We start from the raw sequence: 144,179 nt of genomic DNA on the forward strand, positions 1-144,179 counted from the left end.
CGGAATTGTCGACTGGATTTTGGTAATTTCAGTTTGTTGTGTAACAAACCACCAGGAGGATGTTGCACTCCAGATGTAATCAAGTCAACGAGATGAGAGTTTATGCTATAGAATAATGATGTTTCAGGAATGATGGGGATACTGGGGTGTTCTAGGCGCAGGGAATCGTTAATGAATTGCATACTGAATTACAGGATAAAGAATATCAAGGAAATTGGGCCTGGAGTCCAATTGACTTGTTTATGTTTTTTAAAATATTCACTTCCTGGAACTGGGAGTCTTTTCCAGATTAGCGAAGACAAACAGCAGATCGCAGACGGGATTCCGGGAATCTAGCCCATGGGTTGGATGTTTAACCCGTAACGGGTCTGGTTTTTAAAGCTTCGCGTCTCCATATAGAAAAGCTGAGGCGAGAGTCTAAGGTTAATTCAATAATAAAAAAAAAAGACCTCCATAGCATGTAAAAATCTAGGGCATAAGGGGCGGGTGTGAGAGCTACCGAGCCGTTCAGCACGACGCCAGCAACCCTGCGTATCAGAGTCCGGACTGGCCCTTGTCGCTGGGGCTCTAGCTCTAGGTTTGGATTGGTTGAGGATCTGTGGGGAATTGGATACGGACCGAGATACCATTGGTTGCTGGGCAGCAGGTCGACGTTTGGATTGGCTGTAAAGCTAGGCCTGGATTTGGAGTCGTTGTGGGACGCTGTTATGAGATTGGTTCATTCGGGTGAGGACGTATAGCTGAGCTTTGCATCTGCGTTTGGATTGGTTGCTGTGCTCCTAGTTCTGGTGGGATTGGCTGTGAGAATGTGGGTTCCGATTGGACGGAGAGCGAGACCGATGCAGGAACGAGGTTGTTTACAAGCAGCAATGGAACCAGGCGGTGGGTCTTGGGGAACGGGGGACCGTGTCGGGAGCCTCCCGGGACTGAAGCGGGCGGCGCTCCTCCTGCACCTGCTGGCTGTGGTTGGAGCTGTCTCGAGACCAGGTGAGACCGAGGGAGTCGGGGGAGGGGTGAGGGTAGTGTGTCAGCATCTGGGCGGAGGAGAGGGGAAGCTGTTGAGGGCATGGGTTGGAGAAGTGAGGGAAAGATGGGGAGAGGGGTTGGAGGAAGCCTTAGCTTGGGATCGGCGATGAGGACGGCTCTGAGCGAGACACTTTGGAGGTTGGGGAGAGCGTTGTTGTGATTGTTGTTGGGAGGGGAGGGTTTGGGAGTTAGAGTTCGTGGTGGGGCCATTTATGGGGGAACTGGCAAATGTAGTTGGTGTGTATGGGAGAAAGGGGTGGAGACAGAGTTTTGGAGGCACAGGGGGTTCCCCTCTGTCCTACAACGGGTGAACATTTCTATGCTGATTTGTTGCAGACTGCCTAACTTCCAATGGAACTGGTTTAAGTGGAGAGCAGCGTATTACGCCTGGAGTAAATTGTGCAAACTTGATGCAGAGTGAGCAGGATGAAAAGCTGAATCTTTCTCAAAACATCACAGGTAGCGGTCATAACTGGTGTTGCGCTCTGGGCGACAACAGCAATCAGTGCAACTTTGAGGTGGGCTGGGTTTAGGGGGATGGAATGGGTGTTGTACAGAGGAGGTAGGTGGCCCCTGATGTGAGGGAGGGGTGTTCATTTTTTGCAGGGCCAAGGATATTAAGGGTTTTCTTTTAAATTACGAAGGGTGGTGTTTACAGACGGTGTGGTGGAATTTTTGGAGTGAAAGTGCAGACTGGAGGTTATCGAGGATGTGGAACACGAGTCGAAAAATATTGCAATGAGGGCGGACTGAAGCAGCTAGGGTTTGCTTTCGTCCAAACAGAGAAAGCTGACGGCAGACTTAATGAAACAGATAATTTTTTGCGGGCCTCGAGAGTAATCGGGAATCATCTGTTTCCTAACGCAGACGGATCGAAAGCCAAGGCAATTGAAGTAATTGGTGGGAGGGTTGAAGAAATGTTTTCACCTGGAGGGTGTCAGTGTCCAGCTTTCAGTGTTTGAGAGAGTGTGAGGTAATCTCGTCACATGTAAGCAATACCTGGATGTGCACTGCAAGGCAGGGACAAAGATCCCATCAAGGAACTCCTTTCTCACCAGGACAGTCTGGTAAAACACAGAATACCACAGCACAGTACAGGTACAGGGTCTGTAGCCCACAATACTATGGTGACTTTTAACCCTTCCCGCCAACATATCCCTTCATTTTTTTTTATCATCTATGTGCTTTAATTTAATATGTGTTTCTTTAAATGCCCCTAATGCATCTGCCTCTACCACCAACCCTGGCATGCCGTTCCACATATCCACCACTCTCAGCCAATCCTGCTGTCTTGGTAAATCTCCTCTCTCCCAGTGGCTGTGCATTCTGTCTCTCCTGTCTCTATGAAAGCTGTGTGCCTGGCATGGACAGTGAAGACTGGGCATTACTTGGCTTGGTTGGCACTGATGGGAGGTGGACTTGGTGTCTCTGCTGGCCAGTACACAGTGTGGAAGAGACCACTGGGCCAAGGGACTGGAAAGTAATGGTTGTGTATTTCCAAGTTCAAAGTCAATTTATTTTCGAAGTACATGTATGTCACCATATACAACCCTGAGATTCATTTTCTTGCAGGTATTTTGTAATAAATACAAAAAGAAAAGAATCAATGAAAGACCATACACAAGATGGTTAAACAGCCAGTGTGCAAGACAACAGACTGTGCAAATACAAACCCCCCTCCCACAAAAATAATGAATAAATAAGCAATAAATATCGAGAACATGAGGGGAAGAGACCTTGAAAGTGAGCCCACAGGTTGTGGGAACAGTTCACTGTTGCGGTGAGTGAAGTGAAATTTCCCCTCTGGTTCAAGAGCCTGATGATTGAGGGGTAATAACTGTTCCTGAACCTGGTGGTGAAGTTCCTGAGGCTTTTGTACCTCCTTCCTGATGGCAGCAGTGAGAAGGGATGGCAGGGGTATCCACTACTTTGTGTAGGCTTTCCTTTCAAGGGCATTGGTGTTTACGTATAGAGGCTGATTGTGGCCAGACAGAAGTGTTGTGGGATGGTCCTTGTGAAGATGAATATGTTGGGTGGTGGAAAAAGTGTTTGCTGGCATTCTAAATGATTTGAATCCTGGAACAGTAGAGCTGTGGGGAAATTCAGTGGTGTAGAACTGAAGCAGGACACAGTTCAGAAGGTATAAGTTGTGTTGTATAAATATCTGCACAGACTGTGTTTGAGTACTGCGGAACACACTAAATGCTGGAAGAACTCAGCTGGTCAGACAGCATGTATGGAGAATAAACAGTCAACTTTTCAGGCTGAGACCCTTCATCAGGACTGCAAAGGAAGGGGGAAGAAGCCAGAATAAGAAGGTGGGGGAAGATGAAGTAGTATAAGCTGGCAAGGTACAAGGATAGGTTTGAGTACTGTTCTATTGTGGGTAGAAGATAGTGATAGAAGAGTGTAGAGGGATTGCATCAAACACAAGGGCATTCACCAGAATTGTACTCCAGCTAAAAGGGTATTTTCTCATGGTAGATCACAGAATGATCTTAAATAACTATGAAGTGTTTATTTAATGGAACAGAAAGTTTAGGTAACAAAATTCCCCTGGGACGATCCAGCACAGGGAGCATTCAGTCCTTGCTCAGTCATTTACCAGGCTTACATCTCGTTAGGTGCTTCCCTAAATGAAGACCTAAATCACACGACAGGAGAGCCGGAAACGGTGAAGCCAGGGGAGAGGGCAGCTCAGATCAAAGACCAGGTGAAGATGCCTTCTGCCAGCGAGCCCATTGTTCGGCAGCCAGTCAGTGGAATTAGCCACCCAGTGAGACAGTCAGCAAAACAGAAACAAGACCTTGGAGTTCCAGGTATGGTCCCTGCACTCAGTGCAATGGTTACAGTACAGGAGGGGGAGGCTATTTGGCCTATTGAGACTATGCTAACTCTTTGTAATGTTGATCCAGTCAGTTGCCTGTAGATTTCTGATAGTTACCTTGTTCTCACAATTGAATACAACCTAATCCCCATCACTAATTTGTTTTTCCCTGATCTCAGCTTGGGTTCTTTAGCTGCTCATCTCCTTTTGATGGCTTCTAGTTCTTGACTCCACCTTTGTGATTTTAACAATCACCCCTCTCGGATCCCCTCAGAACCAGCTGTCTCCAGGGAGAGCATCCCCTGCTTCTGCCGTCTGCCCATATCACTGAGTCGCACATCCTCAGTACCTTGAGAAGGCGCCATCCATCATTACAGACCTTCACCATCTGGGGAGGAGGTACAGGAGCCTGAAGACCTGCATTCTGCATTTTAGGAACAGCTTCTTCCCCTCTGCCATCAGATCTCTGAACTGTCATGAATACTAGCTCGTTATTTGTCTTTTTCACTAAGTATTTCTTTTGCAACTGACAGTGACTTTTGTCTTGCACTGACCCGCTGCTGTGAAACAACACATTTCACAAAATGTATCATTTATAAATCTCTTCTGCATTCTCTGCAGTGCAGTAATTTTATCTATAGTGTGGCCACCAGATCTGTACACACTATTCCGGCAGTGTTTCTCATCAATGTGTTGTAACATTGCACCAAGACCTCTTATACTTAAGCTCTACGTCCCAGCTAATGAAGGCAAGTATTCCATGTGCTTCCTTTGCCATTTCATCTACCTACAGTATATTGCTACCTTCAAGGTTCTTTGGACTTGTCCCTTTGTCTTGGGTACTAACGTTCATGGTGAACATTCTCGTTCTCCACTTGTTTGACACCTTGAAAGAAATCACCTCATCCTTATCAGCATGAAGTACCTGGTCAGCAACGTTCTATAGTCTGAATCTACCCTCCTCTGTATTCAAGCACCACTAATCTTCAAAATTTCTACTAAGTTGTTAATATAAATTTCAGCTAGAGTCCCAGCACCAATCCGTGGTACACCTCTTCAAATTGAATTCAGCCCTCCACTTCCCGTCTTCCCCTACAGAGCCAGTTTTGGATCCAATTTGCTGACATAATTTTAAGAGGCTCCTGGATAGGGACATGGAACTTAGAAAAATAGAAGGGCTATTTGGGTAACCCTAGGTAATTTCCAAAGTAAGTACATGTCTGGCACAGCATTGTGGGCTGAAGGGCCTGTATTGTGCTGTAGGTTTTCTACGTTTCTATAATTTGAACTCTGTCTGCCTGAGTTGCTACCTTCAAGGATCACTGGACTTGTGTTCCAAGGTCCCTCTGTGCCTCAGGACTAGACCATTCATTAGACCTCCCAAAATGCATCACCTCCCACCTACTTGGATAAAATGGCATTAGCCATTGTGCTGCTTTGACCTCACAAACTATCTACCATATTATGACCTTGCACCTTGCGGTCTGCCTGCACTGTACTTTCTCTGTAACTAGCACCCAGTTTACCTGCTTAAGCCCAGGCCGCCAACAGCATCTCCTCCGACCTGGGCCCAGGTATAGCCCACCTTCTCCTTCCTCTCCCAGGGATGAGGTTTCTGTTGGTGTTTCTGCAGCTCTGGGTTTTTACAGGATGGGGTTGTTGGCCCCAGCCAGGTTTGGGAGAGTTAACACTCACTTTGCACTCTGTCGTGGGCTTCCCTTGAACTATCTGGCACTGAATGATGAGGTGACTGGTATGGATGGAACGAAGCTTTTCACTGTACCTCAGTGCATGTGACAAAGTATAAACCCATTTGCCAGTTTACTGTTAGAACAGAGAACACTACTGCACACCACAGGCTCTTCGGCCCACGATGTTGTGCTGACCTTTTAACCTTCTCTAAGATTAATCTAACCCTTCCCTCCCACATAGCCCTCTATTTTTCAATCATCCTTGTGTCTATCTAAAAATTTCTTAAATGTCCTTAATGTACTTGCCTCTACCATCACACCTAACTGTATGTTCCTTAGCACTTTCTATAAAAAAAAACCCTACCCTTGACACCCTGCCCCCATACTTTCCTCCAATCCCTTTAAAATTGTGCCCTCTCGTGTGTCTGCCCTGGGAGAAAGGGCTACCTATCCACTCTATCTATGCCACTTGCATCTTATACACTCTATCAAGTAACCTCACATTCTCCTTCCCTCCAAAGAGAAAAGCCCTATCCCATTAAGCCTATCTCCATAAGACATGCTCTCTAAACCAGGCAGCATCCTGGTCTATCTCCTGTGCACCCTTTCTAAAGCTTCTACATCGTTCTATAATGAGGTGACCAGTGCTGAAATCTGCAGATGCTAGAATTTCAAGCAACGCACACAAAAGTTGCTGGTGAACGCAGCAGGCCCATTTATTCTGGTATCTGTCGCCCACTTTTCCTTCGCTACATAGATGACTGCATTGGCGCTGCTTCCTGCATGCATGCTGAGTTCGTTGACTTCATTAACTTTGCCTCTAACTTTCAACCTGCCCTCAAGCTTACTTTGTCCATTTCTGACACCTCCCTCCCCTTTCTAGATCTTTCTGTCTCTATCTGTGGAGACAGCTTATCTACTGATGTCTACTATAAGCCTACTGACTCTCACAGCTGTCTGAACTATTCCTCTTCTCACCCTGTCTCTTGCAAAAATGCTATCCCCTTCTCGCAATTCCTCCGTCTCCGCTGCATCTGCTCTCAGAATGAGGCTTTTCATTCCAGGATGACGGAAATGTCCTTTTTTAAAGAAAGGGGCTTCCCTTCCTCCACCATCAACTCTGCGCTCAAACGCATCTCCCCCATTTCACGCACATCTGCCCTCACTCAATCCTCCTGCCACCCCACTAGGAATAGGGTTCCCCTTGTCCTCACCTACCACCCCACCAGCCTCTGGGTCCAACGTATATTTTCTCCGTAACTTCCGCCACCTCCAACTGCTTCCCACCACTAAGCGCATCTTTCCTTGCCCCGCCCCCGCTTTCCGCAGGGGTCGCTCCCTACCCAACTCTCTTGTCCATTTGTCCCCCCCATCCCTCCCCACCCATCTCCTTCCTGGCACTTATCCTTGTAAGCGGAACAAGTGCTACACATGCCCTTACACTTCCTCCCTCACTACCATTCAGGGCCCCAGGCAGTCCTTCCAGGTGAGGTGACACTTCACCTGTGAGTTGGCTGGTGTGATATACTGCGTCCGGTGCTCCCGATGTGGCCTTCTATATATTGGCGAGACCCGATACAGACTGGGAGATCGTTTCACTGAACTCCTGCGCTCTGTCCGCCAGAGAAAGCAGGATCTCCCAGTGGCCACACATTTTAATTCCACGTCCAGTTCTCATTCTGATATGTCTATCCACGGCCTCCTCTACTGTCAAGATGAAGCCACACTCAGGTTGGAGGAGCAACACATTATATTCTGTCTGGGTAGCCTCCAACCTGATGGCATGAACATTGACTTCTCAAACTTCAGCTAATGCCCCACCTCCCCATCGTACCCCATCCTCTGGGTCCCCCCCCCCTTTTCCTTCTCCCTGGGCCTACTGTCCCATGATCTTCTCATATCCCTTTTGCCAATCAACTATCCAGCTCTTAGCTCCATCCCTCCCCCTCCTGTCTTCTCTTATCATTTCGGATCTCCTCCTCCCCTTCCCACTTTCAAATCTCTTACTAGCTCTTCTTTCAGTTAGTTCTGCCGAAGGTCGCGGCCCGAAACGTCGACTCTACCTCTTCCTAGAGATGCTGCCTGGCCTGCTGCGTTCACCAGCAATTTTTATGTCTGTTGCTTTTATAGAGCTGCAGCATTATGTCGTGGCTCTTGAACTCAATCCCCCGACTAATGAAACGTTGTCCATTACCCTGCTCGGAACCTGTCAGCAGGGTCCATTTCCCAAACTGAAAGTAGCTTTGTTTGGCCAGTGTTTGCTCTCGACTCAGTTACATGTTTGCTTCACTGATGTTGACTGCGTTCGTTACCAAGTAACCATTTTTCAAAGTCATACCTCATTCCGAGGGCGGAGAGCTGTGACTGAGGACAGGAGATCATCCCCAAAACTTCAACACTTTCTCCTCTGGCGGAGGTTCTGAACAACTTGCTTGTAACTACCCAACTCTTTTTCCCCCTTTCACATTGGTTTATTTTTCAATCCTAGGTCAGGTCTTGGCGATTATAATGATTGTCATCATCATAGCCTTGGGTTCTGGCATCATACTAGGCTACATTTACAAACGGTAAGGACAAGCTTGATGAACTGACTGGGATGTGTGGTCTGGGATCGAGCGGGGTACTATGTAGGACTGAAAGCCAAGGGTTGATGCCTGGTCCCTGTGCTGGACAGGACTGTGAGTGAGCTGCTGGTCTGATCATTAGTCCTTCTCCATCCTTGTGCCATCAGGATCATCTGATTTCCAAGTGTCCAGAGAGTTACTAGGCCATGTTGATGGGCAGGGGTGGGTGTGGGATGGAGGACCAGCCACGGCAGTGCTGACTGGGAGAGTGGATTCGATGGGCTGAATGACTTGTTTGCACTTGTTTTTTAGAATTTCTACATTGTTCATGGCAGTCTCCAAGGGTAGAAATGTCCAAATCGAGAGGGCATAGCTTTAAGTTGAGAGGACGTGAGGGGAGAGTTTAGAGATGTACTGGGTCAGTTCGTTGGTATCTGGGTGGTAGTAGAAGCAGATTTGGAGAGTTTAAGAGGCTTTTCGATGGGCACTTTAATATGAAGGAAATAGAGAATCTGGATCATGTGCAGGCAGAAGGAATTGGTTTAATTAGCATCACAGATGCTGTGGGCCTCTTGCTGTGCTACCCTGCCCCATGTCCTACCTGGCTTTGGCCCTTTGCTCAACACAAACAGCCCAAGGCTGTGGTTACCCAAACCTCACTGCCCCCTCATTAACAGTACAGCAGCTGGCCCTCAGCCCAACGCTGCCTCCTCACACCCATCAGTCCAAGGGAGGCGGCATGAATGTGTTGTGACAAAGAGCAGAGAGACAATGCTGAAGCACTTTGAGCACTGAGGTCATTTGTCCACATGTCCTTCTCCTTGTCCACTCTGTTTACCTCCAGCAGAAGCTCTTCGCTGTGCTCAGAAGTTCCTCCCTTGTTAACATAGAACATTGCAGCACACTGAAGGCCCTGTGGCCTACGATGTTGTGCTGACCTTTTAATCTACTCTTAAGGTCAACTTAATCCTACGTAGCCAAACATTTCTCTATCCTCCTTATGCCTATCTAAGTGTTTCTTGGATGGCTCTAATATATCTGCCTCTACCACACCCATGGACTCTATGGTACTCCATGGACTCACCACTCTCTGTGTTTCTAAAAAAAAAACAACAACAACATACCTCTGACATCCCAGCTATACTTTCCTCCAATTAACTTAAAATATGTCCTCTTGCATTGGCCGTTTCCACCCTGGGGAAAAGGATGCTGGCTGTCCACTCTAACAATGCCTCTTACCATCTTGTACACCTTGATCAAGTCACCTCTTGCCCTCCTTCACTCCAAAGAGGACAAACCCTTGCTTGCTCAACCTTTCCTCATAAGGTATGCTCTCCAATCCAGGCAGCATCCTGGTAAATCTCCTCTGCACCCTCTCTAAAGTTTCTACATCCTTCCAGGATTGAGGTGACCAAAACTGAACACAGTACTCGGTGTGTGGTCTAAGCAGAGTTATGTAGAGTGATTCTTCAACTCAGTTCCGTGACTAATGAAGGCCAACACACTATACGCCACCCTTTCAACTCGAGTAGCAACTTTGAGGGATCTGTGGATGTAGATTGCAAGATCCTTCTGTTCCTCCATAATGCTAAGAATCTTGTACTCTGCCTTCAAGTTCAACCTTCCAAAGTGAATCACTTCAAACTCTATTTGTCACTTACTGTATGAGCTGAGCTCTGCATCCTGTCACGTCCCTTTGTCACCTGTGACAACCTTCTACATTCTCCACATCTCCAGCAACCTTTGTGTCATCAAACTCACCTCTGCCCAAGCTTTGGCTTGTACCCTCTGATCCAGCTCAGTGTGAACTTTTCCTCAATAATGAATCCCTGCATTAATGGCGCTTTGTGAACCGATGAGGAATTAATGGTTTGAACAAGATGGGTCTTTATTCTTTGGAGCGTAGAAGGTTGAGGGGGGACTTGATAGAGGTATTTAAAATTATGAGGGGGATAGATAGAGTTGACATCGATAGACTTTTTCCATTGAGAGCGGGGGAGAGTCAAACAGGAGGACATGAGTTGAGAGTTAAAGGGCGAAAGTTTAGGGGTAACATGAGGGGGAACTTCTTTACTCAGAGAGTGGTAGCTGTGTGGAATGAGCTTCCAGCAGAAGTGGTTGAGGCAGGTTCGATGTTGTTATTTAAAGTTAAATTGGACAGCTATATGGACAGGAAAGGAATGGAGGGTTATGGGCTGAGTGCAGGACGGTGGGACTAGGTGAGAGTAAGTGTTCAGCACAGACTAGAAGGGCTGAGATGGCCTGTTTCCATGCTATAATTGTTATATGGTTATAACGGGGCCTCCTCCCTTTACAGAGGTCGAGATATAAAGAAGGAACAGGAGCAGCGAGCATGTGAACAAGAAATCCATCGCATCATGCTGCCACTGTCAGCCTTCTCCAACCCCAGCTGTGAGCTGGATGACGAGGTCACTGTGGTAATGGTAAACCCTCAGACACACACGGGAGAAAGCTGCGAGGGTGACTGTTCGCTGCCAGCTGGTACTCCGGGGGCTTGAGCTCAGCACACCAGCTGAGAAGGTGACTGGCTGTGGACTTCTGGGAGAGTGGGCTGAGAGCGGAACTGGGTCTGTGAGCCACACCTTACCAGGCAGAGTACTGTCCCTGACAACTGCCAGCGAGCAGCCTGACAAATCATAGAATTTGCTTTTCCGCGAAGGATCAGGCCACGTCTGGGTGTTGGTAATCAGTGCATGAACTGCGCCTAGTACAGTACAGTATATATATATATATATATATATGTTAGGCATGATCTGGGTTCGGAAGTGAGCAGCCTGCTACGAGTGTTTTAAACTTCTAACACAAACGCTTGTGGGGAGTGGAATATTGTGTGTCAGAAGTGTAGAGAGCAACATAACCGGTTTAGGAGGGGAGATGAAAGGAGATGGTTCCATTCAATAGATCAGAGTTGATCCGTTTCTTTTCCTGCCCTTTCCCTTAAACCTGCACTGCCCAGGCAGGAATCTGTTGAATTTGTTAGCATCCTAATAGCCAATTCCACAGAGAAAATTCCGGTCTCTGCAGTGAACTAATGCTGTCACTCGGACTCTTTGCTTCGAGACTCTGCAGTAGGGGAGATCACCTCAGCCACGGTCCATTAGAACTTTCTGAATCTCAGTGTGATCCCTCTAGTAGCTATGAACTCCTGCAGCTGTCTCCTTTGCAGATAGATCCCTCCAAGTTCCAACAAACACTTGAATGTCTCACTGCTTCGAACACATGAACATCCCTTCTTAGATAAGCCCAGTCAGGAACAAAGTCCAGCAGGTCTCAAACCACCAGCTTTACCTTCCCTCTTTACTTGCTGTGATTAGTGCACAGCAACTTTCCTGACTCAGTATTTATTAGATTTTTGAAATGTATGCTTTTATTTTTCACAATACTGTACCATCAGCCCCTTCCTGCCCAGTCAGTCAACCGCATGACGATCCTTTATCAGCATGTTCCTCACAATTATAGTAATTCCAGTTTCCCAACACCCACTTCCAGGTCCAATCCTTCTCTCCCTACCCCATGGAATGTCCCATTCATTGGCATCCTTCATTGAGTTACAGGTGCAGGGGAGCCTCACTAAGCTACCTCGAGCTGAGGAAGATGGTCTGATAGGACTGTACCTCAGAATGCATTTGCTAAATTGTTGACCCATCGCAGAAACGCAGGCATTGGGTCAGATTAATGTTCTCCAAATCTGCTGCCCCTCATCTGGAATGGAGGAGGACGCTCGGACATGGAGGGGTTTGCACTCAGTGCAAATGACCATGAGATATTCACACTGCTGCTCCCAGCCTGGAGTATGAGGATATTGCCATTCACCAGTTCACTTCACAAGGAATGTCCTTTGGTCCTGCACACTGGGGCCCCAGAACAAACACCAGTTATCTCAACCCAGGGCTTCACTATAGGCGCAAAGCAAGGCAGATCACATGCAAGGTGGACATTGCAGATACAGGAACCTGGAGCACAAAAATAAAAGAAACTGCTGGAGGGGCTGAGTGGGCCAGGCAGCATCTGTGGAGGGAAATGGACAGTGAACGTTTTGGATGGAGCACTTCATTTGGACTAGAACAAGGTTTATAATCACTGACATCTACCATGAAAACTGTTTTGTTGCAGCACTACAATGTAAGACGTAAAAATTACTGTAATTTATAAATATAAATAAATGGTGAAAAAGATGAGGTGGTTTTCATGGACCATTTGGAAACACAGGCAGGGAGGTTGTTAAATTTGTGTGTGTTTGTGTGGGCCTTCACGTTTCTGTACCTCCTTCCTGATGGTCATGTTGAGAAGGGGGCATGTGAGGGTGCTTAATGATGATGCTGGGTACCATCTCTTGAAGGTGTCCTCAGTGGTGGGGAGGGTTGTGCCTGTGGTGGTGCTGGCTGGATCTACAACCTTCTACCTACTTTTTCATTGTTTGATGTTTCCTGATCTGCTGAATTCCTCCACCATTTTGTGTGTTGCTCCAGCTATTTTCCTGTGTTTCCACATCACTGCATTAGACTAGGCTGCCTGCAGCTATCTTCTCAGTATTCTTCCTCCCTTCGAATCACAGCTCTGCCCTTATTTGTGTTTTCTATCCATTCCCTTCTTGCTCAGTATTATGTGTGGTTCAGTGTCCCAGCCACAACCTTCACACTGCTCAGCTTATACGTCCATCTTTGCAGTTTGTGTTGTTTGTGACCCACGTACCATCGTGCATTGTTTCTCAAAGTTGTAGAGCACTACAGCACAGCAGCAGGCCCTTCAGTCCATCTAGTTGGTGCTAAACTAGTCCCATCGACCTGCACCTGGACTGTAGCCACGTACTTATCCAAACTTCTCTTAATTGTTGAAATTAAACCCACATCCACCACTTCCACTGGCAGCTCTTCCTGCACTCGAGGGTGGCAAATTACACCATATTAATGGGTAATATGGATTTTATCAACTCAAACTCTTTCATTACAACTTTTAACTAAGCTGTAAAATAGAAAACATTTCATTGTCAAAGTTACCTCCTGAATACTGTGGATAACATAGGGAGAAGAACACTCCCTATCCAAGGCCCTCTCCAGATTCACCTGAGTGCTGTAACTGAGAAAGTTACACACCATCATCTTTCCTGCTGTCAACCATGGTTGCTTCATCTTCCCTTTAGAACACTTCTACATCTTTGGGATGTATCTGGCCTGCGTTTCCTGAATCGCTCCCAGAAATACCAGCTATTGCTGCTCTGCTGTCTTCCCTGATTGTGTCCCATAGTGAGTCAACCACAAGCTGCTCTAAAAATCCATCTTGTAGGCATTCTACAAATTCCTTCTTTTGGTATCCAGCACCAACCTGATTTTTCTGATCTATATGCATATTGAAATCCCCCATCACTATCATGACATTGCCCCTTTTACATGCCTTTTCTATCTCCCATTGTAATTTGTATCCCACTTTCTGACTACTGTTCAGAGGCCTGCCTATAACTTCCAGCACCCTTGCAATTTCTTAACTCTACCCACATCTGATCCTGTGTCACCACTTTCTAGTGATTTGATTTCATTTTTTTTTTTTACCAACAGAGCCACCCCATCCACTCTGCCACCTGCCTGTTCTTTTGATACAATGTGTATCCTTGAATGTTAAGCTCCCAACTATGATCTTCTTTCAGCCCATCTCAGTGATGCCCACAACGTCATACCTGCCAATCTCTAAATGCTCGACAAAATCATCTACCTTATTCCAATTACTGCATGTATTCAAGTACAAAACCTTCAGTCCCGTATTCATCAGCTTTTTCAATTTTGCCCCCAAGTTACACTTAACTCATCCCACTGACTGTAATATTGCTTCATCATCTGCCTCTTCCTCAAGGTTTCATTATGTAATGCATCGACTTGTATACCAATTGCCCCAACTTCAGCCCTATCACTCTGCTTCCCATCCCTGCTAACTTAGTTTAAACCTTCCCTAACAGCTGTAACCCAACCTCTATTTACGTGTAAGGGGGTTTCGTCTTTTATGTTACTGTGTAGGCTAATTAAAATGGCTTCTTTGTTATGTTATACTTGGGATGCTTCTTTATTATGATAAATGCTGAGAAAGTTCTTGTGCTGGCAGTTTGTTTTGGATTATCTGGATAAGAGGACAAATCAACCAATTGGGTTAGTTGTGAAGGGAAAATCATGTCTGACGAATCTCATAGAATTTTTTGAGGATGTAACTAGTAGAGTTGTTATGCCTGTGGGGAGTCTGTAAGAGATTGTAGGCGCGGGGTTTTGGGGGGAGAAGGTGGGAGAGAGAGACGGAGGATGGACCAGGTGCTGTGAGTCCGCTAACGGGTCCCTAGACGACAGCGAGCCGAGCGACCCTGAGGGTGGGCAGGGGGCTACATACGGGTCATACCTTCCCCAGAAGAGATCCCAATGGTCCACAAATCCGAAACCCTGTCCCCTGCAACACCTCCTCAGCCACTCAGTCACTGTACCATCAGTCTATTCCTGCCCTGACTAGCACATGGTACTGGGAGTAATCCAGAGGTTACTACCTTGGAGGTCCTGCTCTTCAACTTGTTAACCTAAATCCCTATAGTTTGCACAAGACCTCTACCCCCTTTCTACCTGTGTCGTTGGTGCCAGTGTGCGCTGTTACGTACACGCAACGGTTTAAATGAACCAGCAGCAATAGAACACACCTGGAGTCTGGTTTTGATGTTAAAAACCACTATTTATTAGTAACTACTTAAAATAGTAATTTAAACCAGGTAAATCAAAAGTTAGCAGTGTTATGCATGTATATGTACGTAAATATAATTCCCAAACTTGTTCAAGCTCGGGTGGCAAGATTTAAAGTCTTACGATGGTAATGTAAGAAAGTTCAGTTCAGTGCTTGGAGTTGGTGGGGGGAGAGAGAGGTGTTTGTAAACTGAGGTGAAATCCACAGTCGGAGAAGAACGAATAAACAGATGCCGCTGGCCTTCCGTCGTCGGACTCCAAATCTGTTTTCGAGTTAGCCAAACGTAGCTTATCACAAAGGGGACCGGTTTCGAGGGAAAACTACCACCCAGGCAAGGGTAGACATACCGGTAGCCTCCACAGGGTCAGCACTTCTACACCCCGTGATAGCCACTGATTGATTTTCCTGATCGATCCTCAAACCATCCTTGTGGGCACTCGAAAGTTTCATCCAGTGACTGTTATGTCACTGGCTTCCTTTTCGTTGACCTGTCGCCTTAACCAGTGCTCCACTCTGTGTGTCCCGAGAGTCATCTGACCTTGCTTAAATAAACACGCTACGAAGCATCTGTAAACGTCAACTGTCCATTATATAACTCCACCTCTCCTTGACCATAGCAACCCAGAAGCAGGCAGCAGTACTGTAATCAGTTTCTCTCGCTCTCTTTTAAAGGCACAGTCCATGTCCGTCACAGCACCATGCTCACACTCCTTCTACAGCCACTCCGAGACACCCTGGACTTTGGCACCTTGGAGGCAACACACCATCCTGGTGTCTTTCTCGCGGCCACAGAATCTCCCTAACATTCATCTCCTATCTGACTCTTAAACACAAAATAATCTGCAGGTGCTGGGGTCAAAGCAACACTCACAACACGCTGGAGGAACTCAGCAGGTCGGACAGCATCCGTGGAAAAGATCGGTCGACGTTTCCACGGATGCTGTCCGACCTGCTGAGTTTCTCCAGCGCGTTGTGAGGGTTCCTATCTGACTCTGCCTGACTCTACCCTTCCTGCTGAGCCTCAGAGCTGGCCACAGTGCCACCAGCCTGGCTACTGCTGCTGTGCCCTTGATGAGTCGTCCCTTCAGCAGCATCCAAAGGGGTACTGAGGAGAATGTCACTGGCTGCTCACTCCCCTTACCTCTCCTGGTGGTCGCCCATCGACTGTTTGAAGCCTGCACTCGGGGTGTGAGCACCTCTGCAGAAGTTTTCAGCCCCCTGGATGATCCTCATTGGTGGTGGGCTCTGGCAATGGGTGATGATCATCACAAGCCTAGTTGGTAGGTCTGGAGATCCTGAGATGTCCAGTTTTCAGCGGTTCAGATGCAGTAAGTATCTGTGTCAGAGCTCTACCGAAGGTCGAGAGAGAGAGTAAGTATGAAAGGAGCAGATTCTAGGCGCAGTAACCATTGGTGTCAGAGGCCTAATTTTAGCAATTTTAGCACAGAGGGGTGTAAAGTGAGGGTAGGAGCAAAAAGTAGTAAGGAGAAAAGTAAAAGTGGCAGGCCGGCAAATCCAGGGCAAGCATCAAAAAGGGCCACTTTTCAACATAATTGTATAAGGCTTAAGAGAGTTGTAAAAGAGCGCCTGAAGGCTTTGTGTGTCAATGCAAGGAGCATTCGTAACAAGGTGGATGAATTGAAAGTGCAGATTGTTATTAATGAATATGATATAGTTGGGATCACAGAGACATGGCTCCAGGGTGACCAAGGATGGGAGCTCAACGTTCAGGGATATTCAATATTCAGGAGGGATAGACATGAAAGAAAAGGAGGTGGGGTGGCGTTGCTGGTTAAAGATGAGATTAACGCAATAGAAAGGAAGGACATAAGCCGGGAAGATGTGGAATCGATATGGGTAGAGCTGCGTAACACTAAGGGGCAGAAAACGCTGGTGGGAGTTGTGTACAGGCCACCTAACAGTAGTACTGAGGTCGGAGATGGTATTAAACAGGAAATTAGAAATGTGTGCAATAAAGGAATAGCAGTTATAATGGGTGACTTCAATCTACATGTAGATTGGGTGAACCAAATTGGTAAAAGGTGCTGAGGAAGAGGATTTCTTGGAATGTATGCGGGATGGTTTTTTGAACCAACATGTCGAGGAACCAACTAGAGAGCAGGCTATTCTGGACTGGGTTTTGAGCAATGAGGAAGGGTTAATTAGCAATCTTGTCGTGAGAGGCTCCTTGGGTAAGAGTGATCATAATATGGTGGAATTCTTCATTAAGATGGAGAGTGACATAGTTAATTCAGAAACTAAGGTTCTGAACTTAAAGAGGGGTAACTTTGAAGGTATGAGACGTGAATTAGCTAAGATAGACTGGCAAATGACACTTAAAGGATAGACGGTGGATATGCAATGGCAAGCATTTAAGGATTGCATGGATGAACTACAACAATTGTTCATCCCAGTTTGGCAAAAGAATAAATCAAGGAAGGTAGTGCACCCATGGCTGACAAGAGAAATTGGGGATATTATCAATTCCAAAGAAGAAGCATACAAATTAGCCAGAAAAAGTGGCTCACCTGAGGACTGGGAGAAATTCAGAGTTCAGCAGAGGAGGGCAAAGGGCTTAATTAGGAAGGGGAAAAAAGATAATGAGAGAAAACTGGCGGGGAACATAAAAACTGACTATAAAAGCTTTTATAGATATGTAAAAAGGAAAAGACTGGTAAAAACAGACAGAAACAGGTGAATTGATTATGGGGAGCAAGGACATGGCAGACCAATTGAATAATTACTTTGGTTCTGTCTTCACTAAGGAGGACATAAATAATCTTCCAGAAATAGTAGGGGACAGAGGGTCCAGTGAGATGGAGGAACTGAGCGAAATACATGTTAGTAGGGAAGTGGTGTTGGGTAAATTGAAGGGATTAAAGGCAGATAAATCCCCAGGGCCAGATGGTCTGCATCCCAGGGTGCTTAAGGAAGTAGCCCAAGAAATAGTGGATGCATTAGTGATAATTTTTCAAAACTCGTTAGATTCTGGACTAGTTCCTGAGGATTGGAGGGTGGCTAATGTAACCCCACTTTTTAAAAAAGGAGGGAGAGAGAAACCGGAGAATTATAGACCGGTTAGCCTAACGTCGGTGGTGGGGAAACTGCTGGAGACAGTTATCAAAGATGTGATAACAGCACATTTGGAAAGCGGTGAAATCATCGGACAAAGTCAGCATGGATTTGTGAAGGGAAAATCATGTCTGACGAATCTCATAGAATTTTTTGAGGATGTAACTGGTAGAGTGGATAGGGGAGAACCAGTGGATGTGGTATATTTGGATTTTCAGAAGGTTTTTGACAAGGTCCCACACAGGAGATTAGTGTGCAAACTTAAAGCACACAGTATTGGGGGTAAGGTATTGATGTGGATAGAGAATTGGTTAGCAGACAGGAAGCAAAGAGTGGGAATAAACGGGGCCTTTTCAGAATGGCAGGCAGTGACTAGTGGGGTACCGCAAGGCTCAGTGCTGGGACCCCAGTTGTCTACAATATATATTAATGACTTGGATGAGGGAATTAAATGCAGCATCTCCAAGTTTGCGGATGACACGAAGCTGGGTGGCAGTGTTAGCTGTGAGGAGGATGCAGGGTGACTTGGATAGGTTGGGTGAGTGGGCAAATTCATGGCAGATGCAATTTAATGTGGATAAATGTGAAGTATCCACTTTGGTGGCAAAAATAGGAAAACAGATTATTATCTGAATGGTGGCCGATTAGGAAAAGGGGAGGTGCAACGAGACCTGGGTGTCATTATACACCAGTCATTAAAAGTGGGCATGCAGGTACAGCAGGTGGTGAAAAAGGCGAATGGTATGCTGGCATTCATAGCAAGAGGATTCGAGTACAGGAGCAGGGAGGTACTACTGCAGTTGTACAAGGCCTTGGTGAGACCACACCTGGAGTATTGTGTGCAGTTTTGGTCCCCTAATCTGAGGAAAAACATCCTTGCCATAGAGGGAGTACAAAGAAGGTTCACCAGATTGATTCCTGGGATGGCAGGACTTTCATATGATGAAAGACTGGATGAACTGGGCTTGTACTCGTTGGAATTTAGAAGATTGAGGGGGGGATCTGATTGAAACGTATAAAATCCTAAAGGGATTGGACAGGCTAGATGCAGGAAGATTGTTCCCGATGTTGGGGAAGTCCAGAACAAGAGGTCACAGTTTGAGGATAAAGGGGAAGCCTTTTAGGACCGAGATTAGGAAAAGCTTCTTCACACAGAGAGTGGTGAATCTGTGGAATTCTCTGCCACAGGAAACAGTTGAGGCCAGTTCATTGGCTATATTTAAGAGGGAGTTAGATATGGCCCTTGTGGCTACGGGGATCATGGGGTGTGGAGGGAAGGCTGGTGCAGGGTTCTGAGTTGGATGATCAGCCATGATCATAATAAATGGCGGTGCAGGCTCGAAGGGCCGAATGGCCTACTCCTGCACCTATTTTCTATGTTTCTATGTTTCTATCAAGTAAAAGGAAGGCAGGGACAAGTGGAGTGGCCATTGTTGGAGGTTACCAGTGACAGAGTGGGAAGGCTTTGGCTGAGCAGGCTTCGGCAAGAACAGGTGGAGGCACAGATTTTGTTTGAGTATAGAGTAGTCAGGATGGAATGCTCCTCCTATCAGGTGTGGGAATTCTGGATAACTACATCTGCAGGAAGTGCACCCAGCGCCCGACTGACTGGGTCAAGGAGTTGGATGAACTCAGGATCATTCAATAGGCTGAAGATATTACAGACAAGACTTTTGAAGAGATGGTCACACCCAGAGTACAGGCTTCAGACAGTAGATGGGTGACCACCAGGACAGGTAAGCGGATTAGGAAGTCAGTGCAGGGTTTCCCCGTGGCCATTCTCCTCAGCAACAGGTGTACCCTTTGGATACTGCTATGCTGACAACCCATTAAGGGCACAGCAGCAGCAGCAGCCAGACTTGTAGAACTCTGGCTGGCTCTGAGACTCAGCAGGGAAGGGTAGAGTCAGGCAAGAGTGGTAGTGATAGGAGACTTGATATAAGGTGGACTGACAGGAGATTCTGTGGCCACAAAAGAGACACCAGGGTGGTGTGTTGCCTCCTGGGTGCTAGGGTTCAGGATGTAGCAGAGCAGCTGCAGAATATTATCAAGGGGGAGGGGAGCATCCAGAGGTCGTGATGCAAATTGGCACCAATGACAAGGACAAAAAAGGGGAAAGAGGTCCTACGTAGTGAGTATGTAGAGTTAGGAAACAGGCTGAATAGAAGGATATCCAAGGTATTAATCTCCAAATTACTCCTGGTGCCACGGCCTAGTGCAGGTAGGAATGGGTCAATAGGCCAGATGAATGAGTGGCTGAGGAGGTGGTGCAGGGGGCAGGGTTTTAAATTCTTGGATTTTTGGAGCCTTTTCTAGGGAAGGGGTGACCTGTACATTGCATCTGAACTGGAGGGGAACCAATATCCTTGCCGGGAGGTTTGCTGATGTTACTCAGGAGGGTTTAAACTAGTTTTGCAAGGGTCTGGGAACCGGACGATCGATCAGTAAGGTAGATGTCAGGGGAAGTATTGAAAGGCAAAATTAAAATAACAGGTAGGATGGGTGAAATAGTTTGCAGTGTGCATATTTTAATTCTAGGAGTACTCTTGGTAAAGGTGGTGGACTTAGAGCATGGATCAGTACATGGAACTACGTTGTTGTAACCATTACTGAAACTTGGTTGAGAAAGGAGCAGGAATGAATGATTAATGTACCAGATTTTTGAAGCTTTAGAAAAGATAGAGAAGAGGGAGAAGATGGGGTGTGGGGTTTGCAATACTAATCAGGGACAATATCACAGCTGCACTCATGGGAGTCATATGGAGGGATCAGACACTTGGTATATTTGGATACTCAGGAATAGGAAGGGTGCGATCGCACTGATGGGATTGTACTACAGACCACCCAATAGCCACCAGGACATTGAGCAAAAGATATGTAATCAGATGAAGGAAATGTGTAAAAATAATAGGGTTATTGTTATGGGGGATTTCAACTTCCCTAATATAAACTCCTTAGTGCAAGGGGTTTAGATGGGGCAGAATTTAAGTGTATCCAGGAGGGGATATGAATTGAAATGAATTGACTTTATTTCTTACGTCATTCACATTCATGAGTTAAAATCTTTACATTACATCTCCATCTAAATGTACAATGTGCAATCATAGTAATTTATAATAAATAGAACAGTCAATGTAAAATAGAAATACACTCAAATCAGCATGAATTAATCAGTCTGATGGCCTGGTGGAAGCTGTCCCGGAGCCTGTTGGTCCTGGCTTTTATGCTGCAGTACCGTTTCCTGGATGGTAGGAGCTGGAACAGTTTGTGGTTGGGGTGACTTGGGTCTCCAATGATCCTTCGGGCCCTTTTTACACACCTGTCTTTGTAAATGTCCTGAATCATGAGAAGTTCACAACTACAGATGCGTTGGGCTGTCTGCACCACTCTCTGCAGAGTCCTGCAATTAAGGGAGGTACAGTTCCCATACCAGGGAGTGATGCAGCCTGTCAAGATGCTCTCAATTGTGCACCTGTAGAAAGTTCTTAGGATTTGGGGGCCCATACTAAACTTCCTCAGCCGTTTGAGGTGAAAGAGGTGCTGTTGTGCCTTTTTCACCACACAGCTAGTAAGTACAGACCACATGAGATCCTCAGTGATGCGGATGCCAAGGAATTTAAAGCTGCTACACTCTCAATCCCAGATCCATTCAAACCCAAATGATTGTGAGGGATTGCACCTTGATGGGGCAAATGTTTAAGATGTGTAAGATGATGAGAGGCATTGATCATGTGTATAGTCAGAGGCTTCTCCCCCAGGGCTGGAATGGCTAGAATGAGAGGGCACAGTTTTAAGGTGCTCGGAAGTAGGTACAGAGGAGATGTCAGGGGTAAGTTTTTTTATGCAGAGAGTGGTGAGTGTGTGGAATGGGCTGCCGGCAATGGTGGTGGAGGCGGATATGATAGGGTCTTTTAAGAGCTTAGAAAAATTGAGGGCTATGTGTAACCCTAGGTAAGGTAAGGACATGTTCAGCACAGCTTTGTGGGCCGAAGGGTTGTAGGTTTTCTATGTTTCTAAATGCAACGAGACAAAACACTGTTAGTGGCAAGACCCTCAACAGTGTGAACAGAGAGATCTTGGGATCCAAGTTCATAGCTCCATGAAAGTGTCTACACAGGTGGTTAAGAAGGCTTATGGAATGCTTGTTTTTACTAGTCGAGACATTGAGTTCAAGAGTCAGGAGGTTATGTTACAACTTTATAACACTTGGCACGTTGTCAAATGGTTAAGGCATTCGTCTAGTGACCTGAAGGTCGCTAGTTCGAGCCTCAGCTGTGGCAGTGTGTTTGTGTCCTTGAGCAAGGCTCTTAACCACACATTGCTCTCGTGTCTGTGCGAGGAGTGGCACCCCGCACAGACTTCCAATCTGCACCTTGTAAGGCATGAAAATGCCTGACACAGGCCTCACATGGTCTGAGTCAATGTTCCCTCCCCTCCCTTTATAAAACTGGTTAGGCCACATCTGGAGTATTATGTAGTTTTGATTGTCCCATGCTTGGAAGGATTTGAGGTTTTGGAGAGGGTGGAAAAGAGTTTTACCAGGATGCTGCCTGGTTTAGAGGGTGTGTGCTATCATGAGATGCTGGATAAACTTGGGTTGATTTCTGTGGAGTGCTGAAGGCTGAGGGGAAATCTAATACAGGTTTATAAGATTATGAGAGGCAAAGATAGAGTGGACAGAGCTTTCGCAGTGTTGAGATGTCTAATACCAGAGGGCATGCATTGAAGGTTCAAAGGGGGTGTGAGGCGTTAAGTGTTTTACTCAGAGAGTCGTGGATACCTGGAATGCGCTGCCTGGTATGGTGGTAGAGGCAAATACTCTAGAAGCTTTTAAGAAGCATTTAGATGGGCACATGGACATGAGGAAGGTGGAGGGATATGGACATTGTGTTGGTAGGAGGGATTAGTTTTTGGGTGTTTTTGATTTATTTTTTAGCTGGGTCGCCACAACACTGTGGGCCGAATGGCCTGTTCCTAAACTGTACTGTCCTGTGTTCTATGATGCTACCATTCACGGTATATCTTGTACAATTAGGTTTTTTAAAAATGGGTCACCTCACACTTAACCGGATCAAATTCCATCAGCCATCGCTCTGCCATGTTTACCAAATGATCACTCTGTAGCCCGAGACTAATTTCACTAACACAACCAATTGTTTTTTTTTTGTCTTCAGCAAATCTACAAATCCTATCTCCTACATTCTCAGCTATATACAAAGGATCCAACACTGACCACTAGATTTCAACATTTAACCACTATACCAATACAACTATGGATCCAACATTTATTTTTTATTTGATTCTATTTTATTGAGATTTAGCTTGGAATCAGCCTTTCTCGTCCTTTGAGCTGCGCTGCCCAGCAATCGCCAATTTAACCCTAGCCTAATCACGGGACCAATTTAACCTACCATCTGGTACGTCTTTGGACTGTGGGAGGAAGCTGGGGCACCCAGAGGAAACCCATGTGGTCCTGGGGAGAATATACAAACTCCTTACAGACAGCGGCGGGAATTGAACTGCGTCGCTGGTACCATAAAGTGTTGTGCTAACCGCTACACTGCTGTGCCGCCCCAAATTATGTGAGCTCTAAACATGTGGGACCTCATCAAAGGCCTTGCTGATCTCCTGGTAAATCACATTCACCCCACAGTCCTCATCAATACATTTACTGTAGTTACCTCTCAAGTAGTCAGACAACTTCTTCCAGCTAACTACTCCTGATCAATGCCTAAGAGCGGAATAAGCTTGTCCTTCCAAATTTGTTTCGTTAATCCCTTTACGACTGATATTAAATGGACTGGCCTGAGATTATCTGGGCTATCCCTGCTGCCCTCCAGTAACTTGGCACCTCATCTGTGGCCAGTGAAGATGTAAACATCTCCATCCAGGCCACAGCATCTTCTTGCTGCCTCACTCAGCATCCCAGGATAAATGTCAGCAGGCGCAGGCTTAGGCTTGGGGATTTGTCCACCTTTATGCTCACTAAGACACTTAGCTTTTAGCTTTTTAGCTTTGCTACCCTCTAGAACTTCAGCAACCCAACTGAAGTCTCCATCTACAATGTCTTTGTTATTGAATATTTTTCCATTTGTAATCACTAAGATCTGAGCCTTGTCCCCTGACTCAACATGCTAATAGACACCCCTCTCTTTCCCTGGTTACCCTTTTACTCACAATACACTCTTAGAATACTATAGATGTGGGAAGGTTTATTAGATTAGATTAGATTATGAGGACACTCAGTCCTCGTTTATTGTCATTTAGAAATGCATGCATTAAAAAATGATACAATGTTCCTCCAGAATGATATCACAGAAACACAGGATGAAACAAGACTAAAACTGACAGAACCACATAATTATAACATATAATTACAACAGTGCAATGCAATACCGTAATTTGATAAAGAGCAGATCATGGGCACGGTAAAAAAAAAGTCTCAAGTCCCGATAGCCCCATCATCTCATGCAGATGGTAGAAGGGAGAAACTCTCCCTGCCGTGAACTCCAAGCGCCGCAAACTTGCCAATGCATTGGAAGCACCTGACCGCAGCCGACTCTGAGTCCGTCCGAAAACGTCGAGTCTCCGACCAGACCTCGGACACCGAGCACCATCTCTGCCGGCGCTTCAACCCCGCCCCGGCTGCCAAGCGACAAGCAAAGCCGAGGACTCGGGACCTTCCCCTCCGGAGATTCTGGATCACACAGTAGCAGCGGCAGCAAAGCAGGCATTTCAGAAGTTTCACAGATGTTCCTCCGTGCTCTCACGTCTGTCTCCATCAAATCAGGATTGTGCACGGCACCCTACTTGACAGATAACAGACATCATTCACCGGAGTGGCCACTGCAAGCTGCGTCGTGCTGCCATCTTCTCCCACACAATACACTCCTAGAATACTGTAGATGTAGGAAGGTTTATTACTCACAGACAATACACTCCTAGAATACTGTAGATGTGGGAAAGTTTATTCCCCTCTGTAGATGCTGCCTGACTTGCTCAGTCCCTCCTACAATTATTTTCACCATTCTCCTACCTTTTTCCTGTAACCTTTGGTGCCCTTATTAATGAAGAACCTCTGCTTTAAATATATCCATTGACTTGTGCTTCACAATCACCTTCAGCAAAGTAGGATTCTTCTTCATCTTACATGGCTGTGACCTTTTGTGAGCCTGTTTTGTCTTTAAGCACTCCCCTGCATTGTCTGTACTGCTGAAGGACCTTCCCCATTTTCAATGCTCTATTCTTACCTATTGCTTTCTTAAAAAACCCTCCCCATTATCTCCCTTTGTTATTCAAGGTTTCCTGGACTTTCAGTCCTTCCCCTTCCCCTACAGGCCCTGACATCTTACAATTTCACTTTTAACAAATGCCCCAGATATAGATTTATCTGCAACAGCTGTTCCCGGTCTAACTTTCTCTGTTGACATTGAAATTGGCCTTCCTATTCCAACACTTCATTTAGAAACATAGAAAACCTACAGCACAATACAGGCTCTTCGGCCCACAAAGCTGTGTTGAACTTGTTCTTACCTTAGAAATTAACTAGGGTTACCCATAGCCCTCTATTTTTCTAAGCTCCATGTACCTGTCCAGGAGTCTCTTAAAAGACCCAATCGTATCTGCCTCCACCACCGTCACAGGCACCCCATTCTGTGCACTCACCACTCTGCGTAAAAAAACTTATCCATGACATCTCCACTATACCTACTTCCAAGCACCTTAAAACTGTGCTCTGTCATCCTAGCCCGAGGAAAAAGCCTCTGACTATCCACACAATCATTACCTCTCATCATCTTATACATCTCTATCACGTCACCTCTCATCGTCCGTCGCTCCAAAGAGAAAAGACCCAGTTCACTCAACCTACTCTCATAAAGCATGCTCCCCAATCCAGGCAACATCCTTGTAAATCTCCTCTGCACCCTTTCTATGGCTTCCTCATCCTTCCTGTAGTGAGGCGACCAGAACTGAGCACAGTACTCCAAATGGGGTCTGACCAGGGTCCTATATAGCTGCAACATGTCTTGGCTCCTAAACTCAATCTCATGACTGATGAAGGCCAATGCACCTTATGCCTTCTTAACCACAGAGTCAACCTGCGCAGCAGCTTTGAGTGTCCTATGCACTCAGACCCCAAGATCCCTCTGATGCTCCACACTGTCAAGAGTCTTACCATTAATACTATATTCTGCCATCATATTTGACCTATCAAAATGAACCACCTCATACTTATCTGGGTTGAACTCAATCTGCCACTTCTCAGCCCAGTTTTGCATCCTATCAATGTCCCGCTGTAACCTCTGATAGCCCTCCACACTATCCACAACACCCCCAACCTTTGTGTCATCAACAAATTTACTAACCCATCCCTCCACTTCCTCATCCAGGTCATTTATAAAAATCACAAAGAGTAAGGGTCCCAGAATAGATTCTCGAGGCACACCACTGGTGAACAAACTCCATGCAGAGTATGACCCATCTACAACCACTCTTTGCCTTCTGTGGGCAAGCCAGTTCTGGATCCACAAAGCAATATCTCCTTGGATCCCATGCCTCCTTACTTTCTCGATAAGCCTTGTATGGGGTACCTTGTCAAATACCTTGTTAAAATCCATATACACTACATCTACGGCTCTACCTTCATCAATGTGTTTAGTCACATCCTCAGAAAATTCAATCAGGCTCGTAAGGCACGACCTGCCTTTGACAAAGCCATGCTGATTATTCCTAATCATATTATGCCTCTCCAAATGTTCATAAATCCTACCTCTCAGGATCTTCTCCATCAACTTACCAACCACTGAAGTAAGACTCACTGTTTTATAATTTCCTGGGCTATCTCTATTCCCTTTCTTGAATAATGGAACAACATCCGCAACCCTCCAATCCTCCAGAACCTCTCCCATCCCCGCTGATGATGCAAAGATCATTGCCAGAGGCTCAGCAATCTTCTCACTCGCTTCCCACAGTAGCTTGGGATACATCCCGTCCGGTCCCGGTGACTTATCCAACTTGATGCTTTCCAAAAGCTCCAGCTCATCCTCTTTCTTAATATCTACATGCTCAAGTTTTTCAGTCCACTACAAGACATCCCTACAATCGCCAAGATCCTTTTCCGTAGTGGATACTGAAGCAAAGTACTCATTAAGTACCTCTGCTATCTCCTCCGGTTCCATACACACTTTTCCATTGTCACACTTGATTGGTCCTATTCTCTCATGTCTTATCCTCTTGCTCTTCATATACTTGTAGAATGCCTTGGGGTTTTCCTTGATCTTGTCCGCCAAGGCCTTCTCATGGCCCCCTTCTAGCTCTCCTAATTTCATTCTTAAGCTCCTTCCTGCTAGCCTTATAATCTTCTAGATCTCTATCATTACCTAGTTTTTTGAACTTTTTGTGAGCTTTTCTTTTCTTCTTGACTAGATTTACAACAGCCTTTGTACACCATGATTCCTGTACCCTACCATCCTTTCCGTCTCATCGGAATGTACCTATGCAGAACTCGACGCAAATATCTCCTGAACATTTGCCACATTTCTTCTGTATATTTCCCTGAGAACATCTGTTCCCAATTTAAGCTTCCAAGTTCCTGCCTGATAGCCTCATATTTCCCCTTACTCCAATTAAACGCTTTCCTAACTTGTCTGTTCCTTTCTCTCTCCGATGCTATGATAAAGGAGATAACATTGTGATCACTATCTCCAAAATGCTCTCCCACTGAGAGACCTGACACCTGACCAGGTTCATTTCCCAATATCAGATCAAGTACAACCTCTCCCCTTGTAGGCTCATCTACATTTTGTGTCAAGGAACCTTCTTGAACACACCTAACAAACTCCACCCTATCTAAACCCCTCGCTCTAGGGAGATGTCAATCGATATTTGGGAAATTAAAATCTCCCACCACAACAACCCTGTTCTCCTTTCCAGAATCTGTCTCCCTATCTGCTCCTTGATGTCCCTGTTACTATTGGGTGGTCTATAAAAAACACCCAGTAGAGTTAGTGACCCCTTCCTATTCCTAACATCCACTCACAGAGACTCCGTAGACAATCCCTTCATGACTTCCTCCTTTTCTGCAGCCGTGATACTAACCCTCATCAATAGTGCCATGTCCCCACCTCTTTTGCCTCCCTCCTTGTCCTTTTTGAAACATCTAAAGCCTGGCACTTGAAGTAGCCATTCCCGCCCCTGCGCTATCCAAGTCTCTGTAACAGCCACAACATCATAGCTCCAAGTGCTGATCCACGCTCTAAGCTCATCCGCTTTGTTCATAATACTCCTTGCATTAAAATAGACACATCTCAAACTATCGGTCTGAGCATGTCCTTTCTCTATCACCTGCCTATCCTCCCTCTCGTACTGTCTACAAGCTTCCTCTATTTGTGAGCTAACTGCCCCTTCCTCCGTCACTTCAGTTTGGTACCCATCCTCCAGCAATTCAAGTTTAAACTCTCCCCAATAGCCTTTACAAACCTCCTCACCAGGATATTGGTCCCCAGGATTCAAGTGCAACCCGTCCTTTTTGTGCAGGTCCCACCTGCCCCAGAAGGGGTCCCGATGGTCCAGAAATCTGAATCCCTGCTCCCTGCTCCAATCCCTTAGCCACGCATTTATCTCCACCTCATTCTATTCCTGTACTCACTGTCAAGTGGCACAGGCAGTAATTCCAAGATTACTACCTTTGAAGTCCTGCTTCTCAACTTCCTTCCTAACTCTCTTTTGTCTGTTTTCAGGATCTCCTCCTTTTTCCTGCCTAAGTTGTTGGTACCAGTATGTACCATGACCCCTGGCTGTTCTCCTTCCCACTTCAGGATATCATGGACACAATCAGAAACATCCAAGACCCTGGCACCTGGGAGGCAAACTACCATCTGAGTTTCTTTCCTGCATCCACAGAATTGCCTGTCTGACCCCCTAACTATAGAGTCCCCTATCACTTCTGCCATCCTCTTCCTTTCCCTTCCCTTCTGTACCACAGGGCCAGACTGTGTGCCAGAGGTGCGACCACTGTTTCTCCCCCCAGGTAGATCATTCCCCCCCCCCAACAGTACTCAAACAGAAGTACTTATTGTTAAGGGGGACAGCCACTGGGGTACTCTCTAGCATCTGCCTCTTGCCCTTCAATCTCCTGACTGTTACTCTCTTATCTGTCTCCCCAGGCCCTGGAATGACTACCTATCTACAGTTCCTCTCTATCACCTCCTCACTCTCCCTGACCAGATGAAGGTCATCGAGCTGCATCTCCTGTTCCCTAACGTGGTCCCTAAGTAGCTGCAGTTCAATGCACCTGGTGTAGAGGTGGCCATCTGGAGGCTGGGAGTCTCCAGGACCTCCCATATCTGACAGAAAACCGGCCTCACACACTCTTCTCACTGTTCTCAGTGGCTGACCTCCATAAAATAAGAATTTTACAGCACGAAAGTCCCAGTCAAAATGTGGAAAGTTAAAGTCACCTTACCATCACAACCTTTCTGTTTCTTGCAACAGTCTATGATCTATCTATAGTTTCCTGCTGTACTCCCCGTGGACTGTTAGCTGGTCTATGATATAATACACAGACAATATTAAGCTAGGTGGAGGGGCAGGTAGTGTTGAGGAAGCAGGGAGGCTGCAGGACTTTTGACAGATTAGGTTAAAGGGAAAAGAAGTGGCAAATGGAATACAGTATCAGAAAGTGTATGTTTGTGCACTTTGGTAGAAAAAAAAGTGTAGACAATATTTTAAACGGGCAGAAAATTCAAAAATCCGAAGTGCAAAGGGACTTGGGAGTCCTCATGCAGAACTCCCTAAAGGTTAACTTGCAGGTTGAGTCGGTGGTGAGGAAGACAAGTATAATGTTAGCATTAATTTCAAGAGGACTAGAGAGATGTGATGCTGAGTCTTTATAATGCATTGGTGGGGTCTTACTTGGAGTATTAAAGCAGGTTCACGAGATTGGTTCTGGGAATGAAAGAGTTATCACATGAAGTTTGTTTGATGGCTCTGGGCCTGTACTCACTGGAATTTAAAAGATGGAGGGGAAGGGGAAATCTCATTGAAATCTATTGAAAGGTCTGGATAGATTGTATTTGCAGAAGATGTTTCCTAAAGTGGTGACGTCTAGAACCAGAGCACAATCTCAGAATAGAAGGATATCCATTTAGAATGGAGGTGAGAAGGAATTTCTTTAGCCAGCTGGTGGCAGTTCAGTGGAATTCGTTGCCACAGGTGGCTGTGGAGGTCAAGACATTCAAGATTCTTGATTCGGGATGTAAAAGGTTACGCGCTATGATGAAATAGCAGAGCGGTTGGAAGGAATAGCCTAATTCCACTCTTTTTTTCTTGTCTGATTCCATTAATGTGGTGTTCCTTATTCCTCAAATCCACCAATAGGCACAGTAGACGAATTCTCCAGTCTGTTCCGTCTGAGCACTACCGTGACATTTTCCCAGACTAGTTTGCAGGGATTGGTGCTGGGTCCATTATTGTTTGTCATCTTTGTCAATGATCTGGATAATAATCTGGATAACTGGATTAGAAAATTTGCATATGACACCAAGATTGGGGGTGCAGAGTCTACACTGTAGACTATCAGAGCTTGACCAGCTGGAAAAATGCCAGATGGAACTTAATGCAGACAAGTGTGAGGTGTTGCACTTCAGTGGGGCCCGAAACGTCAACTGTACCTCTTCCTAGAGATGCTGCCTGGTCTGCTGCGTTCACCAGCAACTTTGATGCGTGTTACTTGAATTTCCAGCATCTGCAGAATTCCTTGTGTTTACGTTTTTCCACTAAGGTTTTGTGGGCTACAACTAGAGGTCACAGGTTAAGGGTGAAAGGTATAAAGTTTAAGGGAAACATGGAGGAACTTGTTCAAAAGGTCATCAGAGTATGGAATGAGCTGCCAGCACAAGGAGCATGCAAGCTCAATTTCGAAGTTTAGATAAGTACATGGATGGTAGGGGTATGAAGGTTCAAGGTCCGGGTGCAGGTTGATGGGACGAGGCAGTTTAAATAGTTTGGCATGGACTAGATGGACCAAAGGCCTGTTTGTGTGCTGCACTTTGCTATGACTCTAGTAATACCATTCCTCCCCGCTTAATCCCTCTCAGTCTATCACGTCTAAAGCAACAGAAGCCTGGAACATTGAGCTGCCAGTCTGCCCCTTCTGCAACCAATGACTACAATATCATAATTCCACATGCTGATCTATGCCTGGAGCTCATCCGCCTTTCCTTACATTGAAATACACTCAAATCAGAACATTAATCCCACCATGATCAACCTTTCTTCCTGAGTTTGTATGTAGTCGTAACAACATCTTCCCCACAATCACTCCACCATTTGCTCTGATACTCTGGTTTCCATCCCTGTGCAACACTAGCAAACCTTCCCACAAGGATATTAGTCCCCCTCCAATTCAGTTGTAAACCATCCCTTCTACAAATCCCACCTTCCCTGGAAGAGCCCAATGATCCAAAAACCTGAAGCCCTCCCTCCTGCACCATCTCCTTAGCCATGAGTTAAACTGTTATGATCTTCCCATTTCTGGCCTCACTAACACATGGCATGGGTAGCAATTCTGAGATCACAGCCCTAGAGGTCCTGTCCTTTAACTTAGAACCTAACTCCCTGAACTCACTTTGCAGGACCTCATCACCCTCCCTGTAGCTATCAGCTCAACACAAAGTTATGGAGTTAAACGTCACCTACAATAGTTGCCATTGTTGCAAAACTTTCAGCCCCATGGTCAGGGCTTAAATTAACTTTATCCAAAAATCAGCACTTTCTCACAGATATTCTCTGCTCCTGAAGGGCCAGCCTGAATTGTCATGGGTTCACACCAACCCTTACACCAGTCCAACACTAATCCCATTTAATTCTCATCATGTGCTCCAAGATTTTGCCACACACTAGGGGTTGTCTACAGTGGCCAATTAACCTAGCAACTCACACAACTTTGAGACATGGGAGGAAATTGGGGGATGGTGGACCCCACAAGGTTGGGGGAAGAATGTGTGAATTTTGCAGGGGTCAGGACTGGGACTTTGGAGTTACAAAGCAGTAGCACTACCTGCCGCATCAGATTGTGCGTTGGAGCTTGAATGTAATATGTTCTGCCTCGAGGGAACCAAGTAGTGCAAGTACTTGAAGCAAACTGCAGAATTTAGCCCAGCCCCACCGTTTACTTGCCACTGATAACGTTTTCAATAAAATTATGTTTTAATATTTCCATTAATCAGGACAAAGAATCTATACTAAGTCATCAATTAATTTATGTTCTGTATTTATTTGACATCTGATACAAAGCCAGAAATACAATATTAAATTAAAAATACATTTTGATACATCTAATAGCCACTTGTTTTCGTGTAAAGGTGTTATTCTCTCCCAACAGTGTCAATCTGGCAAGGCACAGGCATTCCCAATCACTTCCAGTAGCTCCACTAACTAGCTGAGCCATAGGACAGAACCCTAGAGCTTTCCCACAATCCAGTAACCTGGTCTTCATCCATCAGTAACTCATTCCTTCTATCTGGTTGCAGGGCTGCCCAAATACCATACAGCCCACTTCATTCTTCAGCTTGTTATGTCCAGGACTGAACTATAGTGGGGCCTCTGATCAGTGACTGCCACCCTGGCCTTAACCTGTCCCTTTAAACAACTCTCACTGAGGGTCTTCTCAGGGTCTCAGAACAGGTTGAACCCTGGCTCCTCATGTTACAGGGAGAGTCCAAAGATGTTTGCTGTTTTGCCTTACCTACAATTCTAGACTCACTAAAGTGGTCAAGACTTAGTCTTCTGAAATGGCTCAAGGGGCAGGTAATTGCTATTGAGGTGCAGGTCCCATGAGTAATTAATAAAAAGTGCTGATGAACAGCTTTGCTAAAGGGAAATCCATTATTACAGTCACCGGAGTAGGTAATTGGTCACTGAGAAATATCTCTCAATATTAGTGTCCCAGCAGGGATGGGTAGAACAAGGGTAGACCATTACTGAGTGACCAGGAAGTGTGCAGATGAAAGACAAGTCCCCCTTGTCACTGTATAACATGACATCTGAAATTAAAAGCAGGCAAAACAAAGAAATTACAATTATTACCACCCTCAATTTACAAAAATCTTCACAACCAAGAAGTTGTTTTGAACTATAGTCAATATGATGTAGGGAAAAGTGCCAGTCAGTTCAGGTCCTGTGAGATCCCACAATGATCAATACATAGCTGAGTAATGTTTCTCACAGATTTCTTAGTCTTTCTTTGAATAGTATTGTAGGAAATTTTCTATTCCATTGAGCAGCAGATGGGTTCTCAGCACTGGTTTGCACTGCTGCTCAAGTCGAGGAGTTGAGACACTCGTCTTCATCAGATGATTTAAGCAACCAAGCTGTCTGATACATGCTGCTTAAATCTCCGGGCTCTTTCACTCAAAGGCTATTTCTTCTATTACCAAACAGCTTCTTTGGCCTTTTGCACAATGATAGTGCAGCAGTGATATAGACCACCACAAACTTTGTGTCCGGTGAGTGGGCACACCACTCAACCTCACTGAAACAGACACTGTGACAAAATTACAGCCCGAGAAAAGGAGCCTTTTAAACTCATTCACAGTCGATCAAAACCCATCCCATTAGAAGCTGATTTTAGTTTCTATTTGATATAATTTTTGCCCCTAATACGTATCCAAAGGTAGAAAAACAGACAATCCTGTTCATTGCCCACATTTCAGATCACGCATGGGACTCGTGTTAAAGATTACGGTTTGTCCTCAGGCAATGAGGAGCCAAAACATTATCACAAGAGCCACGAAGAGGAAAAGGCGAGATAAGAACTGTTCATCCACATGTTGGGGTGTTCCAGGGACTGCTGTGGGGTGAGAGAGAAGAAAAACACTTAGAATCCAGAGATGGAGACCATTAATGATAGAGTCGTGCAACATTTCTCAATATACAAATACACAATAACTACAGATTATTAATAGATTTCAGTGCATAGTTAGCCACCACCCCACCCCTCTCTATTACCAGTCAATGCACTGTAAAGACTTTAAACCACTTTTTATCATGCTGTTTACATTGTAAATACATGCTGGTATTTATGTATTTATGCATATGTATACATTAACCTCCAAGTTTATTTTTATATAATTTTTTATTCTTATAAATGTTTAATGTTGTTGTTTTTGTTGCATGTTGTGCCAACACACCAGAAATTCCTAATACCTGTAAACGTATAGGATGAATAAAGTTGATCCTTTTTTAAAACAAAAACCTCAATTCACTCTTTGGAAGTGTGAGGCTTTGATGGAGTTCCAAAGTGCCCGTCTGAGGTAACACAGTTGCAAGACACATCACAAAGAGTCAAAGATAGAGGCACGCTGTGCTGTGGTGAGCTTAGCCCGTAGAAAAGTAGAAAACTGAAGATAAAGCAGTTTCAAGGACAATCCTCACAAACGACCTGTATTCATGACAACTTGTACAGTATGTCTGCAAATCGGATGATGTTAGATTCTGTTGATTCTGATGTTCGTAATTCAATGTTCTTTCAGAAGTCAAGAAAGAGGGCAAACTTGCTTCTGCACATCATTTTATTAAGTGTTAATAGAACAAAGAAAATTGAAAACAGACAGTAACAAGAGCAAAGACTAGCAAGTGAAGGGAGAGAAGAAACAAAACATGGAGGAGCCTCGTGGTTGACCCTTTTTATACCACAGAAATAAAAAACATTCCATTCAAATTTGAAGATAAGGATTAACCAGTCGATGGCCCCTATTCAAATAATGCCATAAACTTCCAGAATCATACAAATGTAACCACTAGGGAACACACTGAACAATTGAATATACATACTGTGACCACTAGGAAATATACTAAATCAGGGGTCCCCAACCTTTTTCGCACTGTGGACCAGCCGACCCGGGGGGGGGGGGGGCGTAGGGTTGCCAACGGACAAGAGTAGCAGTCAAATACGTTGTGTTTACCCCGAGAAAGACTACCATGACCATGAAGCCTTGCGCAGGCACCTGTGTACGCATGCGTGACTTGCGCATGCGTGTACATGCCGATTTTTTTCTACATATCGTTTTTGGCGATTCTGTTTGGGGGGGGGGGGTGTTGATTATGACCGGAATACAGGTGATAAGTGGCTAATACACTCAATTTCGTTTCTAAAAGGGTTTATCTAACGAATTTAATATTAAACACACAGCGCATATTTTCCTCGCATGAATATAGTGATAAGTCAATTATCAGGGGAGGACAGGGGAGCTTGAAGTACGTGTTGAATGAACTTCCAGTAGAAGTGGTATAGGCAGGTTCGATATGTGACGAAAGACCAAGTAATCAGAAGATTGATGCTGATGAGAGAGATAAGAGAGACAGAAGGGAGAAGCGGGCAAAATGTTAATGAGAGACAAGAGAGACACAGTTCCGAGTATTGACAGGCCAGTTGCTTTGAACCTGAACTGTTTGAAGTTTGATGGACAGGCGATACCCCAGCAGGGGGATAAAAGGAGCAGGTTCGCTAAGGCAAGACAGACACCACGAGATCACGAGATAACGAGACCCTGGAAGTGTGGTGTGCCCCCCACAAGTTGGTGGGAGTTTTGGAGGTCTGGTCGCGGGACCGACCATAGACGCACAGGGTGAAAAGGTACGATCGGCGGGAACCTGGTGTGTGTGTCCGCCCTTGCCTGGGTGCCGGGTTCACCACGGAAGAATGATTGTATCCGGAACGGAGGGGTCACAGTCGGTGACCTCAGAAGACATTAAAAAGAGCTCGCCCAAAAGCTAACTGCGGAGAACATCAAGGTCTGTCTGAATTCGATTTGCATATCATCCTTCTCTCGCTCTCTCTCTCCAACGGCACAACAGTGATTGCTGCGAACTGTACTCAGCTGAACTGAACTCTGCGTCACTTGAGACTGATCATTTTACCCCTAGACTGCGATAGAGCTTGATTGATTGCTATTATCCTAGTTCTGTGTACATGTGTGTTTTATCATTGCTAACCTGTTGCATTTATATCCTTATGATTAGAGTACTGTGTTACTTATTTCTTTAATAAAACTTTCTTAGTTCCAGTCATCCAGACTCCAACTAAGTGGTCCATTTCTGCTGGTTTGGCAACCTAGTTACGGGGTACGTAACATAAGTGGGGTTCTCATCCGCGATTTTGAATGCTAAATTTGGGACGGAGTAAATTGATTGGGTTAAAATTCCCGAAAGAAAGAAAAGGCAAACAGCAGAAAATGAGATTGAGGAATTTCTAAAGGCGCCGACCTTGGAGGCATTGGAGGATGCCAGGAAATCAGAATTGGCAGCTGTGGCCAAACAGTTGAGTCTTTTTAAGGGGAAGTCGACAATGAAGAGAGCGGAGATGCACAGAGCTATCATTGAACATTATGTATCTAAAGGTGTGTTTCCCCAAGGGGAGCTGGAGGTGGTATCTATTGGAAAACCTGGTGGAGACACAGTACAGCTGCAGATTGAAAAATTGAGACTCGAGCACAAGTTCCGGGTAAAACAGCTGGAGCGAGAAGAGAAGGACAGGCAGTTGGAACGAGAAGCGAGAGAGAAACAGAGGAAAAGGGAATTTGAGCTGGAGAAGTTAAAGATGACGGTAGTGCAGGGGCCCATGCCGAACCAAGGTGGAGGGTTCAGGGTGACCCAGGAGGTTAGGCTGGTTCCCTCATTTGAGGAGACCGATGTTGATCGGTACTTCCTCCATTTTGAAAAAGTTGCTGCAAGACAGGACTGGCCGAGGGATAAGTGGGCTGTTTTGCTTCAGAGTGTACTTAAAGGAAAAGCCCAACAAGCTTACTCGGCCTTGTCCGCAGAAGATGCCCAGAGGTATGATGTGGTGAAAGAGGCCATACTCAGGATTTATGAGTTGGTCCCGGAGGCATACTGGCAGAGTTTGCCCATGAGATGCAGATATATTGTGAGCGTTGGTGCGCCTCGAGAGAGGTTAATGGGGATTATGACAGACTGCTACAGCTAATCCTGATTGAGCAGTTTAAAGGTTGTGTCCCTGAAGGTATGAGACCCTACCTAGATGAGAAAGAGGCAGACACCTTAGCTGCAACTGCTAAGTTAGCGGATGAGCACGCGTTGACACTTTAAACAAAGTTTACCCCGAGTAAAGGCTACCAGAAGGGTAGTCAGGACGGCGGAGAGAGTCCGCCAGAAAAGCCAGAAAGTAAGCCGGGGACCAGTGAGAGGGATAAGGTAGACAGGAAGCAGTTTGGTAGGAAGTCTCCTGGGGTCGTATGCTATCATTGTGGGAAAGCCGGTCACTTTGCGTCCAGGTGTTTCGCCCCAAAGGAGGAGTCAGGGAAAGGAAAAACGACGGTTCCGACTGGCTGTATTGAGCTGGTAAACAAACCGCTAGGGGAGAAGAGGTCTGAAAGTTCAGGAAGGCGTGAGAGGTTTATCTCGGCCGGATTGGTGTCGGTGAAGGAGGGGTTAAACTCAGTTCCAGTACGGATCTGGAGAGACACTGGAGCTTGGCAGTCATTGATATTAAACAGTGTATTAGACTTTAGTTCAGAGACCCAGACTGGGGAGGTCAGGGTGATAAAAGGCATTGGGAAAGGGACTGAAGCAGTACCTTCGCACCAGATACACCTAAAAAGCGACTTGGTCTCTGAACTGGTCACGATCGGGGTGAGGCCCGAACTACCGATGGAAGACGTGGAGGTCTTACTCGGTAATGACCTCGCCGGTGGAGAGGTGTACCCAGCAGTAAGATTGACAAGCCAGACTGCCAGCATTGAGACCCCGCCCATGGACTCACAGGTTTATCCCGTTTGTGCAGTGACTCGGCGCATGCCCAGAAAGGCTGCCGAAGCGAATGTAGATTTAGCAGAGACGTTTTTACCAGCCTTGTACCAGGAGGGGTTAGAAAGTGAAAAGAAGGAGCACAGTAAAATGGGAGGAAATGAAACGGAAGTTAAGGTAGACTTATCATTAGCAAGGAAGGAATTTGTACAGACACAGGAGCGAGACGAGGAGCTGATGGTTTTGACGGAGACAGCTCTCTCTGAAGCAGAATTAAAAAGGGAGCCAGTGGGCTGTTATGTGAAGGAGGGAGTACTAAGGAGGAAATGGAGACCAAGTACCGTGCTCGCAGATGAGGAATGGGGGGTGGTGCCAAAAATTTATGGGGATAAGATTCTTAACCCAGCCCACAAGTTACCCCTCGGTGAACATTTTGGGGTGAGGAAAACAGTCAGTAGAATCATGAAAGAGTTTTACTGGCCGCACAGGAGGAAGGATGCTATTGACTACTGTAGACGTGAGCTAACACAATTACAGGCTATTGATATGCTAACAGCTTGCCACGATAGGCGAACAAACCTAGTCGGTGTTATCACGAAAATTAATGAGGCTAGGGTGCCACCTGATAAGGGGAAGACCCATTTTGAAAAGATAAGTGTGGTGCCGACCAGATGGGAGAACTCTATTGTGTTGGCCAACTTTGCTGATGAGTTCTCTCACTTAATCCCCGAACAAAGCGAGCTGCCGGTAAGTCAATTACATGGCACGCACACGTATGTCCGGATGTCCCGAGGCGATGCAAAGAGCTGGGACATGGTGTTGTTGTCACATCAGGTCAGCCTAGTGAGCATCACCCCTACAGGATGATTAATTCAGTGACAAAAGGGCTAAAGAACGCTGAAGCATATATTGGCGAGTTAGTGGTCTGGAGTGACACGTGGGAGGAGCTGTTTAAAAAGCTGTCTGAAGCCAGCCTGACAGTGAACCTCGCAAAAAGTAAATTCGGCCACGGAAAGATCACTTATCTGGGATTTGTGGTAAGACAGGGGCAGCTGGCACTGATGCAGGCTAAGGTGCGGGCTATCTCTGAAGTCCCCACCCCGACAGACAAGGGAGCCCTGAGAAGGTTCTTGGGGATGGTGGGGTACTGTTGGAAGCTTTGCAAAAACTTTGCGGATTTTGCCCTCCCTCTTACCAAGCTCTTGCCAAAGAATGCTAGGTTTGTCGGGGATGATCCTTGTTATATTTGTCCGGGACGAAAACCACTGAGAAGTTACACTGATCACAACTCATTAGTGTTTTTGGCCACTATGAAGTTTGCTAAGTTGGAGCCTGGTCTTAGAGGATTATTAAAATAGCACATATAAAAGGAATGGAAAGGTGATGGCTGACTGTCTGTCAAGGTGTTGACAACTTAAATTTCTCTGTATTAGCCAAATGGCTGATGACCATGTATATTTGTGTGTATCTAATAATGTATTCATGCCTATAATTTTTACCCCGGTAAAAATCCTTTGAAGGATAGGGGTGTGACGAAAGACTAAGTTATCAGAAGATTGATGCTGATGAGAGAGATATGAGAGACAAAAGGGAGAAGCGGGCAAAATGTTAATGAGAGACGAGAGAGACACAGTTCTGAGTATTGACAGACCGGTTGCTTTGAACCTAAACAGTTTGAAGTTTGATGGACAGGTGATACCCCAGCAGGGGGATAAAAGGAACAGGTTCGCTAAGGCAAGACAGACACCATGAGATCACGAGATAACGAGACCCTGGAAGTGCGGTGTGTCCCCCACAAATTTGTGGGAGTTTTGGAGGTCTGGTCGCGGGACCGACCATAGACACACAGGATGAAAAGGTACGATCGGCGGGAACCTGGTGTGTGTGTCCGTCCTTGCCTGGGTGCCGGGTTCATCACGGAAGAATGATCGTATCCGGAACGGAGGGGTCACAGTCAGTGACCTCAGAAGACATTAAAAAGGGCTCGTCCAAAAGCTAACTGCGGAGAACATCGAGGTCTGTCTGAATTCGATTTGCATATCATCCTTCTCTCTCTCTCTCTCCAACAGCACAACAGCGATTGCTGCGAACTGTACTCAGCTGAACTGAACTCTGCATCACTTGAGACTGATCATTTTACCCCTAGGCTGCGATAGAGCTTGATTGATTCCTATTATCCTAGTTCTGTGTACATGTGTGTTTTATCATTGCTAACCTGTTGCATTTATATCCTTACGATTAGAGTACTGTGTTACTTATCTCTTTAATAAAACTTTCTTAGTTCCAGTAATCCAGACTCCAACGAAGTGGCCCATTTCTGCTGGTTTGGCAACCCAGTTACGGGGTACGTAACAGATATTATCATTTAAAGAAAAATTGGATAGGTATATGGACAGGAAAGGAATGGAGGGTTATGGGCTGAGTGCAGGTCGGTGGGACTAGATGAGAGTAGCGTTCGGCACGGACTAGAAGGGCCGAGATGGCCTGTTTCTGTGCTGTAATTGTTATATGGTTATACAAGTCACTTATCAGTCAATAGCATCATAACATTTTAAGTAACGTTTGGATATTAAACACACAGCACATATTTTCACCATATGAACATATAAAATCATTGCAACACGCCAATGTTGCTGAATCAGTGGGAGCCCTGGGCTTGTTTTCCTGCAACAACACGGTCCTATTGAGGGGTGAAGGGAGACAGCGATACTCGAAGTGGGTTCCTTATGTCCAGTCTATTCTGCAATTTAGTTTTCGTTGCATTCATTGCAGAGATATGTTGGAAATGGAAGCAACGTTTTCAGTGCTTTCGTGGTTATCTCAGGATACTCAGCCTTGACTTTGATCCAGAATGCCGGCAGAAATGTTATGTCAAACATACTTTTCAGCCCGTCGTCATTTGCAAGCTCGAGGAGTTGATCTCTTTCCCGCGTTGACATGGATGACGGGCGGGAAATGACCTCACGTGCGTTCAAGCTCAACAGTGGGCATGACAGGGAATGAGGAAAGGTGCAGCTGACTCACATCGCCAAATCATATCGCCTCCTTGCGGCCCGGTAGCGCATGCTTTGCGACCCGGCGGTTGGGGACTGCTGTACTAAATAGTTACATGTATACAAGTATTATAAAAGCACAAGCAGGTAATTGATTGTTAAGATCCAAATAAAATCACAATTAAACAGTCTAATCCAACAGTTCCTTTGAGAGTTGCAACAGCAATAACGCAATGGAGACAATTTAAGGTGAACAGATGCAAAGTTATGTCTGTCCCAATGAAAAGTTGCAAGACTACAAAAGATTCCTTGAGGCAAGACATCTAGATGAGTGAGGGTGAGCAAGTGGAGAAGACTATACCCGAGAAGCATTCAGTAAGGTCACTTCAACACACCAGAAATAAGAATCTACAACACAAGTGGTTTCTCTGATATCATAATCTGTACAAGTTTACAACCTGTGAGAAGTGGTATGCTTACACACCAAGCCAGATGGTCAGATGGACTAAATGCCAAGAACGTAAATATTGAGATAAATAAATAAATACTAGATAAATAATAACATGAGAAAAACAATGAGTCATGCACTGGAAGGGATTGTACAAGTTATGAGAGGACAGTGGGTTAATGTGTTACATATTAAAATCAAATAACTACAGCACGTTGACGTATTAAGAGCACAGCAGCAGGACACCAACATTATGAATAGCCCAACTCAGGAGCTTAGAGGTATCGGAGCTTCTAATCTGCTTACACTGATCAAAGACAGAACTGCTCACACAACACTTGTTGGATCCTCTCATGTCTGTACCAGCAAGCTCAAGTTCAATTTACACAAGTACAGCATTAAAAATAAAAAGCACTAAACAAACATCTAGTTTTCCAGTGTCTGAGTCTACCTACAGCAGCCTGGGTGTGATCAGTCCTGTACACACAGACTGCTGGTGAGCTAGTGGTTCTGAAGACATGCAGCATATCCCGAACAACTTGGCCCTGATTTCCTCTCCTGATACTGCAGTGTAAAGGGCTGAATGGAGCTGCAAGTCAGATAAAGAGCAAAGTCCGGCTGGATTCCCCACATTTGTCCCTTCATTGCAGCAGATTCCTGTACATTAATAATAGAGGTGGGGGTCCATCAATAAGATCTGCAACACCCAGGACATACCACCTTTTCATTACTACCATCTGGGAGGAGGTACTGAAGACTCAGTGGTTGATTTATTAGGTACATCTCTCTAGTACTGAATAGGGCCCTCTTTGCCCCTAGAAACGGCTGATTTTATCAAAGCATGGATTTAACAAGCTGCAGGAAACATTCTTTCGAGATTCTGATCTATGTGAACTTGATAGCGTTACATAGTTGCTGCAGTTTTGTTGGATGCACCAGCCTGAAACACTGACACAAGGCAGGGTGGATTTGTTGTTTATGACAAATTCTCTACCACCTGCATGTCACAGCTGAAATAAGAGTTTCATTAGACCAGGCGATGTTTTTCCAATCTTTAACTATCCAGTTTGGCTGAGTCTGTGCCCACTATAGCCCCCATTTCCTTTTCTTAGCTGACAGGAATGGAACCTGGTGTACTCTTCTGTTGGTGAAGCCCATATCCATTTCAAGGTTCAACATCTTGTGCATTCAGAGATGCTCTTCTGCTCACCCGGCTGTAATGCGAGATCGTTTGAACTACTGTCACCTTCCTGTCAGCCTGAACCAGTCTAGTCGTTCTTCTCTGACCTCCCTCGTTAACAAGGCGTTTTCATCCACAGAACTGCCGCTCAACGGATGTTATTTGTTTTTCACACCATTCTCAGTAAACTCTAGGCATTGTTGTGTGTGAAAACCCCCAGGAGATCAACTGCCTGCCTGGAGAATGGTGTCTGCTACACCAGAGTGCAGTTCATTCACTTCAGCATCACCATTCTTCAGAAGCTGGTGGGTCAACTGGCCATGTTGGGGTCTCAACACCTCTCTCTGTATCTGGATTTTGGACTTCTTGACAGAGACACCTCAGGCAGTCCGTGTCGGCAGCAATGTCTCTAGCTCCATCACACTGAGCATTGGTCTCAGCCTGCTGCTAACGTGTGACTGTAGTGCTAGATCCAACTCTAACCACATCAAGTTGGCCGTTGACACATCAGTGTTGGCCTCACCGGCAACAATAATGAGTCGGCGAGGAGCTAGTACGGCTTGTGGACTGGTGCGAAAACATCAATCTGAGTCTCAATATGGACAAGACTAAAGAGATGATTTGTGGACTTCATGAAGGTGAGGCTAACCACTCTCTCCTGCACGTCAACAGTTCCTCCCTGACTCTCTCCACAAACATCAAATTTCTTGGTGTGCATATCATGGATAATCTCACCTGGTCCCTCAGCACCACATCTTTAGTCAAGAAAGCACAGCAATGCCTCAACTTCCTGAGGTGATTAAAGTGAGCAAGGGTCCCCACCCTCATTTTAACCATATTCTACCAGAGCATCATCAAGAGTGCCCTGACCAGCTGTATCACTGTCTGGTATGGGAATTGTAAGGCATCTGACTGCAAGACCCTGCAATGCATTGTGAGGACTGCTAAGAGAATCACTGGGGTCTTTCTCCCCCCAACATCCCCCCCCCCCCATCTAGGACAAATATCAGAAGTGCCGCATTTGCAGAGACCTCAGCATTGTGGGCTGCCTCCCATCGGCCCCACAAACTCTTTGACCTCCTACCATCAGGCCGAAGATATAGCAGTACAAGAACAAGGGGTGTATGGGGTGTCATCTCTGGTGGCGGGCTTGTCGTGCTCCGCCCAGGGGCAGTTTGTCCACCTTTGGTCCCCAACTGCCACCCAGCTCTCACCTGTGGCTCAAAAGTAACTGTTGTATGCGACAGAGGCCACACCCAGGTACATTGCTTCGACAGGCAGGCTAAACCAGGTGAATGTAGCCGGGAACCTCCAATCCTGGTGAGATAGGGATATGCCTACCCCAGCAAGCAAAGCCAGATCCAGTGGACGGGGTAGATGAGATCAAATACAAGATCCAACTGCCAAGAAGGCGGTGCTGCAACACTTCGTGGAGAGCGAAAGTCGAGGAAGTCTCCGGTCATGATTTTTCATACTATTGGACCAAGTTTTCTGAGGCCGAGAGAGTGGAACTGCCCCAGTGCAGCGGCCTTTTCACTGTAAAACTCCTCCCGCACAGGTTTACGTTATCATTGAAAACAATGGACAAGCAACACAAACACATTAAGAACAAGGACTATTAGACTAAAAACAGCTTCTTCCCTGTTTATCACTATTTCTCAAAACTGGCCAATGGCCTTTGGCACCAAAAAACTGTTAAAAAGCCATCAAGATCATCCAAGGAGTGGAACTCCAGTTTGGGCTATAGAATTACTATTTTTCTTGTAGTTTAACTTTCCCATGGCTGTATTTTTATATAATCAACCACATACATGTACTTTTTCCAGATGAATTTTCTGACAATTATGGTACAGTTGCTTCTTTATATTTATAGAAACTTTTTCATTTTCAGTCGGTGTCACATCACTTGAATCTGGCTATTTTATAGGTTAATAGTTATCACTAGAATTTTTATTGCCTCTAGTCTGAGTATGAGATGACCACCACTGCTACTTCCTCTTCTTTGTTCTCTCTGGTCCTTCTCTTGTTCGTTTTCTACTCTAGTAACACTTATTAGAATGATCATAATAATTAAGCTTGTGCCCCATTCTTGACCGGATCACTTCTTGTTTGCGGCTCACTGAGGTCAGGGATCCTGCAGGTCTCACGACAAGAACTGAGACTTGACCTCAGGTGATGGGGCTTGTCACTGATTCTCAAACATTTCAAAACTGGCCAGTTGCCAGTTCCACCATCTGAGGCCAAACTTCAACTCTTTCAGTGCGACCTCGAGGATGCTGACCTAAGTGCAGCCAGAAAACAACAAGAGCAATGGACCAAGCAAGCCCAGCCTATTAGTTAAAACCACAGAGAACAGGAAACACATATTGAAGTAGAGGAGATCACTGGCAACCAGTTCCTAGGATTCCTCACCACATACATTACGAAAACAAGGCCATGAGCCTGAACACTTTGGTCACCCTAATCCAGACTGCAGCAGCAAGTTTACACATTGACAGTAGCATGTCAACTTTCTAGACAAAATTATATAAACTCTAGATGTGTTACAGGGAAAGAGCAGGGGAGTAAGACTAACTAGCTCTTTCAAAGATTCAGTTAAGGTCCTGACGGGCTGCACAATTTAATGAATTGCTGGCCAGCTAAGGGCAAGTCACAATCATCAGCCTGAAAATGGGTTGCTACTCAGCCTTACAAAGCACATCATTATCTACTCTTGTGTCATTTGACATTAGCTGTTTCATGCAAACTTTGTAAAATCCATTAACAGTGTTGAGTGGAATGCAATGCTGGATCAAGACTCTGTAATACAGTTTCAATTTTTGGTTTCAAAGCTGGAACTGAAGATGCTGCCTGTCCTAAATTTTCAAAGCAATGTGCAAAAGCAAATGTAGATGGAGACCAATCCATACAAAGCTATCAGAAAGACAAATTTTGATCTGTTTGATGCAGTAACTACATATAAGGAGAAAGGTAATTTTAAACCAAGTACCTGGCGGTGGACGGCCATCATTAATATTAAAAGCTGTTGCAAAAATTCCGAATGGAAATGCACCAATCCCGAAAGACATCTGAAATCCTCCATCTCCAAACCCAAAACCTTGGAAACCCTGAAACAGGATTATGACAGCAACTTGACAGGTGTCCAGAATAAGCATAAGCATGATCGAAGCCCCCCTTTACGACAAAATGAAAACCCCACAACACTCAAAAATGAAGGAAATCTACTGATGGAGACTAGAAAGTGGCGAAAAGGTCAGAAATAGTGTGGAGTAGGGCTAAGCTACTGGGCAACAAACATATCAATGACAAATTAAGTCACAGCTACATATCTTCCACATTGACAGCACAAAGTTACTGTGGATTATTTAAAATTTGTCATCCTTGGGTTGGATCTTTAGATTCAACTGCTGAATGTTGGTGTCATATTCCACATGCCTCCTCCCATGTAGATGCACCCGGACATACACCTTCAAGGTTGGCAAAGTGAAGGAGTGAGTGCAGGGATTGGCTGAGAAGTTAAGCCCTTGGGAGTCTTTTTTCTGTTGTTTTCAGGAGCGGGAGATTAAAAAACCAGTTGCGACCAGCCTGCAACACATACCTTCAAGGTCGGCAAAGGCGCGGCAAGTGCAGTGAATTAGTCAATTTATCAGTCAATATAAGCAAGGTTTGCTCTAGGGGAGTGGCCTTGTTGAGGGAAGTGCCAGTCTTTGGCTCAGGAGTCTTCGGCGAGGAGGCTGAAAGAGGAGACTATGCCACATTGGAGAGGGTGAGAGGTGGTGAAGAAATGACAGGTAAACTGATTCAGTGTGATGCTTGCATGATGTGGGAGGTCAGGGACACAGATGGTGCCTCTGGCTGCTACAACTGTGGAAAGTGTGTCCAAATTCAGCTCCTGAAGGACCGTGTTGAGGCACTGGAGAAGCAACTGGATGATCTCAGGTTCATTGGGAAACTGAGAGTTTTCTGGACAGGACCTACAGCGAGATCATTACTCTGAAGACATCGGAAAAGAGAAGGGGGGCGACGATGAGGAAGGGATAGATGCTTGGAGTACAGGAGATCCCGGGGGATGTACCTCTTGAAAACAGGTTCACCATCTTGGACGCTGTTGGGACAGAAGACTCTGCCAGTCTGAGAGGGCTGACAGGTCTGTGAGTCAAAATTTGGCGCTGAAGCAAAGTCAAGGAGACAGACGTCAGGCAGAGCCGTGATAGTACGGGACTCCATAGTGAGAGGTACAGAAAGGGGTTTCTGCAGCAACAGGCGAGATTTAAGAATGGTGTGTGCCTCCCTGGTGCCAGGGTCAAGGACGTCATGGACCGATTGCAGGGCATCCTCAAGTGTGAAGGTGTACAGCCAGAAGTGGTAGGGCATGTTGGCACAAATGATGTCGGGAAGAGGAAAGAAATTCTGCAGCGTGACTTCAGATAACTCGGAAGAAGGCTGAAAAGCAGGACCTCCAGGGTGGTTATCTCCGGTTTGCTTCCAGTTCCTTATGCTGGTGAGGGCAGGAACAGGGAGATAGGCTGAGGAGCTGGTGCGGGAAGCAGGGATTTAGATTCTTAGACCACTGGGATCTGTTTTGGGGCAAGGATGAATTGTACAAAAGGGACGGGCTGCACCATTACAGGCGGGGGACCAGCATTCTGGCAGGCAGGTTTGCCACTGCTACACGGGTGTGTTTAAACTAAGTAGTCGGAGGGAGGAGAGAAAATATAAAGATGGAGTTAAAGGGAAAGAGAGAATAAGGAAAGTTAAGAAAGACAACAAGAATTAATGGGGCAGAAAGCTCAGGAAGGGATCGGAGAGTATGGCCAAGTGCAATAGGAATCGATTTGAAAGGTGAGGGGAGTAATGGATTAAAAGTATTATACATGAATGCACGAAGTATAAGGAATAAAGTGGATGAGCTTGAGGCTCAGTTGGAAATTGGCGAGTATGATGTTGTAGGAATAACAGAGACATGGCTGCAAGAGGACCAGGGCTGGGAAATGAATATTCAAGGGTATACGTCCTATCGAAAGGACAGAGAGGTGGGCAGAGGGGGTGGAGTGGCTGTTTTGGTGAGGAATGATATTCAGTCCCTTGCGAGGGTGACATAGAATCAGGAGACGTACAGTCAGTATGGATAGAACTGAGAAATTGTAAGGGAAGACCCTAATGGGAGTTATCTACAGGCCCCCAAACAGTAGCCTGGATATAGGGTGCAAGTTGAATCAAGAATTAAAATTGGCATGTCGCAAAGATAATGCTACGGTTGTTATGGGGGATTTTAACATGCAGGTAGACTGGGAAAATCAGGTTAGTACTGGACCCCAAGAAAGGGAGTTTGCGGAGTGCCTCTGAGATGGATTCTTAGAGCAGCTTGTACTAGAGCCTACCAGGGAGAAGGCAGTTCTGGATTTAGTGTTGTGTAATGAACCGGATTTGATAAGTGAACTCAAGGTAAAGGAGCCATTAGGAGGTAGTGACCATAATATGATGAGTTTTAATCTACAATTTGAGAGGGAGAAGGGAAAATCGGAAGTGTCAGTATTGCAGTTGAACAAAGGGGACTTTGGAGCCAAGAGGGAGGAGCTGGCCAAAGTTGACTGGAAAGATACCCTAGCAGGGATGACAGTGGAACAACAATGGCAGGTATTTCTGGGAATAACACAGAAGGTGCAGGATCAGTTTATTCCAGAGAGGAAGAAAGATTCTAAGGGGAGTAAGGGGCGACCATGGCTGACAAGGGAAGTCAAGGATAGTATAAAAATAAAAGAGAGGAAGTATAACATAGCAAAGATGAGCAGGAAGCAAAAGGATTGGGAAACTTTTAAAGAGCAACAGAGGATAACTAAAAAGGCAATACGGGGAGAAAAAATGAGATACGAAGGCAAGCTAGCCAAGAATATAAAGGAGGATAGTAAAAGCTTCTTTAGGTATGTGAAGAGGAAAAAATTAGTTAAGTCCAAAGTTGGGCCCTTGAAGACAGAAACGGGTGAATTTATTATGGGGAACAAGGAAATGGCAGACGAGTTGAACAAGTACTTTGGATTTGTCTTCTCTAGGGAAGACACAAACAATCTCCCAGATGTAATAGTGGCTGGAGGACCTAGGGTAATGGAGGAACTGAAGGAGATTCACATTAGACAGAAAATGGTGTTGGATAGACTGATGGGACCGAAGGCTGATAAATCCCCAGGGCCTGATGGTCTGCACCCCAGGGTACTTAAGGAGGTGGCTCTAGCAATCGTGGACGTACTGGTAATTATTTTCCAATGTTCTATAGATTCAGGATCAGTTCCTGAGGACTGGAGGGTAGCTAATGTTATCCCACTTTTTAAGAAAGGAGGGAGAGAGAAAACAGGGAATTATAGACCAGTTAGCCTGACATCAGTGGTGGGGAAAATGCTGGAGTCAATTATAAAGGATGAAATAGCAACACATTTGGATAGCAGTAACAGGATCGGTCCGAGTCAGAATGGATTTACGAGATTTACGAAGGGGAAATCATGCTTGACTAATCTTCTGGAATTTTTTGAGGATGTAACTATGAAAATGGACAAGGGAGAGCCAGTGGATGTAGTGTACCTGGACTTTCAGAAAGCCTTTGATAAGGTCCCACATAGATTAGTGGGCAAAATTAGAGCACATGGTATTGGGGGTAGGGTACTGACATGGATCATAAATTGGTTGGCAGACAGGAAACAAAGAGTAGGGATTAACGGGTCCCTTTCAGAATGGCAGGCAGTGACTAGTGGGGTACTGCAAGGCTCGGTGCTGGGACCGCAGCTATTTACAATATACATTAATGATTTAGATGAAGGGATTGAAAGTAACATTAGCAAATTTGCAGATGACACAAAGCTGGGTGGCAGTGTGAAATGTGCGGAGGATGTTGAGATAATGCAGGATGACTTGGACAGGTTGGGTGAGTGGGCAGACGCAAGGCAGATGCAGTTTAATGTGGATAAATGTGAGGTTATCCACTTTGGTGGCAAGAACAGGAAGGCAGATTACTATTTGAATGGTGTCAAGTTAGGACAAGGGGAAGTACAACGAGATCTTGGTGTCCTTGTTCATCAGTCACTGAAAGTAAGTATGCAGGTACAGCAGGCAGTGAAGAAAGCTAATGGCATGCTGGCCTTCATAACAAGAGGAATTGAGTATAGGAGCAAAGAGGTCCTTCTGCAGCTGTACAGGGCCCTGGTGAGATCACACCTGGAGTACTGTGTGCAATTTTGGTCTCCAAATTTGAGGAAGGACATTCTTGCTATTGAGGGAGTGCAGCGGAGGTTCACGAGGTTAATTCCTGGGATGGCGGGACTGTCATATGTTGAAAGATGGGAGCGACTGGGCTTGTATACACTGGAATTTAGAAGGATGAGAGGGGATCTGATTGAAACATATAAGATTATTAAGGGATTGGACAAGCTAGAGGCAGAAACATGCTCCCGATGTTGGGGGAGTCCAGAATCAGAGGCCACAATTTGAGAATACGGGGTAGGCCATTTAAAACAGAGTTGAGGAAAAACTTATTCACCCACGGAGTTGTGGATCTGTGGAATGCGCTGCCTCAGAAGGCAGTGGAGGCCAATTCTCTGGATGCTTTCAAGAAAGAGTTAGATAGAGCTCTTAATGATAGCGGAGTCAAGGGATATGGGGAGAAGGCAGGAACGGGGTACTGATTGTGGATGATCAGCCATGATCACAGTGAATGGCGGTGCTGGCTCGAAGGGCCGAATGGCCTACTCCTGCAGCTATTGTCTATTGGAGGAGACTGAGCACCAGTAGTGGAGGGTCTGAATAGTTAAGCTGTCAATAGGATGCCAACCAAGTGGGCTACATTGTCATGCCTAGTGTTGGCTTCTTGTGTGTTGTTGGGTTCACATTCATCCAGGCAAATGGGGAGCATTCTGGGCATTCCTAACTCGTGCTTGTAGGTGCTGGAGAGGCCCTGGGAAGTCAGGAGGAAGTCGTCACATACCAATATTCCATGTCTCCTCCAGGTGCATCTACATGGGAGGAGGCATGTGGAATATGACACCAGCACTCAGCAGTTGAATCTAAAGATACGTTTCCTGTAATTTCTAAATGGCATGTTGGATTAAATGTGGATATGTGGTGTCTGCAGGTGTTTCGGCATTTTCCTCAATTCTTTCAAAGCCTGCAGACAGACATGGACAATCAGCACTCACAAAAGGTACAGATGGAGCATATCTGGACATGCTATCCCAACTCAAGGCTCAGCATTTAAATCAGGTGAGAAATCAAGGCAGGAAGTTGGTCAGAGCAGTCATGACCTAATTCACTGGCAGAAGATCAGAGTAACTGATCGGAAACACTCAACTGTTCTTATAGCAAAGATTACCCAGAGTTATATAAAGGGACATTTAAAGTTCAGGGAAAGGACAATTTTGCAATGCAGTGGTAAAATGGGTAAAAATACTCAGAGAGAAACAGAAAGGGATAGTGCTTACAAATATAGGAGTTGATATGCAAATAGAGAAGGGAAAAGATGGCTAAAAAGGCAAAACAAAAAATCTTTCAATCTGAAAGCACATGGCAACTGATGATGAAGTAATGAGAATGATAGAAATAGTTAATCTTACATTCAGCACAGAGCACAGTGAGAATGGCTGTCAACTGAAAACTTAATATTTCAGAAGGTTAATAAGATGGGTAGCTCAGTGAGGAAAGCATTAGGCTCAAATGTAGAAAAAGTTTTGATGAAGAAATAAGGGAAGGTTGTTAACAGTGAGCATAGTTAGTAGACCTGTGACAGTAATTGCCTAGGACAAGAAACATTTTCGGAACTCATTAGATATGTACTATAATAACCAGTCCTGATGCAGGGTTTCGACCCAAAATGTCAACCATTCCTCTCCTCCCACAGATGCTGCTCGAACTGCTGAGTCTCTCCAGCATATTGATTGTTGTGGGTCCTGGTGCTTCACTCACTTCCACCAACAATATATTACCTCAATGTGGTCATGTGTAATGAGATGAGATAAAGTAATATATTAACATGAGGAAGATAATTACAAGAGAATTAGCACAGTTTGAGATTGAGAATCTTGGGTTGCAATTAATATCTTAGTGATGCCAGGACAGACTTGCCTAAAGTAGAGACTAGAAACTTATGGGCTTACTTCATAATTTTCAATAAAGACACATTCCATTTAGATTCTTAAGAAATAAATCCTTCTGTGATTGATTAAGGGATTTTAAGAAAGGTATTAACTGAAAGAAAAGGCATACAATATTGTTAAGGTTAGTGGCACAGCCAGGCGATGGTGAAAATTTGAGTAACTAAAATAAAGAAGAAAATAGACGATGAGTGAAAGCTAACATAAAATACGTAGCAAGAGCTTCTCCAATTATACAAGTAGCCAAAGGTAACAATCTCATAGAGCAGTGGCTCCCAACCTTTTTGAATGAAAGCAACACTTAATGAAATGAAACCACTCACCCCTCTGCTCTCTGGCTCAGGCCTCTGTCCCTGTGGTCTCGGTGGAGTTTTCTCTCTGAAATAAGGCAAGTTGACTGTAACATTAAACTCAACAGACATGAGGAAAGGGCTGTACATGAAATGTACCAGATTGGATGTAACTGCTCGCACATATTCCCTTTATTAAAGAAGGAACCCCTTTATTAAAGAAGGAACACTATAATTACTTCACACAATTTAATAAACAAAGTCAGAAAATTGTTGTATGTGTTCTACAAAGTATCTTTAAGTTCATAAATTCCAAGGTGTACAACTCAAGCTTGTGCACTCTTTATGATTTAATCCATGAAGTTCAGATAAGATTTTTGTAAACCACTTAGATTGATATACAGTGCCTTGAGAAAGTATTCAGCACCCAACCCTTTGTTCATATGAGTATTAAACCAAGGATTTTGATCAATTTAATTGAGGTTTTATTTGTGAATCACATGCTCCTTTTTCCCCCACAGTAAAGCCAAAAAAATCAGCAAAAATTGTAAAGCATGAAAAACTCAAAATTGAAAAACTGAAACGTAAGCAGTTCAAAAGTATTCATCCTCCTTTCATCAGTACTTAGCTGAACCACCTCTTGCAGCTATTACAGCCAGTAGTCTTTTTGGCTAAGTCCCTATTAGCTTCACATACTGTGATGCAGCAAGATTTGCCCATTCCTTCTTGCAAAATTGCTCAAGCTGTGCCTGGTTAAAACCAGAAGACAAAGGAGCAGAAGTCGGCCATACGGCCCATCGAGTCTGCTCTGCCATTTTATCATGAGCTGATCCATTCTCCCATTTGGTCCCACTCCCCCGCCTTCTCACCATAACCTTTGATGCCCTGGCTACTCAGATACCTATCAACCTATGCCTTAAATACACCCAATTACTTGGCCTCCACTGCTGCCCGTGGCAACAAATTCCATAGGTTCACCACCCTCTGACTAAAAAAATTTCTTCACATTTGTTCTGAATGGGCGCCCCTCAATCCTTAAGTCATGCCCTCTCGTACTAGACTCCTCCATCATGGGAAACAACTTTGCCACATCCACTCTGCCCATGCCTTTCAAAATTCGAAATGTTTCTATGAGGTCTCCCCTCATTCTTCTAAACTCCAAGGAACACAGTCCAAGAGCGGACAAACGTTCCTCATATGCTAACCCTCTCATTCCTGGAATCATTCTAGTGAATCTTCCCTGTACCCTCTCCAATGTCAGTACATCCTTTCTTAAATAAGGCGACCAAAATTGCCCACAGTACTCCAAGTGAGGTCTCACCAGCGCCTTATAGAGCCACAACATCACATCCCCTGCTCCTATACTCTATTCCTCAAGAAATGAATGTTAACATTGCATTCGCCTTCTTCACCACCAACTCAACCTGGAGGTTAACCTTAAGGGTATCCTGTATGAGGACTCCCAAGTCCTGTTGCATCTCAGAACTTTGAATTCTTTCCCCATTTAAATAATAGTCTACCCGTTTATTTCTTCTGCCAAAGTGCATAACCATACACTTTCCAACATTGTATTTCATTTACCACTTCTTTGCCCATTCTTCCAATCTATCCAAGTCTCTCTGCAGACTCTCTGTTTCCTCAGCACTACCGGCCCCTCTACCTATCTTCGTATCGTTAGCAAACTTAGCCACAAAGCCATCTATTCCATAATCCAAATCGTTGACGTACAATGTAAAAAGAAGCGGCCCCAACACAGACCCCTGTGGAGCACCACTGGTAACTAGCAGCCAACCAGAATAGGATCCCTTTATTCCCACTCTCTGTTTCCTGCCAATCAGCCAACGCTCTATCCACGTATGGAACTTTCCCGTAATTCTATGGGCTCTTATCTTGATAAGTAGCCTCATGTGTGGCACCTTGTCAAAGGCCTTCTGAAAATCCAAATATACAACATCCACTGCATCTCCCTTGTCTAGCCTATTGGTAATTTCCTCAAAAAATTGTAATAGGTTTGTCAGGCAGGATTTTCCTTTAAGGAATCCATGCTGAATTCTGCCTATCTTGTCATATGCCTCCAGGTACTCTGTAACCTCATCCTTGACAATCGACTCCAACAACTTCCCAACCACCGATGTCAAGCTAACAGGTCTATAATTTCCTTTTTGCTTCCTTGCCCCCTTCTTAAATAGCAGAGTGACATTTGGAATCTTCCAGTCCTCCAGAACCATGTCAGAATCTATCGACTTTAGAAAGATCATGGCTAATGCCTCCGCAATCTCCACAGCTACTTCCTTCAGAACACGAGGGTGAATTCCATCTGCTCTGGGAGATTTATCTACCTTTAGACTATTCAGCTTCCTGATTACTTTCTCTGTTGTAATTGTGACTGCACACACTTCTCCTCCCTGCCACCCTTGAGTGTCCGGTGTACTGCTGATGTCTTCCTCAGTGAAGACTGATGCAAAATACTTGTTCAGTTCCTCCACCATCTCCTTATCTCCCACTACAATTTCTCCAGCATCATTTTCTATCGGTCCTATATCTACTCTCACCTGTCTTTTACTCTTTATATACTTGAAAAAGCTTTTAGTATCCTCTTTGATATTATTTGCTAGCTTCCTTTCATAGTTAATCTTTTCCCTCTTAATGATCTTCTTAGTTTCCTTTTGTAAGCTTTTAAAAACTTCCCAATCCTCCGTCTTCCCACTAATTTTTGCTTCTTGTATGCCCTCCCCTTTGCTTTAACTTTGGCTTTGACTTCTCTTGTCAACCATGGTTGCATTCTTTTTCCATTCGAAAATTTCTTCTTTTTTGGAATATACCTGTCTTGCACCTTCTTCACTTCTCGCATAAACTCCAGCCACTGCTGCTCTGCCGTCTTTCCTGCCAGTGTCCCTTTCCAGTCAACTTTGGCCAGTTCCTCTCTCATGCCACTGTGATTTCCTTCAATCCACTGAAATACCGACACATCAGATTTCGGCTTTTCTTTTTTAAATTTCACAGTGAAGTCAATCATGTTATGATCACTGCCTCCTAAGGGTTCCTTCACCTCAATCTCTCTAATCACCTCCAGTTCATTAGTTGGAGTGTGGTGGTGGACAGCAACCTTGGGGTCTTACCAGAGATGTTCGATCAGGTTAAGGTGAGGACTCTGACGAGACCACTCAAGGACATTAATATTCTTCATTTGAAGCCACTCCAGGATTGCTCTGGCAGAGGCTAGCAGGTTTTCACCCAGGATCTCTCTGTATTTAGCAGCATTCATCTTCCCCTCAATTCTGACAAGATTTCCAGTTCCTGCTGCTGAAAACCATCCCCATAGCATGCCACTACCTCCACCATACTTTACATTAGGGATGGTGTTACCTGCCTATGTGCAATATTAGATTTATGTCACATGTAGTGCTGAGGCCAAGATGTTCCACATCAGTTTCATCCAACCACCAGACCTTCTTCCACATCTTTACAGTATCTTCTAAGTGATGCTTTGGAAAATCCTTACCGGAAAGGATAATTTTTTTTAAAATCCAGGGCTTCTTCATTGCCACTCTTCCATAAATACTCTTTTTGCGCAACACTTTAGAGATTGTGGAGCCGTGAACCAGTTGCAGCCATGGCCTTCTGCAGCTCAGTAAGTGACTGTTGGCATGACAGTCACCTCTCTTACAAGTACCATTCTTCTCTGGTGACTCAGTTTAGAAGGACAACCTGACCTAGGCTGTGGTTTTACGAAGGACTGCACTGAGCTCTGATGGATGTTCAGTGCCTTTCAGCTGGTCTTATACCCTTCCCCAGATTGGTGCTTCTCTATTATCATTTCCCTGGCTTGTCTTGAATGCTCTTTTGTCTTCATTTTGGTTTGTTCTGTTGAAAATCTACCATACTGTTGGACCTTACAGAGAGAGCAGGTATTTATTCTAATTCATTGAAAACAGGTGATTCTCCAATTTTCTATTTCAACAAACTGGGTGAGTTGGTAAGGTAAATCAGCATATCGCTAATGAGGAAAGTTAGTGTAGTAATTACAAAGGAGGTGAATACTTTATCAGCCTCACAATTTTGGTTTTTAATTTTTAGTAAATGGTTGACAGGTTTTGGAATTTTTCTTTTGATTTGATGTAACCCTCTCACTGTAGGCTTGTAATGAGTTAGCTGTTACTGTGAATACAAAGTAACAGCAACATGACTCCACAATGTATGGGGAATAACAAATGAAAGTAAATAAACAGGCTTACGATGGATATGATTCCAGTAACCACAAAAATATAAAAGTTTGAATGATTTTCTAAGGGAAAATAAGACAATTACCTATACCAATACCGACAGACACCCACACAAACTCACTACACACTGCTTCCTATACCAACTGCCCCATCCTCAGCCCTATCATTCCAGTTCCCATTCCCCTGCCAAATTAGTTTACACACTTAAGGTAAGACAAATTGAGGTTAAAGCTAGGGAACCAGTTAACATCATTTAATTCCTTTAAAACCGAGGAATAAAATCTATTAGGCCCAGGGATACCACACTTCCGTGATACGATCATCTTCTTTCCTGATGTATCACTTAACACTATTGAATCCCCAGCCCTGATTTAATTCATTGCTCCAGGATATCCAGCCTGTTGTTCCCTTTGCTGTAAAAATTCATGATTCAGCATTCTCCACTATGTTACTTATATTTATAACATTGGCTTTAAGGAGCCTACATTGTTCTTGGCCAACCTCTCTCTGAATAATACATTTTTTCCTGATGATTTTACTATTCCTTGCTAGCTTCTTTTCACCTTCTATTCTGTTGCTCTAAATTGTTTTTCGCAGCCACCAAGATCAGCACCAGTTCCCTGTTGTATGCAGCTCCTGTACTTTGATGCTGGCCTTTAACTTTACTCAATCACAATTTTTGTGGGACAAGAGTGGGGAGCGGAGGAGACAAAAAGTGGTTCTGTTGCAGATTTTTGAGTGGTTATCAATAGGCTACACATTTAACCTATGATCACGTTTGTAACTTTTACTGAGGAGAGCCTGGTTCATCCCATGAAGTTTGTCCAAGGCAAATTCAGAACCTTCTTAGTCATCATTACAAACACCACATTGACTGTGATCACAAGGACAAATGACTGCACATTAGTCATGTTGTCAGAAGAACTGCATCATACCACTTGGTCCATAAAACCTATTCTGGGTCTCTTAACATATCCAGTTTGTTTTCCACATAGCTTCATTTGTCCGGTCCTGACAACATGAATAATGTGCTTGAATCGACACTGCACCCACTCCAGTGCCACACATCCTTCGTGTAAAGTGTTGACCAGAAATGTGCTCAAAAGTCAAGCTGTGGTCTAACATTACTAAGATTTAAGGATAAACAAGCTCCCACAAAAAAAAAGGATAAAACTGTCAAATCTACTGTCCCCTGTACAGCAAGATGCACAGAGGGGGAAGAAAAGTAAGGGTGACATCATATCACATCACACACTAAAGAGTTTAACACTGAAAAGCTGGAAGACAAAGTACAAGAGTCATATTAAAACGTGTGAACAGAAAAGTAGAGAGAGACCATGATAAAATATTAGCAAGTAACATCAAATAAAATCTAAAAGCTTTATAAGTAAACAAAGAGCAAGAGGATTACTAAGGAAAGTGTACTGCCAATAATGAAATCTAGAATCAAAAACAAAATGCTGGTCACACTCAATGCTCAATAACCCTTGGGACTAAATAATGAGTTAATGATCTCACACAGCCTCCCTTTTCTTTCCACAGATGTGGCTACATGTTTATATCAATCTATTATGTTTCAATTTGTAGTTGTATCATTTTGTCCAACTGCTGATTTGTTACCTTGACAGCTTTTGGTCTACATCCTATCAGGGACATTCCTTTTCTCTTCTCCACTCCCAGCAACATAGAATGGGCTTTCCTCCCCTGCTCTGATAAGAGTTCCTTGACACAAAACATCAGCTTTGTTTTTCTCCCCATTGATGCTGCCCGACCCAGTGTACCTCCTCCAGTTATGTTTAAATTTAGTAGTAGCCACAGATTAATTGTAGACAGATTAGATTTGTTACAGCTAGATCCTGTTGAACAAATTTAATTAAATTTCAAGAATGTAACAATGAGGGTGAATGAGAGCAGAGAACTTGATATATTCCAATTGGATTTTAAAAGGTCCCACATGGATGCTAGATCAAACAAAACTCATGGGATCCAAGTGAGCGACAAATTGGACCCAAAGCTGACTCACTGTTGATAAACAGATGCGGTATGCATGGATTTGTGCCAAGTTATTTAAACCCCATATGTTAGAGGGATCCATGGACTTAGTGACAGAAAACAAAGGCAACAGATCATGAATTTTGTGATCTATGAGCGATCATCATCTACCACTGTCAATAACTAAGAATGTTCAGTTTTATTTGTAACTCCTGGAGGAAGAAAGCTCTCTGTGCCTTCACAAAGCAAGATCAAGAGAATATTCAGGCCTCGGCTGATTTGTAGAATGAATTTTATCTGTTTAAGTACACCAAGGTCCATCTCCTACTCTGAACGTCCAACCCTTTTACTCGTCTCAAAGACTTCCTGATTGGTTGACAAATAATTTTGAATACAAAAAGAGGTTTGCTGACCAAATCTGACCACGTGATTCAAAGTTCTAGGGTACAGGAAGCTAGCTAAATGTAGTAAATGGAATTCAATCCAGAGAAATGCAGTACAAGTTAAAACATTTGAGAAAAGTAAATAATGGAAGAGAATGCACGATAAATAGCAAGACACTAAGACAGCATTTGTAACTGAACATGGCTAAAATATGCTTCATACCTACAAAGGAAAGCAGTGCCTGTGGATAACATGGTTATGAACATGCAAAATAATTGTCTCTATTGGTCTAAGCACAAAACAATATCAGGAGCATCACAGTAGAACTTTATAAACCACTGTTGAGGGTTGATATCATAACAAGAAGGAGATCCCTTTAGAACAGAGATAAGGAGGAATTTCCTTAACCAGAGGGTGGTGAATCTGCGGAGTTAATTGCCACAGATGGCTGCGGAGGTCAAGTCACTGAATATTTAAGGTGGAGGTTGATAGACTCTGGATTAGTAAGGTGACAAAGGTTACAGGGAGAAGGCAGGAGGTTGAGAAGGTAAATAAATCAGCCACAATCGAATGGTGGAGCAGACTTGATGAGCCCAATTGCCTAATTCTGTTCCTTTGCCTTACAGTCTTATTGTCTAATTAGTTAGGCCACAGTATATACAGCTGTAGTCACAATACTACAGGAAGGATGTGATAGCAAAGACAGGGTTGAGAAGTTGCTTACAAGGAGGCTGCCAATGCTGAAGAACCAAAGCTAAGAGGAGAGACCATCATGTCTGGGGTTATTTCCTTTGGAACAAAACTGAAGGGAGATTGAATCCAGAATCAGAATCATGTTTATTATCACCGGCATGTGAAATTTGTTAACTTAGCAGCGGCAGTTCAATGCAATACATGATATAGGAAAAAAAAACAAAATAAAATAATAATTAATAAATTACAGCATATGTATATTGAATAGATAAAAATCATGCAAAAAACAGAAATACTATATAATAAAAGTGAGGTAGTGTCCAAGAGTTCAATGTCCATTTAAGAATTGGATGGCAGAGGGGAAGAAGCTGTTCCTGAATCGCTGAGTGTGTGCCTTCAGGCTTCTGTACCTCCTACCTGATGGTAACAGTGAGAAAAGAACATGCCCTGAGTGCTGGAGGCCCTTAATAATGGATGATGCCTTTCTGAAACACCGCTCCCTGAAGATGTCCTGGGTACTTTGAAGCCAACTAAATTTACAATCCTCTGCAGCTTCTTTCGGTCCTAAGCAGTAGCGCCCCCATACCAGACAGTGATGCAGCCTGTCCGAATGTACATCTATAGAAGTTTTTGAGTGTATTTGTTGACATACCAAATCTTTTCAAATGCCTAATACAGTATAGCTGCTGTCTTGTCTTCTTTATAACTGCATCAATATGCTGGGACCAGGTTAGATCCTCAGAGATCTTGACACCCAGGAATTTGAAACTGCTCACTCTCTCCACTTTTGGTCCCTCTATGAGAACTGGTATGTGTTCTTTTGTCTTAACCCTTCCAGAAGTCAACAATCAGTTTTTTCGTCTTACTGATGTTGTGCCAGATTGTTGCTACGACACCACTCCACTAGTTGGCATATCTTACCCTCTTGTTACCACCTCAAGTCAAGTCACTTTTTATTGTCATTTCGACCATAATTGCTGGTACAGAACACAGTAAAAATGAGAACGTTGTTCAGGACCATGGTGCTACATGAAACAACACAAAAACTACACTAGACTACAGACCCACCCAGGACTGCACGAAGTGCACAAAACAATGCAGGCATTATAGTAAATAATAAACAAGACAATAGGCACAGTAGGGGGCAGTAGGTTGGTGTCAGTCCAGGCTCTGGGTATTGAGGAGTCTGATGGCTTGGGGGAAGAAACTGTTACATAGTCTGGTCGTGAGAGCCCAAATGCTTTGGTGCCTTTTGCCAGATGGCAGGAGGGAGAAGAGTTTGTATGAGGGGTGCGTGGGGTCCTTCATAATGCTGTTTGCTTTGTGGATGCAGCGTGTGGTGTAAATGTCTGTAATGGCGGGAAGAGAGATCCCGATGATCTTCTCAGCTGACCTCACTATCCGCTGCAGGGTCTTGCGATCTGAGATGGTGCAATTTCCGAACCAGGCGGTGATGCAGCTGCTACCTGAGATTCTACCAACAATATCAGCAAATTTATAGATGGTATTTGAGCTATGCCTAACCACACAGTACGTGTATATACAGAGTAGAGCAGTGGGCTTAGCACACACCTCTGAGGGGCGCCAGTGTTGATCATCAGCGAGGAGGATATGTGGTCTGTGACTGTGGTCTGCCGATTATGAAGTTGAGGATCCAGCTGCAGAGGGAGATACAGATGCCCAGGTTCTGCAACTTCTCAATCAGGATTGTGGGAATGATGGTGTTAAATGCTGAGCTATAGTCGATGAACAGCATCCTGACGTAGGTGTTTGTGCTGTCCAGGTGGTTTAAAGCCGTGTGGAGAGCCATTGAGATTGTGTCTGCCGTTGACCTATTGTGGCCTAATTGAGTTAGATAAAGATGTGACAGGCACAGAAAGAGCATAATATGGACCAATTTTGAAAGGTATCAGTAACCAGGAGACAAATGCTAATCTGTGGAAGGCGGCTGAGTAAAACACTACCACTGAGATGGTCAAGGGGAGGTGGCAAATGGTGGGACCAACTACCCAAGGTATGCAACATTTTTTTTTTTAGCCACATTCAAATTTAAAGTGCTGTAAGTGGTGGTGGAGAGGGTCTGTAATTCACTCTCTCAAGAGGGTGGTAGAAGCAGAAACCGAGACAGTTAAAAAGTAGCTATGTTGCACACTGAAGAGCTGAACCTGGGAAGTGCAATTAACTACCGATGTTTGGCTATCGACCATGTGGATGGATCATCCCATCCCAAAGCCTCCTGTGATTATGTGATAGTCAGCCAGGCAAACTCAAGAGAACACATGAACTAAACAAAGACCAGAAGCCTGAGGAAAGACAATCAGTTCAGTCCAAGGTCCTTTTGTCAGAACTGATGAAGGGTCTCAGAACCTGAAGCATATGAACTGTTTCTTTTTCCACAAGTGCTGCCTGGCTCAATGGGATTTCCAGGATTGTCTACTTTTATTTCAGTGCTTTTGATTTTCAAGGAAGACAGCGATGAAAATATCTCAAAGAAAATCCATTCTTTCTAGCTCACCGAAGTACAAGACTGGTGGTCAAAGCAGGAGTCAGAAGGATAAATTAAGGCATGAATTTTAGAGCCACACCACCACTGATAATGGTCAGGGTAAGAGGTGACTGGTCTAGCCAAGCACTGAAGTTGTGGAACAGAATTTTATTTTCACCACATTCAAGATATCAATACTGTCTCAGCTTGCTTCACAGTGACTATTCCAGAGTTCTGCATTCATTAACTACTAAATGCCACTCAGGTTTCTATTAAAATTGTGAAAATTCCACGTATCAGAATTACTAAGTTTTCCCTTTGACCAAATTCTCAACCTTACATGAAGTCCATATGAAATCTGCAGACTGTGCAGTCACTATCTCACTTGGGCAGGTCAAAGCAGTCTTGCTTACCTGGGATCCTGCTGACCAGTACTTCCTCTTCCATAAAGGGGAATCACTTTGTCTCGACTGATGCCTGCTTTGCATACAGGGCAAACCTGTCGATTAGGTCTGGTCTCCAACCACTGCCAGAACACAAGCACCAGAGGTTTTCTGTTAGTGATAATGTCACGTTACTGTGTAGCTACAATACCATCAATACAATTGAAGGTCGGTTCTTGTGTACCTTGCAGCAAATGACTCACTCTTGACTCTTCGAAGTCTTTCATCATCATGTAGAATCATAGGCACCTCATTCAAAACACCCACCAGCAAACTATTCTAAGTCTAGTGCAGCCTCAGATAAAATGCTGTTTCACCAATTACAAAACTTCCTTATATTAAAAAATACCATTTAGTTTCTTAATTACATGGAATACCTGACCACCAAGTATCTGTGTTTCATCTGGAATGGCAATGGCAGAAACTTGCATTGTTGTAGCATTATAAATACAGTCAAATGCTGAACAGGACATCATGAGAATATCAAACACGAGCCACGTGAGGAGATGTTGAGGAGGGTGGATGATCAATAGCTTGGCCAAAGAAATAGTTTTAAAGCAGCATCTTATAATGAGTCCTAATGAACAGTCTAGGCCTGACTCCATAGATGCTGTCCAACCTGCTGAGTTCCTCCAGCATTTTGTGTGTAACATCTTATACTGAGAGGCAAGATTCTGAGAAACAAAATTGCAAAGCTTAGGACCAAAGTAACTAGAAGTAAAGGCAATGGTATCATAAAAAGAGTTGAACGTTCCCAACAGGAATGAGTTGAAGGATCATAAAGCTCCTAGAAAACAGAGGAGATGAGAAAAATAGCATGTAATAGAATCACATAGCATAGAAACTGGGCCTTTGACCAAACTCATTTGTGCTGATCTAAGCTAGTCCCAAATGCCTGTGTTTAACACAAATCCTTCTACGTCTAGAGAATTGTTAAGAGTGATTTTTGGGTTTCGGACATATACATTTAACAACTGACTTTGGCTACCAGTCTTCACATCTGAAAGTGTATTGTGCATTTAATTTGGAGTACAGCTATGAACAATGGGTTTCTAAAAGCTGTGAATCTCAGTCCAGACAATGCTGATTAAAATTCATTTGGTTGTCTATGATGTGGATATGAATTAGGAGGTGTGAAGGTTGTATGTAGTTTCAAAGAAAGCATTGTCCATACATTGTAAATATGGAGTTGTCCTTTGATGTTTGGCACATAAAATATTGAGTCCTTTGTTGAGCCAACAGACCTTTCCACTGAAAGCGTCTCCATGTGATGCCTGCTGTACCTCGTTTTACCATAGAAACTACAACACAGAAACAGGCCTTTTGGCCCTTCTTGGCTGTGCCGAACCATTTTCTGCCTAGACCCACTGACCTGCACACGGACCATATCCCTCCATACACCTCCCATCCATGTATCTGTCCAATTTATTCTTAAATGTTAAAAAAGAACCCGCATTTACCACCTCGTCTGGCAGCCCATTCCATACTCCCACCACTCTCTGTGTGAAGAAGCCCCCCCCCAATGTTCTCTTTAAACTTTCCCCCCCTCACCCTTAACCCATGTCCTCTGGTTTTTTTCTCCCCTTGCCTCAGTGGAAAAAGCCTGCTTGCATTCACTCTATCAATACCCATCATAATTTTATATACCTCTATCAAATCTCCCCTCATTCTTCTACGTTCCAGGGAATAAAGTCCTAACCTATTCAACCTTTCTCTGTAACTGAGTTTCTCAAGTCCCGGCAACATCCTTGTAAACCTTCTCTGCACTCTTTCAACCTTATTTATATCCTTCCTGTAATTTGGCGACCAAAACTGAACACAATACTCCAGATTGGGCCTCACCAATGCCTTATACAACCTCATCATAACATTCCAGCTCTTACTCAATACTTTGATTAATAAAGGCCAATGTACCAAAAGCTCTCTTTACGACCCTATCTACCTGTGACGCCACTCTTAGGGAATTTTGTATCTGTATTCCCAGATCCCTCTGTTCCACTGCACTCCTCAGTGCCTTACCATTAACCCTGTATGTTCTACCTTGGTTTGTCCTTCCAACATGCAATACCTCACACTTGTCTGTATTAAATTCCATCTGCCATTTTTCAACCCATTTTTCCAGCTGGTCCAAGTCCCTCTGCAGGCTCTGAAAACCTTCCTCACTGTCTACTACACCTCCAATCTTTGTATCATCAGCAAATTTGCTGATCCAATTTACCACATTATCATCCAGATCATTGATATAGATGACAAATAATAATGGACCCAGCTCTGATCCCTGTGGCACACCACTAGTCACAGGCCTCCACTCGGAGAAGCAATTCTCTACTACCACTCTTTGGCTTCTTCCATTGAGCCAATGTCTAATACAATTTACCACCTCTCCATGTATACCTAGCGACTGAATTTTCCTAACTAACCTCCCATGCGGGACCTTGTCAAAGGCCTTACTGAAGTCCATGTAGACAACTTCCACTGCCTTCCCTTCATCCTGGTGACCTCCTCGAAAAACTCCAATAGATTGGTCAAACATGACCTACCACGCACAAAGCCATGTTGACTCTCCCTAATAAGTCCCTGTCTGTCCAAATGCTTGTAGATTTTATCTCTTAGTACTCCCTCCAATAACTTACCTACTACTGACATTAAACTTACTAGCCTATAATTTCCCGGATTACTTTTTGATCCTTTTTTAAACAACAGAACAACATGAGCCACTCTCCAATCCTCCGGCACCTCACCTGTAGACAGCGACATTTTAAATATTTCTGTCAGGGCCCCTGCAATTTCAATACTAGTCTCCTTCAAGGTCCGAGGGAACACTCTGTCAGGTCCCGGGGATTTATCCACTTTAATTTTCCTCAAGACAGCAAGCATCTCCTCCTTTTCAATCTGTACAGTTTCCATGATCTCACTACTTGTTTCCCTTAATTCCATAGACTTCTTGCCAGTTTCCTTAGTAAATACAGATGCAAAAACCTACTTAAGATCTCCCCCACTTCCTTTGGTTCCGCACATAGCCGACCACTCTGATCTTCTAGAGGACCAATTTTATCCCTTACAATCCTTTTGCTCTTAATATACCTATAAAAGCTCTTTGGATTATCCTTCACTTTGATTGCCAAGGCAACCTCATGTCTTCTTTTAGCCCTCCTGATTTCTTTCTTAAGTATTTTCTTGTACTTCTTATACTCAAGCACCATATTTGCTCCCTGCTTCCTATACATGTCATACAACTCCCTCTTCTTCTTTATCAGAGTTGCAATATCCCTTGAGAACCAAGGTTCCTTATCCCTGACGAAGGGTCTCGGCCTGAAACGTCGACTGCACCTCTTCCTACAGATGCTGCCTGGCCTGCTGCGTTCACCAGCAACTTTGATGTGTGTTGCTTGAATTTCCAGCATCTGCAGAATTCCTGTTGTTTTCCTTATTCCTATTCACTTTGCCTTTAATCCTGACAGGAACATACAAATCCTGCACTCTCAAAATTTCTCCTTTGAAGGCTTCCCACCTACTGATCACATCCTTGCCAGAGAACAACCTGTCCCAATCCACGCTTTTTAGATCCTTTCTCATTTCTTCAAATTTGGCCTTCTTCCAGTTAAGAACCTCAACCCTAGGACCAGCTCTATCCTTGTCCATGATCAAGTTGAAACTAATGGTGTTATGATCACTGGAACTAAACTGCTCCCCTACACAGACTTCTGTCACTTGTCCTAACTCGTTTCCTAACAGGAGATCCAATATTGCATCCCCTCTAGTTGGTCCCTCTATATATTGATTTAGAAAACTTTCCTGAACACATTTTATAAACTCTAAACCATCTAGACCCCTAACAGTATGGGAGACCCAATCAATATATGGAAAATTAAAAACCCCTACCACCACAACTTTATGTTTCCTGCAGTTGCCTGCTATCTCTCTGCAGATTTGCTCTTCCAATTCTCGTTGACTATTGGGTGGTCTGTAATACAATCCCACTAATGTGGCCATACCTTTCCTGTTTCTCAGCTCCACCCATAAAGACTCAGTAGACAAGCCCTCTAATCTGTCCGGCCTGAGCACTGCTGTAATATTTTCCCTAACAAGCAATGCTACTCCCTCACCTTTCATTCCTCTGCCTCGATCACATCTGAAACATCAGAACCCTGGAATAGTAAGCTGCCAGTCCTGCCCCTCCTGTAGCTAAGTTTCACTAATTGCTATAACGTCATAATTCCACTTGTCAATCCACGCCCTCAACTCATCTGCCTTCCCTGTAATACTCCTAGCATTGAAATATATACACCTCAGAAGATTTTTACCACCACTCACAACCTTTCTATTAGCAGATTTGCTTGAACTTTTAACATCATTTATTTTCACTCCAGCCACTGTCAGCTCTGGCACTCTGGTTCCCATCCCCCTGCAAATCTAGGTTAAAGCCTCCTCGATAGCATTAACAAACCTCCCTGAAAGGATATTGGTCCCCCTGTAGTTCAAGTGTAACCCGTCTCTCTTGTACAGGTCCCACCTGCCCCAGAAGAGGTCCCAATTATCCTGAAATCTGAAACTCTGCTCCCTACACCAGTTCCTATGCCACTTGTTCATCTTCCAGAACATCCTATTCCTACCCTCACTGGCATGTAGCACAGGTAGCAATCCTGAGATTACCACCTTCGAGGTCCTGCTTTTCAACTTCCTACCAAGCTCTCTATACTCACTCTCCAGGACCTCCTCACTCTTCCTTGCTATGTCATTGGTACCAATGTGCACCACAACATCTGGCTGATCACCCTCCCACTTCAGAATGTCATGCAATCGATCAGAGACATCCTTGACCCTGGCACCCGGGAGGCAACAAACCATCCTGGATTCTCTGTCACGACCACAGAACCTCCTATCTGCACCTCTAACTATCGAGTCCCCTATCACTACCGCTTTCCTCTTTTTCTCCTTCCCTTCTGCACTGCAGAGCCAGACTCAGTGCCAGAGATCCGGCTACTGCAGCTTGTCCCAGGTAAGTTTTGTTGAATAAAGAAGCTGCTTTGTATCTTCCAGTAATTTTCTCCGGTGACTTCATTCACGCAACAACAAGAATTATATTAAGAGATTTTATAACAAAAAGCTATGCACACCAACATTCACTATTCTCACTTTTGTGCCTTTTCTGTTTCTTTACCAAAATAGATATTTCAAAATTTATTATTTACTATCTGCCATGGCCAATAATTGCAGAATGTTCAGTTCCATTTGTAACTCTTTGGAAAATGCAAAAATGCAGAAAGGTCCAGGAAAACCTTCAAGGAGGGTTGCTTGCAGCATGAATGCACTTGTCACTTAGGTACAATCAATGACAACCACCACCTGCGCTTGAGAACATACCTTCTTACTCACCATAAAGATCAGCAAACTACTGTAAATTACCTACACTGTAGGCAAGTGTGATGAGGAAGAGGTCACCTGATCAGAAAATCCAACCAGGTGAGCCACATAAACATTGTGGCTACAAGGTTGTGTCACTTGCACTTCTTCCAATGTAAGGCATCTGACGCTTATAATGTAGTCTCCTCTACACTGGAAAACCCAGCTCGTGTCAATCTAGTCATCCAATTTGCAAATTTCATTCAACCCGCAATGTTGAATTCAACAATTTCAGAAAACCAGCCCTTCCTGTTTGTGTAAAAGCTGGTCAGTTCTGCAATAAGCCCATCCACCAATAACATAACCTCAGTATTTCCCTCGCTGAACAACTACTGAGTATTTCCTAGGAAATACTCTTTTACACTTCCAGTATTTTTTAAATTTTTCTTTCTTTCTATCCTGCCTTCTCTCCCTCTATTTATATCTGCTCCAGACAGATCTATTATGATTTACATCCACCCTCTAGGAGACGTCACCAATACCACATGCCATTTTGATTCTCTTAGGTCTCTATTCTATCACAGATGCTCCCTCTGTTCTCACTACCTTTCTGTGGCTTAAAACACACCTCATTTTTCCAGTTCTGATGAAGGGTCACTGACTGAAGCTCTAACTATTTCTCTATGGATACTGTCTGACCTGCTGAGGATCAATATTTTCTGGTTTCATTATTAAATCAGGTCAGAGCTTGGGTATCATGTAATAAATGACACATCCAAATAGCCCAAAACTTCTGCAAAATTTATTAGGCACACATGAGAAACATGCTGGAACTCTCCAGTTGTCTGGGTGAGTAATAGCACCAACAACAAGCAAGCAGCTCAAAGTATTCAGGAAAAGTTCAATAGTTCCATTTAATATCAGAAAATGTATACAATATACAACCTGAAATTCTTTTTCTTCACAGACATCCGCAAAAACAGAAGAGTTCCACAAAGAATGACTGACAGTTAAAACATTAGAACCCCAAATCCCCCTCATTCCCACGCACAAGCAGCGGCAAAGCACCAACCTACCCACCCCTACCCTCTTCTGCAAAAAATCATCAGCACCCTCCACCCACCAAGCAAAGCCCCCAGTAAAGACCATGATTTGCACTAAAACAAAAACTAAATGTTCGCCCCATAATTAGACATACCACAGGCTCACTCTCTCCCTCCCAAATAAAGGTTCCTAATTTTTTTTGTGTCATGGACCCCTACCATTAACTGAGGGGTCCATGAACCCCAGGTTGGGAACCCCTGCCCTAGAGCAACAGCAGCACCAGAAACCCTGTAGCACAATGTTCTCAGCTCCTGGAGCTTTATCATATCCAGCATAATTAGCATTTATGACGAGTATATTGGGTTTCTACCACCATCACTGAATAGAAACATACATAGAAAATAGGTGCAGGAGTAGGCCGTTCGGCCCTTCGAGCCTGCACCACCATTCAGTATGATCATGGCTGATCATCCAACTCAGAACCCTGTACCTGCCTTCTCTCCATACCCCCAATCCCTTTAGCCACAAGGCCATATCTAACTCCCTCTTAAATATAGCCAATGAACTAGCCTCAACTGTTTCCTGTGGCAGAGAATTCCACAGATTCACCACTCTCTGTGTGAAGAAGTTTTTCCTCATCTCGGTCCTAAAAGGCTTCCCCTTTATCCTTAAACTGTGACCCCTTGTTCTGGACTTCCCCAACATCAGGAACAATCTTCCTGCATCTAGCCTGTCCAATCCCTGTAGGATTTTATACGTTTCAATAAGATCCCCCCTCAATCTTCTAAATTCCAGCGAGTATAAGCCTAGTCGATCCAGTCTTTCATCATATGAAAGTCCTGCCATCCCAGGAATCAATCTGGTGAACCTTCTTTGTACTCCCTCTATGGCAAGGATGTCTTTCCTCAGATTAGGGGACCAAAACTGCACACAATACTCCAGGTGTGGTCTCACCAAGGCCTTGTACAACTGCAGTAGTACCTCGCTGCTCCTGTACTCGAATCCTCTTGCTATGAATGTCAGCATACTGCAGCTCCCCTGGCCAGCATCAGGGTCGCTCGGCTCACTGCAGTCTAGGGAAACAGCCCTCGGCCCCGCCAAATTGGGTAATTAGTTTGTGTGGATGCTGTGTGATGTACCCCACCCCACCCAAATAACAGACAATACACCAGATATGATTAAATGATTTACAGTTTATAGATATTACTGGAACTATATAATTAATAGAGAATAAAATATAAAAGGAAAATCAAAGGCGCCACACTTATCAAAGTTCAATCTCTTCATGCACAAACAGTTGGAGCTCAGGACCCTTCTCCTTCACCCTGCGACCGCTCGGACCATCTTGACCGGCCGCCTGGGACCAACAACGGTGGTCAACCAGATGCTCCACACAAGTCCGTCTCCTCTCCTCACCGACCCTGTTAGCAGACTCACAGCACCTGGTCCATCCTCTGTCTCTCTCTCCCGCCTTCTCCCCCCAAATCCCGCGCATACAATATCTTATAGACACACCAAAGCATAACAACTATCCCAATTGGTTCATTCATCCTCTTATCAATAGATAATCCAAAACAAACTGCTGGCGGGAGGACTTTCTCAGCAGTTAACATAACAAAGAAGCCCTTTCAATGATAACATAACAAAGAAGCCATTTTAATTAGACTGCGCAGTGACATAAAAAAAAGAAACCCCCTTACACCCTCCCCCCCACCAAATAAAGTCATGTCCTCATGACTTCTAAATAACTCGCCAACCAGTCCTACAGACACAGAAACCCATCCAGATACACACAGTGACATTGCTCCCAAACAGTGGACCTTCCGCCCGTCCACGGGCGCTACATAGGTCAACCTATCTGAGAGCTCCCTAATCCTCCGAGCCCTCTGTACCCCCTCATCTAAACCTTAAAAGCTCAGACACCACTAGGGATACCTCGGGCCTGCTTGCCGACTACTCTCCCACTCAGGCCACCATTACAGTTTCCATCCCCAGGTCCACCACCATCTGTTCCAACACCAGGAAGTTCAACTGGTATGTCGGGTCATTTTTCTCACATTGCACCAAACTCCTCCACATGTAACATTTCTCTTCTGTCGCCCGGGCTCAGCCACTCGCCTCGCCTCATAGTCCCTCCCGGCGAATCCAAGCTCCAGGCGGTCATCCACATACACCAAAACTCCACACACCTTCACTTCCCCCATGGTCTTCCTCATGCCCCGCAGGAAGGATGCAGGGGCTCCGGATATGCCCTTGGGCATCTTTTCGGATCAGAAGGATCCCAGGGAACTAATAACGGCCGTCTTCGGCTTGACAGCTGCACTCCTCGGGATCTGGCAACATCCACTCCTCAGATCCAGCACATCAAACCACGTCGCATAATTCACACACACGCTGCGTCCATCTTCCACAGTGCCAGGGTCCAGTTGCCGCGACCTCTCACTCACTGAGGTGTCTTCAGCGGTCAACTCCCCTCCCTCGTGGTAGTTCGGAGCGTCTGCTAAGAGGGTCTCACCCTCAGCTCCTTTCCCCAGGCCGTACCACCGCTGGGTCTCGTTTAAATTCAGTACCGGCTCAAGGCTGCTGCACACGTCCTCAGAAGCAACTCGACACGCTGGGTGCCCAGACAATGCCCCCATGAACTCCAGGGTCATTAACCAATCATCGTCTTCTGGATCTCTACTGGCACTGGTACCCAAAATCTCCGGTGCCCTTGCGGTTGTCAAGGGTAAATGCTTCAGACACCGGTTGTAAAACGAACTGTAGAACAACTTGACCTGCGCCCCGGGGCGAGGATGGCTTTAGCATCGCTTCCCTCTATACGTAACGACACCCTGGGGCGTGGTCCCTCTAAGCCTTCAGGAATAGGGTCCTTTCCTTTCAGAAGTTCATTGGTACATTGCTGGGAACGTGCTTCCCCAGAGACCCCAAGCCGTTCCCCCACTGGGCCTCCACTAAGTTTCCCGACACCTCTCTGATCAGCTGAACAACTGAAGGAGGGGCTGATCCCCTGAAATGATCCCCCTGGCTGCAAGCAATTTAGCCGCCCTCCTAGCCAGAGAAGACACACTGAAAACTTTCCCTACTCTATCAAATAACTGACAGCCTGCCTACTTAAACTTTCAACCAATCCCTGTCGCTCTCCCTCAACTGAGCACTGCCACTCATCTAACAACTGAGTGATCTGCACCGCCTACATCTCGCATGCCTCTGCCCCTCTTGGGGTGGATACTATCCCAAACGCCTGGTGGAGCCTGCCAGAGCTAGAACATTTATTCGCAGACACTACTTCCAAATTAGACCACTCTTTCCTCTCTCTTCCAACAGCATGGACAGCACCGAGTTCCACCTCCAACTCATCAACGCTAGTCTGAACTCGAACAAAGACCTCAGCCACCACGGATGCAGCAATAACCAGCAAATAACCCACAGAGACACACATTACTGATTTATACTGGGAACCACACAGCACACCAATAGATCCAATCCCGGATGAGCCCCCACAATGTAGCCCCCCCGGCCAGCCTCAGGGTCGTTCGGCTCGCTGTAGTCTAGGGAAACAGCCCTCGGCCCCAGCAAACTGGGTAATTAGTTTGTGTGGATGCTGTGTGATGTACCCCACCCCGCTCAAATAACAGACAATACACCAGATACGATTAAATGATTTATAGTTTATAGATATTACTGGAACTATATAATTAATAGAGAATAAAATATAAAAGGAAAATCAAAGGCGCCACACTTATCAAAGTTCAATCTCTACGTGCACAAACAGTTGGAGCTCAGGACCCTTCTTCTTCACCCTGCGACCCCTCGGACCACCTCGACTGGTCGCCTGGGACCAACAACGGTGGTCGACCAGACGCTCCACACAAGTCCGTCTCCTCTCCTCGCCGAACGCCCCGCTCGGGATCTGACCCCGTTAGTGGACTCACAGCACCTGGTCCATCCTCTGTCTCTCTCTCTCTCCCACCTTCTCCCCCAAAACCCCACACAAACAATATCTTACAGACACACCAAAGCATAACAACTATCCCAATTGGTTCATTCATCTTCTTATCAATAGATAATCCAAAACAACTGCTAGCGGGAGGACTTTCTCAGCAGTTAACATAACAAAGAAACCCTTTCAATTATAACATAACAAAGAAGCCATTTTAATTAGACTGTGCAGTGACATAAAAAAAAAGAAACCCCCTTACAATACCATTCACCTTTTTCACCCCCTGCTGTACCTGCATGCCCACTTTCAATGACTGGTGTATAATTGCACCTCCCCTTTTCCTAATTGGCCACCATTCAGATAATAATCTGTTTTCCTGTTTTTGCCACCTAAGTGGATAACCTCACATTTATCCACATTAAATTGCATCTGCCATGAATTTGCCCACTCACCTAATCTATCCAAGTCACCCTGCATCCTCTTAGCATCCTCCTCACAACTAACACTGCCGCCCAGCTTCGTGTCATCCACAAACTTGGAGATGCTGCATTTAATTCCCTCGTCTATTGTAAACTACTGGGGTCTCAGCACTGAGCCTTGCGGTACCCCACTAGTCACTGCCTGCCATTCTGAAAAGGTCCCGTTTATTCCCACTCTTTGCTTCCTGTCTGCCAACCAATTCTCTAACCACATCAATACCATACCCCCAATACCGTGTGCTTTAAGTTTGCACACTAATCTCCTGTGTGGGACCTTGTCAAAAGCCTTTTGAAAATCCAAATATACCACATCCACTGGTTCTCCCCTATCCACTCTACTAGTTACATCCTCAAAAAATTCTATGAGATTCATCAGACATGATTTTCCTTTCACAAATCCATGCTGACTTTGTCTGATGATTTCACCGCTTTCCAAATGTGCTGTTATCACATCTTTGATAACTGACTCTAGCATTTTCCCCACCACCGATGTTAAGCTAACCAGTCTATAATTCCCCGGTTTCTCTCTCCCTCTTTTTTTAAAAAGCGGCGTTACATTAGCCGCCCTCCAATCCTCAGGAACTAGCCCAGAATCTAAAGAGTTTTGAAAAATTATCACTAATGCACCCACTATTTCTTGGGCTACTTCCTTAAGCACTCTGGGATGCAGACCATCTGGCCCTGGGGATTTATCTGTCTTTAATCACTTCAATTTACTGAACACCACTTCCCTACTAACATGTATTTCCCTCAGTTCCTCTATCTCACTAGACCCTCGGTCCCCTACTTTCCGGAAGATTATTTACGTCCTCCTTAGTGACGACAGAACCAAAGTAGTTATTCAATTGGTCTGCCATGTCCTTGTTCCCCATGATCAATTCACCTGTTTCTGACTGTAAGGGACCTACATTTGTCTTAACCAATCGTTTTCTTTTCACATATCTATAAAAGCTTTTCCAGTCAGTTTTTATGTTCCCTGCCAGTTTTCTCTCATAATCTTTTTTCCCTTTCCTAATTAAGCCCTTCGTCCTCCTCTGCTAGACTCTGAATTTCTCCCAGTCCTCAGGTGTGCCGCTGTTTCTGGCTAATTTGTATGTTTCTTCTTTGGAATTGATACTATCCCTAATTTCCCTTGTCAGCCACAGGTGCGCTACCTTCCCTGGTTTATTCTTTTTCCAACTGGGATGAACAATTGTTGTAGTTCATCCATGCAATCTTTAAATGCTTGCCATTGCATATCCACTGTCAACCCTTTAAGTATCATTTGCCAGTCTAACTTAGCTAATTCACGTCTCATACCTTCAAAGTTCCCCTTCTCTAAGTTCAGAACCTTTGTTTCTGAATTAATTATGTCACTCTCCATCTTAATGAAGAATTCCACCATATTATGGTCACTCTTACTCAAAGGGCCTCTCACGACAAGATTGCTAATTAATCCTTCCTCATTGCTCAATACCCAGTCAAGAATGGCCTGCTCTCTAGTTGGTTCCTCGACATGTTGGTTCAGAAAACCATCCAGCATATATTCCAAGAAATTCTCTTTCTCAGCACCCTTACCAATTTGGTTCACATAGATCGAAGTCACCCATTATAACTGCTGTTCCTTTATTGCACGCATTTCTAATTTCCTGTTTAATGCCATCCCCAACCTCACTACTACTGTTAGGTGTCTCAGTTTAAGTCTCAGTTCAGTAGCCAATGGATGGATTTTAACATCTGAATTCACTTGTACTAAGTAGCCTGTCATTTGCTCTATCTTTAAAATTAAAACAAATAAAGTTAAAGTAACAGAAACTTACCTGATGTAAACAAGGCCAGCTGTAGATATTCACGGGTTTCAGCAATAAAAGAGAAATGGCAAGTTAGCATATTAGAATCAGCATCATAACCCTCTTTAGCACATGCCATAATCACTCTTCCCCGATAGCAATGCACTCCAATTTATTTCTCCACTGCCCGCCATCCAACCGCTCCCAAACACCTGTTCCCGCGATCCACGTTTCACCACCTCCACAGCCCCTAATGTCTCTTCCTTCATTTTGCCAGCACAGTTTAACCCCCACTGTACATTTCCATCTGGCTATCCTTCCAAATCTAACCTCCATCCTTTCTCTCATCCCTTAATTACCTCCCCACCCATACCTGTCACTTCCTCCTCCTCCTCATATCCTACAGGTCCCCCTTCCAACCCAAACCCCCACAGGTACCTCCCCTCCATCCTCTTACTCCGCGGATCCCACAGGTCCTCCATCCACCCCATATATCCTCCCGTAGTTACCCCATTCCCTCCCTACAGGTCATTCCCATCCCAAGTCCTCACCAGAACAGGTGACCGCAGAGACTGATCACTGCGTCCTTGGCCGTGTCCAGACAGATGTTGCACTCGAACGTACTGTCTTGGCTAGCGTTCTCTCCGGAGGAGCGACCAGGGCCGGGACCTCTGTCCGCCCCAGGCGCCGCAGAGCCCGAACTCGCCATCTCCCTACCAGCACAACACGCAGACATCCGGCCCGTCACCGGAACGAACCGCACCTTAGCTACCACTCCGGGTGAGAAACCAGGTCCGTTTCCCATGCGAACACGGTCCGATGGAATGTTCCGGGTTGGAGCTGACCCATCACAGGGACAGCTGATATTCACCTTTTCATTTAAACATTCAGCTAACCGCGCATGGACACCGTGTTTTAATGCCGATCACAGCAAGTCACCATTTACGCTACGGAAATCGCATGCATAACTTGTATTTTTTTCATATGCAAGAACGGGAGCAGCTAATTTGTGCACAGCAAATAGCAGGAACTGTACAGGTACAGTACCTGGTATTATTAAAAATAAATATTTATACGGACACTGGGTTAAGGCTGTTAACCTCCCAATACTACAACTAATGCTATTTTGTACCCACCCAAGGAATTGGTTCCCCTAAAGTTGCTTCCCACGCTATCAGGTAACTAAGCTCTCCGTGTCAGAGCAAACAGCCAATTATAGATCTCTCTATTGCAGGCTAAGTTGTTTGGAGGGGTTGGGGAGTTTTCATGTTAAATTGACAGCTATTAATATAGTTGGTAGAAAATAAAAGATATGTACTCATGGTGGTGGTTGTCTCTCGGGGTCCGAGGAAGACTAAACATTGTGCAGTCATCTGGATACGCATGTGGCTTCGGAGGCCGAAGCACACAGGCGGTTGCAGGTTGGACATGGAATGGCAGTTGTTAGAACAGATGCATACACAGCTTTGTGGCGTCGGTCTCGTGCACACATGAAATAAATACTTAAACTCATGATTTGGCTGGAATGTTGTCAACTGGAAAAAAAGACGTGGTTTCTTCAAATTTAGTGTGCTTGGAACACAGTCATTTTTTTATAGCCAATATTCAGCTACACCTCCAATCAACAAACAAAACAATGTAAGGGGGTTCAGCAAACAAAACCTTTACTTAGAAATGGTGCACAGTATATAGCCTCAGTGAGCTGCTTGCAATTCCCATGTGCAGAGATTTGTACTTAATTAGAACAAATCTAACAAATGCAGCTCCTGGTTAGTCAGGACATTGCCATTCCACTCAGTTTGAGTTGACAACAAATCTGTCAACTTCTCAAGAAATACAATTTCCAATTGTAACTGCTGGAAACGGCAGACAATTGGCTCTCTATGACTGAATTCCAACATTGGAGCACTATTGGAATGAAAACAGCAAGCAATTTTCAGTGTTTTTGACTAAATAGTCAACAAAAATAACCTGGATTGTCAATCCAGCCCATTCTCCAAATAAGTGCATCACTTAATTAGGTAATTGAGTTGTTCAGTAACTTTTGATTTTGGGTGGCGATGTAAAAGAACAGTTTTGTGTTGGTAGCTCGTGTGACTAAGTCTTTGCTGATAATTTTTCCTGTTTATAGCTAACATACAAAACAATATTAACTACAATTTCTTCCTTTTTACCTATACTGTTTTTCACACACTATTAATGCTTTACACTTGCACCCAAATTAGGTAATTGTTTACTTCCACTAATAATCCTAAGAACTTCAAATCCAACATCATGAATGGCAGTGATGCTTCACTACCAGATGAGCTCAATGCCTTTTATGCTTGCTTTGAAAATGGGAATAGAACCACAGCTATAAGGATCACTGCAGCATTCAGTGACCCTGTGACCTCTGTCTCGAAGGCCGACGTCAGGCTGTCTTTCAGAAGGTTTAACCCTCGGAAGGCAGCAGGGCTTGATGGAGTACCTGGTAAAGCTCTGAAAACCTGCATCAACCAACTGGCAGGGGTATTCAAAGACACTTTCAATTCCCCCATTTCAAAAGGGCAACAATAATACCAGTGTCCAAGAGTTGCCTTAATGACTGTCATCCAGTAGCACTCACATCTACGATGATGAAATGCTTTGAGAGGCTGGTCATGGCTGGAATCAACACTTAACTCAGCAAGGACCTGGACCCACTGCAATTAGCCTATTGCCACTATAGACCTACAGTAGACACGATCTCAATGTTTCCACATGGCCTTGGATCACCTGGACAATGTAAGTACTTGAGTCAGGATGCTGTTTATTGACTATAGCTCAGCATTTAACACCATTATTCCTACAGTTCTGATTGAACAGCTACAGAACCTGGGCCTCTGTATCTTCTTCTGCGACTTGATCCTAGACTTCCTAACCGACAGACCACAATCTACGTGGATTGGAAATAACATTACCACCTCACTGACAATCAACATTGGCGCACCTCAGGGGTGTGTGCTTAGCCCACTGTTCTACTCCCTCTGCACCCACGACTGTGTGGCGAGGCATAGCTCAAATGCCATCTAAAAATACAACTATTGTTGGCAGAATTTCAGATGGTGACTAGAGGAGATGCAGGAGTGAGATATACCAGTTAGTTGGGTGGTGTCATAGCAACAACCTTGCACTCAATGTTAGCAAGACCAAAGAGCTGATTGTGGACTTCAGGAAGGGTAAGGTGAGGAAAAACATACCAATCTTCATAGAGAGATCAGAAATGGAGAGAGTGAGTAGTTTCAAGTTCCTGGTTGTCAATATCTATGAGGAGCTAATCTGGATTTAACATATTGATACAGCTATAAAGAAGACAAGGCAGGAGCTATATTTCATTAGGAGTTTGAGGAGATTTGGTTTGTCAACTAAAACACTTGAAAACTCCTACAAATGTACCATGGAGAGCATTCTTACAGGCCGCTTCACCGCCTGGTATGGGGGTGGTGGGGGGAGAAGAGATACTGACCAAGATTGAAGTAAGTTGCAGAAACTTGTAAGATTAGTCATCTCCGTCATGGGTACTAGCCTCTGTAGTATCCAAAATACCTTCAAGGCGTGGTGCCTCAGAAGGACCCCCCACCAACCAGGATATACCCTCTTCTGATTGTTACTGAAAGGTAGGAGGTACAGAAGCCTGAAGGCTTCTCAGTAATTCAGGAACAGCTTCTTCCCCCGTCATCCGATTCCTAAATGGGTATTGAACCCATGAACACTACCTCACTACTTTATTGCTGCAGTATTTATTTTAGCTTAACTATTTAAAAGACGCATTTACTGTAAGTCAATTTTTTCTCTATGTTTATCATGTATTTCATTGTACTGCTGCTGTAAAGTTAACAACTTCACAACACATGCTGGTGATATTTTAGCTGATTGACTTTTTAAGTGGTCATTCAATTTTAACTGAAGTAATCATATTATTGGATACTATTAAATGGCCCACTGTGCCCCACATGGATACTGCTTAGAAAGCATGCACATTTAAATTGTTTTCTTCAGAAATTTCTGGATAAGTATGGCAAATACAGATAAAATTTAATTAGAGGATTTCCAAATTTTCTTACTAGGATATACCATCATATTTTGTAGTGCAGTTGTGTCCAGGCCATGGTCCCAACCATAGTTCTGTCTAAAAGTTAATGGTGGGTAATAAATGCTGGCTTTTACAGCAATATTCAAATCCCAAAGAAAAAAAGACATGGCAGCAAAATAAATGTATCTGAGAGTCAAAAGACATTGCAGAGAAAAACAATGCTGAGAGAGTTAAGATAGAAATATATATCCAATCTGTAAATAGGGGGATTGAATAATTATTATTGGAAATTTCAGACAGCACCACTGTAACTCACCCAACTAGCCAGAGGCAATGAATGGAGAAAGGACTGAGTGGCTGAGTTGGCCAATTCCAAATGACAAGGTAGCACAGTTACATAAAGAGGGTGGTCTCATTCTGTGCTGTTATTTCCAATCATCATCTGTCATTTTGGAACAAAAACTTACCTTTGGGTCACTGCTGTACGTTTAAGGATAAACAGAACAATGATGTGCAAACAAAGTTTATGAGTAAATATCAAAAGGGAAAGTTGGACTCCTGTACAGCTAGAAATAGTGGAAGAATCTGTAAAATCAGCCAATGTTTTGTTTTCTTCAGATAAAGGCAAATGTTTGTACGTGGTTCTTGATGGGCTACTCTTGACTCATTGCTCAAAGGCATCTATTCACCAGCTGCAAACTCTAATCCAGACCGCTGATTAACAAGAAATCTTCCAATATGAGTATTGTATTCAGATTTGACTTCCTTGAAGTCCGGGACAATGGTGATACTTGTTCATTTTGTTTTTGAACAGAATTTATTGGCCAAATGCTATTTCAAATAATTGGTAACCTGCTTTGGTCCACCACTCCCCTGTTCACAATCTAACAGGAAACATAACAAATTAAACATCTTAACCTGCTCATTACAGCTTTCCTCTAGATTGCAAAAGCACCGTTCAACAAACTTAGTTGCTCAAAGAGAAAGCTATTCTATTGTCGGTCTGGCGACAAACTGCCAAACGTAAAGATTAAAGCAGTCATGAAAGTGTGTGAAATTTATCTTGCATTTAACGGTCACTTCAGAATCTAACTCCTTATGTAGGGTTTAATGGTGCATTTAAGTTAATTGTAATTTATTTTGTCCCACTATTGCATTTAGACCAAAATTCTGCTCACAAAAGCCAACAAGCATCACTGAGAAGAGTCAGCTGAAAGTGCTGATATATTTGCTATGTGTAACCTGAAAGACTGGCTGCCATCCACTGTATACATCAATGCTCCAAATTTAATACAATTTTTCAGGTGCTCTCTCAGACTCCTTTCATCCATTTTCTAATGATACAGACAGATTTGACTTATTCAGGTTGCCCTTCCTCTTTGGGGGACTCGAACTGTGCAAGCTGTGGGTAACAAAATGAAACTAATTAGTGCATTGCCAAATATTTCCACAGCTGATTTCTGCAACAGAGCTATATTATCAGTTATCCGGTGATAAACCTGGAATCTCTGCAATGCTCCTTGTAAGATAGATTAAGGTCAGCCAAACCTCTCCCCAGATACCCTGTAAAATAAGATAATGCTACAAAAAGAACACAAAGTTCAAAGTACATTTATTACCAAAGAATGCATACATTATACAACCGTGAGATTCACCTCCTTACAGGAGTCACAAAACAAAGAAACACAAGAGAACCCATAAAATAAAAGACCATCACTCGCCAAATGTGCAAAGGGTAGCACAGGAGCGTCTACCCTGTTTTGAATCGGTGGACTGGTCTGTAGTCAGGGATTCATCTTTGAATCTGGATGAGTATGCTGCAGTTGTTACCGACTTCATTAAAACCTGTGTGGATGAGTGTGTGTCTACAAAGACTTACTGTACATTCCCAAACCAAAAGCCGTGGATGAACCAGGAGGTACGTCGTCGGCTGAAGGCTAGATCTATAGCATTCAAGTCTGGCAACCCAGGGCTGTACCAGAAAACCAGGTATGATTTGCAGAGGGCTATTTCAAGGGTGAAGAGACAATTTCGAATGAGTTGGAGGCAATATCAGATGCACGGCAACTCTGGCAGGGTCAACAAGACTTCCTACAAAGCAAAACCCAATAGTATAAATGGCAGCAATGCTTCACTACCAGATGAACTCAACGCTTTCTGTGCACGCTTTGAAAGGGAGAACACAACTACAGCTGTGACGATCCCTGCTGCACCTGATGACCCTGTGATCTCCGTCTCAGAGGCCGGTGTTAGAATGTCTTTAAAGAGAGTGAACCCTCACAAGGCGGAAGGTCCTGATGGAGTACTTGGTAAGACTCTGAAAACCTGTGCCAACCAGCTAGCGGGAATATTCAAGGACATTTTCAACCTCTCACTGCTACGGGCAGAAGTTCCCACTTGTTTCAAAAAAGGCAACAATTATACCAGTACCTAAGAAGAATAATGTGGGCTGCCTTAATGACTATTGCTGGGTAGCACTCACATCAACAGTGATGAAATACTTTGAGAGGTTGGTCATGACTAGACTGAACTCCTGCCTCAGAAGAACCTGGACCCATTGCAATTTGTCTATCGCCACAAAGGTCAACAGCAGACACAATCTCAGTGGCTCTCCACACGGCTTTGGACCACCTGGACAACACAAACACCTATATCAGGATGCTGTCGTCAACTATAGCTCAGCATTTAATACCATCATTCCCATAATCCTGATTGAGAAGTTGCAGAACCTGGGCCTCTGTACCTCCCTCTGCAATTGGATCCTTGACCTCCTAACTAGAAGACCACAGACTGTGTGGATTGGTGATAACAAATACTCCTTGCTGACGATCAACAATGGCACACCTCAGGGGTGTGTGCTTAGCCCACTGCTCTACTCTCTGTATACACATGACTGTGTTGCTAGGTATAGCTCAAATACCACCTATAAATTTGCTGATGATACAACCATTGTTGGTAGAATTTCAGGTGGTGATGAGAGGGCGTACAGGAGTGAGATATGCCAACTAGTGGAGTGGTGCCGCAGCAACAACCTGGCACTCAACGTCAGTAAGACGAAAGAGCTGATTGTGGACTTCAGGAAGGGTAAGACAAAGGTACACATACCAATCCTCACAGAAGGATCAGAAGTGGAGAGAGTGAGCAGCTTCAAGTTCCTGGGTGTCAAGATCTGAGGATCTAACCTGGTCCCAACATATCAATGTAATTATAAAGAAGGCAAGACAGTGGCTGTACTTTATTAGGAGTTTGAAGAGATTTGGCATGTCAACAAATACAGTCAAAAACTTCTATAGTTGTACCGTGGAGAGCATTCTGACAGGCTGCAACACTGTCTGGTATGGCGAGGCTACTGCACAGGACGGAAAGAAGCTGCAGGGGGTTGTAGATCTAGTCAGCTCCATCTTGGACACTAGCCTACAAAGTACCCAGGACATCTTTAGGGAGCGGTGTCTCAGAAAGGCAGGGTCCATTATTAAGGACCTCCAGCACACAGGGCATGCCCTTTTCTCGCTGTTACCATCAGGTAGAAGGCACACACTCAGCGATTCAGGAACAACTTCTTCCCCTCTGCCATCTGATTCCTAAATGGACATTGAACCCTTGGACACTACTTCACTTCTTAAAAAAATATTTAGTATTTCTGTTTTTGCACATTAAAAAAAATCTATTCAATATACGTAATTGATTTTTAAAAACGCAAACAACAGGAATACTGCAGATGCTGGAAATTCAAGCAACACACATAAAAGTTGCTGGTGAACACAGCAGGCCAGGCAGCATCTCTAGGAAGAGGTGCAGTCGACATTTCAGGCCGAGACCCTTCGTCAGGATCTTCTCCCCCTCCAACTTTCAAATCCCTTACTCACTCTTCCTTCAGTTAGTCCTGACGAAGGGTCTCGGCCTGAAACGTCGACTGCACCTCTTCCTACAGATGCTGCCTGGCCTGCTGCGTTCACCAGCAACTTTTATGTGTGTTGCGTAATTGATTTACTTGTTTATTTATTATGCTTTATTTTATTTATTATTATTATTTATCTCTCTGCTAGATTATGTACAGGTCACCTTCACTAATCCAGCACCATTGGGACCTGAGGAGTGCTGGATGAGTGAAAATGCCAAATTACAGAAGGATCACATTAAGCATAATCAGTGCCGGATTATCGAAGGAACTGGATTACAGGTAGTTGGATTAGTGAAGGTCGATTGTATTGCATTGAACTACTGCTGCTAAGTTAACAAATTTCACGTCACATGCCGGTGATAATAAAGCTGATTCTGAAATGTGCAGAGGGAAAAAAAACCCACCGTGTTTGACTGTTCTTTTTAAAGTGGGTTCTCTTGTGACTCTCTGTTATGTGGCTGCCTGTTCAGAGATGAATCTCAGAGTTGTATAGAGTATATATACTTTAATAATAAATGTTCTTCAAACGTTGACAAATTACTAAATAAAAATTTGTGTTTTATTTAGAATTGTTTAAATTAATAAATGTATGTATTTAGAATTATTAAAAACTTTAAATGTAAATTTAATTCACATTGTTGATTTGCCTCTTGGTGACATCCAGGCAATGAATGTTTGGAACTTTGCTGTCGATATGCTACTGCAGTCAGTGTGGCCTATACATTACTTACTGTAGTGAAGGAAGGAAAAGAGACTGCGGGTGGTGGTGGTGGTGGTGGTGGTGGTGAGGGAATAACCCTTGTTTGCAACAGTCCACAACCATCCCTATGTCCTGCTATCTCCCATAGTCTTTACAGTATATATGCAGGGTTGCATGGTTGGAGAAAGTTACAGAGGATGTAAAAGATACAGTTATGAAGGGACTTATGTACTTCATTTAAAATTAAATTTGTGTCACTGTAAAGGTATTTTGAAATCAAACTGTCAAATTCCATGTGCAGTATTCCTCTACCTTCTCAAATGCATTCAAGAAAGGCACCAGTGCTGACCTTACCAACAGTAAATACCTCCAGCGAATTAAACTCATAATTTTATTGTGGTTATTGCATGTATTGTTTTGAGATTGATCCTCAAGGTTGTTATAGCTGGTTGGGGGTGGTAATGGGGACAAGCTCCCACTACCTATTAAATGCTCCCAATGGTGTGCACCTCAAATAGCCTCTGACAACCAAGTCTAGCTCCCGGAATTCATGTGTGGCTTAGCTACTAAGCCCAGCAGAACAGTTTCTACTGACAGGAGAGGCATAAGCAGGTTTCTGGCACATTAAAACCAATCACTTTGGGCAGATGGGGCTCATCAGCCATGGCTGGCAGCTCATCTAGGAGAAGGAAAACTCTGATCTCAAACCTCTGCTGCCTTGTGGCTATACCCACTCATGGAGAAGGTTTTGCGAGTAAACCCAGAGGGAAACATCCAGAGCTGGAGTCCCTAAGGCAGTCCAACATTGTGTTCAATGCTGACTGGCAACTCCTGCGACACTGCTGGTACCAAACTGTGTTAGTCTCTGCCGTTCCTTTGGGTTCACCAGTTGCGTGGAGAGGGGGAGCTTGCTCTCCATATTGTATTACCTAGGCTTGTGTATCTAGACAGCTAGCATGCAATATTCATGGTCAACTCTGACCAACTGAGACCTCATACTCAGATGTTCTGAGATTTAATTCATTTTCAGTCAGGAGTATTAGTGTGAATGCTTTAGGAAATAGGAGGTAGATTTGAAAGCAAGGATAATTATCTCCAGACTATGGTCCAAACCATGTGAAAATTGGCAAAGGAACAGGGATAAATATGTGGCTGGAGGGTTGGCAGGGGAAGAGGTCCTTCTCATATGACAATGATCCAGTACTGCATTGAGACAAGGCTCCAGCTAAACATGGAACTGACCAAACAGGCCGGAATATCATTATTCTATCTGCAATTTCTACCCAGGTAGAAATGACAATAGAAAGAAGAGACTACAGATGCCGTATATCTGGAACTACACACAAAAAGCTGGAGGTACTCAGAGGAACACACACAAAATGCAGGAGAAACTCAGCAAGTCAAACAGCATCTATGTAAACGAATAAACAGTCAACATTGCTGTCCAGGACCTTTTGTTAGGTCTCTGATGAAACCCAGTCCTGATGAAGAGTCTCGATCTGAAAAGTCAACTATTCATTCCTCTCCAGAGATGCCATCTGATCTACTGAGATCCTCCAGCATTTATGTTTTGCTCTGGAATACCAGCAACTGTATGAGGAACCCGCTGGGTCAAGCAGCATCCATGGATGGGGAAAGCCAGTACTGTCCTAAGGATAATGAAGGAAATAATACATTGGCAGGCAATCTTTAAGAATCATTGTATTTCCAGTCCAACACGGAAGGAAACGTATTGAAGTACGTCCAGGAAATGGGGTAAGGTAAGTGGACGTATTATTATACAGAATCATTTCAAGGGATGCCATATAATGACAGGTATTACCTTGGCTTTTAATTCCTTATTTTCCTCCAGTAGGGCCTCATATTTCTGTCTCAGTTCTGTCACTTCAAGTCGCAGTGTTTCCACGTCTGCAGTCTCGGGGCCTGCTGATCCTAAATGCTGTTTCAAAAAACTAACAAGTTAAGGAAATGCACAACGCACCTATTAATACAATGAAACTGTAACAGCATCCCACCTGCATGATGTGTGAAATTGCTTGTTTGGTAGACTCAGTAACCTAATGAGTGAGCTAATCTAATATTGCAAGTCAGTACTAATAGAATATGAAAATATACTTATTCTGTATACAAAATGTAAAAATGCTTCTGTACGTTACTAATCATAATCAGTTCACCTGCATGAATTATAGAAAAAGAGAAAAACTGAAGATAAAAAAATCAAAACACAATAAGCAAGACGACAAAATTAAGGAAATCACTGCCTTTTCTACAAGCAGGAGATTGAGGAGAAAACCCCTTTGTACATGGAGTGCATTAGGGAAACATTGCTCTTTTTTTTGAAAAAAGGAGATAGAAAATAGGTGCAGTAGGCCATTCGGCCCTTCAAGCCTGCACCGCCATTCAGTATGATCATGGCTGATCATCCAACTCAGAACCCTGTACCAGCCTTCCCTCCATACCCCCTGATCCCTTTAACCACAAGGGCCATATCTAACTCCCTCTTAAATATAGCCAATGAACTGGCCTCAACTGTTTCCTGTGGCAGAGAATTCCACAGATTCACCACTGTCTGTGTGAAGAAGTTTTTCCTCATCTCGGTCCTAAAAGGCTTCCCCTTTATCCTCAAACTGTGACCCCTCATTCTGGACTTCCCCAACATCGGGAACAATCTTCCTGCATCTAGCCTGTCCAATCCCTTTAGGATTTTATACGGTTCAATAAGATCCCCCCTCAATCTTCCAAATTCCAACGAGTATCAGCCTAGTCGATCCAGTCTTTCATGATATGAAAGTCCTGCCATCCCAGGAATCAATCTGGTGAACCTTCTTTGTACTCCCTCTATGGCAAGGATATCTTTCCTCAGATTAGGGGACCAAAACTGCACACAATACTCCAGGTGTGGTCTCACCAAGGCCTTGTACAACTGCAGTAGTACCTCCCTGCTCCTGTACTCGTATCCTCTTGCTATGAATGCCAGCATACCATTCACCTTTTTCACCGCCTGCTGTACCTGCATGCCCACTTTTAATGACTGGTGTATAATGACACCCAGGTCTCGTTGCACCTCCCCTTTTCCTAATCGGCGACCATTCAGATAATAATCTGTTTTCCTGTTTTTGCCACCAAAGTGGATAACCTCACATTTATCCACATTAAATTGCATCTGCCATGAATTTGCCCACTCACCTAACCTATCCAAGTCACCCTGCATCCTCTTAGCATCCTCCTCACAGCTAACACTGCCGTCCAGCTTCGTGTCATCCGCAAACTTGGAGATGCTGCATTTAATTCCCTCATCCAAGTCATTAATATATATTGTAAACAACTGGGGTCCCAGCACTGAGCCTTGCGGTACCCCACTAGTCACTGCCTGCCATTTTTTAAAAAGTGGGGTTACATTAGCCACCCTCCAATCCTCAGGAACTAGTCCAGAATCTAACGAGTTTTGAAAAATTATCACTAATGCATCCACTATTTCTTGGGCTACTTCCTTAAGCACTCTGGGATGCAGACCATGTGACCCTGGGATTTTATCTGCCTTTAATCCCTTCAATTTACTGAACACCACTTCCCTACTAACATGTATTTCCCTCAGTTCCTCCATCTCACTGGACCCTCTGTCCCCTACTATTTCTGGAAGATTATTTATGTCCTCCTTAGTGAAGACAGAACCAAAGTAGTTATTCAATTGGTCTGCCATGTTCTTGCTCGCCATAATCAATTCACCTGTTTCTGTCTGTAGGGGACCTATATTTGTCTTAACCAATCTTTTTCTTTTCACAGCTTTTACTGTCAGTTTTTATGTTCCCTGCCAGTTTTCTCTCATAATCTTTTTTCCCCTTCCTAATTAAGCCCTTTGTCCTCCTCTGCTGAACTCTGAATTTCTCCCAGTCCTCAGGTGAGCCACTTTTTCTGGCTAATTTGTATGCTTCTTCTTTGGAATTGATACTATCCCTAATTTCCCTTGTCAGCCACGGGTGCACTACCTTCCTTGATTTATTCTTTGGACAGACAGCCCCTTCATGTAGAGAACAGATAGGGTGCAAAGCACAAATTCTCTCTAAAGATGGTGGAAACAAAGCCCCATTACTGTGGACAGGGAACTGGATTCAAACAAACACTGCTTGTAGTTAAACTCTACTTAATGTTGCCTGAAAGGTCTGGGATAAAGGATACTCCATTGCATTATTAGGCTTCTCCGGCTCCTCGTAGAGAGCAACCAGCACTGAAAAATAAAGCATATTCCATTTTGTATATTTTGCTCAAAGGCTGAAGCAACAAATACATTAAATGACATCACTAAGAACTGATTTCTTTTCTAATAAAGTAAATAAGATCATAAGACACAAGAAATATAGACATTAAGAAAAAGGATGTGCTGGAGCTTTTGAAAAGCATTAAATTAGATAAGTCGCCAGGACCAGCAAGGCAGGAGATTGCTGAGCCTCTGGTGATTTTTGCATCATCAATAGGGATGGAAGATGTACCACAGGATTGGGGGTGGGGGGGGGGAGGGGAGGGTTGCAAATGTTGTTCCCTTGTTCAAGAAAGGGAGTAGAAATAACCCAGGAAATTATAGACCAGTGAGTCTTACTTCAGTGGTGGGCAAGTTGTTGAAGATCCTGAGAAGCAGGATTTATGAGCACTTGGAGAGACGGGGGAAGATATTGCTGAGCCTCTGGCTAGGATCTTTATGTCCTCATTGTCCACGGGAATGGTACCGGAGGATTGGAGGGAAGCAAAAGTTGTCCCCTTGTTCAAAAAAGGTAGTAGGGATAGTCCGGGTAATTAACGACCAGTGAACCTTACGTCTGTGGTGGGAAAGCGGTTGTAAAAGATTCTTAGAGATAGGATCTGCGGGCATTTAGAGAATCATGGTCTGATCAGGGCCAGTCAGCATGGCTTTGTGAAGGGCAGATCGTGTCAGGTAGTGCAGTGGATGTGATCTACATGGATTTTAGTAAGGCACTTGACAAGGTTCTACACGGTAGGCTTATTCAGAAAGTCAGAAGGCATGGAATCCAAGGAAGTTTGGCCAGGTGGATTCAGAATTGGCTTGCCTGCAGAAGGCAGAGGGTCGTGGTGGAGGGAGTACATTCGGATTGGAGGGTTGTGACTAGTGGTGTCCCACAAGGATCTGTTCTACTTTTCGTGATTTTTATTAACGGCCTGGATGTGGGGGTAGAAGGGTGGGTTGGCAAGTTTGCAGACGACACAAAGGTTGGTGGTGTTGTGGATAGTGTAGATTGTCGAAGATTGCAGAGAGACATTGATAGGATGCAGAAGTGGGCTGAGAAGTGGCAGATGGAGTTCAACCTGGAGAAGTGTGAGGTGGTACACTTTGGAAGGACAAACTCCAAGGCAGAGTACAAAGTATATGGCAGGATACTTGGTAAGTGTGGAGGAGCAGAGGGATCAGCGGGTACATGTCCACAGATCCCTGAAAGTTGCCTCACAGGTAGATAGGGTACTTAAGAAAGCTTATGGGGTGTTAGCTTTCATAAGTCGAGGGACAGAGTTTAAGAGTTGCGATGTAATGATGCAGCTCTATGAAACTCTGGTTAGGCCACACTTGCAGTACTGTGCAAACACGAGGAAATCTGCAGATGCTGAAATTTCAGCTGTGAGGAGGATGCTAAGAGGATGCAGGGTGACTCGGATAGGTTAGGTGAGTGGGCAAATTCATGGCAGATGCAATTTAATGTGGATAAATGTGAGGTTATCCACTTTGGTGGCAAAAACAGGAAAACAGATTATTATCTGAATGGTCGCCGATTAGGAAAAGGGGAGGTGCAACGAGACCTGGGTGTCATTATACACCAGTCATTAAAAGTGGGCATGCAGGTACAGCAGGCGGTGAAAAAGGCGAATGGTATGCTGGCATTCATAGCAAGAGGATTCAAGTACAGGAGCAGGGAGGTACTACTGCAGTTGTACAAGGCCTTGGTGAGATCACACCTGGAGTATTGTGTGCAGTTTTGGTCCCCTAATCTGAGGAAAGTTATCCTTGCCATAGAGGGAGTACAAAGAAGGTTCACGAGATTGATTCCTGGGATGGCAGGACTTTCATATGATGAAAGACTGGATGAACTGGGCTTGTACTCGTTGGAATTTAGAAGATTGAGGGGGGATCTTATTGAAACGTATAAAATCCTAAAGGGATTGGACAGGCTAGATGCAGGAAGATTGTTCCCAATGTTGGGGAAGTCCAGAACGAGGGGTCACAGTTTGAGGATAAAGGGGAAGCCTTTTAGGACCGAGATTAGGAAAAACTTCTTCACACAGAGAGTGGTGAATCTGTGGAATTCTCTGCCACAGGAAAAAGTTGAGGCCAGTTCATTGGCTATATTTAAGAGGGAGTTAGATATGGCCCTTGTGGCTAAAGGGATCAAGGGGTATGGAGGGAAGGCTGGTACAGGGTTCTGAGTTGGATGATCAGCCATAATCATACTGAATGGCGGTGCAGGCTCGAAGGGCCAAATGGCCTACTCCTGCACTTATTTTCTATGTTTAACACACTTAAAAGTTGCTGGTGAACGCAGCAGGTCAGGCAGCATCTCTAGGAAGAGGTACAGTTGACATTTTGGGCCAAGACCCTTTGTCAGGACTAACTGAAAGAAAAGCTAGTAAGAGATTTGAAAGTGGGAGGGGGAGGAGGAGATCCAAAATGATAGGAGAAGACAAGAGGGGGAGGGATGGAGTCAAGAGCTGGACAATTGATTGGCAAAAGGGATATGAGGGGCTCGTGGGACAGGAGGCCTAGGGAGCCAAATTGAGAGGCTCGAAAATGAATCCTAAAGCCAACTGGAGTAAGTTGGTGGCAGAGACACGTTCCAAGAAAGGATATATGGTATATATACTGTGATAGCGAGTCTGAGTCAAAATGTGGTCGAAAAGTTGAAGAGCCAAAGAAATTACAGATGGGGAGCAGTGAGAGATGGTTTCACTGAACTCCCATCGAAGAGAAGATTTAAACTTTTTCAGTGTAGGCATCACCAGAAGAGGCTTCGCAGTAGTGAATTCCTGCTGTGTTCACCAGCAACTTCTAAGTGTGTTGCTTGAAATTCCATCATTTGCCAATTTCCTCGTGTTTGCGTTTTTAAATTCCCTATCACAGCCATATATCCTTTCTTGGTACGTGTCTCCGTCGCCAACTTACTCCAGTTGGCTTTAGGATTCATTTTCAAGCCTCTCAATTTGTCTCCCTAGGCCTCCTGTCCCATGATCCCCTCATATCCCTTTTGCCAATCAACTGTTCAGCTCTTGGCTCCATCCCTCCTCCTCCTGTCTTCTCCTATCATTTCCGATCTCCCCTTCCCCCTCCCACTTTCAAATCTCTTACTAGCTTTTCTTTCAGTTAGTCCTGATGAAGGGTCTCAGCCTGAAATGTCGACTGTACCTCTTCCTAGAGATGCTACCTGTCTTGGAGTACTGTGTCCAGTTCTGGTCACCTCACTATAGGAAGGATGTGGAAGCATTGGAAAGGGTACAGAGGAGATTTACCAGGATGCTGCCTGGTTTAGAAAGTATGCATTATGATCAGAGAGTAAGGGAGCTAGGGCTTTACTCTTTGGAGAGGAGGAGGATGAGAGGAGTCATGATAGAGGTGTACAAGATATTAAGAGGAATAGATAGAGTGGACAGCCAGTGCCTCTTCCCCAGGGCACCACTGCTCTATACAAGAGGACATGGCTTTAAGGTAAGGGGTGGGAAGTTCAAGGGGGATATTAGAGGAAGGTTTTTTACTCAGAGAGTGGTTGGTGTGTGGAATGCACTGCCTGAGTCAGTGGTGGAGGCAGATACACTAGTGAAGTTTAAGAGACTACTAGACAGGTATACGGAGGAATTTAAGGTGGGGGGTTATATGGGAGGCAGGGTTTGAGGGTCGGCACAACATTGTGGGCTGAAGGGCCTGTAATGTGCTGTACTATTCTATGTTCTATATCTGATTAGGGATAGTCAACATGGCTTTGTCAAGGGCAGGTAGTGCCTTATGAGCCTGATTGAATTCCTTGAGGATGTAACAAAACACATTGATGAAGGTAGAGCAGTGGATGTAGTATATATGGATTTCAGTATGGCATTTGATAAGGTTCCCCATGCAAGGCTCATTGAGAAAGTAAGGAAGCATGGGATCCAAGGAGACTTTGCTTTGTAGATCCAGAATTGGTTTGCCCACAGAAAGCGAAGGGTGGTTGTAGATGGTTCATATTCTGCATGGAGGTCAGTGACCAGTGGTGTTCTGCAGAGATTGTTCTAGGACCCCTGCTCTTTGTGATTTTTATAAATGACCTGGACGAGGAAGTGGAAGGATGGGTTAGTAAATTTGCTGATGACACAAAAGTTGGGGGTGTTGTGGATAGTTTGGAGGGTGTCAGAGGTTACAGTGCAACATTGACAGGATGCAGAACTGTGCTGAGAATTGGCAGATGTTCAACCAAAATAAGTGTGAAGTGGTTCATTTTGGTAGGTCAAATTTAAAGACAGAATATAATATTAATGGTAAGACTCTTAGCAATGTGGAGGATCTGAGATGTTGGAGTTCGTGTCCAGAGGACACTCAAAGCTGCTGTGCAGGCTGACAGTGTTGTTAAGAAGTTGTATAGTGTGTTGGCCTTCATCAACCGTGGGACTGAGTTCAACAGCCATGAGGTAATGTTACAGCTATATTAGACCTTAGTTGAACCCCCTCGGAGTACTGTGTTCATTTCTGGTCACCTCATTACAGGAAGGATGTGGATGCTACAGAGAGAGTGCAGAGGAGATTTACAAGGATGTTGCATCGATTGGAGAGTGTGCCTTAAGAGAACAGGTTGAGTGAACTTGTCCTTTTCTCTTTGGAGCAACGGAGGATGAGAGGTGACCTGATAGAGGTGTATAAGAAGATGAGAGGCATTGATTGTGTAGATAGCCTGAGGCTTTTTTTCCAGGGCTGAAATGGCTAACATGAGGGGGAATAGTTTTAAAGTGCTTGGATAAAGGTAGCAAGGGGATGTTAGGGGTAAGTTTTGTTTTTACACAGAGTTGTGGGTGCGTGGAATTCACTGCCAGCGACAGTGGTAGAGATGGGTACAATAGGGTCTTTTAAGAGACTCTCAGACAGGTACATGGAGCTTAGAAAAATAGAGGACTCTGTGGTAGGGAAATTCTCGGCAGTTTCTAGAGTAGGTTACATGGTCAGTACAACATAATGGGTCGAAGGCCTGTAATGTGCTCTGTGCTATGTTCTATAAGAGCAGAATTAGGCCATTCAGCCCATCAAATCTGCTCTGCCATTCCATCATGGCTGATTTATTATCCCTCTGTACAGTATACAGAATTACTCAAAGCTTTATTTGTCACATGTACATTGAACCATACAGTGAAATGCATCGTTTGGATTAAATCAAATCAGCGAGGATTGTGCTGTACAGCCTGCAAGTGTGGCTATGCCTGCGGTGCCCACACAGCATGACGACTCACTGCTCTAACTATACATTTTTGGAACGTGGGGGGAAACTAAAGCTTCTAGGAAACCCACGTAGTAACTGGGTGAACACACACACTCCTTAGACAACGGTGACAATCAAACGTCAGTCTTATAACTGATGCTGCAATAGTGTTACACGCTTGAAATGCAGCCAAGATTGGAGGGGCAACTGCTTCAAATGCAATTTCACAAAATCCTGAAACACAGACTCTTCCAGGCTTCAGAGGTTACAAGGGGCCTGGGTGCGTGTTAAAAGAAAGGCATCCTTAGTCTTGCGAGACCATGGATCAGCGCCTGGAAAGTCTTCACTCTCCAGGGCGCACGCCTGGGCAAGGTTGTATGGAAGACCGGCAGTTGCCCATGCTGCAAGTCTCCCCTCACCACGACACCAATGTTGTCCAAGGGAAGGGCATTAGGACCCATACAGCTTGGTACCAGTGTCGTCGCAGAGTGCTGTGTGATTAAGTACCTTGCTCAAAGCCACAACACGCTGTCTTGGCTGGAGCTCGAACTCACGACCTTCAGATCACTAGTCGAATGCCTTAACCACTTGGCCACGTGCCCACATGGGTGCATGTTAACACTTCTTAATAATATATTAAATAGACTGCTGTGTAATATTGTCAATCTTGGATGCTGATGAGAAAGTAAGAACACCTTTGCAGATATCTCTCTTCTTCACAACCAGATGTTAAAAGGAATAGCTCTCTGTGACAAGGGTGAGGAAGCTGGCTCACCAATAATTCTGCTACATTCATCAAAAGCACCATCTCCAAGACCCACATTTGTGTGTTTGACTTTTAACAAAGATGCAAAATTGTTTTTATTTTTCTATTAGATTCATACCCAAAATCCCTCCATTTAAAAAATTACTCATCTCCATTTCCTCAAACTCGAGCAAGCCATGTTTTGACCATTCAATACACACTTGCTGAGAATTACGAAAAACAAAACACCTGCTGGCAATTTTCCATTTCATGTTGGTTAATTTCATCTCATACCAACGTATCTGACAATCTAAAACTATCTTCAGTTTTTACCTTTAGTAAGTGCATCCAACACTCCGCTTTTTTCTAAATATCTTCGAAATTGTTCTCTTCGAGAATCGCCAGCCTAGTGATGATAATGAGGGATGCATATCTCACATACAGTTACACCCACAACCATTTCACTCCCTGCCATCCAACCCCTTCCTTCAGCACCTACCTCCTCCCCTTCCACTTGTCCCTATACCCTCTCCACTCCTCCTCTCCCTTCTTTCCTCTTCTGCCGTCCACACTCTACCCCATCACCCTTCTGCTTGTTCCCTGCCCCACCACATCTCCACATTGCCCCTCCATTCCACCTCCCCACAGCCCCTTCCTTATCTTGCCCTCTCCTACCCCTGACCAGCACTCTCTCCCAACTCTGACCACTCCCCAACCCTCTATCCCACCCCAACCGTCTGCCTCAATCCCACCACCGACACCTCAGCACTCTTCCTCTCTCTCTCTCCCACTCACCCCTACCCCTGACCACTCCCTCTCCCGCCCCTGACACCCCTCCTCAGCCCTCTTCATCCCTTCCTTTGCCGGTGTCGCCGCGAACGCTGCCTCCTCACCCGGTAATGCGCCATCTTCCTCCTCTGCCGGTAACGTCACCGCGTTCCAAGACGCACCCGCGGCATCGCGACTCCACGTTTCCATGACGACCGGAGGAACAACGCAGGCGCAGAAAGCACAACACAGTCCCGGGAACACGATCGGAACAGACCATCGACCAACACAGTCACGGAAAACGAGCAAAGTCCCAGTGACCCAGTACAGTCTCGGTGTCCAGTATAGTCCCGGTGTCCAATACAGTCCCAGTGACCCACTACAATCCTAGTGTCCAGTACAGTCCCAGTGACCCAGTACAGTCTCGGTGTCCAACACAGTCCCAGTGACCCAGTAAAGTCTCGGTGTCCAGTATAGTCCCGGTGTCCAATACAGTCCCAGTGACCCACTACAATCCTAGTGTCCAGTACAGTCCCAGTGACCCAGTACAGTCTCGGTGTCCAACAAAGTCCCAGTGACCCAGTAAAGTCTCGCTGTCCAACACAGTCTCAGTGACCCAGTACAGCCCGGTGTCCAACACAGTCCCAGTGATCCAGTACAGTCTCGGTGTCCAACACAGTCCCAGTGATCCAGTACAGTCTCGGTGTCCAACACAGACCCAGTGACGCAGTATAGTCCCGGTGTCCAACACAGTCCCAGCGACCCAGTACAGCAGGGGTCCCCAACCTTTTTCGCACTGCGGACCGGTTTCATATTGACAATATTCTTGCGGACCGGCCGACCGGGGTGGGGGGGGGGGGCTGATAGGGTTGCCGACGAACAAAAGTAGCAGTCAAATACGTTGTGTTTATCCCCGAAAAAGACTACAATGGCCATGAAACCTTGCGCGGACACTAGTGCGCATGCGTGATTTGCTCATGCGTGTACGTGCCTATTTTCTTCTACAAATCGTTTTTGGCGATTCTGTTCGGCGGGGGGGGGGTGGTGTTAATCACGAACGTGATATAGGTGATAGGCGGCTAATACACTCAATTTCGTTTCTAAAAGGGTTTATCTCACGAATTTAATATTAAACACACAGCGCATATTTTCCTCGCATGAATATAGCGATAAGTCAATTATCAGGTGAGCTTGAAGTAAGTGTTGAACGAACTTCGAGTAGAAGTGGTAGAGGCAGGTTCGATATTATCATTTAAAGAAAAATTGGATAGGTATATGGACAGGAAAGGAATGGAGGGTTATGGGCTGAGTGCAGGTCGGTGGGACTAGGTGAGAGTAGCGTTCGGCACGGACTAGAAAGGCCGAGATGGCCTGTTTCCGTGCTGTAATTGTTATATGGTTATATAAGTCAATAGCATCATAACATTTCAAGTAATGTTTGGATATTAAACGCACAGCACATATTTTCCCCGTATGAACATATAAAATCATTGCAACACACCAATATCGCTGAACCAGTGGGAGCCCTGGGCTTGTTTTCCTGCAACAAGACGGTGCTATCGAGGGGTGACGGGAGACAGCCATACTCGAAGGAGGTTCCTTATGTTCAGTCTATTCCGCAATTTAGTTTTCGTTGCATTCATTGCAGAGATACGTTGGAAAGGGAAGCAACGTTTTCAGTGCTTTCGTGGCTATCTCAGGATATTTAGCCTTGACTTTGATCCAGAATTCCAGCAGAGATGTTATGTCAAATACGCTTTTCAGCCCACCATCATTTGCAAGATCGAGGAGTTGATCTCCTTCCCGCGCTGACATGGATGACGCGTGCGTAATAACCTCACATGCATTCAAGCTCAACAGTGCGTGACAGGGAATGAGAAAAGGTGCAGCTGACCCCTATCGCCAAATCATATCGTTTCCTCGTGGCCCGGTAGCGCATGCTTTGCGGCCCGGCACCGGTCCGCGGCCGGTGGTTGGGGACCGCTGCAGTACAGTCCCGGTGTCCAAAATAGTCCCAGTGACCCTGTACAGTCCCAGAGTCCAACAGAGTCCCAGTGACCCAGTACAGTCCCGGTGTCCAATAGAATCACGGTGACCCAGTACCGTCTCGTTGTCCAATACAGTCTCAGTGGCCTACTGCAGTCTCGGTGTCCAACACAGTCTAAGGTGACTCAGTACAGTCCTGTTGTCCAAGACAGTCCCAGTGACCCAGTGCAGTGTTGGTGTCCACAATAACCTCAGTGACCCAACACAGTCCCAGTCACCCAGTACAGTCCCAGTATCCAACACAGTCCCAGTGTCCTGGAGTCCAACACAGTCCCAGTGTCCCATACAGTCCTAGTGTCCAACACAGTCCCAGTGACCCAGTACAGTCCTTTTGTCCAGTACAGTCCTAGTGTCCAACACAGTCACAGTGACCTAGTACAGTCCCAATATCCAACACAATCCCAGTGACCCAGTAACGTCCAGTTGTCCAACACAGTCCCACTGCCCCAGTAAATCCCCAAGGGTTCAACACAGTCCCATTGACCAAATACAGTCCTAGATTCTAACACAGTCCCGGTGTCCCATACAGTCCTAGTGTCCAATACAGCCCCAGTGACCCAGAACAGTCCCGGTGTCCAACACAGTCCCAGTGACCCAGTACAGTCCTTTTGTCCAGTACAGTCCTAGTGTCCAACACAGTCACAGTGACCCAACACAGTCCCAGTGACCCAGTACAGTCCCGGTGTCCAACACAGTCCCAGTGACCCAGTACAGTCCTTTTGTCCAGTACAGTCCTAGTGTCCAACACAGTCACAGTGACCCAACACAGTCCCAGTGACCCAGTACAGTCCCAGTGTCCAACACAGTCCCAGTGACTCAGTACAGTCCCTGTGTCCAACACAGTCCCAGTGACCCAGTACCGTCCCGTTGTCCAACGCAGTCCAACTGCCCCAGTACATCCCCAAGGGACCGGCACAGTCCCAGTGACTCAGTACAGACCCGGTGACCAACGCCATCCCGGTGTCCCATACATTCCTAGTATCCAACACAATCCCTGTGATCCAGAACAAACTCAGTGTCCAGTACAGTCCGGGTGTCCAACACGGTCCCAGTCACCCAGTACAGTCTCGGTGTCCAACACAGTCCCAGTTACCCAGTACAGCCCTGGTGTCAGTACAGTCTGGGTGTCCAACACAGTCCCAGTGACCCAGTACAGTCCTGGAATCCAACACAGTCCCGGTGTCCCATACAGTCCTAGTGTCCAATACAATCCCAGTGACCCAGAACAGTCCTAGTGTCCAACACAGTCACAGTGAACCAACACAGTCCCGGTGACCCAGTTCAGTCCCGGTGTCCAACACAGTCCCAGTGACCCAGTACAGTCCTGGAATTCAACAAAGTCCCGGTGTCCCATACAGTCCGAGTGTCCAACACAGTCCCAGTGACCCAGAACAAACTCAGTGTCCAGTACAGTCCTAGTGTCCAACGCAGTCCCAGTGACCCAGTAAAGTCCCCGTGTCCAACACAGTCCCAGTGACCCAGTACAGTCCTGTTGTCCAGTACAGTCCCAGTGACCCAGTACAGTGTCGGTGTCCACAATAATCTCAGTGACCCAATACAGTCCGAGTGATCCAGTAGAGTCCCGGTGTACAACACAGTCCCAGTGACCCAGTACAGTCCCAGTATCCAACACAATCCCAGTGACCCAATACAGACCTGGAATCCAACACAGTCCCGGTGTCCAATACAGCCATAGTGTCCAATACAGTCCCAGTGACCCAGTACTGTCCCGGTTTCCAACATAGTCCCAGTGACCCAGTACAGTCCTGGTGTCCAACACAGTCCCAATGACTCAGGACAGTCCGGTGTCCAACACAGTCCCAGTGACCCAGTACAGTCCTGTTGTCCAGTACAGGGTTGGTGTCCAGAATAATCTCAGTGACCTTACACGGTCCGAGTGGCCCAGTACAATCCCAGTGTCCAACACAGTCACAGTGACTCAATACAGTCCCAGTATCCAACACAATCCCAGTGACCCAGTACAGTCCTGGTGTCCAACACAGTCCCAATGACTCAGGACAGTCCGGTGTCCAACACAGTCCCAGTGACCCAGTACAGTCCTGTTGTCCAGTACAGGGTTGGTGTCCAGAATAATCTCAGTGACCTTACACGGTCCGAGTGGCCCAGTACAATCCCAGTGTCCAACACAGTCACAGTGACTCAATACAGTCCCAGTATCCAACACAATCCCAGTGACCCAGTATAGTCCTGGAATCCAATATAGTCCCGGTGTCCCATACAGTCCTAGTGTCCAATACAGTCCCAGTGATTCAGCACAGTCCCATTGTCCAACACAGTCCCAGTGACCCAGTAGTGTCCAACACAGTCCCACTGACCCAGTACAGTGTTGGTGTCCACAATAATCTCAGTGCCCAACACAGTCCGAGTGACCCAGTACAGCCCCAGTATCCAACACAATCCCAGTGACCCAGTAGAGTCCTGAAATCCAACATAGTCCCGGTGTCCCATACAGTCCGAGTGTCCAACACAGTCACAGTTACCCAACAAAGTCCCAGTGACCCAGTACAGTCCCGGGGTCCAACACAGCCCCAGTGACTCAGTACAGTCCCTGCGTCCAACACAGTCCCAGTGACCCAGTACAGTGTTGGTGTCCACAATAATCTCAGTGCCCAACACAATCCCAGTGACTCAGTAGAGTCCTGGAATCCAACACAGTCCCGGTGTCCCATACAGTAGTAGTGTGCAATAGAATCCCAGTGACCGAGTACCGTCCAGTTGCCCAACTCAGTCCCACTGCTCCAGTAAATCCCCAGGGGTCCAACAGAGTCCCAGTGACCCAGTACAGTCCGGGAGTCCAACACAGTCCCAGTGACTCAGTACAGTCCCTGTGTCCAACACAGTCCCAGTGACCCAGTACCGTCCCAGTGTCCAAGACAATCCCAGTGACCCAGTACAGTCCCGTTGTCTAACACAGTCCCACTGGCCCAGTACATCTCCAAGTGACCAACACAGTCCCGGTGTCCCATACGGTCCTAGTGTCCAATACAGTCCCAGTGACCCAGTACCGTCCCATTGCCCAACACAGTCTCACTGCCCCAGTAAATCCCCAGGGGTCCAACAGAGTCCCAGTGCCCCAGTACAGTCTGGGAGACCAACACAGTCCTGGTGTCCTATACAGTCCTAGTGTCCAATACAGTCCCAGTGACTCAGAACAGTCACGGTGTCCAACACAGTCCCAGTGACCCAGTACAGTCCTGTTGTCCTGTACATTCCTAGTGTCCAACACAGTCCCAGTGACCCAACACAGTCCCAGTGACCCAGTACTGTCCCGGTGTCCAAGACAATCACAGTGACCCAGTATCGTCCAGTTGTCCAACACAGGCCCACTGCCCCAGTACATCCCCAAGGGTCCAATAGAGACCCAGTGGCCCAGTACAGTCCTGTTGTCCAGTACATTCCTAGTGTCCAACACAGTCACAGTGACCAAACACAGTCCCAGTGACCCAGTACAGTCACAGTGTCGAAAACAGTCCCAGAGACTCAGTACAGTCCCGGTGTCCAACACAGTCTCAGTGACCCAGTACAGTCGTGGTGTCCAAACCAGTCCCAGTGAGCCAGTACAGTGTTGGTGTCCACAATAATCTCAGTGACCCAACACACTCCGAGTGACCTAGGACAGTCTTGGTGTCCAACACAGTACCAGTGACCCGGTTCGGTCCCAGTATCCAATACAATCACAGTCACCCAGAACCGTCTCGTTGTCCAACACAGTCCCAGGTGACTCAGTACAGTCCCGTTGTCCGAGACAGTCCCAGTGACCCAGTACAGTGTTGGTGTCCACAATAATCTCAGTGACCCAACACAGTCCGAGTTACCCAGTACAGTCCCGGTGTCCAACACAATCTGAGTCACTCAGTACAGTCCCAGTATCCAACACAATCCCAGTGATCCATTACCATCCCGTTGTCCAACACAGTCCCACTGGCCCAGTAAATCCCCAAGGGTCCAACACAGTCCCAGTCACCCAGTACAGTCCTGGTGTCCAACACAGTCCCAGTGACCCAGTACAGTCCCGGTGTCCAACACAGTCCCAGTGACTCATTACAGTCCCGGTGTCCAACACAGTCCCAGTGATCCTGTACAGTCGCGGTGTCCAACACAGTCTCAGTGAGCCAGTACAGTGTTGGTGTCCACAATAATCTCAGTGACCCAACACAGACCGAGTGACACAGTACAGTCCCGGTGTCCAACACAGTCCCAGTGATCCAGTACAGTCCTGGTATCCAACACAATCCCAGTGACCCAGTACAGTCCTGGAATCCAACACAGTCCCAGTGTCCCATACAGTCCTAGTGTCCAATACAGTCCCAGTGACACAGTAAAGTCGCTGTATCCAACACAGTCCCAGTGACACAGCTCGGTCACGTTGTCCAACATAGTTCCAGTGAACCAGTAGAGTCCCGGTGTCCAACACAATCCAAGTGACCCAGTACCGTCCCAGTGTCCAAGACAATCCCAGTGACCCAGTACCGTCCCATTGTCCAACACAGTCCCACTGCCCCAGTACATCCCCAAGGGTCCAACACAGTCCCAGTGACTCAGTACAATCCTGGAGTCCAACACAGTCCCGGTGTCCCATACATTCCTAGTGTCCAATACCAGTGTCCAACACAGTCCCAGTGACCCAGTACAGTGTTGGTGTCCACAAGAATCTCAGTGACCCAACGCAGTCCGACTGGCACAGTACTGTCCCGGTGTCCGACACAGTCCCAGTGATCCAGTACAGTCCTAGTATCCAACACAATCCCAGTGACCCAGTACAGTCCTGGAATCCAAAACAGTCCCGGTGTCCCATACAGCCCTAGTGTCCAATATAGTCCCAGTGACACAGTAAAGTCGCAGTATCCAACACAGTCCCAGTGACTCAGAACAGTCCCGGTGTCCAACACTGCCCCAGTGACCTAGTACAGTCCCGGTGTCCAACACAATCGCAGTGAACCAGTACAGTGTTGGTGTCCACAATAGTCTTAGTGACCCAACACACTCCGAGTGACCAAGTACAGTCCCGGTGTCCAGCACAGACCCAGTGACCCAGTACAGACCCAGTATCCAACACAGTCCCAGTGACCCAGTAAAGGTCCGGTGTCAAATACCGTCCTAGTATCCAACACCGTCCCAGTGACCCAGTACAGTCCTGGTGCTCAACACAGTCCCAGTGATCCAGTATAGTGTTGGTGTCTAGCACAGTCCCAGTGACCCAGTACAGTCCCAGTACCCAAATCAGTCCCAGTGACACAGTACAGTGTCAGTGTCCAACACAGTCCCAGTGACCCAGTACCGTCCCGGTGTGCAACACAGTCTCAGTAACTCAGTATAGTCCCGTTGCCCAACACAGTCCCAGTGTCCAGTACAGTCCTAGTGTCCCAATCAGTTCTAGTGTCCAAGACAATCCCAGTGACCCAGTACAGTCCCGGTGTCCAACACAGTCCCAGTGATCCAGTACAGTCCTAGTATCCAACACAATCCCAGTGACCCAGTGCAGTCCTGGAATCCAACACAGTCCCGGTGTCCCATACAGTCCTAGTGTCCAATACAGTCCCAGTGACCCAGAACAATGACGGTGTCCAACACAGTCCCAGTGACCCAGTACAGTCCTAGTGTCCAACACAGTCATAGTTACCCAACACAGTCCCAGTGACCCAGTACAGTCCCGGGGTCCAATACAGTCCCAGTGACCCAGTACAATCGCGGTGTCCAACACAGTCCCGGTGTCCCACACGGTCCTGGTGTCCAGCACAGTCCCGGTGACCAAGAACAAACTGATTGGCCAGTACAGTCCCGATGTCCAACACAGTCCCAGTGATCCAGTGCAGTCCTGTTGTCCAGTACAGTCCTAGTTTCCAACACAGTCCCAGTGACCCAGTAGAGTTTCGGTGTCCAACACAGTCCCAGTAACCCAGTACCATCCCAGTGTCCAAGACAATCCCAGTGACCCAGTACCGACCCATTGTCCAACACAGTCCCACTGCCCCAGTACATCCCCAAGGGTCCAACACAGTCTCAGTGACCCAGTACAATTCTGGAGTCCAACACAGTCCCGGTATCCCATTCAGTCCTGGTGTCCAACACAGTCCCAGTGACCCAGTACAGTCCCGGTGTCCAACACAGTCCCAGTGACTCATTACAGTCCCGGTGTCCAACACAGTCCCAGTGATCCTGTACAGTCGCGGTGTCCAACACAGTCTCAGTGAGCCAGTACAGTGTTGGTGTCCACAATAATCTCAGTGACCCAACACAGACCGAGTGACACAGTACAGTCCCGGTGTCCAACACAGTCCCAGTGATCCAGTACAGTCCTGGTATCCAACACAATCCCAGTGACCCAGTACAGTCCTGGAATCCAACACAGTCCCAGTGTCCCATACAGTCCTAGTGTCCAATACAGTCCCAGTGACACAGTAAAGTCGCTGTATCCAACACAGTCCCAGTGACACAGCTCGGTCACGTTGTCCAACATAGTTCCAGTGAACCAGTAGAGTCCCGGTGTCCAACACAATCCAAGTGACCCAGTACCGTCCCAGTGTCCAAGACAATCCCAGTGACCCAGTACCGTCCCATTGTCCAACACAGTCCCACTGCCCCAGTACATCCCCAAGGGTCCAACACAGTCCCAGTGACTCAGTACAATCCTGGAGTCCAACACAGTCCCGGTGTCCCATACATTCCTAGTGTCCAATACCAGTGTCCAACACAGTCCCAGTGACCCAGTACAGTGTTGGTGTCCACAAGAATCTCAGTGACCCAACGCAGTCCGACTGGCACAGTACTGTCCCGGTGTCCGACACAGTCCCAGTGATCCAGTACAGTCCTAGTATCCAACACAATCCCAGTGACCCAGTACAGTCCTGGAATCCAAAACAGTCCCGGTGTCCCATACAGCCCTAGTGTCCAATATAGTCCCAGTGACACAGTAAAGTCGCAGTATCCAACACAGTCCCAGTGACTCAGAACAGTCCCGGTGTCCAACACTGCCCCAGTGACCTAGTACAGTCCCGGTGTCCAACACAATCGCAGTGAACCAGTACAGTGTTGGTGTCCACAATAGTCTTAGTGACCCAACACACTCCGAGTGACCAAGTACAGTCCCGGTGTCCAGCACAGACCCAGTGACCCAGTACAGACCCAGTATCCAACACAGTCCCAGTGACCCAGTAAAGGTCCGGTGTCAAATACCGTCCTAGTATCCAACACCGTCCCAGTGACCCAGTACAGTCCTGGTGCTCAACACAGTCCCAGTGATCCAGTATAGTGTTGGTGTCTAGCACAGTCCCAGTGACCCAGTACAGTCCCAGTACCCAAATCAGTCCCAGTGACACAGTACAGTGTCAGTGTCCAACACAGTCCCAGTGACCCAGTACCGTCCCGGTGTGCAACACAGTCTCAGTAACTCAGTATAGTCCCGTTGCCCAACACAGTCCCAGTGTCCAGTACAGTCCTAGTGTCCCAATCAGTTCTAGTGTCCAAGACAATCCCAGTGACCCAGTACAGTCCCGGTGTCCAACACAGTCCCAGTGATCCAGTACAGTCCTAGTATCCAACACAATCCCAGTGACCCAGTGCAGTCCTGGAATCCAACACAGTCCCGGTGTCCCATACAGTCCCAGTGACCCAGAACAATGACGGTGTCCAACACAGTCCCAGTGACCCAGTACAGTCCTAGTGTCCAACACAGTCATAGTTACCCAACACAGTCCCAGTGACCCAGTACAGTCCCGGGGTCCAATACAGTCCCAGTGACCCAGTACAATCGCGGTGTCCAACACAGTCCCGGTGTCCCACACGGTCCTGGTGTCCAGCACAGTCCCGGTGACCAAGAACAAACTGATTGGCCAGTACAGTCCCGATGTCCAACACAGTCCCAGTGATCCAGTGCAGTCCTGTTGTCCAGTACAGTCCTAGTTTCCAACACAGTCCCAGTGACCCAGTAGAGTTTCGGTGTCCAACACAGTCCCAGTAACCCAGTACCATCCCAGTGTCCAAGACAATCCCAGTGACCCAGTACCGACCCATTGTCCAACACAGTCCCACTGCCCCAGTACATCCCCAAGGGTCCAACACAGTCTCAGTGACCCAGTACAATTCTGGAGTCCAACACAGTCCCGGTATCCCATTCAGTCCTGGTGTCCAATACAGTCCCAGTGACCCAGTAGAGTTTCGGTGTCCAACACAGTCCCAGTGACTCAGTACAGACCCGGTGTCCAACACAGTCCCAGTGACCCAGTACAGTCCCAGTGTCCAACACAGCCCTAGTGAGCCAGTACAGTGTTGGTGTCCACAATAATCTCAGTGACCCAACGCACTCCGAGTGACCCAGTACAGTCCCGGTGTCCAATACAGACCCAGTGACCCAGTACAGACCCGGTATCCAACACAATCCCAGTGACCCAGTAAAGGTCCGGTGTCAAACACAGTCCTAGTCTGCAACACTGTCCCAGTGATCCAGTACAGTGTTGGTGTCCACAATAATCTCAGTGACCCAACGCAGTCCGTTTGACGCAGTACAGTCCCAGTGTCCAACACAGTCCCAGTGATCCAGTACAGTCCCGGTATCCAACACAATCCCAGTGACCCAGTACAGTCCTGGAATCCAACACAGTCCCGGTGTTCCATACAGTCCTAGTGTCCAACACAGTCCCAGTGACCCAGTACAGTCCCAGTGTCCAAAATAGTCCCAGTCACCCAGTACAGTCTCGGTGTCCAACACAGTCCCAGTGATCCAGTAGAGTCCTGTTGTCCAACACAGTCCCAGTCACACGGCACTGGCCCGGCGTTCAACACAGTCCCAGTCACCCAGTGCAGTCTCGGTGTCCATCACAGTCCCAGTTACCCAGTACAGTCCTGGTGTCCAGTACAGTCCCGCCCAGTACAGTCCTGGAATCCAACACAGTCCCAGTGTCCCAAACAGTCCTAGTGTCCAATACAGTCCCAGTGACCCAGTAAAGTCGCAGTGTCCAAAACAGTCCTAGTGACCCAGCACAGTCCGGTTTTCAAACAGAGTCCCAGTGACCCAGTATAGTCAAGGTGTCCAACACATTCCCAGTGAGCCAGTAGAGGTCCTTTTGGACAGTACAGTCCTAGTGTCCGGCACAGTCTCAGTGACCCATCACAGTCCCAGTGACCCAGTACAGTCGCGGTGTCCAACACAGTTCCGCTGCCCCAGTATATCCCCAAGGGTCCAACACAGTCCAAGGGACCCAGTACAAACCTGGAATCCAACACAGTCGTGGTGTCCCATGCAGTCCTAGAGTCCAATACAGTACCCGTGACCCAGTACAGTGCCGGTGTCCAACACAGTCCCAGTGGCCCAGTACAGTGTTGGTGTCCACAATAATGTCAGTGACCCAACAGAGTCCGGTCGACCCAGTGCAGTCCCGGTATCCCACACAGACCCAGTCACCCACTGCAGTCCCGGTGTCCAACACAATCCCAGTGACCCAGTTTAGTCCTGGAATCCAATACGGTCCCGAAGTCCCATACAGTCCTAGTGTGCAATAAAATCCCAGTGACCCAAAACAGTCCCGGCGCCCAACACAGTCCCAGTGACCCAGTACAGTCCCGGTGTCTAACACAGTCCCAGTGACCCCGTACAGTCTCGGTGTCCGCAATAATCAGAGTGAAACAACACAGTCCGAGTGACCCAGTACAGTCCCAGTATGCAACATAATCCCAGTGACCCAGTACCATCTCGTTGTCCAGCACAGACCCACTGCCCCAGGAAATCCCCAAGGGTCCAACAGAGTCCCAGTGACCCAGTAGAGTCCAGGAGTCCAACACAGTCCCAGTGTCCCATACAGTCCCACTGTCCCAAACAGTCCTAGTGTCCAACACAGTCCCAATGACCCAGTACAGTCCCGGTGTCCAACACAGTCCCAGTAACCCAGTACTGTCTCGGTGTCTATCACAGTCCCAGTTACGCAGTACAGTCCTGGTGTCCAGTACAGTTCCGGTGTCCAGCACAGTCCCAGTGACCCAGTACAGTCCTGGAATCCAATACAATCCTGAGGTCCCATACAGTCCTATTGAGGAATGCAATTCCACTCACCCAAAACAGTCCCGGTGTCCAACACAGTCCCAGTGACCCACTACAGTCCCGGTGTCCAACACAGTCCCAGTCACCCAGTACAGTCTCGGTGTCCATCACAGTCCCAGTGACCCAAAACCGTCCTGGTGTCCAACACAGTCCCAGTATCCAACACAATCCCAGTGACTCAGTACAGTCCCTGTGTGTAACACAGTCCCAGTGACCCAGTTCCGAACCAGTGTCGAAGACAGTCCCCGTGACCCAGTACAGTCCCAGTGTTCAACACAGACTCAGTGACCCAGTACAGTGTTGGTGTCCACAATAATGTCAGTGACCCAACAGAGTCCGGTTGACCCAGATCAGTCCCGGTGTCCAACAGAGTCCCAGTGATTCAGTATAGTCCCAGTATCCAACACAATCCCAGTGACCCAGTACAGTCCTGGAATCCAACACAGTCCCGGTGTCCCATACAGTCCTAGTGTCCAATACAGTCCCAGTGACCCAGTAAAGTCTCAGTGTCCAACACCGTCCTAGTGACACAGCATAGTCCCGTTGTCCAACACAGTCCCAGTGACCCAGTACAGTCCCGGTGTCCAACACAGTCCCAGTGACTCAGTACAGTCCCTGTGTCCTGCACAGTCCCAGTGACTCAGTACCTAACCAGTGTCCAAGACAATCCCAGTGACCCAGTACCGTCCCGGTGTCCAACACAGTCCCACTGCCACAGTATCCCCAAGGGTCCAACACAGTCCCAGTGACCCAGTGCAATCCTGGAGTCCACACAGTCCTGGTGTCCCATACAGTTCTAGTGTCCAACACAGTCCCAGTGACCCAGAACTGTGCCAGTATCCAAGACAATCACAGTGACACAGTACCGTCTCATTGTCCAACACAGGCCTACTGCCCCAGTACATTCCCAAGGGTCCAAGATAGACCCAGTGACCCAGTAGAGTCCTGCTGTCCAGTAGAGTCCCAGTGTCCAATACAGTCACAGTGACCCAACACAGTCCCAGTGACCCAGTACAGTCCTGGAATCCAACACAGTCCCGGTGTCCCATACCGTTCTAGTGTGCAATAGAATCCCAGTGACCCAAAACCGTCCCGGTGTCCAACACAGTCCCAGTATCCAACACAATCCCAGTGACTCAGTACAGTCCCTGTGTGTAACACAGTCCCAGTGACCCAGTACAGTCCCGGTGTCCAACACAGTCTCAGTGACTCAGTACAGTCCTTGTGTATAACACAGTCCCAGTGACTCAGTACCGAACCAGTGTCGAAGACAATCCCAGTGACCCAGTACTGTCCCATTGTCCAACACAGTTCCGCTGCCCCAGTATATCCCCAAGGGTCCAACAAAGTCCCAGGGACCCAGTACAAACCTGGAGTCCAACACAGTTGCGGTGTCCCATGCAGTCCGAGAGTCCAATACAGTCCCCGTGACTCAGTACAGTCCCGGTGTTCAACACAGACTCAGTGACCCAGTACAGTCCCAGTGTCCAACACAGTCCCAGTGCCCCAGTACAGTGTTGGTGTCCACAATAATGTCAGTGACCCAACAGATTCCGGTTGACCCAGTACAGTCCCAGTGCCCCACACAGACCCAGTCACCCACTACAGTGCCGGTGTCCAACACAGTCCCAGTGACACAGTTCAGTCCTGGAATCCAATACGGTCCCGATGTCCCATACAGTCCTAGTGCGACAAAATCCCAGTGACACAGTACAGTCCCGGTGTCTAAAACAGTCCCAGTGAGCCAGTACAGTGTTGGTGTCCACAATAATGTCAGTGACCAAACACACTCCAAGTGACCCAGTACAGTCCCGGCGTCCAACACAGCCCCAGTGACCCAGTACAGACCCAGTATCTAACAGTGTCCCAGTGACACAGTACAGTCCTGGTGCTCAACACAGTACCAGTGATCCAGTATAGTGTTGGTGTCTAACACAGTCCCAGTGACCCAGTACATTCCCAGTGTCCAAATCAGTCGCAGTGACCCAGTACAGTGTCGGTGTCCAACACAGTCCCAATGACCCAGTACAGTCCTGGTGTCCAACACAGTCCCAGTGACCCAGGACAGTCCCGGTGTCCAACACAGTCCCAGTCACCCAGTACTGCCTTGGTGTCCATCACAGTCCCAGTTACCCAGTACAGTCACGGTGTCCAGTACAGTCCCGGTGTCCAACACATTCCCAGTGACCCAGTACAGTCCGGGAATCCAACACAGTCCTGGTGTCCCATACAGCCCTATTAAGCAATAGAATTCCACTGACCCAAAACAGTCCCGGTGTCCAACACAGTCCCAGTGACCCAGTACAGTGTTGGTGTCCACAATAATCTCAGTGACCCAACACAGTCCGGTTGACGCAGTACAGTCCCGGTTTCAAACACAGTCTCAGTGATCCAGTACAGTCCTGGTATCCAACACAATCCCAGTGACCCAGTACACTCCTGGAATCCAACACAGTCCCGGTGTCCCATACAGTCCTAGTGTCCAACACAGTCCCATTGACCCAGTACAGTCCCGGTGTCCAAAACAGTCCCAGTCACCCAGTACAGTCTCGGTGTCCAACAGAGACCCAGTCATCCAGTACAGTCTCGGTGTCCAACACAGTCCCAGTGACCCAGTAGAGTCCCGGTGTCCAACACAGTCCCAGTCACACAGCACTGTCCCGGCGTTCAACACAGTCCCAGTCACCCAGTACAGTCTCGGTGTCCATCACAGTCCCAGTTACCCAGTACAGTCCTGGTGTCCAGTACAGTCCCGGTATCCAACTCAATCCCAGTGACCCAGTACTGTCCTGGAATCCAACACAGTCCCGGTGTCCCAAACAGTCCTAGTGTCCAGTACAGTCCCAGTGACCCAGTAAAGTTGCACTGTCCAAAACAGTCCTAGTGACCCAGTACAGTCCGGTTGTCAAACACAGTCCCAGTGACCCAGTACAGTCACGGTGTCCAACACATTCCCAGTGACCCAGTACAGTCCCGGTGTCCAACACAGTCCCAGTGACCCAGTACAGTGTTGGTGTCCACAATAATGTCAGTGACCCAACAGATTCAGGTTGACCCAGTACAGTCCCGGTGCCCCACATAGACCCAGTCACCCACTACAGTCCCGGTGTCCAACACAGTCCCAGTGACACAGTTCAGTCCTGGAATCCAATACGGTCCCGATGTCCCATACAGTCCTAGTGCAACAAAATCCCAGTGACCCAAAACAGTACCTGCGCCCAACACAGTCCCAGTGACCCAGTACAGTCCCGGTGTCCAATACAATCACAGTGACCTACTACAGTCTCGGTGTCCAACACTATCCCAGGTGACTCAGGACAGTCCCGTTGTCCAAGACAGTCCATGTGACCCAGTACAGCCCCGTTGTCCAAGATAGTCCCAGTGACCCAGTACAGTCCCAGTGTCTAGCACAGACCCAGTGACCCAGTGCAATAAAGGTGTCCAACACAGTCTGGTGACCCAGTACCGTCCTGTTGTCCATTACAGTCCCAGTGTCTAACACTGTTAGTGACGCAATGCAGTCCCTGTGTCCAGTACATCCCAGTATCCAACACAGTCCCAATGACCCAGTACAGTCCCATTGCCAAGTACAGCACTAGTGTCCAACACAGTCCCAGTGACCCAGTGCTGTCACAGAATACAACACAGCCCCAGTGGCCCAGTACAGTCCTGGTGTCCAACACAGTCGCAGTGACCAAGTACAGTCCCAGAATCCAACACAGTCCCAGTTACCCAGTACAATCCTGGAGTCCAACACAGTCCCAGTGCCGCAGACAGTCCAGGTGTCCAATACAGACACAACGACCCAGTACCATTGCGGTGTCCAACACAGTCCCAGTGACTCAGTACAGTCCGTTGTCCAACACAGTCCCAGTGACCCAGTACCGCCCCAGTGTCCAACACAGTCGCAGTGACTCAGTACAGTCCTGTTGTCTAAAACAATGCCAGTGTCCAGTACAGTCCCGTTGTCTAACACAGTCCCAGTGTCCAGTACAGTCCTAGTGTCCAACACAGTCCCAGTGACTCAGTCCAGTCCCAGAGTCCAACACAGTCCCAGTGTCTAGTACAGTCCTCTGTGCAACACATTTCCAGTGACCTAGTATCACAGTGTCCAGCACAGTCCAGGTGACCCAGTACAGCCCCAGTGTCCAATACAGTCGCAGTGACCCAGTGCTGTCCCAGAATCCAACGCAGTCCCAGTGACCCAGTACAGTCCTGAGATCTAATACCGTCACAGTGAGCAAGTACCGTTGTGGTGTCCAATTCAGTCCCAGTGACTCAGTACAGTCCCGTTGTCAAACACAGTCCCAGTGTCCAGTACAGTCCCGTTGTGCAACACAGTCCCAGTGTCCAGTACAGTCCTAGTGTTCAACACACTCCCAGTGACCCAGTACAGTCCTGGTGTCCAAAACAATCCTAGTGACCCAGTGCAATGGTGGTGTGCAACACAGTCCAGGTGACCCAGTACAGTCACAGGGTCCAACACAGTCCCAGTGCCCCAGTTCCGTCCCAATGTCCAACACAGTCCCAATGTCCCAGTACAGTCCCGCTGTCCAATACAATCACAGTGACCCAGAACCGTATCGTTGTCCAACACACTCCCAGTGACCTACTACAGTCTCGGTGCCCAACACTGCCCCAGGTGACTCAGTACAGTCCCGTTGTCCAAGACAGTCCCAGTGACCCAGTACAGTCCTGGTGTCCAACACATTCCCAGTGACCCAGTACAGTCCCGCTGTCTAGTACAGTCCCAGTAACCCAGTGCACTAAAGGTGTCCAACGCAGTCCAGTGACCCAGTAAAGTGCTGTTGTCCATTACAGTCCCAGTGTCCAACAGAGTTAGTGACGCAGTACAGTTCCTGTGTCCAGTACATCCCAGTGTCCAACCCAGTCCCAATGGCCCAGTACAGTCCCGGTGCCAAGTACAGCACTAGTGTCCAACACAGTCCCAGTCACCCAGCACCGTACTGGTGTCCAGTACAGTCCCAGTGTCCAACACAGTTCCAGTTACCCAGTGCAGTCCCAAATTCCAGCACAATCTCAGTGACCCAGAACAGTTCCAGTGTCAATAAAGTCCCAGTGACCCAGTACAGTCACTGTATCCAACACAGTCCCAGTGACCCAGTACAGTTCCTATGTCCAACACAGTACCAGTGACCTTGTGCTGTCCCAGAGTCCAACAGAGTCCCAGTGACCCAGTACAATCCTGGTGTCCAATACAGCATCAGTAATCCAGTACAGTCCCCGAGTCCAACACATGTTCCAGCTGCACAGTGCAGTCCCAAATTCCAGCACAATCTCAGTGACCCAGTACAGTCCCCGTGTCCAATGCAGTCCCAGTGACCCAGAATAGTCCCGGTGTCAAGTACAGTCCTAGTTTCTAAAACAGTCCCAGTGACGCAGAACAGTCCCGGTGCCAAGTACAGTCCTAGTGTCCAACACAGTCCCAGTGACCCAGTACAGTCCTAGTGTCCGACACAGTGCCAGTGACCCAGTACTGTTCCTGTGTGCAACACAGTCCCAGTGACTCAGTATAGTCCAGTAGTCCAACACAGTCCCAGCGACCCAGTACAGTCCTAGTGTCCAACACAGTCCTAGTGACCCAGTACAGTCCCGGTGTCCAGTACAGTCCTTCTATCCAACACAGTCCCAGTGGCCCAGTACAGTCCTGGTGTCCAGCACAGTCCCAGTGACCCAGTACAGTGTCGGTGTCCGACACAGTCTCAGTGACCCAGTACAGTCCCGGTGTCCAATACAATCACAGTGACCTACTACAGTCTCGGTGCCCAACACTATCCCAGGTGACTCAGTACAGTCCCGTTGTCCAAGACAGTCCCACTGACCCAGTACAGTCCCGTTGTCCAAGACAGTCCCAGTGACCTAGTACAGTCCCGGTGTCTAGTACAGTCCCAGTGACCCAGCGCAGTAAAGGTGTCCAACACAGTCTGGTGACCCATTACATTCATGTTTTCCATTACTTCCTAGTGTCCAACACAGTTAGTGATGCAGTACAGTCCCTGTACATCCCAGTATCCAACACAGTCCCAGTGACCCAGTACAGTCCCGTTGCCAACTACAGCACTAGTATCCAACACAGTCCCAGTGACCCAGTACAGTCCAAGTGTCCGACACAGTGCCAGTGACCCAGTACTGTTCCTGTGTGCAACACAGTCCCAGTGACTCAGTATAGTCCAGTAGTCCAACACAGTCCCAGTGACCCAGTACAGTCTCGGTGTCCAGTACAGTCCTTCTGTCCAACACAGTCCCAGTGACCCATTACAGTCCTAGTGTCCAATACTGTCCCAGTGACCTAGTACAGTCCTGGTGTCCAGCACAGTCCCAGTGACACAGTACAGTCCTGGTGTCCAGCACAGTCCTAGTGACCCAGTACAGTCTCGTTGCCAAGTACAGCACTAGTGTCCAACACAGTCCCAGTGACCCAGTACAGTCCAAGTGTCCCACACAGTCCCAGTGACACAGTACAGTACCGGTGTCCAATACGTCACAGTGACCCAGTACCATTGCGGTGTCCAACACAGTCCCAGTGACCCAGTATAGTCCCGGTGTCTAGTACAGTCCCAGTAACCCAGTGCAGTAAAGGTGTCCAACACAGTCCGGTGACCCAGTACAGTGCTGTTGTCCATTACAGTCCCAGTGTCCAACAGAGTTTGTGACGCAGTACAGTCCCTGTGTCCAGTGCATCCCAGTGTCCAACCCAATTCCAGTGGCCAAGTACAGTCCCGGTGCCAATACAGCACTAGTGTCCAACACAGTCCCAGTTACCCAGCACTGTCCTGGTGTCCAGTACAGTCCCGGTGTCCAACACAGTCCCAGTCACCCAGCACAGTCTCGGTGTCCATCACAGTCCCAGTTACCCAGTACAGTCCTGGTGTCCAGTACAGTCACGGTGTCCAACACAGTCCCAGTGACGCAGTACAGTGTTGGTGTCCACAATAATGTCAGTGACCCAACAGAGTCCGGTTGACCCAGTACAGTCGCGGTATCCCACGCAGACCCAGTCACCCACTACAGTCCCGGTGTCCAACACAGTCCCAGTGACCCAGCACTGTCCTGGAATCCAACACAGTTCCGGTGTCCCATACAGTCCTAGTGTCCAACACAGTCCCAATGATCCAGTACAGTCCCGGTGTCCAAAACAGTCCCAGTCACCCAGTACAGTCTCGGTGTCCAACAGAGACCCAGTCACCCAGTACAGTCCCAGTGTCCAAAACAGTCCCAGTCACCCAGTACAGTCTCGGAGTCCAACAGAGACCCAGTCACACAGCACTGTCCCGGCATTCAACACAGTCCCAGTCACCCAGTATAGTCTCGGTATCCATCACAGTCCCAGTTACCCAGTACAGTCCTGGTGTCCAGTATAGTCACGGTGTCCAACACAGTCCCAGTGACGCAGTACAGTGTTGGTGTCCACAATAATGTCAGTGACCCAACAGAGTCCGGTTGACCCAGTACAGTCGTGGTATCCCACGCAGATCCAGTCACCCACTACAGTCCCAGTGTCCAACACAGTCCCAGTGACCCAGTTTAGTCCTGGAATCCAATACGGTCCCGATGTCCCATACAGTCCTAGTATGCAATAAAATCCCAGTGACCCAAAACAGTCCCGGCGCCCAACACAGTCCCAGTGACCCAGTACAGTCCCGGTGTCCAACACAGTCCCAGTCACCAGTGCAGTCTCGATGTCCAACACAGTCCCAGTGATCCAGCAGTCCTGTTGTCCAGTACAGTCCTAGTTTCCAATACAGTCCCAGTGACCCAGTAGAGTTTCGGTGTCCAACACAGTCCCAGTGACCCAGTACCATCCCAGTGTCCAAGACAATCCCAGTGACCCAGTACCGACCCATTGTCCAACACAGTCCCACTGCCCCAGTACATCCCCAAGGGTCCAACACAGTCTCAGTGACCCAGTACAATTCTGGAGTCCAACACAGTCCCGGTATCCCATTCAGTCCTGGTGTCCAATACAGTCCCAGTGACCCAGAACAGTCCCAGTGTCCAACACAGTCCCAGTGACTCAGTACAGACCCGGTGTCCAACACAGTCCCAGTGACCCAGTACAGTCCCGGTGTCCAACACAGTCCCAGTCACCAGTGCAGTCTCGATGTTCACAATAATCTGAGTGAAACAACACGGTCCAAATGACCCAGTACAGTCCCAGTATGCAACACAATACCAGTGACCCAGTACCGTCTCGTTGTCCAACACAGACCCACCGCCCCAGTAAATCCCCAAGGGTCCATCAGAGTCCCAGTGACCCAGTACAGTCCGGGAGTCCAACACAGTCACGGTGTCTCATACAGTCCCACTGTCCCAAACAGTCCTAGTGTCCAACACAGTCCTAGTGACCCAGTACAGTCCCCGTGTCCAACACAGTCCCAGTCACCCAGTACTGTCTCGGTGTCCATCACAGTCCCAGTGACCCAGTACAGTCCTGGAATCCAACACAGTCCCGGTTCCCATACCGTCCTAGTGTGAAATAGAATCCCAGTGACCCAAAACAGTCCCGGTGTCCAACACAGTCCCAGTGACCCAGTATAGTCCCGGTGTCGAGTACAATCCTAGTAACCCAGTGCAGTAAAGGTGTCCAACACAGTCCGGTGACCCAGTACAGTGCTGTTGTCCATTACAGTCCCAGTGTCCAACAGAGTTTGTGACGCAGTACAGTCCCTGTGTCCAGTACATCCCAGTGTCCAACCCAGTTCCAGTGGCCAAGTACAGTCCCGGTGCCAAGTACAGCACTAGTGTCCAACACAGTCCCAGTCACCCAGCAATGTCCTGGTGTCCAGTATAGTCCCAGTGTCCAACACAGTTCTGGTGTCCAGCACAGTCCTAGTGACCCAGTACAGTGTCAGTGTCCAGCACAGTCCCAGTGACCCAGTACAGTCCCGGTGTCCAATACAATCACAGTGACCCAGTACCGTGTCATTGCCCAACACACTCCCAGTGACCTACTACAGCCTCGGTGTCCAACACTATCCCAGGTGACTCAGTACAGTCCCGTTGTCCAAGACAGTCTGGTGACCCGGTACAGTACTGTTGTCCATTACAGTCCCAGTGTCCAACACAGTTAGTGATGCAGTACAGTCCCTGTGTCCAGTACATCCCAGTATCCAACACTGTCCCAGTGACCCAGTACAGTCCGTTGCCGAGTACAGCACTAGTGTCCAACACAGTCCCAGTGACCCAGTACAGTCACTGTATCCAACACAGTCCCAGTGACCCAGTACATTCCAGGTGTCCTATACAGTCACAGTGTCCCAGTACCGTTTCAGTGTCCAAAACAGTCCCAGTGACTCATTACAGTCCCGTTGTCCAACACAGTCCCAGTGACCCAGTACAGTCCCTGTGTCAAGTACATTCTTAGTGTCCAACATAGTCCCTGTGTCAAGTGCATTCTTAGTGTCCAACATAGTCCCAGTGACCCAGTACAGTCCCTGTATCCAACACGGTCCCAGTGACTCAGTACAGTCCTGTTGTCCAACAAAGTTCCAGCTCCCCATTGCAGTCCTAGAGTCCAACAAAATCCCAGTGAGCCAGCAGAGTCCTGTTGCGAAAACACAGTCTCAGTGACTCAGTACCATCCCAGTGTCCAACACAGTCACAGTGAACCAGTACTGTGTCAGTCTCCAACAGAATCCCAGTGACCCAGTATAGTCCCATCGTCCAACACAGTCCCAGTGTCCAGTACAGTCCTAGTGTCCAACTCAGTTGCAGTGACCCAGTACAGTTCCGGTGTCAAGTACAGTCCTAGTGTCCTACACTGTCCAAGTGACCCAGTACAGTCCTAGCGTCCTACACAGTCCCAGTGACTCAGTACAGTCCCAGAGTCCAACAAAGTCCCAGTGACCAAGTGCAGTGAAGATGTCCAACACAGTCCGGTGTCCCAGTGCAGTCCTGTTGTCAATTACAGTCCCAGTGTCCAACACAGTTAGTGATGCAGTACAGTCTCTGTGTCCAGTACATCCCAGTGTCCAAAACAGTCCCAGTGATCCAGTACAGTCCCGTTGCCAAGTATAGCCCTAGTGTCCAACACTGTCCCAGTGACCCAGTACAGTCCTAGTGTCCAACACAGTCCCAGTGACACAGTACAGTCCCATTGTCCAACACAGTCCCAGTGTCCAGTTCAGTCCAAGTGTCCAATACAATTGCAGTGACCCAGTACAGTCCCGGTGTCAAAGTACAGTCCTAGTGTTCAACACAGTCCCAGTGACCCAGTACAGTCTCGATGTCAAGTACCGTCCTAGTCTCCAACACAGTCCCAGTGACTCAGTATGGTCCCAGAGTCCAACACAGTCCCAGTGTCCAACACAATTGCAGTGACCCAGTACAGTCCCGGTGTCAAAGTACAGTCCTAGTGTTCAACACAGTCCCAGTGACCCAGTACAGTCTCGATGTCAAGTACCGTCCTAGTGACCAACACAGTCCCAGTGACTCAGTATGGTCCCAGAGTCCAACACAGTCCCTGTGTCCAGTTCAGTCCCTGTGTCCAACACAATTGCAGTGACCCAGTACAGTCCCGGTGTCAAGTACAGTCCCAGAGTCCAACACGGTCCCAGTGACCCAGTACATTCCATATGTCCAATACAGTCACAGTGTCCCAGTACCGTCCCAGAGTCCAACACAGTCCCAGTGACCCAGTACAATGTTGTTGTCCAACACAGTCCCAGTGACCCAGTACAGTCCTGGTATCCACCACAGTGCCAGTGACCCAGTACTTTCCCGGTGGCCAACACAGTCCCAGTGACTCAGCACAGTCCTGTTGTCCAACACAACCCCAGTGACCCAGTACAGTCCTGGTGTCCAATAAAGTGCCAATGACCCAGTACAGTCCTGGTGTCCAACACAGTCCCAGTGACCCAGTACAGTCCCGGTGTTCAACACTGTCCCAGTGATCCAGTTCCATTCCGGTGTCCAACACAGTCCCAGTCACTCAGTGTTGTCCCAGAATCCAACGTAGTCGCAGTGATCCAGTATAGTCTGGTGTCCAACACAGTCTTAGTGACCAAGTACAGTCCCAGAGTCCAACACAGTCCCAGTGACCCAGTACAGTCTCGTTGTGCAACACAGTCCCAGTATCCAGTATAGTCCTAGTGTTCAACACACTCCCAGTGATCCAGTACAGTCCCAGAGTCCAACACAGTCCCAGTGACCCAGTGCAGTCCTGGTGTCCAGTACAGTCCCAGAGTCCAACACAGTCCCAGTGACCCAGTGCAGTCCCAAATTCCAGCACAATTTCAGTGACCCAGAACAGTCCTGGTATCAATACAGTCCCAGTGACCCAGTACAGTCACTGTATCCAACACAGTCCCAGTGACTCAGTACAGTCCAGGTGTCCTATACAGTCACAGTGTCCCAGTACCGTTTCAGTGTCCAACACAGTCTCAGTGACTCATTACAGTCCCGTTGTCCAACACAGTCCCAGTGACCCAGTACAGTCCCTGTGTCAAGTATTCTTAGTGTCCAACATAGTCCCAGTGACCCAGTACAGTCCCTGTGTCAAGTACATTCTTAGTGTCCAACATAGTCCCAGTGACCCAGTACAGTCTCTGTATCCAACACGGTCCCAGTGACTCAGTACAGTCCTGTTGTCCAACAAAGTTCCAGCTCCCCATTGCAGTCCCAGAGTCCAACAAAATCCCAGTGAGCCAGCAGAGTCCTGTTGCGAAAACACAGTCTCAGTGACTCAGTACCGTCCCAGTGTCCAACACAGTCACAGTGACCCAGTACCGTGTCGGTCTCTAACAGAATCCCAGTGACCCAGTATAGTCCCGTCGTCCAACACAGTCCCAGTGTCCAGTACAGTCCTAGTGTCCAACTCAGTTGCAGTGACCCAGTACAGTTCCGGTGTCAAGTACAGTCCTAGTGTCCTACACAGTCCCAGTGAATCAGTACAGTCCCAGAGTCCAACAAAGTCCCAGTGACCAAGTGCAGTGAAGATGTCCAACACAGTCTGGTGTCCCAGTGCAGTCCTGTTGTCAATTACAGTCCCAGAGTCCAACACAGTCCCAGTGTCCGGTTCAGTCCCTGTGTCCAACACAATTGCAGTGACCCAGTACAGTCTCGGTGTCAAGTCAGTCCCAGAGTCCAACACAGTCCCAGTGACCCAGTACATTCCATGTGTCCAATACAGTCACAGTGTCCCAGTACCGTCCCAGAGTCCAACACAGTCCCAGTGACCCAGTACAATGTTGTTGTCCAACACAGTCCCAGTGACCCAGTACAGTCCTGATATCCAACACAGTGCCAGTGACCCAGTACTTTCCCGGTGGCCAACACAGTCCCAGTCACTCAGTGCTGTCCCAGAATCCAATGTAGTCCCAGTGATCCAGTACAGTCTGGTGTCCAACACAGTCTTAGTGACCAAGTAAAGTCCCAGAGTCCAACACAGTCCCAGTGACCCAGTACGGTCCCGTTGTGCAACACAGTCCCAGTATCCAGTATAGTCCTAGTGTTCAACACACTCCCAGTGATCCAGTAGAGTCCCAGAGTCCAACACAGTCCCAGTGACCCAGTGCAGTCCTGGTGTCCAGTACAGTCCCAGAGTCCAACACAGTCCCAGTGACCCAGTGCAGTCCCAAATTCCAGCACAATTTCAGTGACCCAGAACAGTCCTGGTATCAATACAGTCCCAGTGACCCAGTACAGTCACTGTATCCAACACAGTCCCAGTGACTCAGTACAGTCCAGGTGTCCTATACAGTCACAGTGTCCCAGTACCGTTTCAGTGTCCAACACAGTCTCAGTGACTCATTACAGTCCCGTTGTCCAACACAGTCCCAGTGACCCAGTACAGTCCCTGTGTCAAGTATTCTTAGTGTCCAACATAGTCCCAGTGACCCAGTACAGTCCCTGTGTCAAGTACATTCTTAGTGTCCAACATAGTCCCAGTGACCCAGTACAGTCTCTGTATCCAACACGGTCCCAGTGACTCAGTACAGTCCTGTTGTCCAACAAAGTTCCAGCTCCCCATTGCAGTCCCAGAGTCCAACAAAATCCCAGTGAGCCAGCAGAGTCCTGTTGCGAAAACACAGTCTCAGTGACTCAGTACCGTCCCAGTGTCCAACACAGTCACAGTGACCCAGTACCGTGTCGGTCTCTAACAGAATCCCAGTGACCCAGTATAGTCCCGTCGTCCAACACAGTCCCAGTGTCCAGTACAGTCCTAGTGTCCAACTCAGTTGCAGTGACCCAGTACAGTTCCGGTGTCAAGTACAGTCCTAGTGTCCTACACAGTCCCAGTGAATCAGTACAGTCCCAGAGTCCAACAAAGTCCCAGTGACCAAGTGCAGTGAAGATGTCCAACACAGTCTGGTGTCCCAGTGCAGTCCTGTTGTCAATTACAGTCCCAGAGTCCAACACAGTCCCAGTGTCCGGTTCAGTCCCTGTGTCCAACACAATTGCAGTGACCCAGTACAGTCTCGGTGTCAAGTCAGTCCCAGAGTCCAACACAGTCCCAGTGACCCAGTACATTCCATGTGTCCAATACAGTCACAGTGTCCCAGTACCGTCCCAGAGTCCAACACAGTCCCAGTGACCCAGTACAATGTTGTTGTCCAACACAGTCCCAGTGACCCAGTACAGTCCTGATATCCAACACAGTGCCAGTGACCCAGTACTTTCCCGGTGGCCAACACAGTCCCAGTGACTCAGTGCTGTCCCAGAATCCAATGTAGTCCCAGTGATCCAGTACAGTCTGGTGTCCAACACAGTCTTAGTGACCAAGTAAAGTCCCAGAGTCCAACACAGTCCCAGTGACCCAGTACGGTCCCGTTGTGCAACACAGTCCCAGTATCCAGTATAGTCCGAGTGTTCAACACACTCCCAGTGATCCAGTACAGTCCCAGAGTCCAACACAGTCCCAGTGACCCAGTACAGTCCTGGTGTCCAGTAGAGTACCAGTGTCCAACACAGTTCCAGTTACCCAATGCAGTCCCAAATTCTAGCACAATCTCAGTGACCCAGAACAGTCCCGGTATCAATACAGTCCCAGTGACCCAGTACAGTCACTGTATCCAACACAGTCCCAGTGACCCAGTACAGTCCAGGTTTCCTATACAGTCACACTGTCCCAGTACCGTTTCAGTGTCCAACACATTCTCAGTGGCTCATTACAGTCCCGTTGTCCAACACAGTCCCAGTGACCCAGTATAGTCCCTGTGTCAAGTACATTCTTAGTGTCCAACATAGTCCCAGTGACCCAGTACAGTCCCTGTGTCAAGTACATTCTTAGTGTCCAACATAGTCCCAGTGACCCAGTACAGTCCCTGTATCCAACATGGTCCCAGTGACTCAGTACAATCCTGTTGTCCAACAAAGGTCCAGCTCCCCATTGCAGTCCCAGAGTCCAACAAAATCCCAGTGAGCCAGCAGAGTCCCATTGCGAAAACACAGTCTCAGTGACTCAGTACCGTCCCAGTGTCCAACACAGTCCCAGTGTCCAGTACAGTCCTAGTGTCCAACTCAGTTGCAGTGACCCAGTACAGTTCCGGTGTCAAGTACAGTCCTAGTGTCCTACACAGTCCCAATGACTCAGTACAGTCCCAGAGTCCAACAAAGTCCCAGTGACCAAGTGCAGTGAAGATGTCCAACACAGTCCGGTGTCCCAGTGCAGTCCTGTTGTCAATTACAGTCCCAGTATCCAACACAGTTAGTGACGCAGTACAGTCTCTGTGTCCAGTACATCCCAGTGTCCAAAACAGTCCCAGTGACCCAGTACAGTCTCGATGTCAAGTACAGTCCTAGTGACCAACACAGTCCCAGTGACTCAGTACAGTCCCAGAGTCCAACACAGTCCCAGTGTCCAGTTCAGTCCCTGTGTCCGACACAATTGCAGTGACCCAGTACAGTCCCGGTGTCAAGTACAGTCCCAGAGTCCAACACGATCCCAGTGACCCAGTACATTCCATGTGTCCAATACAGTCACTGTGTCCCAGTACCGTCCCAGAGTCCAACACAGTCCCAGTGACCCAGTACTTTCCCGGTGGCCAACACAGTCCCAGTGACTCAGCACAGTCCTGTTGTCCAACACAACCCCAGTGACCCAGTACAGTCCTTGTGTCCAATAAAGTGCCAGTGACCCAGTACAGTCCTGGTGTCCAACACAGTCCCAGTAACCCAGTACAGTCCCGGTGTTCAACACTGTCCCAGTGATCCAGTTCCATTCCGGTGTCCAACACAGTCCCAGTCACTCAGTGTTGTCCCAGAATCCAACGTAGTCGCAGTGATCCAGTACAGTCTGGTGTCCAACACAGTCTTAGTGACCAAGTACAGTCCCAGAGTCCAACACAGTCCCAGTGACCCAGTACAGTCTCGTTGTGCAACACAGTCCCAGTATCCAGTATAGTCCTAGTGTTCAACACACTCCCAGTGATCCAGTACAGTCCCAGAGTCCAACACAGTCCCAGTGACCCAGTACAGTCCCGTTGTGCAACACACTCTCAGTGATCCAGTACAGTCCCAGAGTCCAACACAGTCCCAGTGACCCAGTACAGTCCTGGTGTCCAGTATAGTACCAGTGTGCAACACAGTTCCAGTTACCCAGTACCGTCTCGGTCTCTAACAGAATCCCAGTGACCCAGTATAGTCCCGTCGTCCAACACAGTCCCAGTGTCCAGTACAGTCCTAGTGTCCAACTCAGTTGCAGTGACTCAGTACAGTTCCGGTGTCAAGTACAGTCCTAGTGTCCTACACAGTCCCAGCGACTCAGTACAGTCCCAGAGTCCAACAAAGTCCCAGTGATCAAGTGCAGTGAAGAAGTCCAACACAGTCCGGTGTCCCAGTGCAGTTCTGTTGTCAATTACAGTCCCAGTGTCCAACACAGTTAGTGACGCAGTACAGTCTCTGTGTCCAGTACATCCCAGTGTCCAAAACAGTCCCAGTGATCCAGTACAGTCCCGTTGCCAAGTATAGCCCTAGTGTCCAACACTGTCCCAGTGACCCAGTACAGTCCTAGTGTCCAACACAGTCCCAGTGACACAGTACAGTCCCATTGTCCAACACAGTCCCAGTGTCCAGTTCAGTCCAAGTGTCCAATACAATTTCAGTGACCCAGTACAGTCCCGGTGTCAAAGTACAGTCCTAGTGTTCAACACAGTCCCAGTGACCCAGTACAGTCTCGATGTCAAGTACCGTCCTAGTCTCCAACACAGTCCCAGTGACTCAGTATGGTCCCAGAGTCCAACACAGTCCCAGTGTCCAACACAATTGCAGTGACCCAGTACAGTCCTGGTGTCAAGTACAGTCCTAGTGTTCAACACAGTCCCAGTGACTCAGTACAGTCCCAGAGTCCAACACAGTCCCAGTGTCCAACACAATTGCAGTGACCCAGTACAGCCCGGTGTCAAGTACAGTCCCAGAGTCCAACACAGTCCCAGTGACCCAGTACATTCCACGTATCCAATACAGTCACAGTGTCCCAGTACCGTCCCAGAGTCCAACACAGTCCCAGTGACCCAGTACAGTCCTGGTATCCCACACAGTGCCAGTGACCCAGTACTTTCCCGGTGGCCAACACAGTCCCAGTGACTCAGCACAGTCCTGTTGTCCAACACAATCCCAGTGACCCAGTACAGTCCCGGTGTTCAACACAGTCCCAGTGACCCAGTACCGTCCCGGTGTCCAACACAGTCCCAGTCACTCAGTGCTGTCCCAGAATCCAATGTAGTCCCAGTGATCCAGTACAGTCTGGTGTCCAACACAGTCTTAGTGACCAAGTACAGTCTCAGAGTCCAACACAATCCCAGTGACCCAGTACGGTCCCATTGTGCAACACAGTCCCAGTATCCAGTATAGTCCTAGTGTTCAACACACTCCCAGTGATCCAGTACAGTCCCAGAGTCCAACACAGTCCCAGTGACCCAGTGCAGTCCTGGTGTCCAGTACAGTCCCAGAGTCCAACACAGTCCCAGTGACCCAGTGCAGTCCCAAATTCCAGCACAATTTCAGTGACCCAGAACAGTCCTGGTATCAATACAGTCCCAGTGACCCAGTACAGTCACTGTATCCAACACAGTCCCAGTGACTCAGTACAGTCCAGGTGTCCTATACAGTCACAGTGTCCCAGTACCGTTTCAGTGTCCAACACAGTCTCAGTGACTCATTACAGTCCCGTTGTCCAACACAGTCCCAGTGACCCAGTACAGTCCCTGTGTCAAGTATTCTTAGTGTCCAACATAGTCCCAGTGACCCAGTACAGTCCCTGTGTCAAGTACATTCTTAGTGTCCAACATAGTCCCAGTGACCCAGTACAGTCTCTGTATCCAACACGGTCCCAGTGACTCAGTACAGTCCTGTTGTCCAACAAAGTTCCAGCTCCCCATTGCAGTCCCAGAGTCCAACAAAATCCCAGTGAGCCAGCAGAGTCCTGTTGCGAAAACACAGTCTCAGTGACTCAGTACCGTCCCAGTGTCCAACACAGTCACAGTGACCCAGTACCGTGTCGGTCTCTAACAGAATCCCAGTGACCCAGTATAGTCCCGTCGTCCAACACAGTCCCAGTGTCCAGTACAGTCCTAGTGTCCAACTCAGTTGCAGTGACCCAGTACAGTTCCGGTGTCAAGTACAGTCCTAGTGTCCTACACAGTCCCAGTGAATCAGTACAGTCCCAGAGTCCAACAAAGTCCCAGTGACCAAGTGCAGTGAAGATGTCCAACACAGTCTGGTGTCCCAGTGCAGTCCTGTTGTCAATTACAGTCCCAGAGTCCAACACAGTCCCAGTGTCCGGTTCAGTCCCTGTGTCCAACACAATTGCAGTGACCCAGTACAGTCTCGGTGTCAAGTCAGTCCCAGAGTCCAACACAGTCCCAGTGACCCAGTACATTCCATGTGTCCAATACAGTCACAGTGTCCCAGTACCGTCCCAGAGTCCAACACAGTCCCAGTGACCCAGTACAATGTTGTTGTCCAACACAGTCCCAGTGACCCAGTACAGTCCTGATATCCAACACAGTGCCAGTGACCCAGTACTTTCCCGGTGGCCAACACAGTCCCAGTGACTCAGTGCTGTCCCAGAATCCAATGTAGTCCCAGTGATCCAGTACAGTCTGGTGTCCAACACAGTCTTAGTGACCAAGTAAAGTCCCAGAGTCCAACACAGTCCCAGTGACCCAGTACGGTCCCGTTGTGCAACACAGTCCCAGTATCCAGTATAGTCCGAGTGTTCAACACACTCCCAGTGATCCAGTACAGTCCCAGAGTCCAACACAGTCCCAGTGACCCAGTACAGTCCTGGTGTCCAGTAGAGTACCAGTGTCCAACACAGTTCCAGTTACCCAATGCAGTCCCAAATTCTAGCACAATCTCAGTGACCCAGAACAGTCCCGGTATCAATACAGTCCCAGTGACCCAGTACAGTCACTGTATCCAACACAGTCCCAGTGACCCAGTACAGTCCAGGTTTCCTATACAGTCACACTGTCCCAGTACCGTTTCAGTGTCCAACACATTCTCAGTGGCTCATTACAGTCCCGTTGTCCAACACAGTCCCAGTGACCCAGTATAGTCCCTGTGTCAAGTACATTCTTAGTGTCCAACATAGTCCCAGTGACCCAGTACAGTCCCTGTGTCAAGTACATTCTTAGTGTCCAACATAGTCCCAGTGACCCAGTACAGTCCCTGTATCCAACATGGTCCCAGTGACTCAGTACAATCCTGTTGTCCAACAAAGGTCCAGCTCCCCATTGCAGTCCCAGAGTCCAACAAAATCCCAGTGAGCCAGCAGAGTCCCATTGCGAAAACACAGTCTCAGTGACTCAGTACCGTCCCAGTGTCCAACACAGTCCCAGTGTCCAGTACAGTCCTAGTGTCCAACTCAGTTGCAGTGACCCAGTACAGTTCCGGTGTCAAGTACAGTCCTAGTGTCCTACACAGTCCCAATGACTCAGTACAGTCCCAGAGTCCAACAAAGTCCCAGTGACCAAGTGCAGTGAAGATGTCCAACACAGTCCGGTGTCCCAGTGCAGTCCTGTTGTCAATTACAGTCCCAGTATCCAACACAGTTAGTGACGCAGTACAGTCTCTGTGTCCAGTACATCCCAGTGTCCAAAACAGTCCCAGTGACCCAGTACAGTCTCGATGTCAAGTACAGTCCTAGTGACCAACACAGTCCCAGTGACTCAGTACAGTCCCAGAGTCCAACACAGTCCCAGTGTCCAGTTCAGTCCCTGTGTCCGACACAATTGCAGTGACCCAGTACAGTCCCGGTGTCAAGTACAGTCCCAGAGTCCAACACGATCCCAGTGACCCAGTACATTCCATGTGTCCAATACAGTCACTGTGTCCCAGTACCGTCCCAGAGTCCAACACAGTCCCAGTGACCCAGTACTTTCCCGGTGGCCAACACAGTCCCAGTGACTCAGCACAGTCCTGTTGTCCAACACAACCCCAGTGACCCAGTACAGTCCTTGTGTCCAATAAAGTGCCAGTGACCCAGTACAGTCCTGGTGTCCAACACAGTCCCAGTAACCCAGTACAGTCCCGGTGTTCAACACTGTCCCAGTGATCCAGTTCCATTCCGGTGTCCAACACAGTCCCAGTCACTCAGTGTTGTCCCAGAATCCAACGTAGTCGCAGTGATCCAGTACAGTCTGGTGTCCAACACAGTCTTAGTGACCAAGTACAGTCCCAGAGTCCAACACAGTCCCAGTGACCCAGTACAGTCTCGTTGTGCAACACAGTCCCAGTATCCAGTATAGTCCTAGTGTTCAACACACTCCCAGTGATCCAGTACAGTCCCAGAGTCCAACACAGTCCCAGTGACCCAGTACAGTCCCGTTGTGCAACACACTCTCAGTGATCCAGTACAGTCCCAGAGTCCAACACAGTCCCAGTGACCCAGTACAGTCCTGGTGTCCAGTATAGTACCAGTGTGCAACACAGTTCCAGTTACCCAGTACCGTCTCGGTCTCTAACAGAATCCCAGTGACCCAGTATAGTCCCGTCGTCCAACACAGTCCCAGTGTCCAGTACAGTCCTAGTGTCCAACTCAGTTGCAGTGACTCAGTACAGTTCCGGTGTCAAGTACAGTCCTAGTGTCCTACACAGTCCCAGCGACTCAGTACAGTCCCAGAGTCCAACAAAGTCCCAGTGATCAAGTGCAGTGAAGAAGTCCAACACAGTCCGGTGTCCCAGTGCAGTTCTGTTGTCAATTACAGTCCCAGTGTCCAACACAGTTAGTGACGCAGTACAGTCTCTGTGTCCAGTACATCCCAGTGTCCAAAACAGTCCCAGTGATCCAGTACAGTCCCGTTGCCAAGTATAGCCCTAGTGTCCAACACTGTCCCAGTGACCCAGTACAGTCCTAGTGTCCAACACAGTCCCAGTGACACAGTACAGTCCCATTGTCCAACACAGTCCCAGTGTCCAGTTCAGTCCAAGTGTCCAATACAATTTCAGTGACCCAGTACAGTCCCGGTGTCAAAGTACAGTCCTAGTGTTCAACACAGTCCCAGTGACCCAGTACAGTCTCGATGTCAAGTACCGTCCTAGTCTCCAACACAGTCCCAGTGACTCAGTATGGTCCCAGAGTCCAACACAGTCCCAGTGTCCAACACAATTGCAGTGACCCAGTACAGTCCTGGTGTCAAGTACAGTCCTAGTGTTCAACACAGTCCCAGTGACTCAGTACAGTCCCAGAGTCCAACACAGTCCCAGTGTCCAACACAATTGCAGTGACCCAGTACAGTCCCGGTGTCAAGTACAGTCCCAGAGTCCAACACAGTCCCAGTGACCCAGTACATTCCACGTATCCAATACAGTCACAGTGTCCCAGTACCGTCCCAGAGTCCAACACAGTCCCAGTGACCCAGTACAGTCCTGGTATCCCACACAGTGCCAGTGACCCAGTACTTTCCCGGTGGCCAACACAGTCCCAGTGACTCAGCACAGTCCTGTTGTCCAACACAATCCCAGTGACCCAGTACAGTCCCGGTGTTCAACACAGTCCCAGTGACCCAGTACCGTCCCGGTGTCCAACACAGTCCCAGTCACTCAGTGCTGTCCCAGAATCCAATGTAGTCCCAGTGATCCAGTACAGTCTGGTGTCCAACACAGTCTTAGTGACCAAGTACAGTCTCAGAGTCCAACACAATCCCAGTGACCCAGTACGGTCCCATTGTGCAACACAGTCCCAGTATCCAGTATAGTCCTAGTGTTCAACACACTCCCAGTGATCCAGTACAGCCCCAGAGTCCAACACAGTCCCAGTGACCCAGTGCAGTCCTGGTGTCCAGTACAGTCCCAGAGTCCAACACAGTCCCAGTGACCCAGTGCAGTCCCAAATTCCAGCACAATTTCAGTGACCCAGAACAGTCCTGGTATCAATACAGTCCCAGTGACCCAGTACAGTCACTGTATCCAACACAGTCCCAGTGACTCAGTACAGTCCAGGTGTCCTATACAGTCACAGTGTCCCAGTACCGTTTCAGTGTCCAACACAGTCTCAGTGACTCATTACAGTCCCGTTGTCCAACACAGTCCCAGTGACCCAGTACAGTCCCTGTGTCAAGTATTCTTAGTGTCCAACATAGTCCCAGTGACCCAGTACAGTCCCTGTGTCAAGTACATTCTTAGTGTCCAACATAGTCCCAGTGACCCAGTACAGTCTCTGTATCCAACACGGTCCCAGTGACTCAGTACAGTCCTGTTGTCCAACAAAGTTCCAGCTCCCCATTGCAGTCCCAGAGTCCAACAAAATCCCAGTGAGCCAGCAGAGTCCTGTTGCGAAAACACAGTCTCAGTGACTCAGTACCGTCCCAGTGTCCAACACAGTCACAGTGACCCAGTACCGTGTCGGTCTCTAACAGAATCCCAGTGACCCAGTATAGTCCCGTCGTCCAACACAGTCCCAGTGTCCAGTACAGTCCTAGTGTCCAACTCAGTTGCAGTGACCCAGTACAGTTCCGGTGTCAAGTACAGTCCTAGTGTCCTACACAGTCCCAGTGAATCAGTACAGTCCCAGAGTCCAACAAAGTCCCAGTGACCAAGTGCAGTGAAGATGTCCAACACAGTCTGGTGTCCCAGTGCAGTCCTGTTGTCAATTACAGTCCCAGAGTCCAACACAGTCCCAGTGTCCGGTTCAGTCCCTGTGTCCAACACAATTGCAGTGACCCAGTACAGTCTCGGTGTCAAGTCAGTCCCAGAGTCCAACACAGTCCCAGTGACCCAGTACATTCCATGTGTCCAATACAGTCACAGTGTCCCAGTACCGTCCCAGAGTCCAACACAGTCCCAGTGACCCAGTACAATGTTGTTGTCCAACACAGTCCCAGTGACCCAGTACAGTCCTGATATCCAACACAGTGCCAGTGACCCAGTACTTTCCCGGTGGCCAACACAGTCCCAGTGACTCAGTGCTGTCCCAGAATCCAATGTAGTCCCAGTGATCCAGTACAGTCTGGTGTCCAACACAGTCTTAGTGACCAAGTAAAGTCCCAGAGTCCAACACAGTCCCAGTGACCCAGTACGGTCCCGTTGTGCAACACAGTCCCAGTATCCAGTATAGTCCGAGTGTTCAACACACTCCCAGTGATCCAGTACAGTCCCAGAGTCCAACACAGTCCCAGTGACCCAGTACAGTCCTGGTGTCCAGTAGAGTACCAGTGTCCAACACAGTTCCAGTTACCCAATGCAGTCCCAAATTCTAGCACAATCTCAGTGACCCAGAACGGTCCCGGTATCAATACAGTCCCAGTGACCCAGTACAGTCACTGTATCCAACACAGTCCCAGTGACCCAGTACAGTCCAGGTTTCCTATACAGTCACACTGTCCCAGTACCGTTTCAGTGTCCAACACATTCTCAGTGGCTCATTACAGTCCCGTTGTCCAACACAGTCCCAGTGACCCAGTATAGTCCCTGTGTCAAGTACATTCTTAGTGTCCAACATAGTCCCAGTGACCCAGTACAGTCCCTGTGTCAAGTACATTCTTAGTGTCCAACATAGTCCCAGTGACCCAGTACAGTCCCTGTGTCAAGTACATTCTTAGTGTCCAACATAGTCCCAGTGACCCAGTACAGTCCCTGTATCCAACATGGTCCCAGTGACTCAGTACAATCCTGTTGTCCAACAAAGGTCCAGCTCCCCATTGCAGTCCCAGAGTCCAACAAAATCCCAGTGAGCCAGCAGATTCCCATTGCGAAAACACAGTCTCAGTGACTCAGTACCGTCCCAGTGTCCAACACAGTCCCAGTGTCCAGTACAGTCCTAGTGTCCAACTCAGTTGCAGTGACCCAGTACAGTTCCGGTGTCAAGTACAGTCCTAGTGTCCTACACAGTCCCAATGACTCAGTACAGTCCCAGAGTCCAACAAAGTCCCAGTGACCAAGTGCAGTGAAGATGTCCAACACAGTCCGGTGTCCCAGTGCAGTCCTGTTGTCAATTACAGTCCCAGTATCCAACACAGTTAGTGACGCAGTACAGTCTCTGTGTCCAGTACATCCCAGTGTCCAAAACAGTCCCAGTGACCCAGTACAGTCTCGATGTCAAGTACAGTCCTAGTGACCAACACAGTCCCAGTGACTCAGTACAGTCCCAGAGTCCAACACAGTCCCAGTGTCCAGTTCAGTCCCTGTGTCCGACACAATTGCAGTGACCCAGTACAGTCCCGGTGTCAAGTACAGTCCCAGAGTCCAACACGATCCCAGTGACCCAGTACATTCCATGTGTCCAATACAGTCACTGTGTCCCAGTACCGTCCCAGAGTCCAACACAGTCCCAGTGACCCAGTACTTTCCCGGTGGCCAACACAGTCCCAGTGACTCAGCACAGTCCTGTTGTCCAACACAACCCCAGTGACCCAGTACAGTCCTTGTGTCCAATAAAGTGCCAGTGACCCAGTACAGTCCTGGTGTCCAACACAGTCCCAGTAACCCAGTACAGTCCCGGTGTTCAACACTGTCCCAGTGATCCAGTTCCATTCCGGTGTCCAACACAGTCCCAGTCACTCAGTGTTGTCCCAGAATCCAACGTAGTCGCAGTGATCCAGTACAGTCTGGTGTCCAACACAGTCTTAGTGACCAAGTACAGTCCCAGAGTCCAACACAGTCCCAGTGACCCAGTACAGTCTCGTTGTGCAACACAGTCCCAGTATCCAGTATAGTCCTAGTGTTCAACACACTCCCAGTGATCCAGTACAGTCCCAGAGTCCAACACAGTCCCAGTGACCCAGTACAGTCCCGTTGTGCAACACACTCTCAGTGATCCAGTACAGTCCCAGAGTCCAACACAGTCCCAGTGACCCAGTACAGTCCTGGTGTCCAGTATAGTACCAGTGTGCAACACAGTTCCAGTTACCCAGTACCGTCTCGGTCTCTAACAGAATCCCAGTGACCCAGTATAGTCCCGTCGTCCAACACAGTCCCAGTGTCCAGTACAGTCCTAGTGTCCAACTCAGTTGCAGTGACTCAGTACAGTTCCGGTGTCAAGTACAGTCCTAGTGTCCTACACAGTCCCAGCGACTCAGTACAGTCCCAGAGTCCAACAAAGTCCCAGTGATCAAGTGCAGTGAAGAAGTCCAACACAGTCCGGTGTCCCAGTGCAGTTCTGTTGTCAATTACAGTCCCAGTGTCCAACACAGTTAGTGACGCAGTACAGTCTCTGTGTCCAGTACATCCCAGTGTCCAAAACAGTCCCAGTGATCCAGTACAGTCCCGTTGCCAAGTATAGCCCTAGTGTCCAACACTGTCCCAGTGACCCAGTACAGTCCTAGTGTCCAACACAGTCCCAGTGACACAGTACAGTCCCATTGTCCAACACAGTCCCAGTGTCCAGTTCAGTCCAAGTGTCCAATACAATTTCAGTGACCCAGTACAGTCCCGGTGTCAAAGTACAGTCCTAGTGTTCAACACAGTCCCAGTGACCCAGTACAGTCTCGATGTCAAGTACCGTCCTAGTCTCCAACACAGTCCCAGTGACTCAGTATGGTCCCAGAGTCCAACACAGTCCCAGTGTCCAACACAATTGCAGTGACCCAGTACAGTCCTGGTGTCAAGTACAGTCCTAGTGTTCAACACAGTCCCAGTGACTCAGTACAGTCCCAGAGTCCAACACAGTCCCAGTGTCCAACACAATTGCAGTGACCCAGTACAGTCCCGGTGTCAAGTACAGTCCCAGAGTCCAACACAGTCCCAGTGACCCAGTACATTCCACGTATCCAATACAGTCACAGTGTCCCAGTACCGTCCCAGAGTCCAACACAGTCCCAGTGACCCAGTACAGTCCTGGTATCCCACACAGTGCCAGTGACCCAGTACTTTCCCGGTGGCCAACACAGTCCCAGTGACTCAGCACAGTCCTGTTGTCCAACACAATCCCAGTGACCCAGTACAGTCCCGGTGTTCAACACAGTCCCAGTGACCCAGTACCGTCCCGGTGTCCAACACAGTCCCAGTCACTCAGTGCTGTCCCAGAATCCAATGTAGTCCCAGTGATCCAGTACAGTCTGGTGTCCAACACAGTCTTAGTGACCAAGTACAGTCTCAGAGTCCAACACAATCCCAGTGACCCAGTACGGTCCCATTGTGCAACACAGTCCCAGTATCCAGTATAGTCCTAGTGTTCAACACACTCCCAGTGATCCAGTACAGTCCCAGAGTCCAACACAGTCCCAGTGACCCAGTACAGTCCTGGTGTCCAGTACAGTACCAGTGTGCAACACAGTTCCAGTTACCCAGTGCAGTCCCAAATTCCAGCACAATCTCCGTGACCCAGAACAGTCCCGGTATCAATACAGTCCCAGTGACCCAGTACAGTCACTGTATCCAACACAGTCCCAGTGACCCAGTACAGTCCAGGTGTCGTATACAGTCACAATGTCCCAGTACCGTTTCAGTGTCCAACACAGTCTCAGTGACTCATTACAGTCTCGTTTTCCAACACAGTCCCAGTGACCCAGTACAGTCCCTGTGTCAAGTACATTCTTAGTGTCCAACATAGTCCCAGTGACCCAGTACAGTCCCTGTGTCAAGTACATTCTTAGTGTCCAACATAGTCCCAGTGACCCAGTACAGTCTCTGTATCCAACACGGTCCCAGTGACTCAGTACAGTCCTATTGTCCAACAAAGTTCCAGCTCCCCATTGCAGTCCCAGAGTCCAACAAAATCCCAGTAAGCCAGCGGAGTCCCATTGCGAAAACACAGTCTCAGTGACTCAGTACCGTCCCAGTGTCCAACACAGTTACAGTGACCCAGTACCGTGTCGGTCTCTAACAGAATCCCAGTGACCCAGTATAGTCCCGTCGTCCAACACAGTCCCAGTGTCCAGTACAGTCCTAATGTCCAACTCAGTTGCAGTGACCCAGTACAGTTCCGGTGTCAAGTACAGTCCTAGTGTGCTACACGGTCCCAGTGACCCAGTACAATCCCGATGTCAAGTACAGTCCTAGTGTCCTACACAGTCCCAGTGACTCAGTACAGTCCCAGAGTCCAACAAAGTCCCAGTGATCAAGTGCAGTGAAGAAGTCCAACACAGTCCGGTGTCCCAGTGCAGTTCTGTTGTCAATTACAGTCCCAGTGTCCAACACAGTTAGTGACGCAGTACAGTCTCTGTGTCCAGTACATCCCAGTGTCCAACACTGTCCCAGTGACCCAGTACAGTCCTAGTGTCCAACACAGTCCCAGTGACACAGTACAGTCCCGTTGTCCAACACAGTCCCAGTGTCCAGTTCAGTCCCAGAGTCCAACACAGTCCCTGTGTCCAGTTCATTCCTAGTGTCCAACACAATTGCAGTGACCCAGTACAGTCCCGGTGTCAAGTACCGTCCCAGAGTCCAACACAGTCCCAGTGACCCAGTACATTCCACGTGTCCAATACAGTCACAGTGTCCCAGTACCGTCCCAGAGTCCAACACAGTCCCAGTGACCCAGTACAGTGTTGTTGTCCAACACAGTCCCAGTGACCCAGTACAGTCCTGGTATCGAACACAGTGCCAGTGACCCAGTACTTTCCTGGTGGCCAACACAGTCCCAGTGACTCAGCACAGTCCTGTTGTCCAACACAACCCCAGTGACCCAGTACAGTCCTGGTGTCCAATAATGTGCCAGAGACCCAGCACAGTCCTGGTGTCCAACACAGTCCCAGTGACCCAGTACAGTCCCGGTGTTCAACACTGTCCCAGTGACCCAGTACCGTCCCGGTGTCCAACACACTGCCAGTGACCCAGTACCATCCCAGTGTCCAACACAGCCTCAGAGACCCAGTACAGTTCCAGTGTTCAACGGTCGCAGTGACCCAGTACAGTCCCAGTGTCCTACACAGTCTCGATGAAATAGCCCAGTGTTCAACATAGAAGTAGTGACCCAACACATGCCCAGTGACACAGCCAAGATCCCTCCACACGAATTCAATTTTTTAGACGATTGAATCAGACTGCCTGTCCCTCAAAGCTCCTATAACTGCTCCACTAATCAGACATTTCACCACAGAGGCACTTTCCCATGTCCCTCAATTTAAAAAAAACAATCATTCCCTGCTTTTGATATACTCTACTTCTGAACCTCTTTGGTAAAGAATTCCAAAGATGCCCTCCACACTTTGTCCTAAATGGCTGACCCCTTATTCCAAGCCTGTGATGCCTGGTTCTGACACCCAGCCAGTTGAGACATAATTCCTGTAACAAACTTGTTAAAATATGTATGATTTGTGAGATTATCTTTCTTCTGAATTCTAGAGAATATAGACTAGCCATCGCAATCGCTCATCATGACACAATGCATCTTATTCATAGAAACATACAAACATAGAAAACCTACAGCATAATACAGGCCCTTCGGCCCACAAAGTTGTGCCGAACCTTAGAAATTGTTAGGCTTACCTGTAGCCCTCTATTTTACAATGCTCCATGTACCTGTCTAAATGTCTCTTAAAAGACCCTATCATATCCGCCTCCACCACCGTTACCGACAGCTCATTCCCACTCACCGCTCTCTGAGTAAAAAACTTACCCCTGACATCTCCTCTGTCCCTACTCCCCAGCACCTTAAACCTGTGTCCTCTTGTGCCAACCATTTAAGCACTGGGAAAAGCCTCTGTCTATCCACACGTTCAATGCCTCTCATCATCTTATACACCCCTATCAGGTCACCTCTCATCATCCGTCGCTCCAAGGAGAAAAGGCCGAGTTCGCTCAACCCATTCTCATAAGGCATGCTCCCCGATCCAGGCAATATCGTTGTAAATCTCCTCTGCACCCTTTCTATGGTTTCCACATCCTTCCTGTAGTGAGGCGGCCAGAACTGAGCACAGTGCTCCAAGTGGGGTCTGACCAGGGTCCTATATAGCTGCAATATTATCTCTTGGCTCCTAAATGATTGATGAAGGCCAATACACCTTACGCCTTCTTAACCACAGGGTCAACCTCCGCATCTGCTTTGAGCGTCCTATGGACTGAGACCCCAAGATCCCTCTGATCCTCCACACTGCCAAGAGTCTTAACATTAATACAATATTCTGCCATCATATTTGACCTACCAAAATGAACCACTTCACACTTATCTGAGTTGAACTCCATCTGTCACTTCTCAGCCCAGTTTTGCATTCTATCAATGTCCCGCTGTAACCTCTGACAGTCCTCCACACTATCCACAACACCTCCAACCTTTATGTCATCAGCAAACTTTCTAACCCATCCCTCCATGTCCTCATCCAGGTCATTTACAAAAATCACGAAGAGTAGGGGTCCCAGAACAGATCCCTGAGGCACACCACTGGTCACCGACCTCCATGCAGAATATAGCCTGTCTACAACCACTCTTTGCCTTCTGTGGGTAAGTCAATTCTGGATCCACAAAGCAATGTCCCCTTGGATCCCATGCCTCTTTACTTTCTCAATAAGACTTGCATGGGGTACCTTATCAAATGCCTTGCTGAAATCCATATACACTACATCTACTGCTCTATCTTCATCAATGTGTTCAATCATATCCTCAAAAAATTCAATCAGGCTCGTAAGGCACGACCTGCCCTTGACAAAGCCATGCTGTCTACTCCTAATACCTGTCTATACCTCTCCAAATGTTCATAAATCCTGCCTCTCAGGTTCTTCTCCATCAACTTACTTCTCCATCACTGAGGTTAAACTCACTGGTCTATAATATCTTGGGCTATCTCTATTCCCTTTCTTGAATAAGGGAACAACATTCACAACCCTCCAATCTTCCAGAACCTCTCCCATCCTCATTGATGATGCAAAGATCATCGTCACAGGCTCAGTAATCTCTTCCCTCACCTCCCACAGTAGCCTGGGGTACATCTCATTCGGTCTGAGCGACTTATCCAACTTGATGCTTTCCAAAAGCTCCAGCACATCCCCCTTCTTATATCTACATGCTCAAGCTTTTCAGCCCACTGCAAGTCATCACTACAATCACCAAGATCCTTTTCCAAAGTGAATACTGAAGTCAAGTATTCACTAAGTACCTCTGTTATTTTTTCCAGTTCCATACACACTTTCCCACTGTCACACTTGACAGGGCCTATTCTTTCACATCTTATCCTTTTGCTCTTCACATACTTGTAGAATGCCTTGGGGTTTTCCTTAAAAGTCATAGTCATAGTCATACTTTATTGATCCTGAGGGAAATTGGTTTTCGTTACAGTTGCACCATAAATAATTAAATAGTAATAAAGCCATAAATAATTAAATAGTAATATGTAAATTATGTCAGGAAATAAGTCCAGGACCAGCCTATTGGCTCAGGGTGTAGGACCCTCCAAGGGAGGAGTTGTAAAGTTTGATGGCCACAGGCAGGAATGACTTCATCCTACCCACCAAGGCCTTCTCATGGCCTGTTCTGGCTTTCCTAATTTCCTTCTTAAGCTCCTTCCTATTAGCTTTATAATCTTCTAGATCTCTAACATTACCTAGCTCTCTGAACCTTTTGTAAGCTTTTCTTTTCTTCTTGACTAGATTTATTACAGCCTTTGTACACCATTGTACCTCTGTACCCTACCATAACTTCCGTCTCATTGGAATGTACCTATACAGAACTCCACACAAATATCCCCTGAATATTTGCCACATTTCTTCCGTATTCTTCCCTGAGAACATCTGTTCCCAATTTAAGCTTCCAATTTCCTGCCTGATAGCCTCATAATTCCCCTTACTCCAATTAAACACTTTCCTAACTTGTCTGTTCTTATCTCTCTCCAATGCTATTGCAAAGGAGATACAGTAGAATTATGATCACTATCTCCAAAATGCTCTCCTGAGAGCATTTTGACACCTGACCAGGTTCATTTCCCAATACCAAATCAAGTGCAGCCTCCTTTTGTAGGCTTATCTATATATTGTGTCAAGAAACCTTCCTGAACACACTTAACAAACTCCACCCCATCTAAACCCCTCGCTCTAGGGAGATGCCAATCGATAATTAAAATCTCGTATCATGACAACTCTGTTATTATTACACCTTCCTAGGATCTGTTTCCCTATCTGCTCCTCGATATCCCTGTTACTATTGGGTGGCCTATAAAACACACCCAGTAAAGTTATAGCCTCCTTCCTGTTCCTAACCTCCACCCACAGATACTCCGTAGACAATCCCTCCATGGCGTCCACCTTTTCTGCAGCCATGACACTATCTCTGATCAACAGTGCCACGCCCTCACCCCTTTTGCCTCCCCCCCTGTCCTTTCTGAAAGATCTAAAACCTGACACTTGAAGTAACCATTCTTGTCCCTGAGCCATCCAAGTCTCTGTAATGGTCACCACATCATATCTCCAAGTACTGATCCACACTCTAAGCTCAACCGCTTTGTTCACAACACTCCTTGCATTAAAATAGACACACCTCAAACCTTCGGTCTGAGCGCATCCCTTCTCTATCACCTGCCTATCCTCCCTCTTGCACTGTCTACAAGCTTTCTCTATTTGTGAGCCAACCTCATCTTCCCCAGTTTCTTCAGTTCGGTTCCCACCCCCCAGCAATTCTAATTTAAACTGTCCCCAGGAATTAACCTGGTGAACTTTAGCTGTATTCCCTCTGTTGCAAATGTATCCTTTCTTGGGTTGGGAGAATAGACCTATACGTGACATTCCAGGTGTGGCCTCTATATAATAGCAGTAACGTATTTCCCTCCTGTGCTTACAGTAATTCCTAATGCAGTAAACGTCAGTGTGTTCAAAGATTCAAAGTACATTCATTACCAAAGTATGTATACAGAATACAACGCTAGAATTCATCCTCCCGTAGGCGGCCACAGAACAAAGAAACACGATGGAATCCGTTCAAGAAAACATCAAACACAAGCTAATTGCTTGCTTTAGTTGTGTATGATTGAACACAATGGCACTAGACCCCTCTGAACACCAACACTTTTCAGCATCTCCACCCCTTCTATTTAATAGTTTTAAAAAATTTATTTTGTCCCCAAAAGGAGTCAACACAACATTTTGTACCTTTGCTTCATCCATTGCAACAGGTGGGTTTTCCTGGTGGCCATCCATTTTAATTATACTTCACTCTCCCATTCCGACGTGGCCTCCTCTACTACCAGGATATTGCAGGCCACTCTCAGGCTGAAGAAGCAAAACCTCTTAATATGTCTGGGTAGCCCCCAACCTGTCAGCATGAACATTAATTTCTCCACCGTCCCCCTTCTCTCTTTTTCAATTCCCCATTCTGACTCCCATCTTACCTGCCCATCACCTCCCTCTGATGCATCTCCTCATCCTCTTTCTCGCAGTCCACTCTCCTCTCCTATCAGATTCCTCCAGCCCTTAACCTTTTCCACGTATCACTTCGTCTCCCCTCCCCCATCCACCCACCTTCCCCTTCAGCTGCCTTCACCTATCTCCTGCAATCTTGTATTTCTTCCCCTCCTCCCACCTTCTTTTTCTGGCTTCTTTCCTCTTCCTTTCCAGTCCTGATGCAGAGCCTCTGTCTGAAACGTCAACTGTTTATTCCCCTGCATGGATGCTGCCTGACCTTTTGAGTTCCTCCAGCATTTTTTGCATTGCTTTGGATTTCCAGCATCTGCAGAATCTCGAATGATTATATTGCATCTGCCTTGTCCTCAGCCATTCATTGTAGCCCCACTGAGTCGTCTATGTAACTCCCACTGTTGCCCATCTCTATTCAGCAAACATGGACATGTCATGGATGACCCAAATCACTGATAGATGTGGTGAATATTTGGGTCCCCAATGACTATCCATGTGGCACCCTGTTAGTTATAGCTTTCCAATCCAATGAAGACCTGTTCATTCCCACTCTTTTTTTTTTGCCAGTTCTCAGTGTGCACTGGTATATTCCCATGTGCACAAATTTTGTTCAGTAACCTCTCCTGAGGTATCTAATTGAAGGTTACCTGAAAATCCAAATGCACCACATCCATTGGTTACTCAAAGGTGGCATGGTAGTGTAGCGGTTAGTATAATCTCCATAGTTGAATGGAGAATCAGATTACAGTCTCCCACAGTGAGTTCTGATTACACCTCAGTACACAATAGCTCAAGGAACTTGTGCATTGGTTGAGTTGCTGTGCCTACTGTTAAAAGCCTGTGGAGTCACTTGCGGACTTCAGTCAAGGAGCAACACCACCCTTCCAGTCCAGGATGTTTATCACCATTAAGCATGGGGGTAAGATGGTGTTGTCCAGCTTGGTCTGCCGCATTGGTTTTCGTGTTTTGTTGCGTGGTAGACATATATAGTAACGCATCTGTTCTTATTTTTGTTGAGGAAAGAGGTAAAGGATTGAGGCCAAGCTGTAGAGGAGCAGGAGGTGTTTACAGAAGGAGGGGCTTGCTGAAATGGCTACACTGATCAATGAAGGAGAGCATTGTGCGCTTGGGGAATCCAGATTGAGGCCAGATTCAACTTCCAAACAAAAAAGAGTGGAAATCCAGAACTCTCTCCCACAGTCAACCATCCTGAGTGGGGTTAACACACTCACTTCTAGAGATTTGTTAGGCAAGGGGAACAGAAACAGTTAAAGCATTGATCAGCTGAGCAGCCCCAATGACCCGCTCCCTTCGACTTTATCTCGGAAAATGGAAATTACACAGAATCAGGACCGAGGGAGTTCAAAATTCAAAGTAAATTTATAATCAAAGTACGTATATGTAACCATATACTACCTTGAGATTCATTTCCCTGCAGGGATTTACAGGAAAATAAAGAAATAGAATAGAATCTACAAAAAACAAAGACTGACAAACAATCTGAGTGCAATATTAGATAAGCTGTGCAAAACAAAAAAAGAAACACATGAATGGTAAAAGAGTGCTTGAAAGAATGTTTCTAAATCACATAATCAGTTCACAGTTGAATGATGTATGCCAGTTCAGGAGCCGGTAGTTGTTGAATAACAACTGTTCCTGAACCTGGTGGTGTGGGACCTAAGGCTGCTGTATCTCCTTCCCAAGGGTAGTAATGAGAAGAGGGTACAGCGTGGCTGCTGGAGGTCCTTGATGATGGATGCTTCTTTTTCATATCAGTGCATGAGGTGAACATACTCAAATGGTGGGGAGGGCTGCATCCACCATTTTCTGCACCATTCCTGATTTTTACTGTTTCTATACCACGCTATGATGCAACCAGGCAGTATACTCTCCACTGTACATCTATTGAAGTTTGTCAAAATTTTAGGCGACATGCCAAATCTACGCAAATGTCTAAGGAAGTAGTGACGCTGTTGTGCGTTCTTTGTGGTGGCACTTTCATGCTGGTCCCAGGGCTGATCCTCTGAAGATGTTGATGGTATAGAATTTAAATCAACTGTCCCTCTCTGCTTCTGATGCACTAATGAGGACTGTAATCAATAATCAGCTCTCTGGTCTTGCTGACATTGTTATTGTGGCACCACTGAACTAGATCTTCAATCTCCCTCCTATATGCCCATTCATCACCACCAACAACAGTGGTGTCATAGCAAACTGATAAATGGCATTGGAGCTGTACTTTGCCTCATAGTCAGGGGTAAAGGAGTGAGTAAAGCACAGGGCTAAGCACACCTGAAAATAAAGAGTAAAGGCATTATGAGAGGTTGAATCTGAGTTCTGACAATGAATGTTCCAAGTACATATTCAATTAGTTGGGCAGATTATTGCAACATCTATGATTTCCTGCTGTTTGAGTTAATTTTTATTAAGCTATATTTTAAGCCCGTATATACTTGTATTTGCTGTAAAGAAAGAAATCAGGTTGTTCCTATGTTTGATATAGTGAAATGTTGCTGTGTTTGGCCCAAGTGTTCGAAAATCAAAAATTTGTCCAAACCAATAACATTTTGGAGTTTTACATCTGAGGACAAAACAGGCTTTGTGCAACTCCTGATGGGACAATGATACATTTAGGATTCACAGACACCTTTCCCCTCTCCCCACCAGCTTCCCTCACTGTGAGTACATCGAGAAGTGGAATCAGCTGCCAGAGGAAAGGCTCCCAAATTCCCAAATTCACAACCTCCAAGTGAAACCTCCAAGTCCTGGTAACTGAAACAGGTCCTGGCTGGCAGGGAGCCCGGGAAACCCACTTCAGTCACCACCAGAAGAGATCGTTAAGAAGAGACTACATCTATCTCCCCCGAAAGCGAGAATCTCTGCACTAAAAATATCATGGCTTTAGTGTCATTGAGGGCTGCACATCAGTTTGAGTTCTGCTGCCTTTCACAAATACTGAAACACACACACACACACACACACACACACACACACACACACACACTACTTTATTAGGCACACCTGTACACCTACATGTGAATGCAAATATCTAATCAGCCTATCATGTGGCAGCAACTCATTGCATAAAAGCATGCAGACATGGTCAAGATGTTCAATTGTTTTTCAGATCAAATATCAGAATGGGGAAGAAATGTGATCTAAGTGACTTTCACTGTGGAATGATTATGGTGCCAGACAGGGTGGTTTGAGTATCTCAGAAACTGCTGATCTCCTGGCATTTTTATGCCCAACAGTTTTAGAGTTTACAGAGACTGGTGCAAGAAACAGAAATCATCCAGTGATGTTCCATGGGTGAATATGCCTTGTTAATGAGATAGTCATAAATTCATAGAACACTACAAGACAGAAACAAGCCCTTTGCCCATCTAGTCTGTGCCGAACCATAGTTTCAGCGACCTGCATCCAGACCAGAACCCTTCACACCCCTTCCATCCCTTCAAAATTTTGTTGTGTTGAAATTGACCCCACATCTACCACTTGCAATGGCAGCTCATTCCACATTCTCATCACCCTCTGAATGAAGAAGTTTTCTCTTATATTTGTCTTAAACACTTGACCCTTAATCTATCACCTCTAGTTCTAGTGTCGTCCAACCTCAGATCTTGGGGTTCGAGTCCAGTGGACACTCAAAGCAGATTGACTCTGTGGCTAGGAAGGCATACGGTGTGTTGGCCTTCAGCAATCGTGGAATTGAATTTAGGAGCTGAGAGGTAATGTTGCAGTTATATAGGACCCTGGTCAGACCACACTTGGAGTACTGTGCTCAGTTCTGGTCGCCTCACTACAGGAAGGATGTGGAAATCGTAGAAAGGGTGCAGAGCAGATTGCCTGGATTGGGAAGCATGGCGTATGAAAACAGGTTGAGTGAACTTGGCCTTTTTTCCTTGGAACAACGGAGGATCAGAGGTGACCTGATAGAGGTGTATAAGATAATGAGAGGCATTGATGGTGTGGATAGTCAGAGGCTTTTTCCCAGAGCTGGAATGGCTGCCACAAGAGGGCACAGGTTTAAGGTGCTTGGGAGTAGGTACAGAGGAGATGCCAGAGGTTTTTACGCAGTTTTTTACGCAGAGAATGGTGAATGTGTGGAATGGGCTGCCGGCAACGGAGGTGGAGGCGGATACGATAGGGTCTTCTAAGAGACTTTTGGATAGGTACATAGTGTCACATTGGTGGGGCATTGGGAGCAAGGGTGGACCCAAATGCAAGACACATCTTGTGAGGTTAATTAAATTTACTTTATTATTCGATACCAGGAGAGCAAGGCAGAAGCAGGAATAGTGAACTGGACGAGGACTCAGGACTACAACTAGGCTGGGACTAAGGGTCTGGGCTTGGACTCGGAATTGGATCCTAGAACTAGAGGAGACATGAAGAGGCTAGGGTATGGACTCCAAGCCAGAGACAGGGCAAGGACTCAGTACCTGGGTCTTGCCTCGGCCTTGGACCCCAAAACCAGGCATGGACATGACATGGGCTAGGGAGAGGAGGAACATGGAAAAACAGTGCCTCGGTCTTGGGAGAGCAGGTACATGGAACCATGGACACATATACAGAACACAGAGTTGGGACCCTTCCTTGGGTACAGGACACAGGGCCGGGACTCACACACAGAACAGAGAGCTGGGACCCCTCCTTGGGTACAGAACATAGGGCTATGACTCATGACTCATGACCCCTGCGGGGCAACGGCAAGATGGCCTGACTTACCCCATGGAGGCGAGGACAAGACACAACAAGACATGACCCCTCACGGGGCAATGGCAAGACGGCCAGACTTACCCCACGGAGGCGAGGACAAGACACGACTAGACATGACCCCCCCACGGGGCAACGGCAAGACAGCCTGACTTACCCCACGGAGGCGAGGACAAGACAAGACCAACACGAAAGAACACCAGCCAGTACCTATCTAGCGCCGGCGATAGGACTAGACCGAGCTGCAGACGAGGGCTGCAGATGAGGGCCAGAGGCGAGAGGGGCAGAGAAGGGATTCAGACGGGGGTGGGTGGTAGGACAGGAATCACAGACCGCCAGGGCCAGGACTTGACTCGGAACTTAGATGCCGCCAGGGCCAGGACTTGACTCGGAAATTGGATGCCGCCAGGGCCAGGACTTGACTCGGAACTTGGATGCCACCAGGACCGGGATTTGACTCGGTACGTGGATGCTGCCAGGTCCAGGACTTGACTGAGTACTTGGATGCCCCCGGAGCCAGGACTTGACTTGGAGCCTCCGGGTAATGGCGAGCTCTCGACTCGGCCCGGGAACAGTAGACAGCGGTTCTTGATTCCCTCCGGCGGGTTATCTGGCAGACCCATCTCGGTGAGGAAACCTTGCATGCTCGCTTTGGCGAGGTAAGTTGACAGGGTTGCTCCGGTAAGGAAAGGCGAATTACTGACACTCGCTTCAGGCGGAGACTAGGCTTGCTCCAGCCAGATGACATTGGCACGCTGTACCTTGGTGACTTTGCAAATGCTCTCGCACCGAACAGCTGAAAGCCGGAGACTATAAACTACCGGTTCAGCCAAGAGTAAATTGCCTCCAATCACCAAGGCTGAAGGACACGGGAAAACAGGGAACCAAAGGGAAACAGGGAGTCAACGGTCCGGATCGTAACATAAACAAAGTAAATTTAAAGAGAATCCGATCCGGACCATGACACATGGAGCTTTGAAAAATAGAGGGCTATGGGTAACCCTAGTAATTTCTAAGGTAAGGACATGTTCGGCACAGCTTTGTGGGCCGAAGGGCCTGTATTGTGCTGTAGGTTTTCTATGTTTCTAAAATACTGCTTGCATTTACCCTATCTAAACTCCTCATAATTTTTTTTACTTCTGTCAAATCTCTCCTCAATCTTCTAATTTCTAGGAAATAAAGTCCTAGCCAAGTCAAACTTTCCCTATAACTCAGGTCCTCAAGTCCCACCAACATTCTTGTAAATTTTCTCTGCACACTTTCAATCTTGTTTACATTTTTCATGTAGGTAAGTGACCGAAACTGGACACAATACTCTTAATTAGGCCTCACCAATGTTTTATACAATTTCAACATAATATTCCTGTATTCAATACATTGATTTTGTTCAATAGTTCCATTTAATATCCTAGAATGTATACAATATACAACCTGAAATTCTTGTTCTTTGCAGACATCCATGAAAACAGAGGAGTGTTTCAAAGAATGAGTGATATTAAAAATGTTAGAACTCCAAATTTATGAAGGTCAAAAGCTTCCTTTATTAACCTACTGTGTCTTTCAAAGAATTATGGATCTGT

At 46.7% G+C, this 144,179-nt stretch overlaps 3 protein-coding genes across 3 annotated transcripts; 1 reads left to right on the forward strand and 2 right to left on the reverse strand.

Moving 5' to 3' along the window:
* Window positions 1-818: 818 nt before the first annotated feature.
* Window positions 819-14,296, forward strand: pik3ip1 (phosphoinositide-3-kinase interacting protein 1). Its single transcript, XM_072245156.1, has 5 exons — window positions 819-987; window positions 1,363-1,485; window positions 3,651-3,845; window positions 8,033-8,111; window positions 10,426-14,296. The coding sequence occupies exons 1-5, from the start codon at window positions 840-842 to the stop codon at window positions 10,625-10,627; spliced, it is 747 nt and encodes a 248-aa protein (XP_072101257.1). The 5' UTR covers window positions 819-839; the 3' UTR covers window positions 10,628-14,296.
* A 17,868-nt stretch (window positions 14,297-32,164) lies between these two features.
* rnf185 (ring finger protein 185) lies at window positions 32,165-75,412 on the reverse strand. The gene is made up of 6 exons (XM_072245165.1): window positions 75,062-75,412; window positions 74,541-74,559; window positions 61,903-62,015; window positions 51,746-51,800; window positions 45,281-45,398; window positions 32,165-33,756 (listed from the first exon to the last, which is right to left on the reverse strand). Exons 1-6 carry the CDS (start codon window positions 75,313-75,315, stop codon window positions 33,659-33,661), a joined length of 657 nt encoding a protein of 218 aa, XP_072101266.1. The 5' UTR covers window positions 75,316-75,412; the 3' UTR covers window positions 32,165-33,658.
* A 4,080-nt stretch (window positions 75,413-79,492) lies between these two features.
* Window positions 79,493-94,333, reverse strand: mycbp (MYC binding protein). The gene is made up of 5 exons (XM_072245176.1): window positions 94,232-94,333; window positions 93,672-93,744; window positions 87,339-87,387; window positions 84,985-85,114; window positions 79,493-79,963 (listed from the first exon to the last, which is right to left on the reverse strand). Exons 1-5 carry the CDS (start codon window positions 94,244-94,246, stop codon window positions 79,919-79,921), a joined length of 312 nt encoding a protein of 103 aa, XP_072101277.1. The 5' UTR covers window positions 94,247-94,333; the 3' UTR covers window positions 79,493-79,918.
* Window positions 94,334-144,179: the final 49,846 nt, after the last annotated feature.

This window comes from Mobula birostris, chromosome 2 (assembly GCF_030028105.1).
Source record: "Mobula birostris isolate sMobBir1 chromosome 2, sMobBir1.hap1, whole genome shotgun sequence".
Classification (NCBI taxonomy): domain Eukaryota; kingdom Metazoa; phylum Chordata; class Chondrichthyes; order Myliobatiformes; family Myliobatidae; genus Mobula; species Mobula birostris.

Excerpts from the sequence above, each read along its gene's own strand:
- rnf185 (XM_072245165.1), bottom strand. The coding sequence starts at position 75,315 with ATGGGAAACGGACCTGGTTTCTCACCCGGAGTGGTAGCTAAGGTGCGG. Across the intron at positions 51,801-61,902 it reads ACTGGTCAGCAGGATCCCAG|AGAGAAAACTCCACCGAGAC; the intron begins GTAAGCAAGACT and ends GCCTTATTTCAG. Across the intron at positions 45,399-51,745 it reads CTGAGCCAGAGAGCAGAGGG|GGTTTCCAAGGTTTTGGGTT; the intron begins GTGAGTGGTTTC and ends ATCCTGTTTCAG.
- mycbp (XM_072245176.1), bottom strand. Across the intron at positions 87,388-93,671 it reads GTTGGATGCACTTACTAAAG|TGCTGGTTGCTCTCTACGAG; the intron begins GTAAAAACTGAA and ends TTTATTTTTCAG. Across the intron at positions 79,964-84,984 it reads ATAAGGAATTAAAAGCCAAG|CTTGCACAGTTCGAGTCCCC; the intron begins GTAATACCTGTC and ends TGTTACCCACAG.
- pik3ip1 (XM_072245156.1), top strand. The coding sequence starts at position 840 with ATGCAGGAACGAGGTTGTTTACAAGCAGCAATGGAACCAGGCGGTGGG. Across the intron at positions 1,486-3,650 it reads TCTTTCTCAAAACATCACAG|GTGCTTCCCTAAATGAAGAC; the intron begins GTAGCGGTCATA and ends ACATCTCGTTAG. Across the intron at positions 3,846-8,032 it reads ACAAGACCTTGGAGTTCCAG|GTCAGGTCTTGGCGATTATA; the intron begins GTATGGTCCCTG and ends TTTCAATCCTAG.